This window comes from Eleutherodactylus coqui, chromosome 11 (genome assembly GCF_035609145.1).
Source record: "Eleutherodactylus coqui strain aEleCoq1 chromosome 11, aEleCoq1.hap1, whole genome shotgun sequence".
Classification (NCBI taxonomy): Eukaryota; Metazoa; Chordata; class Amphibia; order Anura; family Eleutherodactylidae; genus Eleutherodactylus; species Eleutherodactylus coqui.
In genome coordinates, this window is record NC_089847.1 from 127,307,177 (window position 1) to 127,430,983 (window position 123,807).

General features: G+C 44.1%; 3 protein-coding genes across 3 annotated transcripts; 1 reads left to right on the forward strand and 2 right to left on the reverse strand.

Moving 5' to 3' along the window:
* Positions 1-55,393: 55,393 nt before the first annotated feature.
* IFTAP (intraflagellar transport associated protein) lies at positions 55,394-99,123 on the reverse strand. The gene is made up of 7 exons (XM_066583483.1): positions 99,007-99,123; positions 90,736-90,891; positions 76,094-76,212; positions 72,869-72,934; positions 69,518-69,587; positions 60,118-60,230; positions 55,394-55,855 (listed from the first exon to the last, which is right to left on the reverse strand). The coding sequence occupies exons 2-7, from the start codon at positions 90,866-90,868 to the stop codon at positions 55,706-55,708; spliced, it is 651 nt and encodes a 216-aa protein (XP_066439580.1). The 5' UTR covers positions 90,869-90,891; positions 99,007-99,123; the 3' UTR covers positions 55,394-55,705.
* On the forward strand, positions 94,103-103,337 carry RAG2 (recombination activating 2). The gene is made up of 2 exons (XM_066583482.1): positions 94,103-94,150; positions 101,120-103,337. Exon 2 carries the CDS (start codon positions 101,125-101,127, stop codon positions 102,688-102,690), a length of 1,566 nt encoding a protein of 521 aa, XP_066439579.1. The 5' UTR covers positions 94,103-94,150; positions 101,120-101,124; the 3' UTR covers positions 102,691-103,337.
* A 13,154-nt stretch (positions 103,338-116,491) lies between these two features.
* On the reverse strand, positions 116,492-119,635 carry RAG1 (recombination activating 1). The gene has a single exon (XM_066582407.1). The coding sequence runs from the start codon at positions 119,633-119,635 to the stop codon at positions 116,492-116,494; it is 3,144 nt and encodes a 1,047-aa protein (XP_066438504.1).
* Positions 119,636-123,807: the final 4,172 nt, after the last annotated feature.

Genomic DNA, 123,807 nt, shown 5'->3' on the forward strand with positions numbered 1-123,807 from the left:
CACTGCGCCGCCCATGTTGGAGTTGGTATTCGACTATAGCTCTACGCTGTTCATAGAGCCTGGCCAACATGTGGAGCGTAGAGTTCCACCGTGTGGGCACGTCGCACAGCAGTCGGTGCACTGGCAGCTTAAAGTGATGTTGCAGGGTGCGCAGGGTGGCAGCGTCCGTGTGGGACTTGCGGAAATGTGCGCAGAGCCGGCGCGCCTTTACGAGCAGGTCTGACAAGCGTGGGTAGCTTTTCAGAAACCGCTGAACCACCAAATTAAAGACGTGGGCCAGGCATGGCACGTGCGTGAGGCTGCCGAGCTGCAGAGCCGCCACCAGGTTACGGCCGTTGTCACACACGACCATGCCCGGTTGGAGGCTCAGCGGCGCAAGCCAGCGGTCGGTCTGCTGTGTCAGACCCTGCAGCAGTTCGTGGGCCGTGTGCCTCTTATCGCCTAAGCTGAGTAGTTTCAGCACGGCCTGCTGACGCTTGCCCACCGCTGTGCTGCCACACCGCGCGACACCGACTGCTGGCGACATGCTGCTGCTAACACATCTTGATTGTGAGACAGAGGAGGAGGAGGAGGAGGAGGGTGCTTTAGTGGAGGAAGCATACACCTCCGCAGATACCACCACCGAGCTGGGGCCCGCAATTCTGGGGGTGGGTAGGACGTGAGCGGTCCCAGGCTCTGACTCTGTCCCAGCCTCCACTAAATTCACCCAATGTGCCGTCAGGGAGATGTAGTGGCCCTGCCCGCCTGTGCTTGTCCACGTGTCCGTAGTTAAGTGGACCGTGGCAGTAACCGCGTTGGTGAGGGCGCGCACAATGTTGCGGGAGACGTGGTCGTGCAGGGCTGGGACGGCACATCGGGAAAAGTAGTGGCGACTGGGAACTGAGTAGCGCGGGGCCGCCGCCTCCATGATACTTTTGAAGGACTCCGTTTCCACAACCCTATACGGCAGCATCTCAAGGCTGATGAATTTTGCGATGCGGACGGTTAACGTTTGAGCGTGCGGGTGCGTGGCGGCGTACTTGCGCTTGCGCTCGAACACTTGCGCAAGCGACGGCTGAACGGTGCGCTGAACTACACTGCTGGATGGGGCCGAGGACAGCGGAGATGAGGGTGTGGGTGCAGGCCATGAGGCGGTAGTGCCTGTGTCCTGAGAGGGGGGTTGCATCTCAGTGGCAGGTTGGGGCACAGGGGGAGAGGCAGGGGTGCAAACCGGAGGCGGTGAACGGCCTTTGTCCCACCTTGCGGGGTGCTTGGCCATCATATGTCTGCGCATGGTGGTGGTGGTGAGGCTGTTGGTGTTGGCTCCCCGGCTGAGCTTTGCGCGACAAAGGTTGCACACCACTGTTCGTCGGTCGTCAGGCGTCTCTGTGAAAAACTGCCAGACCTTAGAGCACCTCGGCCTCCGCAGGGTGGCATGGCGCGAGGGGGCGCTTTGGGAAACACTTGGTGGATTATTCGGTCTGGCCCTGCCTCTACCCCTGGCCACTGCACTGCCTCTTGCAACCTGCCCTGCTGATGCCCTTGACTCCCCCTCTGAAGACCTGTCCTCCTGAGTAAGCGTTGCACACCAGGTGGGGTCAGTCACCTCATCGTCCTGCTGCTCTTCCTCCGAATCCTCTGTGCGCTGCTCCCTGGGACTTACTGCCCTTACTACTACCTCACTGCAAGACAACTGTGTCTGATCGTCATCGTCCTCCTCACCCACAGAAAGTTGTTGAGACAGTTGGCGGAAGTCCCCAGCCTCTTCCCCCGGACCCCGGGAACTTTCGAATGGTTGGGCATCAGTGACGATAAACTCCTCTGGTGGGAGAGGAACCGCTGCTGCCCAATCTAAGCAGGGGCCCGAGAACAGTTCCTGGGAGTGTTCCCGCTCCTGAGCAGGTGTCATTGTAGTGGAGTGAGGAGGCTGGGAGGAAGGAGGAGCAGCAGACAGAGGATTCGGATTGGCAGCAGTGGACGGCGCAGAACTGCGGGTAGACGATAGGTTGCTCAAAGCACTTTCTGCCATCCAGGACAGGACCTGCTCACACTGCTCATTTTCTAATAACCGTCTCCCGCGTGGACCCATTAATTGGGCGATGAATGTGGGGACGCCAGAAACGTGCCTCTCTCCTAATCGCGCAGCAGACAGCTGCGACACACCTGGATCAGGAGCTTGGCCTGTGCCCACACCCTCACTTGGCCCTCCGCGTCCTCGGCCACGTCCACGTCCACGTCCTCTAGGCTTACCCCTACCCCTCAGCATGCTGTATTACCAGTGATTAGATTTCCCAGGCAGGAAATAAATTGGCGCAAGACTGCAGGCCAAATATAATTTTTGCCCTTTTTGGAAAACGAAAGGCCCCACTGCCTCTAGTGAATGAATTATCTAAGTTTAATAACTGTGCTGTGTCCCTGCTTATGTGTCACAGAACGTGAGGGTAGCAGAGTTATTATAACTCTTGGAGAGCAGGTATTTTTTTTCCCAATTAAGGAAAGCAAATGGCGAACCCAGCAGTAAAGCGTAGCTGGCTGCGTATGATTTAGCAATGTTTTTCACGCAGCTCACACGTGTCCACCGCCCGTAAGGACGGACAGAGGCTGGACAAATAGATTTGTTTTCAGTTTTTTCCCACCAACAGGCAGCACTGCGTATATTCAATGAACCTGAGAAGTTTAATAACTGTGCTGTGTCCCTGCTTATGTGTCACAGAACGTGAGGGTAGCAGAGTTATTATAACTCTTGGAGAGCAGGTATTTTTTTTCCCAATTAAGGAAAGCAAATGGCGAACCCAGCAGTAAAGCGTAGCTGGCTGCGTATGATTTAGCAATGTTTTTCACGCAGCTCACACGTGTCCACCGCCCGTAAGGACGGACAGAGGCTGGACAAATAGATTTCTTTTCAGTTTTTTCCCACCAACAGGCAGCACTGCGTATATTCTATGAATAATAACTGTGTTGTGGCCCTGCCTATACAATTCTTTCCCTGCAGTATCAATGGAGGGTGGAATGCTCTGCAGAGGCGATTTTGAGAAGCCCAAAAAAAATGCAGCACAGCCAACAGCAGCCTGGACAGTACTGCACACGGATAAATATGGCCCTAGAAAGGACCGTTGAGGTTCTTGAAGGCTACACTCACTCCTAACACTCTCCCTGCCTATGCAGCACTTCTGTCCCTAATGCCAGGTGCAACGGTCTGCAGAGGCGATTTTGAGAAAAAAAAAAATCCCACTGCTAACAGCAGCCAACACACAGCTATCAGTGGCCCTAATAAGGACCTTTGGGGGGTCTTGAAGCCTACACTAACTACCAATTCTTTCCCTACAGCAGCTCCGGTATAAACAGCACTGTCCCTCATCTAACTCACACCGCATCTGAGGCGAGCCGCGGGAGGGGCCGACTTTTATATTAGGCGAACACCTGATCTCGCCAGCCACTCACAGCAGGGGGGTGGTATAGGGCTTAAACGTTGCAGGGGGAAGTTGTAATGCCTTCCCTGTCTTTCAATTGGCCAGAAAAGCGCGCTAACGTCTCAGGGAAGGAAGTGAAAGTAACCAGAACACCGCATGGTGTTCGTTACGAATAACGAACATCCCGAACACCCTAATATTCGCACGAATATCAAGCTCGGACGAACGCGTTCGCTCATCTCTAATAGAGAACAAAAGGCAAAGTGAAAAACTGTAATCTGAGAAGGTGACACCTATAGTCACTGGAGGTAACTGCACTGTAATCGTGTAATCACTATTACTCTGTAGGGATGGTATCAGCCTACTATTTGGGGACTAGAATGATTTATATATCTACCAGAACAGAGATGCAGTATCTAAGCCCGCTATGTTGTAAACACGGTCTTACAGTTATGCTGTCCCTGGTATATATGTATGTATATATGTGTGTATATATAGGTAAAGTGGAGTGGAGGCAAAACATATCTCTTGAGACTTGTGCCCCTGATCTTTTGAGAATCCAGTACCATCTTTGGATGCTAGTGCTGCATTCATAGGCCACTAAAGAGACCCTGCGAGGCAGCAAAGATTTGTGAATGAGCCATGGTGGCAATGAAAATTTTCTTACGCAGGGGAACCCTGAGATTAACATTTGCACCAGGTCCAATGCATTTTTAGCTACACGCCTGGGCTGAACTGCAATACCAGGCACAACCACACCCATAACTATGGCGCTGTGCCTACAAATACAATGGAAGGAATTCAGTGCTTGTGAGTTTCAACATTTGGACCATCATCAACTGGTTTAAATCTTTTGTACACCTTCATACTCTTTCTTTAGTGAATGTGTTTTTGGAAATGAAGACTTTTTATAATTGGTTCTCATTAAAAATGTCTGCTCCGATTTCTATGCTTGCATTGTTTTCCAAGACACTGCAGACTGGAAGACTGAAATCTTAGTAAATTCTGTCCCCTAGCTTGTCCCCCTGCTGCATTCATTGCCTTTTCACTGAGCTATTACAGAAGATTGTTTAACAGTAAAGCAGAGAAAGCTACTATTACAGAGGGCTGTAATTCCTTCTGAGGGAAACAAAGCAGCAGCTACTGAGAGAAAGGATGAAATAGCTGTGTAGTTTTGAGTGGGCGTGGTTATGCTACACAGCCTCTGAAAGAGGAGAGAGGAGCTGAGCTTGTGCATGCTCATGAGTGGGACCAGCTGATCAGAGCAGGGAACACCCTAAGCCAGAAACTTGAATATAGGAGAGTCTGCAAACCACATATGAGGCTTTCAAAATGCATGAGAAGAAAAACTCAATGCAGAAAACAGATAAGTGCTTCAATTATTTTTTTCTGCAGGGACTTAGTAAGATATTTGTGTGTTGATTTTTCATGTACTAATATTTCCATAGCTCTTAAATATGTTTCTGAACAGCTCCAGTAAAAAGTAAGTTTTCGTACAGAGTTGAGTATTGTGGCTGTACAACAACTGCCCACTTCTGTTGATTAATGTCCTATATATATAATCTGGTGTGAAGCATGAATGTCTTACACCCTCCTCACTCCTCAGTCTCTGTTCACACCACAGCTGAGACTCGGGGGATGGCTTCTCACCCAACAGTTATGCTGTTACTTTGCATTTCATCTACTGACATTTTTCACTTACAGTTGCTGTTTCGTTTTCCAGGTGCCCCGGGCGAACATTTCCTGTCCCCGGTGAACTTTACGTGAGGGGCCCATTGCTTCTCTAGGAATATGCCAATGTAAGACCTTTCCTGAGAGGGCCGAGATCTTCCACCCTTTCCTACCCAAGTAATAAGCCGAGACAGCGCTCCGGCCAATGTCTCCCGGCTCGTAATGAAGTGACATTTCCATGTTCTGCACAATGACCACAATCACAGCACTGTAAATTGATTGCCATGGCCGTAAGAGGGGGGCCTAACCTTTAACTGCAGCCGAGTTCTGATTCTGATGTGAGGAAGCATCAGAGTCTTCCTTAGAAGATGCCCCCAGCTGACAGTATAAGATGCAGACCAAGCTGCTCTGCTCAGCCTTCATCAATGAGAAGCAGGTCAGATTTCCAGCCTTTGCTGTTGAATCTTTAAAACGGCGGCGTAGTATCTGGAAGAGCAGAAGGAAGATCATGTCAGTCTGGTTTCCAGCAACTTTTCCGAAGCTCCTTAGAAGACAATTCACAAGATAAGGAATAAATGTCTGATTGTTGGGAGTCGACTACCGGAATTCTAAGCAATCAATGTGTACACCCCCCCACCGCCAACCACACATTCCTCTTAATGCCCCATGTGAATAGAGCGGCAATGCGCCTGCATGACCACTACTGCATTCACTTCTATTGCACTGGCGAAGATGGATGCACTCGGCACTCTCCATCCATCCCATAGAAGTGAATGCATGATGGCCTCATATGCGCACTGCCGCTCCATTCACATGGGGGCACTCAAGGTCTGCAGATTTCAGTATCGCTGGGAGTCCCGGTGGTTGGACCCTCAACAATCCGACAAAATGGAACCACTGATTTCAATGGAGTTCGGTGGTTTCGTTTTCACCAGCATATTTGCACATTCCATTGACTTCAGTGGGCTATTTTGGTGCATAATACGGACCACAATAGGACATGCTGCATTTTTTCTCACGAGACCCAAAGTCGCGTGAAAAATACGCTCATCGGAAGACCGCAAAGTCAGTGGGGATTCAACCCTGCGTATTAAAAAATGCAAACATGCCAGTGGGAATGAGCCATTAAGCAACCCTCCAGTTTCAGGACAAACTTCTGTCCCAGGACCAGAAGATGGAAGGGAGGTATTACCTGCGCTTCTCCTCCGTCTCCACACTTTGCTGGTTCCTTTCCCATTTTCAGACAGCCAAGATCGCCACCATGTTTTCCTAACAAGACTGCGCTGCTCTGTGATTGGGCAGCACTGATAACCTGAGCAATGTTGGCCAATTATAGAGTATGTGAAGTGCATTGGTAGTCTAGAACTACCAATGCACTATGGGTTATTAGTTTAAAGATGGTGGCAACCATCTACACCAGCTGAAAATGGGACAAGAACCAGCGCAACAGATGGACAGAGAAGTGCAGGTAATACACCCCCCCCCCCCCCCCCCCCATGTGTCCAAACTCACAATTCATCATTCCTTAGCACAGATGGGCTATAACAACAGGTGAGCAGTTCCAGCGCCATTGTGATCCTATGGACATAAACCAGTTGTAACGGAAAGGGGTCAGAGGAGGATGTCAAGAATCGTTCTGATACACAGGTCCTGCACAGTGAAGAGCAGCCAAATACAACACTGGAGCTTTAACTAATGCATCCAAATGCATAACTCGCCACTCCTTGCCACGGATGGGCTATAACAGCAGACGACCAGCTCCAGCGCCATTGTGTCTAAGAGAAACAGAAAGATGAGATTCCACGGGTCAAAAACTGTATCACTGGTCAGATGGATCCAGATTTCTGTTTCTCCGTGCTGATGGGAGGTCAGAATTTGGCGCAAGCAGCATGAATCGCTGACCCCTTCCTGTCAGCTGGTCAGAACATGTCAGCACCTCCATCTAATCTGAAGCAACTACAAGAAGCTTCCTGTCCGCAGGGGCCGATATTCCTGTAGTGGAATCTACACCATGAGGAATTGCTGCGGTTCTGAAGGCCAAAAGAGTCCAACGCTACTAGATGGGGGTCTAATAAAGGGGCCGGTCAGTCTACTTAATTACATATAATTAATATAACCATTACAACAGGAGCTTTTCTCCGAGGGACACAGTGCCTTCTCCTCATGATGCCGTACAATATACTGCCCTCCATGCTACACAGACTTTTTTTGGTTCCTCCTATTCAGTCAAAGGAAAATCTGAAAAAATTGTACACATAATAACTTATTCCTGATTGCTATGTGATTTATACACAAGGGCATAGAAGCCAAAGAGCAGGTCTAGAGCAAGAGGGGCGCCCCTTACCTTTATGATGCCCAAGGTGAAGTGCGAAATGATGCCCAATTTTACAGGCAATGAAAGCACCAATACGCAATATACCCAACACATATTTGAATGATTGAGACTTGTCTGAAGTGACAGAGTAACAGAGCCCCCAGTAGTGGCCCCAATAGTAAGCATCCCCCTCAGAGGCCCCAACAGTAAAAGTGGCCCCTTTAGGGGCCCATAAAATAAGAGTCCTCTTTAATGGCCCCAGTTGTAATAGTGGCTCCATTAATTGCCTGGTAGTAATGGGGAACCCGTTAGTAGTCTCAGGAGTAATATTTACCCTCTCTTCCGTTAGGGTGCCCAGAAGTAATAGTGACCCCCATTAGTGGCTCCAGTAGTGATAGTACCCCGCCTATAATAAATGCACTCCATAGTGTCCCCTTTAGGGGCCCCAGAAGTAGTATTTACCCTAATAGTTGCTTCAGTAGTTACAAAGACCCCCATAGTGGCCCCAGTAGCAATAGAGACCCCAATAGTGGACTCAGTAGCAATATTGACCCCCGTAATGGCCCCAGTAGCAATAGAGACACCCATAGTGGCCTCAACAGCAATATTGACTCCTATAGTGGCCTCGGTAATATTAGTACCCTGTAGTGGACCATATGTGGGCAGGAGCCCAACACAAGTATTTGACTCGATCGGTCTGTAGGTCAGGTCCGGAGGCGGCTGCCGTGGCTGCACTCAGTCTGTGACCACCGGCCTTCCTGCATGCAGGAACGCAGACGCCGGAGGGAGACGTCAGGGGTCTCAGACTCACAACAGCAGCGGCGGCTGCCTTTCGACTAAAGCTACAGACCAAGTGAGTTAAATGCTTGTCCGGTGGATGCACGGCCGGCCCTCAGATGGCAATTATTAAAATACCTGGTAATAAATACTACCCTTAATTACTGGCTGCTTGCAACCAGCCGCAACTCCTCCCAGGTCTTACGGTGTGCCACCTGAGGCAGCAGGCTCAGGTTGCCTCATGGTAGGGTTGCCCATGTCCACACAGCATCTTCATTGCTGCCTTACTCCCTGATATCTATGTACACCACAGTCTATACTTGTTCGCTGCCGGCGGAGGTTCTCCCACGTATCCAGCAATCTCCCTCCCAGCACACCAGTCCCTTCCAGGTATTGACAGTCTATCCTGTAAATCGGATGGCGATATACACAACACGCATTTTTGCAGCCATCCCGTTTAGTGTTGCGTCTGCAGGATTCTACATAACGGTGGGAATCATCTATACTGCGGTTTTATTGTAGTAACTGTAATGAGAGGCATTTCCAGCTCCATCCATCACAATGCCGGGTACGCAGCAGCCCTCTATGGATCCCGGTCCCATCTGCTTCGAAAATTCTAAATATTAAATAATAACAGGCGGCTCTGCGATGGTAACATCAGGAGTCGGGGCGCCGGGTGTGATTTATAACCCGCAACAAAAAACAATTGCCCATATCTAGATTTTACTTGCCCGCTTATAATTGTTATAGATCTGCGCTGCACAGTTACGTCGGCGCCATAGGGAGATTTAGATTTTTCATGCTGCTTGTTTTGGAGGTAGCAGAGCACAGCGGGGCCGAGGTCAAAAGGATACGAGGATTTAAAGAGACATGTGTCATCAAAACGTAGCAGAGCGCAGACGCACAGCATCAGCAGCCGCCTGGTGAACTGAGGTCAAGACACAGCGAGCATCTGCAGAGCGAGGTTACACATGGCCAAACCGTGAACGTGATTCTACAAACAAAGTCAGCTGACAACACAAGATTACTGTGTAGAACAGAAAACATCCTCACTTGGGAGACAGTACTATAGTAGATATATTCTTGTACATAGGAGCAGTATTATAGTAGTTATATTCTTGTACGTAGGAGCAGTATTATAGTAGTTATATTCTTGTACATAGGAGCAGTATTATAGTAGTTATATTCTTGTACGTAGGAGCAGTATTATAGTAGTTATATTCTTGTACATAGGAGCAGTATTATAGTAGTTATATTCTTGTACATAGGGGGCAGTATTATAGTAGTTATATTCTTGTTCATAGGGGGCAGTATTATAGTAGTTATATTCTTGTACATAGGAGGCAGTATTATAGTAGTTATATTCTTGTACATAGGGGCAGTATTATAGTAGTTATATTCTTGTACATAGGGGGCAGTATTATAGTAGTTATATTCTTGTACATAGGGGGCAGTATTATAGTAGTTATATTCTTGTTCATAGGGGGCAGTATTATAGTAGTTATATTCTTGTACATAGGGGGCAGTATTATAGCAGTTATATTCTTGTACATATGTGGCAGTATTATAGTAGTTATATTCTTGTACATAGGGGGCAGTATTATAGTAGTTATATTCTTCTACATAGGGGGGAAGTATTATAGTAGTTATATTCTTGTACATAGGAGCAGTATTATAGTAGTTATATTCTTGTCCATAGGGGGCAGTATTATAGTAGTTATATTCTTGTACATAGGAGGCAGGATTATAGTAGTAATATTCTTATACATAGGGGGCAGTATTATAGTAGTTATATTCTTGTACATAGGGAGCAGTATTATAGTAGTTATATTCTTGTTCATAGGGGGCAGTATTATAGTAGTTATATTCTTGTTCATAGGGGGCAGTATTATAGCAGTTATATTCTTGTACATATGTGGCAGTATTATAGTAGTTATATTCTTGTTCATAGGGGGCAGTATTATAATAGTTATATTCTTGTACATAGGGGGCAGTATTATAGTAGTTATATTCTTGTACATAGGAGGCAGTATTATAGTAGTTATATTCTTGTACATAGGAGGCAGTATTATAGTAGTAATATTCTTATACATAGGGGGCAGTATTATAGTAGTTATATTCTTGTACATAGGGAGCAGTATTATAGTAGTTATATTCTTGTACATAGGAGGCAGTATTATAGTAGTTATATTCTTGTACATAGGAGGCAGTATTATAGTAGTTATATTCTTGTACATAGGAGGCAGTATTATTGTAGTTATATTCTTGTTCATAGGGGGCAGTATTATAGTAGTTATATTCTTGTACATAGGGGGCAGTATTATAGTAGTTATATTCTTGTACATAGCGGGCAGTATTATAGTAGTTATATTCTTGTACATAGGAGGCAGTATTATAGTAGTTATATTCTTGTACATAGGAGGCAGTATTATTGTAGTTATATTCTTGTACATAGGGGGCAGTATTATAGTAGTTATATTCTTGTACATAGGGGGCAGTATTATAGTAGTTATATTCTTGTACATACGGGGCAGTATTATAGTAGTTATATTCTTGTACATAGGAGGGCAGTATTATAGTAGTTATATTCTTGTACATAGGAGGGCAGTATTATAGTAGTTATCTTCTTGTACATAGGGGACAGTATTATAGTAGTTATATTCTTGTACATAGGAGGCAGTATTATAGTAGTTATATTCTTGTACATAGGAGGCAGAATTATAGTAGTTATATTCTTGTACATAGGGGGCAGCATTATAGTAGTTATATTCTTGTACATACGGGGCAGTATTATAGTAGTTATATTCTTGTACATAGGAGACAGTATTATAGTAGTTATATTCTTGTACATAGGGGACGGTATTATAGTAGTTATATTATTGTACATAGGGGGCAGTATTATAGTAGTTATATTCTTGTACATAGAGGGCAGTATTATAGTAGTTATATTCTTGTACATAGGGGGCAGTATTATAGTAGTTATATTCTTGTACATAGGGGGCAGTATTATAGTAGTTATATTCTTGTACATAGGAGGCATTATTATAGTAGTAATATTCTTATACATAGGGGGCAGTATTATAGTAGTTATATTCTTGTACATAGGAACAGTATTATAGTAGTTATATTCTTGTACATAGGGAGCAGTATTATAGTAGTTATATTCTTGTACATAGGAGGCAGTATTATAGTAGTTATATTCTTGTACATAGGAGGCAGTATTATAGTAGTTATATTCTTGTACAAAGGGGCAGTATTATAGTAGTTATATTCTTGTACATAGGGGGCAGTATTATAGTAGTTATATTCTTGTTCATAGGGGGCAGTATTATAATAGTTATATTCTTGTACATAGGGGGCAGTATTATAGTAGATATATTCTTGTACATAGGAGGCAGTATTATAGTAGTTATATTCTTGTACATAGGGGGCAGTATTATAGTAGTTATATTCTTGTACATAGGGGGCAGTATTATAGTAGTTATATTCTTGTACATACGGGGCAGTATTATAGTAGTTATATTCTTGTACATAGGGGGCAGTATTATAGTAGTTATATTCTTGTACATAGGGGGCAGTATTATAGTAGTTATATTCTTGTACATAGGAGGCATTATTATAGTAGTAATATTCTTCTACATTGGGGGCAGTATTATAGTAGTTATATTCTTGTACATAGGGAGCAGTATTATAGTAGTTATATTCTTGTACATAGGAGGCAGTATTATAGTAGTTATATTCTTGTACATAGGAGGCAGTATTATAGTAGTTATATTCTTGTACATAGGGGCAGTATTATAGTAGTTATAATCTTGTACATAGGGGGCAGTATTATAGTAGTTATATTCTTGTACATAGGAGGCAGTATTATAGTAGTTATATTCTTGTACATAGGGGACAGTATTATAGTAGTTATATTCTTGTACATAGGGGGGCAGTATTATAGTAGTTATATTCTTGTACATAGGAGCAGTATTATAGTAGTTATATTCTTGTATATAGAGGGCAGTATTATAGTAGTTATATTCTTGTACATAGGGGGCAGTATTATAGTAGTTATATTCTTGTACATAGGAGGCAGTATTATAGTAGTTATATTCTTGTACATAGGAGGCAGTATTTTAGTAGTAATATTCTTTTACATAGGGAGCAGTATTATAGTAGTTATATTCTTGTACATAGGGGGCAGTATTATAGTAGTTATATTCTTGTACATAGGAGGCAGTATTATAGTAGTTATATTCTTGTACATAGGAGGCAGTATTATTGTAGTTATATTCTTGTTCATTGGGGGCAGTATTATAGTAGTTATATTCTTGTACATAGGGGGCAGTATTATAGTAGTTATATTCTTGTACATACGGGGCAGTATTATAGTAGTTATATTCTTGTACATAGGAGGCAGTATTATAGTAGTTATATTCTTGTACATAGGGGGCAGTATTATAGTAGTTATATTCTTGTACATAGGGGGCAGCATTATAGTAGTTATATTCTTGTACATAGGGGGCAGTATTATAGTAGTTATATTCTTGTTCATAGGGGGCAGTATTATAGTAGTTATATTCTTGTACATAGGAGGCAGTATTATAGTAGTTATATTCTTGTACATAGGGGCAGTATTATAGTAGTTATATTCTTGTACATAGGGGGCAGTATTATAGTAGTTATATTCTTGTACATAGGGGGCAGTATTATAGTAGTTATATTCTTGTTCATAGGGGGCAGAATTATAGTAGTTATATTCTTGTACATAGGGGGCAGTATTATAGCAGTTATATTCTTGTACATATGTGGCAGTATTATAGTAGTTATATTCTTGTACATAGGGGGCAGTATTATAGTAGTTATATTCTTCTACATAGGGGGGAAGTATTATAGTAGTTATATTCTTGTCCATAGGGGGCAGTATTATAGTAGTTATATTCTTGTACATAGGAGGCAGACTTATAGTAGTAATATTCTTATACATAGGGGGCAGTATTATAGTAGTTATATTCTTGTACATAGGGAGCAGTATTATAGTAGTTATATTCTTGTTCATAGGGGGCAGTATTATAGTAGTTATATTCTTGTTCATAGGGGGCAGTATTATAGCAGTTATATTCTTGTACATATGTGGCAGTATTATAGTAGTTATATTCTTGTTCATAGGGGGCAGTATTATAATAGTTATATTCTTGTACATAGGGGGCAGTATTATAGTAGTTATATTCTTGTACATAGGAGGCAGTATTATAGTAGTTATATTCTTGTACATAGGAGGCAGTATTATAGTAGTAATATTCTTATACATAGGGGGCAGTATTATAGTAGTTATATTCTTGTACATAGGGAGCAGTATTATAGTAGTTATATTCTTGTACATAGGAGGCAGTATTATAGTAGTTATATTCTTGTACATAGGAGGCAGTATTATAGTAGTTATATTCTTGTACATAGGAGGCAGTATTATTGTAGTTATATTCTTGTTCATAGGGGGCAGTATTATAGTAGTTATATTCTTGTACATAGGGGGCAGTATTATAGTAGTTATATTCTTGTACATAGCGGGCAGTATTATAGTAGTTATATTCTTGTACATAGGAGGCAGTATTATAGTAGTTATATTCTTGTACATAGGAGGCAGTATTATTGTAGTTATATTCTTGTACATAGGGGGCAGTATTATAGTAGTTATATTCTTGTACATAGGGGGCAGTATTATAGTAGTTATATTCTTGTACATAGGGGGCAGTATTATAGTAGTTATATTCTTGTACATACGGGGCAGTATTATAGTAGTTATATTCTTGTACATAGGAGGGCAGTATTATAGTAGTTATATTCTTGTACATAGGAGGGCAGTATTATAGTAGTTATCTTCTTGTACATAGGGGACAGTATTATAGTAGTTATATTCTTGTACATAGGAGGCAGTATTATAGTAGTTATATTCTTGTACATAGGAGGCAGAATTATAGTAGTTATATTCTTGTACATAGGGGGCAGCATTATAGTAGTTATATTCTTGTACATACGGGGCAGTATTATAGTAGTTATATTCTTGTGCATAGGAGACAGTATTATAGTAGTTATATTCTTGTACATAGGGGACGGTATTATAGTAGTTATATTATTGTACATAGGGGGCAGTATTATAGTAGTTATATTCTTGTACATAGAGGGCAGTATTATAGTAGTTATATTCTTGTACATAGGGGGCAGTATTATAGTAGTTATATTCTTGTACATAGGGGGCAGTATTATAGTAGTTATATTCTTGTACATAGGAGGCATTATTATAGTAGTAATATTCTTATACATAGGGGGCAGTATTATAGTAGTTATATTCTTGTACATAGGAACAGTATTATAGTAGTTATATTCTTGTACATAGGGAGCAGTATTATAGTAGTTATATTCTTGTACATAGGAGGCAGTATTATAGTAGTTATATTCTTGTACATAGGAGGCAGTATTATAGTAGTTATATTCTTGTACAAAGGGGCAGTATTATAGTAGTTATATTCTTGTACATAGGGGGCAGTATTATAGTAGTTATACTTTTGTTCATAGGGGCAGTATTATAATAGTTATATTCTTGTACATAGGGGGCAGTATTATAGTAGATATATTCTTGTACATAGGAGGCAGTATTATAGTAGTTATATTCTTGTACATAGGGGGCAGTATTATAGTAGTTATATTCTTGTACATAGGGGGCAGTATTATAGTAGTTATATTCTTGTACATACGGGGCAGTATTATAGTAGTTATATTCTTGTACATAGGGGGCAGTATTATAGTAGTTATATTCTTGTACGTAGGGGGCAGTATTATAGTAGTTATATTCTTGTACATAGGAGGCATTATTATAGTAGTAATATTCTTCTACATTGGGGGCAGTATTATAGTAGTTATATTCTTGTACATAGGGAGCAGTATTATAGTAGTTATATTCTTGTACATAGGAGGCAGTATTATAGTAGTTATATTCTTGTACATAGGAGGCAGTATTATAGTAGTTATATTCTTGTACATAGGGGCAGTATTATAGTAGTTATATTCTTGTACATAGGGGGCAGTATTATAGTAGTTATATTCTTGTACATAGGAGGCAGTATTATAGTAGTTATATTCTTGTACATAGGGGACAGTATTATAGTATTTATATTCTTGTACATAGGGGGGCAGTATTATAGTAGTTATATTCTTGTACATAGGAGCAGTATTATAGTAGTTATATTCTTGTATATAGAGGGCAGTATTATAGTAGTTATATTCTTGTACATAGGGGGCAGTATTATAGTAGTTATATTCTTGTACATAGGAGGCAGTATTATAGTAGTTATATTCTTGTACATAGGAGGCAGTATTTTAGTAGTAATATTCTTTTACATAGGGAGCAGTATTATAGTAGTTATATTCTTGTACATAGGGGGCAGTATTATAGTAATTATATTCTTGTACATAGGAGGCAGTATTATAGTAGTTATATTCTTGTACATAGGAGGCAGTATTTTAGTAGTAATATTCTTTTACATAGGGAGCAGTATTATAGTAGTTATATTCTTGTACATAGGGGGCAGTATTATAGTAGTTATATTCTTGTACATAGGAGGCAGTATTATAGTAGTTATATTCTTGTACATAGGAGGCAGTATTATTGTAGTTATATTCTTGTTCATTGGGGGCAGTATTATAGTAGTTATATTCTTGTACATAGGGGGCAGTATTATAGTAGTTATATTCTTGTACATACGGGGCAGTATTATAGTAGTTATATTCTTGTACATAGGAGGCAGTATTATAGTAGTTATATTCTTGTACATAGGGGGCAGTATTATAGTAGTTATATTCTTGTACATAGGGGGCAGCATTATAGTAGTTATATTCTTGTACATAGGGGGCAGTATTATAGTAGTTATATTCTTGTTCATAGGGGGCAGTATTATAGTAGTTATATTCTTGTACATAGGAGGCAGTATTATAGTAGTTATATTCTTGTACATAGGGGCAGTATTATAGTAGTTATATTCTTGTACATAGGGGGCAGTATTATAGTAGTTATATTCTTGTACATAGGGGGCAGTATTATAGTAGTTATATTCTTGTTCATAGGGGGCAGAATTATAGTAGTTATATTCTTGTACATAGGGGGCAGTATTATAGCAGTTATATTCTTGTACATATGTGGCAGTATTATAGTAGTTATATTCTTGTACATAGGGGGCAGTATTATAGTAGTTATATTCTTCTACATAGGGGGGAAGTATTATAGTAGTTATATTCTTGTCCATAGGGGGCAGTATTATAGTAGTTATATTCTTGTACATAGGAGGCAGACTTATAGTAGTAATATTCTTATACATAGGGGGCAGTATTATAGTAGTTATATTCTTGTACATAGGGAGCAGTATTATAGTAGTTATATTCTTGTTCATAGGGGGCAGTATTATAGTAGTTATATTCTTGTTCATAGGGGGCAGTATTATAGCAGTTATATTCTTGTACATATGTGGCAGTATTATAGTAGTTATATTCTTGTTCATAGGGGGCAGTATTATAATAGTTATATTCTTGTACATAGGGGGCAGTATTATAGTAGTTATATTCTTGTACATAGGAGGCAGTATTATAGTAGTTATATTCTTGTACATAGGAGGCAGTATTATAGTAGTAATATTCTTATACATAGGGGGCAGTATTATAGTAGTTATATTCTTGTACATAGGGAGCAGTATTATAGTAGTTATATTCTTGTACATAGGAGGCAGTATTATAGTAGTTATATTCTTGTACATAGGAGGCAGTATTATAGTAGTTATATTCTTGTACATAGGAGGCAGTATTATTGTAGTTATATTCTTGTTCATAGGGGGCAGTATTATAGTAGTTATATTCTTGTACATAGGGGGCAGTATTATAGTAGTTATATTCTTGTACATAGCGGGCAGTATTATAGTAGTTATATTCTTGTACATAGGAGGCAGTATTATAGTAGTTATATTCTTGTACATAGGAGGCAGTATTATTGTAGTTATATTCTTGTACATAGGGGGCAGTATTATAGTAGTTATATTCTTGTACATAGGGGGCAGTATTATAGTAGTTATATTCTTGTACATAGGGGGCAGTATTATAGTAGTTATATTCTTGTACATACGGGGCAGTATTATAGTAGTTATATTCTTGTACATAGGAGGGCAGTATTATAGTAGTTATATTCTTGTACATAGGAGGGCAGTATTATAGTAGTTATCTTCTTGTACATAGGGGACAGTATTATAGTAGTTATATTCTTGTACATAGGAGGCAGTATTATAGTAGTTATATTCTTGTACATAGGAGGCAGAATTATAGTAGTTATATTCTTGTACATAGGGGGCAGCATTATAGTAGTTATATTCTTGTACATACGGGGCAGTATTATAGTAGTTATATTCTTGTGCATAGGAGACAGTATTATAGTAGTTATATTCTTGTACATAGGGGACGGTATTATAGTAGTTATATTATTGTACATAGGGGGCAGTATTATAGTAGTTATATTCTTGTACATAGAGGGCAGTATTATAGTAGTTATATTCTTGTACATAGGGGGCAGTATTATAGTAGTTATATTCTTGTACATAGGGGGCAGTATTATAGTAGTTATATTCTTGTACATAGGAGGCATTATTATAGTAGTAATATTCTTATACATAGGGGGCAGTATTATAGTAGTTATATTCTTGTACATAGGAACAGTATTATAGTAGTTATATTCTTGTACATAGGGAGCAGTATTATAGTAGTTATATTCTTGTACATAGGAGGCAGTATTATAGTAGTTATATTCTTGTACATAGGAGGCAGTATTATAGTAGTTATATTCTTGTACAAAGGGGCAGTATTATAGTAGTTATATTCTTGTACATAGGGGGCAGTATTATAGTAGTTATACTTTTGTTCATAGGGGCAGTATTATAATAGTTATATTCTTGTACATAGGGGGCAGTATTATAGTAGATATATTCTTGTACATAGGAGGCAGTATTATAGTAGTTATATTCTTGTACATAGGGGGCAGTATTATAGTAGTTATATTCTTGTACATAGGGGGCAGTATTATAGTAGTTATATTCTTGTACATACGGGGCAGTATTATAGTAGTTATATTCTTGTACATAGGGGGCAGTATTATAGTAGTTATATTCTTGTACGTAGGGGGCAGTATTATAGTAGTTATATTCTTGTACATAGGTGGCATTATTATAGTAGTAATATTCTTCTACATTGGGGGCAGTATTATAGTAGTTATATTCTTGTACATAGGGAGCAGTATTATAGTAGTTATATTCTTGTACATAGGAGGCAGTATTATAGTAGTTATATTCTTGTACATAGGAGGCAGTATTATAGTAGTTATATTCTTGTACATAGGGGCAGTATTATAGTAGTTATATTCTTGTACATAGGGGGCAGTATTATAGTAGTTATATTCTTGTACATAGGAGGCAGTATTATAGTAGTTATATTCTTGTACATAGGGGACAGTATTATAGTATTTATATTCTTGTACATAGGGGGGCAGTATTATAGTAGTTATATTCTTGTACATAGGAGCAGTATTATAGTAGTTATATTCTTGTATATAGAGGGCAGTATTATAGTAGTTATATTCTTGTACATAGGGGGCAGTATTATAGTAGTTATATTCTTGTACATAGGAGGCAGTATTATAGTAGTTATATTCTTGTACATAGGAGGCAGTATTTTAGTAGTAATATTCTTTTACATAGGGAGCAGTATTATAGTAGTTATATTCTTGTACATAGGGGGCAGTATTATAGTAATTATATTCTTGTACATAGGAGGCAGTATTATAGTAGTTATATTCTTGTACATAGGAGGCAGTATTATTGTAGTTATATTCTTGTTCATAGGGGGCAGTATTATAGTAGTTATATTCTTGTACATAGGGGGCAGTATTATAGTAGTTATATTCTTGTACATAGGAGGCAGTATTATAGTAGTTATATTCTTGTACATAGGAGGCAGTATTATTGTAGTTATATTCTTGTTCATAGGGGGCAGTATTATAGTAGTTATATTCTTGTACATAGGGGGCAGTATTATAGTAGTTATATTCTTGTACATACGGGGCAGTATTATAGTAGTTATATTCTTGTACATAGGAGACAGTATTATAGTAGTTATATTCTTGTACATAGGGGACGGCATTATAGTACTTATATTATTGTACATAGGGGGCAGTATTATAGTAGTTATATTCTTGTACATAAAGGGCAGTATTATAGTAGTTATATTCTTGTACATAGGGGGCAGTATTATAGTAGTTATATTCTTGTACATAGGAGGCATTATTATAGTAGTTATATTCTTGTACATAGAAGACAGTATTATAGTAGTTATATTATTGTACATAGGATCAGTATTATAGTAGTTATATTATTGTACACAGGGGGCAGTATTATAGTAGTTATATTCTTGTACGTAGGAGGCAGTATTATAGTAGTTATATTCTTGTACATAGAGGGCAGTATTATAGTAGTTATATTCTTGTACATAGGGGGCAGTATTATAGTAGTTATATTCTTGTACATAGGGGGCAGTATTATAGTAGTTATATTCTTGTACATAGGAGGCATTATTATAGTAGTAATATTCTTATACATAGGGGGCAGTATTATAGTAGTTATATTCTTGTACATAGGAACAGTATTATAGTAGTTATATTCTTGTACATAGGGAGCAGTATTATAGTAGTTATATTCTTGTACATAGAGGCAGTATTATAGTAGTTATATTCTTGTACATAGGAGGCAGTATTATAGTAGTTATATTCTTGTACATAGGGGCAGTATTATAGTAGTTATATTCTTGTACATAGGGGGCAGTATTATAGTAGTTATATTCTTGTTCATAGGGGGCAGTATTATAGTAGATATATTCTTGTACATAGGAGGCAGTATTATAGTAGTTATATTCTTGTACATAGGGGGCAGTATTATAGTAGTTATATTCTTGTACATAGGGCGCAGTATTATAGTAGTTATATTCTTGTACATACGGGGCAGTATTATAGTAGTTATATTCTTGTACATAGGGGGCAGTATTATAGTAGTTATATTCTTGTACATAGGGGGCAGTATTATAGTAGTTATATTCTTGTACATAGGAGGCATTATTATAGTAGTAATATTCTTCTACATTGGGGGCAGTATTATAGTAGTTATATTCTTGTACATAGGGAGCAGTATTATAGTAGTTATATTCTTGTACATAGGAGGCAGTATTATAGTAGTTATATTCTTGTACATAGGAGGCAGTATTATAGTAGTTATATTCTTGTACATAGGGGCAGTATTATAGTAGTTATATTCTTGTACATAGGGGGCAGTATTATAGTAGTTATATTCTTGTACATAGGGGGCAGTATTATAGTAGTTATATTCTTGTACATAGGAGGCATTATTATAGTAGTAATATTCTTATACATAGGGGGCAGTATTATAGTAGTTATATTCTTGTACATAGGAACAGTATTATAGTAGTTATATTCTTGTACATAGGGAGCAGTATTATAGTAGTTATATTCTTGTACATAGGAGGCAGTATTATAGTAGTTATATTCTTGTACATAGGAGGCAGTATTATAGTAGTTATATTCTTGTACATAGGGGCAGTATTATAGTAGTTATATTCTTGTACATAGGGGGCAGTATTATAGTAGTTATATTCTTGTTCATAGGGGGCAGTATTATAATAGTTATATTCTTGTACATAGGGGGCAGTATTATAGTAGATATATTCTTGTACATAGGAGGCACTATTATAGTAGTTATATTCTTGTACATAGGGGGCAGTATTATAGTAGTTATATTCTTGTACATAGGGGGCAGTATTATAGTAGTTATATTCTTGTACATACGGGGCAGAATTATAGTAGTTATATTCTTGTACATAGGGGGCAGTATTATAGTAGTTATATTCTTGTACATAGGGGGCAGTATTATAGTAGTTATATACTTGTACATAGGAGGCATTATTATAGTAGTAATATTCTTCTACATTGGGGGCAGTATTATAGTAGTTATATTCTTGTACATAGGGAGCAGTATTATAGTAGTTATATTCTTGTACATAGGAGGCAGTATTATAGTAGTTATATTCTTGTACATAGGAGGCAGTATTATAGTAGTTATATTCTTGTACATAGGGGCAGTATTATAGTAGTTATATTCTTGTACATAGGGGGCAGTATTATAGTAGTTATATTCTTGTACATAGGAGGCAGTATTATAGTAGTTATGTTCATGTACATAGGGGACAGTATTATAGTAGTTATATTCTTGTACATAGGGGGGCAGTATTATAGTAGTTATATTCTTGTACATAGGAGCAGTATTATAGTAGTTATATTCTTGTATATAGAGGGCAGTATTATAGTAGTTATATTCTTGTACATAGGGGGCAGTATTATAGTAGTTATATTCTTGTACATAGGAGGCAGTATTATAGTAGTTATATTCTTGTACATAGGAGGCAGTATTTTAGTAGTAATATTCTTTTACATAGGGAGCAGTATTATAGTAGTTATATTCTTGTACATAGGGGGCAGTATTATAGTAGTTATATTCTTGTACATAGGGGGCAGTATTATAGTAGTTATATTCTTGTACATAGGAGGCATTATTATAGTAGTAATATTCTTATACATAGGGGGCAGTATTATAGTAGTTATATTCTTGTACATAGGAACAGTATTATAGTAGTTATATTCTTGTACATAGGGAGCAGTATTATAGTAGTTATATTCTTGTACATAGGGGGCAGTATTATAGTAGTTATATTCTTGTACATAGGAGGCAGTATTATAGTAGTTATATTCTTGTACATAGGAGGCAGTATTATAGTAGTTATATTCTTGTACATAGGGGCAGTATTATAGTAGTTATATTCTTGTACATAGGGGGGAGTATTATAGTAGTTATATTCTTGTTCATAGGGGGCAGTATTATAATAGTTATATTCTTGTACATAGGGGGCAGTATTATAGTAGATATATTCTTGTACATAGGAGGCAGTATTATAGTAGTTATATTCTTGTACATAGGGGGCAGTATTATAGTAGTTATATTCTTGTACATAGGGGGCAGTATTATAGTAGTTATATTCCTGTACATACGGGGCAGTATTATAGTAGTTATATTCTTGTACATAGGGGGCAGTATTATAGTAGTTATATTCTTGTACATAGGGGGCAGTATTATAGTAGTTATATTCTTGTACATAGGAGGCATTATTATAGTAGTAATATTCTTCTACATTGGGGGCAGTATTATAGTAGTTATATTCTTGTACATAGGGAGCAGTATTATAGTAGTTATATTCTTGTACATAGGAGGCAGTATTATAGTAGTTATATTCTTGTACATAGGGAGCAGTATTATAGTAGTTATATTCTTGTACATAGGGGCAGTATTATAGTAGTTATATTCTTGTACATAGGGGGCAGTATTATAGTAGTTATATTCTTGTACATAGGAGGCAGTATTATAGTAGTTATATTCATGTACATAGGGGACAGTATTATAGTAGTTATATTCTTGTACATAGGGGGGCAGTATTATAGTAGTTATATTCTTGTACATAGGAGCAGTATTATAGTAGTTATATTCTTGTATATAGAGGGCAGTATTATAGTAGTTATATTCTTGTACATAGGGGGCAGTATTATAGTAGTTATATTCTTGTACATAGGAGGCAGTATTTTAGTAGTAATATTCTTTTACATAGGGAGCAGTATTATAGTAGTTATATTCTTGTACATAGGGGGCAGTATTATAGTAGTTATATTCTTGTACATAGGAGGCAGTATTATAGTAGTTATATTCTTGTACATAGGAGGCAGTATTATTGTAGTTATATTCTTGTTCATAGGGGGCAGTATTATAGTAGTTATATTCTTGTACATAGGGGGCAGTATTATAGTAGTTATATTCTTGTACATACGGGGCAGTATTATAGTAGTTATATTCTTGTACATAGGAGACAGTATTATAGTAGTTATATTCTTGTGCATAGGGGACGGCATTATAGTACTTATATTATTGTACATAGGGGGCAGTATTATAGTAGTTATATTCTTGTACATAGAGGGCAGTATTATAGTAGTTATATTCTTGTACATAGGGGGCAGTATTATAGTAGTTATATTCTTGTACATAGGAGGCATTATTATAGTAGTTATATTCTTGTACATAGAAGACAGTATTATAGTAGTTATATTCTTGTACATAGGATCAGTATTATAGTAGTTATATTATTGTACACAGGGGGCAGTATTATAGTAGTTATATTCTTGTACGTAGGAGGCAGTATTATAGTAGTTATATTCTTGTACATAAGGGGCAGTATTATAGTAGTTATATTCTTGTACATAGAGGGCAGTATTATAGTAGTTATATTCTTGTACATAGGGGGCAGTATTATAGTAGTTATATTCTTGTACATAGGGGGCAGTATTATAGTAGTTATATTCTTGTACATAGGAGGCATTATTATAGTAGTAATATTCTTATACATAGGGGGCAGTATTATAGTAGTTATATTCTTGTACATAGGAACAGTATTATAGTAGTTATATTCTTGTACATAGGGAGCAGTATTATAGTAGTTATATTCTTGTACATAGGAGGCAGTATTATAGTAGTTATATTCTTGTACATAGGAGGCAGTATTATAGTAGTTATATTCTTGTACATAGGGGCAGTATTATAGTAGTTATATTCTTGTACATAGGGGGCAGTATTATAGTAGTTATATTCTTGTTCATAGGGGGCAGTATTATAATAGTTATATTCTTGTACATAGGGGGCAGTATTATAGTAGATATATTCTTGTACATAGGAGGCAGTATTATAGTAGTTATATTCTTGTACATAGGGGGCAGTATTATAGTAGTTATATTCTTGTACATAGGGGGCAGTATTATAGTAGTTATATTCTTGTACATACGGGGCAGTATTATAGTAGTTATATTCTTGTACATAGGGGGCAGTATTATAGTAGTTATATTCTTGTACATAGGGGGCAGTATTATAGTAGTTATATTCTTGTACATAGGAGGCATTATTATAGTAGTAATATTCTTCTACATTGGGGGCAGTATTATAGTAGTTATATTCTTGTACATAGGGAGCAGTATTATAGTAGTTATATTCTTGTACATAGGAGGCAGTATTATAGTAGTTATATTCTTGTACATAGGAGGCAGTATTATAGTAGTTATATTCTTGTACATAGGGGCAGTATTATAGTAGTTATATTCTTGTACATAGGGGGCAGTATTATAGTAGTTATATTCTTGTACATAGGAGGCAGTATTATAGTAGTTATATTCTTGTATATAGGGGACAGTATTATAGTAGTTATATTCTTGTACATAGGGGGGCAGTATTATAGTAGTTATATTCTTGTACATAGGAGCAGTATTATAGTAGTTATATTCTTGTATATAGAGGGCAGTATTATAGTAGTTATATTCTTGTACATAGGGGGCAGTATTATAGTAGTTATATTCTTGTACATAGGAGGCAGTATTATAGTAGTTATATTCTTGTACATAGGAGGCAGTATTTTAGTAGTAATATTCTTTTACATAGGGAGCAGTATTATAGTAGTTATATTCTTGTACATAGGGGGCAGTATTATAGTAGTTATATTCTTGTACATAGGAGGCAGTATTATAGTAGTTATATTCTTGTACATAGGAGGCAGTATTATTGTAGTTATATTCTTGTTCATAGGGGGCAGTATTATAGTAGTTATATTCTTGTACATAGGGGGCAGTATTATAGTAGTTATATTCTTGTACATACGGGGCAGTATTATAGTAGTTATATTCTTGTACATAGGAGACAGTATTATAGTAGTTATATTCTTGTACATAGGGGACGGCATTATAGTACTTATATTATTGTACATAGGGGGCAGTATTATAGTAGTTATATTCTTGTACATAGAGGGCAGTATTATAGTAGTTATATTCTTGTACATAGGGGGCAGTATTATAGTAGTTATATTCTTGTACATAGGAGGTATTATTATAGTAGTTATATTCTTGTACATAGAAGACAGTATTATAGTAGTTATATTCTTGTACATAGGATCAGTATTATAGTAGTTATATTATTGTACACAGGGGGCAGTATTATAGTAGTTATATTCTTGTACGTAGGAGGCAGTATTATAGTAGTTATATTCTTGTACATAAGGGGCAGTATTATAGTAGTTATATTCTTGTACATAGGGGATGGTATTATAGTACGTATATTCTTGTACAAAGGGGACGGTATTATAGTAGTTATATTCTTGCACATGGGAACAGTATTATAGTAGCTATATTCTTGTATATAGGGGCAGTATTATAGTAGTTATATTCTTGTACATAGGGGTCAGTATTATAGTAGTTATATTCTTGTACATAGGGGGCAGTATTATAGTAGTTATATTCTTATATATAGAGGGCAGTATTATAGTAGTTATATTCTTGTACATAGGGGGCAGTATTATAGTAGTTATATTCTTGTACATAGGGGGCAGTATTATAGTAGTTATATTCTTGTACATAGGAGGGCAGTATTATAGTAGTTATATTCTTGTACATAGGAGGGCAGTATTATAGTAGTTATCTTCTTGTACATAGGGGACAGTATTATAGTAGTTATATTCTTGTACATAGGAGGCAGTATTATAGTAGTTATATTCTTGTACATAGGGGGCAGTATTATAGTAGTTATATTCTTGTACATAGGAGACAGTATTATAGTAGTTATATTCTTGTACATAGGGGGAAGTATTATAGTAGTTATATTCTTGTACATAGAGGGCAGTATTATAGTAGTTATATTCTTGTACATAGGGGGCAGTATTATAGTAGTTATATTCTTGTACATAGGGGGCAGTATTATAGTAGTTATATTCTTGTACATAGGAGACAGTATTATAGTAGTTATATTCTTGTACATAGGGGATGGTATTATAGTCGTTATATTCTTGTACATAGGGGGCAGTATTATAGTAGTTATATTCTTGTACATAGGAGACAGTATTATAGTAGTTATATTCTTGTACACAGGGGACGGTATTAGAGTACTTATATTATTGTACATAGGGGGCAGTATTATAGTAGTTATATTCTTGTACATAGAGGGCAGTATTATAGTAGTTATATTCTTGTACATAGGGGGCAGTATTATAGTAGTTATATTCTTGTACATAGGGGGCAGTATTATAGTAGTTATATTCTTGTACATAGGAGACAGTATTATAGTAGTTATATTCTTGTACATAGGGGATGGTATTATAGTACTTATATTATTGTACATAGGGGGCAGTATTATAGTAGTTATATTCTTGTACATAGGAGGCAGTATTATAGTAGTTATATTCTTGTACATAGGGGCAGTATTATAGTAGTTATATTCTTGTACATAGGGGGAAGTATTATAGTAGTTATATTCTTGTACATAGGGGGCAGTATTATAGTAGTTATATTCTTGTATAAAGAGGGCAGTATTATAGTAGTTATATTCTTGTACATAGGGGGCAGTATTATAGTAGTTATATTCTTGTACATAGGGGGCAGTATTATAGTAGTTATATTCTTGTATATAGGAGGCAGTATGATAGTAGTTATATTCTTGTACATAGGGGAGCAGTATTATAGTAGTTATATTCTTGTACATAGGGGACAGTATTATAGTAGGTATATTCTTGTACATAGGGGGCAGTATTATAGTAGTTATATACTTGTACATAGGGGGCAGTATTATAATAGTTATATTCTTGTACATAGGGGGCAGTATTATAGTAGTTATATTCTTGTACATAGGAGGGCAGTATTATAGTAGTTATATTGTTGTACATAGGAGGGCAGTATTATAGTAGTTATATTCTTGTACATAGAGGGCAGTATTATAGTAGGTATATTTTTGTACATAGGGGGGCAGTATTATAGTAGTTATTTTCTTGTACACGGGCAGTATTATAGTAGTTATATTCTTGTACATAGGGGACAGTATTATAGTAGTAATATTCTTGTACATAAGGGGAAGTATTATAGTAGTTATATTCTTGTACATAGGAGGGCAGTATTATAGTAGTTATATTCTTGTACATTGGGGACAGTATTATAGTAGTTATATTCTTGTACATAAGGGGAAGTATTATAGTCGTTATATTCTTGTACATAGGGGGCAGTATTATAGTAGTTATATTCTTGTACATAGGAGGGCAGTATTATAGTAGTTATATTCTTGTACATAGGGCAGTATTATAATAGTTATATTCTTGTACATAGGGGCAGTATTATAGTAGTTATATCCTTGTACATAGGGGGCAGTATTATAGTAGTTATATTCTTGTACATAGGGGCAGTATTATAGTAGTTATATCCTTGTACATAGGGGGCAGTATTATAGTAGTTATATTCTTGTACATAGGGGGCAGTATTATAGTAGATATATTCTTGTACATAGGAGGGCAGTATTATAGTAGTTATATTCTTGTACATAGGGCAGTACTATAGTAGTTATATTCTTGTACATAGGGGCAGTATTATAGTAGTTATATCCTTGTACATAGGGGGCAGTATTATAGTAGTTATATTCTTGTACATAGGGGGCAGTATTATAGTAGTTATATTCTTGTACATAGGGGGCAGTATTATAGTAGTTATATTCTTGTACATAGGAGACAGTATTATAGTAGTTATATTCTTGTACATAGGGGATGGTATTATAGTACTTATATTATTGTACATAGGGGGCAGTATTATAGTAGTTATATTCTTGTACATAGGAGGCAGTATTATAGTAGTTATATTCTTGTACATAAGGGGCAGTATTATAGTAGTTATATTCTTGTACATAGGGGATGGTATTATAGTACTTATATTCTTGTACATAGGGGACGGTATTATAGTAGTTATATTCTTGTACATAGGGGGCAGTATTATAGTAGTTATATTCTTGTACATAGGGGGCAGTATTATAGTAGTTATATTCTTGTACATATGGGGCAGTATTATAGTAGTTATATTCTTGTACATAGGAGACAGTATTATAGTAGTTATATTCTTGTACATAGGGGACGGCATTATAGTACTTATATTATTGTACATAGGGGGCAGTATTATAGTAGTTATATTCTTGTACATAGAGGGCAGTATTATAGTAGTTATATTCTTGTACATAGGGGGCAGTATTATAGTAGTTATATTCTTGTACATAGGAGGCATTATTATAGTAGTTATATTCTTGTACATAGAAGACAGTATTATAGTAGTTATATTCTTGTACATAGGATCAGTATTATAGTAGTTATATTATTGTACACAGGGGGCAGTATTATAGTAGTTATATTCTTGTACGTAGGAGGCAGTATTATAGTAGTTATATTCTTGTACATAAGGGGCAGTATTATAGTAGTTATATTCTTGTACATAGGGGATGGTATTATAGTACGTATATTCTTGTACATAGGGGACGGTATTATAGTAGTTATATTCTTGCACATGGGAACAGTATTATAGTAGCTATATTCTTGTATATAGGGGCAGTATTATAGTAGTTATATTCTTGTACATTGGAGCAGTATTATAGTAGTTATATTCTTGTACATAGGGGTCAGTATTATAGTAGTTATATTCTTGTACATAGGGGGCAGTATTATAGTAGTTATATTCTTATATATAGAGGGCAGTATTATAGTAGTTATATTCTTGTACATAGGGGGCAGTATTATAGTAGTTATATTCTTGTACATAGGGGGCAGTATTATAGTAGTTATATTCTTGTACATAGGAGGGCAGTATTATAGTAGTTATATTCTTGTACATAGGAGGGCAGTATTATAGTAGTTATCTTCTTGTACATAGGGGACAGTATTATAGTAGTTATATTCTTGTACATAGGAGGCAGTATTATAGTAGTTATATTCTTGTACATAGGGGGCAGTATTATAGTAGTTATATTCTTGTACATAGGAGACAGTATTATAGTAGTTATATTCTTGTACATAGGGGACGGTATTATAGTACTTATATTATTGTACATAGGGGGCAGTATTATAGTAGTTATATTCTTGTACATAGAGGGCAGTATTATAGTAGTTATATTCTTGTACATAGGGGGCAGTATTATAGTAGTTATATTCTTGTACATAGGGGGCAGTATTATAGTAGTTATATTCTTGTACATAGGAGACAGTATTATAGTAGTTATATTCTTGTACATAGGGGATGGTATTATAGTACTTATATTACTGTACATAGGGGGCAGTATTATAGTAGTTATATTCTTGTACATAGGAGGCAGTATTATAGTAGTTATATTCTTGTACATAGGGGCAGTATTATAGTAGTTATATTCTTGTACATAGGGGGCAGTATTATAGTAGTTATATTCTTGTACATAGGGGGCAGTATTATAGTAGTTATATTCTTGTATATAGAGGGCAGTATTATAGTAGTTATATTCTTGTACATAGGGGGCAGTATTATAGTAGTTATATTCTTGTACATAGGGGGCAGTATTATAGTAGTTATATTCTTGTATATAGGAGGCAGTATGATAGTAGTTATATTCTTGTACATAGGGGAGCAGTATTATAGTAGTTATATTCTTGTACATAGGGGACAGTATTATAGTAGGTATATTCTTGTACATAGGGGGCAGTATTATAGTAGTTATATACTTGTACATAGGGGGCAGTATTATAATAGTTATATTCTTGTACATAGGGGGCAGTATTATAGTAGTTATATTCTTGTACATAGGAGGGCAGTATTATAGTAGTTATATTGTTGTACATAGGAGGGCAGTATTATAGTAGTTATATTCTTGTACATAGAGGGCAGTATTATAGTAGGTATATTTTTGTACATAGGGGGGCAGTATTATAGTAGTTATTTTTTTGTACATAGGGGACAGTATTATAGTAGGTATATTTTAGTACATAGGGGGGCAGTATTATAGTAGTTATATTCTTGTACATAGAGGGCAGTATTATAGTAGGTATATTTTTGTACATAGGGGGGCAGTATTATAGTAGTTATTTTCTTGTATATAGGAGCAGTATTATAGTAGTTATATTCTTGTACATAGGGGACAGTATTATAGTAGTTATATTCTTGTACATAAGGGGAAGTATTATAGTAGTTATATTCTTGTACATAGGAGGGCAGTATTATAGTAGTTATATTCTTGTACATTGGGGACAGTATTATAGTAGTTATATTCTTGTACATAAGGGGAAGTATTATAGTCGTTATATTCTTGTACATAGGGGGCAGTATTATAGTAGTTATATTCTTGTACATAGGAGGGCAGTATTATAGTAGTTATATTCTTGTACATAGGGCAGTATTATAGTAGTTATATTCTTGTACATAGGGGCAGTATTATAGTCGTTATATTCTTGTACATAGGGGGCAGTATTATAGTAGTTATATTCTTGTACATAGGAGACAGTATTATAGTAGTTATATTCTTGTACATAGGGGACGGTATTATAGTACTTATATTATTGTACATAGGGGGCAGTATTATAGTAGTTATATTCTTGTACATAGAGGGCAGTATTATAGTAGTTATATTCTTGTACATAGGGGGCAGTATTATAGTAGTTATATTCTTGTACATAGGGGGCAGTATTATAGTAGTTATATTCTTGTACATAGGAGACAGTATTATAGTAGTTATATTCTTGTACATAGGGGATGGTATTATAGTACTTATATTATTGTACATAGGGGGCAGTATTATAGTAGTTATATTCTTGTACATAGGAGGCAGTATTATAGTAGTTATATTCTTGTACATAGGGGCAGTATTATAGTAGTTATATTCTTGTACATAGGGGGAAGTATTATAGTAGTTATATTCTTGTACATAGGGGGCAGTATTATAGTAGTTATATTCTTGTATATAGAGGGCAGTATTATAGTAGTTATATTCTTGTACATAGGGGGCAGTATTATAGTAGTTATATTCTTGTACATAGGGGGCAGTATTATAGTAGTTATATTCTTGTATATAGGAGGCAGTATGATAGTAGTTATATTCTTGTACATAGGGGAGCAGTATTATAGTAGTTATATTCTTGTACATAGGGGACAGTATTATAGTAGGTATATTCTTGTACATAGGGGGCAGTATTATAGTAGTTATATACTTGTACATAGGGGGCAGTATTATAATAGTTATATTCTTGTACATAGGGGGCAGTATTATAGTAGTTATATTCTTGTACATAGGAGGGCAGTATTATAGTAGTTATATGGTTGTACATAGGAGGGCAGTATTATAGTAGTTATATTCTTGTACATAGAGGGCAGTATTATAGTAGGTATATTTTTGTACATAGGGGGGCAGTATTATAGTAGTTATTTTCTTGTACACGGGCAGTATTATAGTAGTTATATTCTTGTACATAGGGGACAGTATTATAGTAGTTATATTCTTGTACATAAGGGGAAGTATTATAGTAGTTATATTCTTGTACATAGCTGGGCAGTATTATAGTAGTTATATTCTTGTACATTGGGGACAGTATTATAGTAGTTATATTCTTGTACATAAGGGGAAGTATTATAGTCGTTATATTCTTGTACATAGGGGGCAGTATTATAGTAGTTATATTCTTGTACATAGGGCAGTATTATAGTAGTTATATTCTTGTACATAGGGGCAGTATTATAGTAGTTATATCCTTGTACATAGGGGGCAGTATTATAGTAGTTATATTCTTCTACATAGGGGCAGTATTATAGTAGTTATATCCTTGTACATAGGGGGCAGTATTATAGTAGTTATATTCTTGTACATAGGGGGCAGTATTATAGTAGTTATATTCTTGTACATAGGGGGCAGTATTATAGTAGTTATATTCTTGTACATAGGGGGCAGTATTATAGTAGTTATATTCTTGTACATAGGAGACAGTATTATAGTAGTTATATTCTTGTACATAGGGGATGGTATTATAGTACTTATATTATTGTACATAGGGGGCAGTATTATAGTAGTTATATTCTTGTACATAGGAGGCAGTATTATAGTAGTTATATTCTTGTACATAAGGGGCAGTATTATAGTAGTTATATTCTTGTACATAGGGGATGGTATTATAGTACTTATATTCTTGTACATAGGGGACGGTATTATAGTAGTTATATTCTTGCACATGGGAACAGTATTATAGTAGTTATATTCTTGTATATAGGGGGCAGTATTATAGTAGTTATATTCTTGTACATTGGAGCAGTATTATAGTAGTTATATTCTTGTACATAGGGGACAGTATTATAGTAGTTATATTCTTTTACATAGGGGGCAGTATTATAGTAGTTATATTCTTGTATATAGAGGGCAGTATTATAGTAGTTATATTCTTGTTCATAGGGGGCAGTATTATAGTAGTTATATTCTTGTACATAGGGGGCAGTATTATAGTAGTTATATTCTTGTACATAGGGGGCAGTATTATAGTAGTTATATTCTTGTATATAGGAGCAGTATTATAGTAGTTATATTCTAGTACATAAAGGGCAGTATTATAGTAGTTATATCCTTGTACATAGGAGGCAGTATTATAGTAGTTATAGTCGCTGGATTCCTTTACTCGAGTATACGATTAATCAGGCCTAGTATTAAAACCCTATAATTTTGCTACACTCATTTCTGTTGACTTCCATATTAACCTTTTTACCAGAATAGTTTTTTCTGTCTCCAATTTGCACAGTGCCTCGATCCCGGAGATAATTCTATGGAGACGTGGGCTCTGATGAGCCTCAGATAAGCATTTTAGACTGTTCCTCATAATGTTGTGCCAGGTGTCTCATTACCCAGAATTGTTCCTAAATAAATCTCCACTCTAACGGTGTTACAATATCTATTTAATGCAGCCGACACGGAGAAGGTATATCGGTCTATAACCGCGCTCATTAATTCTATGGCTTTTCTATAGCATTTGGACAGGATTTCTGTGGGCTGAAAATATTATCCAAGAAGGAAGAGGAAAAATAATGTTTGTGATCAGATTCTGGGCAAAGATTTGCCATCCTGTCATTTAAGTGCATCAATATGTAATCGTGTTTAGCGCGATATTGCCATTTGACACATTCTAAATGGCAAAATGTCAGCCGCTTGCCAAAAAATGTATGTGCTTATTTTAGCAGAGAAAGCTAATGTTGCAATTTACATAATAGCTTCTGTTCCGGCTAAGTAAATATATAAAGCGATTCCAGGTACAGTATTCGCCATCCAAGGGATGAAGATTCTATACAGACTTGAGATGGGGCCAAGCGTTTTACATTGAACTTATTTTTAACTACTACAACCGTATTTTCCTTGACTGCTCAGCGATGTGGAATTTTACTCCATTTTTCAAGATGCCCAACAAAATGGCCGACAAGATGGCTGCTGGTCATGCTTCCATCCGAGATCTGAGACTTCACAGTTGTTCCAAGTTCAGTTGCCGTTTTGCTCTTTCGGGCTGCATCGTTAACATTAATGATGTCTAAGGCATGCCTGCAGTCCCAAGTAAAACGAGAAAAAACACACCCAACTAATGCACAAAGGGCAAGATGTGTTGGCGACGATTCACTTCTTAAAGGGGTTGTCCAGTAACAAATTAACTTTTTAAAGTTAGCACCAAATGGGTTAAACTTACCGGGGATCCAGCGCTGCAGCACCACAATTTTCCCGGTCTCTGTCGACAGCGGAAATCAGCTGTTCGTTGCCTGCCAATCGGAAGCCGCATTGTCCATATTTGCCAGTACTGGCATTATGGCGCCCGGGATATGAGCGCTGATGCCAAGAGAACAAATGTTGATACTGTGCCCTCTAATTGGCAGGCAGCGGTCACCTGACTTCCATTGTCAATAGAGACAAGAAGAATCGTGGGCTGCAGCGGGGGATCGCGGTGCTGAGGGGGGTAAGCAGGATTTATTTTGTTTTAACTAATTTGGCTTGAATTTTGAAAAGGTAATTGTAAATGGACAACCCCTTAAAGTCATGTGATATGCACCAGCCAATGGCAGCCCCTTCCAGGTCCCAGCTCGATTTCCTGCCCTCTACTCCACTGCAAATTTTGTTGATTTGTATCCAAATCCATGTTACATGGAGATTTTGGCACAGGTTTTGGTTCAAATTTTGATTCGGATTTGCACCAAAATTGACAGCAGAGTGGGAGCAGGGAGGAAAGCAGGAGGAGGGCTGCACTGCCAATGGCAGCCCTTCCCCAAGTCCCACCTCGATTCCCTGTTTCCTACTGATCGTGCATTCATATCCACTGCAATATCTGTGCGTTACATGCAGATTTTGGCGCAGACTTGGAAGATGCGGAATTTTACATGGATTCACACTAAACTCCAAAACAGAGTGTAGAGCAGGGACTTCAGCCGAGACTTGGGAGAGGGCTGCCACTGGCTACCCCTGACATTGCTGCATTTGTGACGACTACAAGTGCCATGTTTGTCACCAAAAAATACCACCCAATGTAAAAGGTGAAGTGTTCAGTGGCGTGGCAAGAGGCATGGCTTAATGCAACGTATAATTTTACCTCTGTTCCTGGCCCCACTGATAATAGTGTGCTCTCTCTCAGTGTTCTCAATAGTAATAGTGCTCCCATTAGTGGCCCCAAAAGTAAGTGTAATAGTCTGCTCTCCTCATCGCTGAATAACAGCCATGGCAGCAAGAAGCTTACTCACTGAAGTAGGTCTGGTCCGGCTGCCCTCACTGCTGTATGTAGAGACCCTGCTTCTTTCCTCAGTGTCTGTTTTCCGGTACATATAATATGCAGCGCAGATGCCGGAAGAGGAAGTAGGGTCTCTGTGTACTGCAGCCATGGCGACTGTACCGGACCTACTTCAGTGAGTAAGCTACTTGCTACTATGGTTGCTGCCTGGGCAGGGGTACTCACAGAAAGAAATTATTTTTAACCAACCATTAATATGGCTGGTAAAAAATGAATACCGGAACTTGGAACTTAATGACCGTTGAGACCAATGCATTACCCGGCAACCGTAGCAACAATTCCACCGCAGAATTTTGTGTGGACCCAAATAAGAACCAAACTCTGTGTTAAAATCTGATTGTAACCTATGGATCTTTATGCGCATTTCACCCCCCTCCCATTTGAAGTGGTGAAATCCGCACTGTGGAAAACCAAAAACTATTTTATTATATATAAAAGGCGAGGCGTATTGGCGATGACTCACATCTTATGTTCAAAGGGTGTAGTTTGCCACGGAATCCTTACCCATTGCGTATCAACCTTGCAGTAGTTTATGTGGAGTGGATTTTCTCTGTGCGCCTATTTGAAATTCGTATGCGGGGAAAAAAAAGGAATGACAGGCCACCGATCTTGATACTATTTCCGCCGGGGCATGCCTCTTCATATATTAGGCGCATGTACACCAGATCCAATGTTGCACACATCTCTAGTATGTTCCTGGCATAAATTATGCACAAATGTTTCAGTCTGGGGTAACCACACCCACTCTGACAAGCTATGCCTCCTTTTGGGTAAGCGGCAGAGTGGCGCACAAGTTTTCTGCAAGTAAGCAAAATTTAGCAATTGTTTTATGCCAAAAACTTGCATAAACACATTTGTGAACGTCCCCCAATTTACACAGCCCCAAAGTCAACCTGGTCTTGGCCACCTTCTCCAGCGCCCCCCCATGGTAGACAATGGCGCTTCCTCTATGATAATCTATGAATCTCCATCCATCACGTCTATACAAATGTAACATTTTGAAGATTTTTCCAATGCTCCTGTCGTTAAGTGGTTTCTAATAGGAAGAATGGCAGCGTTAGGAGAAATATCGCTATTTTTCACCACCGGTTCTTGGCCTTCATTTTCACTTAATATACGGCCAAGAGTAATTTGGTGACCTATAAAGAATTTGCTTCTGACGTTTTGATTTTATTAAATATACCCATTGAAATGATGGGAAGAATAAGACGCCGGCCTTTTGCAAATCAGTTCTTAAGCTTCGAAGATATGAGCAGCCTCGGCATTTATCATGATTAAAGTTTACAGCTGGACAGCAGAGACATATTTATGTACGAGCCGCCATTGAGGGTTCCCAGTAGTGGCGTTTGCAGTGTGAATTGTATTTATATGTGGCGCTACTAATCTGCGCTCCCAGCACCGTCCTTGTAAATCTCCTCCTGTCGAACAATCTAATTCACTGATTGCCACCCGTAAGTTGCTTCATAAAGCAGAAGGAGGACAGAGCCCACTCCGTTGGTTCTGTGGGCTCATTATGGGAAGGGGTGATGTAGCAGAGCGGAAACTGTCATTCAAGACTAAGAAAAAAATTCACATTTCCTTGGCGCTTTTCATCGTTGGACAAAGGCTTCCTTAAGTCATACCGATCAAGCCATACACAGTAGGTTATACGAGGGAGGACCGGGAAGTCCTTGGCTTTGTGACCTTCATTTGTTTTCACATCAGTGAAAGTTCAATCTTTGCAATACTTTGTGAGAAAATGTTGGCATGATCTTGTGTGCCATTCTTATGCAATGCAGGTTCGAAGACAACATGGCAGTTGTAGTATATTTTACTGCACAGGAGACGGAGCAGTGATGAAGTTCCTGGTCTTGAAAGGAATCTTGGCCAACGACATTCACGGTGACTTGGTGCAAATATCAGGTAACATGTGTCATTCATGCTCCACAGTGAAAAATAGAAGTGCCAAACTTAAAACTGGCCACTTCAACTCTGATGATGAAGACCATTCCAGGAGACCTGCCGTGGTGACCGTCCCAGAAACTATAGACACCATCCATTACATGATTCTGGAAGATCAGAGCATTTCTGCTAAGATGATAGTCTGAACATCTCCAGAGAAAAAGTTGGGTCCATAATTCATGATCATCTGGACATGAGGATGGTGATTGCCAAGTGGGTCCTGAAATGTTTGTCAGCAAATCCAAAGCGTGCTGCATGCTTTCTGATGACGATGGATGAGTCCAAAAAGCAATCAAAAGAATGGAGACACAGTGGTTTCCCCCAAAGAGGTTCAGAGTGCGGACGTCATCACCTAAGCTGATGGCACCTGTTTTCTTGGATAAAGATGGGATACTGCTGGTCGACTACCTTCCAAAGTGGTTTACTATCATGACTGCGTATTACACAACACTTAAGGATAAACTTTAGGAGGTATTGAAGTCAAAAAGGTATGTAAAGTTGACCCAAGGTGTCGTGATCTCGTACGGCTATACCTCATCCCACACAACGGCCATCATCCAGAACAAAGTGGCTGACCTAGGTACTGGATCGTCCTTCTTATTCACTTGATCTGGCACTCTTGGAATATCTTCTATTTTCTAATTTGAAGAAACACCACAAGGGAAGCAAATCTGCATCCATTTCTGGCCACGTCAACCAAAGGCCCTCTATCTGGATGGGTTAAAGAAGTTGCCACACCACAGTCAGACGTGCATTGATATCCAGGGGACTATGTAGAGAAACTGTGGAATTTCATTGTTCTATGTCAATGTTTGGTGGTCAAAGTCAAGAACTTATCAGCATCGCCTTCCATAATACATGCAGGAATACCTTCTATGGACTGAGGAAGCTATGTGTCCAACGGTGAAACGTGTTGCCTGTATCCTTTGTCTGCATCTTGTAAAATAAATAAGCAATACACTCACCTCTCCTGGTTCCCTAATTTGCGCCCATGGCATCTCCAAGTCCCGGTCCTGTACCCAACGTCCCAAGGCTACTATATAACACACATCATGAATAAATACATAGCTCCCTAGCATTCTGCTAGTCTCGGATGGGTCGGCAATATTATTGTCCACAGCACAGAGGTCAATAAGTTTGATGTGAGCTTTCAACGAAACAAACTTTTTGGTTCGCCCTTGGCGAGCCGCCTATCTTGCTATTTAAATATTTCAGATGCTATTTACCGCATATTTCCATGCACAATCTTTTACAATCAACTGAGCTCAAGCTTTTTTTTTCGGAAGCTCAGCCCCAGTCAGTTCCCGGTAATAAAAGAGCCATCAGTTTAGCAATTTCTGTTCTTTCCTTGCTTGCAAAATGCAAATTACTTACAATACAAAAAAAATGCGCTATTTTATCTTTTGTCAGCCCTGTCAACCTTGCTTTGAGAAAGTCATTTAGAAACAAAAAAAAATTATGTTGTCAACAAGCTGAACACTTCCCGAGAACAAGAGTCCAGAAAATGAGAAGATGGCTGTAAGTTCAATCCCGGAGCAACGAGCGGAGAAGAGCAGGAATAACAATGTGTAATATGACATTTCCATCAGCGGTAAGTGCAGCGCGTGGAAGGCGGTATACGGAAATAATCGTCCCATGATTCATAATTCATCAGTCAGGTCAAAGGAACATCTGAACATGGAGAGAGGATGGGGTCTTATCTGACCTCTTTGGTACCGGGCAGCTTTGATTGCTAGAACAAGCAAGTTTATGGAAGAAGGACAAGACGTTGTAGAGTGTTAAGAAATAGAAAGAGTTTGAAGTAAAGAACTGGGCAGAAGAGCCATGACGGGTGAACCTTGAGCAAGAAGTAGTATGCAAATATGCCGTATTCTATGGTTCCTACCGTTGGTCAACCAAGGATCACATTAGTGTTGTATGTGTAGTGACCTGGAGGGTCATACAGAGTAATCAATGGGGCTTACAAGTACTAAATACCTCAATAGTTAATGCTAATTAAAAATCTGCAAAATGTGAACTGTTTTGTTAACTCTTCAAGCGCTGAGTAAACTGTGTACCTTTGGTTTACCCCCAAGCTACATTAACTGGTCTCAATGATTTCTCCACTGCAAACACATGGCCACCTCCCCAAAGGTACTGGCGTCACCATCTGACATTACCTGAACTGTATAGGAGTATATTGCAATCCCCTTACTGCACAAGTAGCCATTTTATTTGGAGTAGCCACCACCGTGACAATGCTAAAGTTAGTACTTTCACTCAGGCTGGCTCTGCTTCTTCTGCTCGCTACATATGCTGAGGTGAAGGGTGCATTCACACAAACCAACAGTTGCCCGAGTAATCATGCAAAAGAGCAATTACTGGCAACTGTTGAACATGGGACCCATCAACAGGCAGCCGTTCATTAGGCAGGACTTAGATGCCAGGAGGAAAGGTTAGGGGACACAGTGACGTACATGATGGTGTGGGGTTACTGCCCAATCGGAGGTGCTCTCAGCTGACATTTATTTCCTACCGGATATTAATATGGCCGGTAAAATAATAGATAGCGGAACCAGCCTATGGACTTGATTACCAGCTTGGCTGGCAAGTTACCGGCCAGGTGCCAACCCTAGATATAGGGTGTATTTACACACACCTAAAAATCCATTTCCTAGGGGTCTCTAGCACCATTCATCTAGTCCTGGATAATTAGATGTCCACTGAGAGACCCAACGAATCATAAAGTGATGGAATATCTTAGCAAAAGGAATTCAATTTATAACTTAGGACCTTTCAACACTTAAGCTGCGATCACAAGGGGCGTGAATCTCACAGAATGACCGAAGCGGGAGCGCACGGAAATACTGCGACATTTCCACTGCAGAAATGCAGCTTCAAAACTCGCACTGTTCGCACGGGTTTTGAAGCGGCTTCGCCACCTGCATTCTGCTGCGGCCGTCTCTCCCCATAGAGAGGAGAGATGCCACCACGGAGATGGTGATAAAATTGACATGCCGCAGCTTTAAATTTTGCCGCATGTCAGTTTCATCGCGGTTTGGCCGCAATGGCTTCTCCGCCGCATGTGGACGATCTGGAGCAAGCGATCACCTCCGGATCCCGCAGCAAATACTTCCCATAGGACATGCTAAGCGAAATGCTTTTCCATGCCCACAAGCGGAGATCAACTGCAATTTTCCGCTCGTGGGGGAAAATCGCAGCATGTCCTGTTCTAGTGCAAACCTTGCACGGACGGCTTACATTGCAGTCAATGGGAACGGTCCGTCCCGCAGCGAGTCGTGGAGAATCCACGTAATCGCCAGTGCGACTCTGCAGAAGACTACAAGACAGGTACGCAGGGGTCAATGATGGAGCACGGGGTCTGATTTCGCTGCGAGATCTCGCATTCGGCCTTTATTCTGCAGGTCTTATTTAGGTAAAAAAGATCAGAAACAGGAAAAACATATTTTAAAGCCCCGTTCACAGGAGCATATGCGCATCTGCACACGACTTAAGGCAACTTTTTTGGGCACTGAACGAGGCTTTCTTTTTGCTGTACTTTTTGCATCTGCAAGGCATGTTCATTTGCGCGCAGCGTACAAAAAAAGCACCAATTAAAATGGCTAATTTGTCTAATTAGTTCCAGATCTTTTTCCAGTGGAACTACGCAGCATATCACGCATCTCCTTGCATATTGTGCACGTATTTGCGCACCCCAATAGACTTCTATGGGGACCTATGGTGGGCAAATGCGCAGAAAAATAGAGCATGCAGGGGGGGTTCTTTCTTGACCGAAATGTGCAGGAAAAATACACGCATGTCAAAGATCCCATGGAAATCAATGGATTCAATTCTCTGCTTTGTGCGTACGCAAATATGACCTTGTGAGTCTAACCTAAGGGATTCCAATATGTTCACACTGTGTCATGCATGAGTGACGGAGCATCCGACAACCTCACAAAATGTGTTGGTGGCACAGGATATCTAAAATTGTGTTCAGAAAGGTGTGCACTTTTTTTGGGGGGGGCGGTTTTTTTTAAGTTATTTTTTTCTCATATTCTTCAATTTTGTTTCTTTTTAGATGTAACTACTCCTTGTATTTATTTATTAGCAGCCTTCAGTCCTGCGGCCCTCATCAGAATCTGGTAGGTCCAAATGACAGAAAATGCTGGTTCCAGTGGTATCATATGGACCTGAACCAAGCAGGTCCCAATAATGTTATCTACAAGCTGGCAGCTACAGCCCGATATGGGCGCTCTATACAGCCGGATAGGAGGACCGTAAATATACAGAAGCGCTATACTGCTAGATGCCGTATATTTACAGTACATGTTCGGGAAGGAGGTGAAGTCGTGGTTATTGCGGTCTTCCAATGATAAGTTGATTACAGCTTGTTCCACTACTCGGACCCCCAGCAATCAGCTGTAATCTGTGGAGAAACTCTGCAACTCGTGTTCAATTCCCCTGCAGTGCCTCCACAGGAAGAATGAAGAATTGCACAATTCTTATTGAAATCAATGGTCTATGTGATGTAAGGCATGTCGGGTCCTCCAGGGCAAGAGACACTCTTTTTGTATGAAGTGCAATCAAGCCCTAATGTTTTTCGTAAAAAAAAACCTACTTACACCAGAAAGCTGATTGGATTATCACTTCTCAACATAATCTCCCCCTTGGCATACACATTTTTCACAAAGTCCATGATATTATTGTATGGCCGCTGTGAACGCTTCTTTAGGGGTCTGCTTTGGAATAATTGCTGATGCAAGAACGGTTGTGATAGCCGTTGCGATAATTGATGGAATGAAGGCACCATTCATGCCGTCATCACTTGTCAAGACCGCCTGACACTTGGCCATATCTACAACCTTGTGATTGTCCATCAACATTCGCAGCACCCAACTGGTGGAAACTTTCCACATTTTCAGATCTTCATGCAAGATGGTGCACAGATTCGATGGAAATGCCGACTTAGCAGGGGTCTCTTCCACAGTTACCTGGTGGTCCTCCAAATCACTTGCTCCTCTCAAGCAATCATGTTGTCCGAGCGGTTGGTGCGTACCCAAGACATTTGGCCTTTTTACAACTTTCGCACCCATGAATGCACATTTTTCACATCCACGGCCCTTCACCGCATGCCTCACCCAACTGACAGCGAATGTGGATGGGTGTCATTCCACGCTAGTGAATAAAGCAGATGATTACCCGCCGTTCTTGGAAGTATTGAAGACGCGGTCAACCGAGTTTGGTGCACTAGGGGCTTTGGTCCGTATTGAATCGAGGCACGCTATTTGCATACTGGGTGCACTACCTTCAAAGTAAGAATTCATGCAAATGCAAAAAGGCGTTTTGGGGGTAAAAGCATGTGTGCCCCGCTTACCACTATGGCGGCGGATTGAAATGGGGTTTTCAGAAGTCAGGTGGTTAACCATTTTATTGGCAATGGATTTTGGGTTATGTACAGGGACGTAACTATGGGGGTGCAGGGGTAGCAGTCACTACTGGCCCTTGGCACCTTAGGGGATCCATAGGCCCCTCTGTAACCTAAGAAGACACCAGTATTGTAAATGTAACATTGCAGGAAGGGGACCCTGTTTCAGATTTTGCATCAGGGCCCCCATTGGGGCTTCTAGTTACGACTCTGGTAATCCACCTCATTTTTTCCACTGTAAACCCACTTCTCTGCGGGCAAAATAGCAGTTTTTGTTTTGTGTAGGTGCCGGGAACATCACGCTAACACGAATCCACACGCCATTGTGTTCCCTCGCAGTGAGCAATATGAGATCGCCCACCGTAGTTATCTGCTTGTACAGAGAAATGCAGCACAAAAATCATTATCATCTTTCATGTATCCCTCCATCGGGGCCGCTGCTTGTAGTCCCGGGGGGGCTCCTGTAGACAGAACGTGTTGGGGGTTTTACAATGTAATAACAAGAACATCTATGATGTTAACTAATTAAAGTGCATCCCAGTCTGCCCGCACGCCAACAGCCAACGGATCTGTGCAGTGGTAAATGGCCTGACAATCAGATGGTATCATGCTGCTCCCCAGTGGTGGATTTTGGTATTACTCCCTTTTTAGAAAAAAACAAATGTACATTTGCACTCACGTGTGTATATTTTCAAATGTAAAACTAGTTTTTCCAGCATTGTTGTCCTACGTTTAAAAGAGGCGTCCCACAAACAATATTTAAAGAATAGGTGTTCCATTTCCAGGGGGTCCCAATGATCAACTAAATAGGGGAGCCAGCAGTGAGGAAGAGTTGCAAAGAATGAATGATGGAAATGCTGACAGCCATTGCATATAACTCTATGGGAGATGGTAGAGCATGTTCACTGCTGCTCCATATGACTCTGTGAGAGATAGAGAGATGGCAGAGCTCGCTCTAGAGAAGACATGGAAATAGAAAAGCATGCCCAAACTGCTATTAGCATGTAATCCCTTAATGTTATATGGAGCAGTAGTGAGCACACTCTGCCATCTCCTTATCTCCCATGGAGTTGTATGGGACAGTAGTGGGCATGCTCTATACCTACACCATACCATGGTGTGACAAGCTCTTTTGGTGCCCAAGCTAGAGCTTTTAGAGAGTGCGCTATTCCCTCAGTCTTTGCAATTCAACATAGGCCCAATTGCCAGGCAGGACCCAATGGAGAGTAAAGGACCAGGAAGGGCTGAAGTGAAGACTATATGCACCAGAGAGAGGCCCAGGGAGTGTGCAGGAGGCAAGGAAGGCTCCTTTCTACTAGGGTCTCTATGTTACCTCCAGTTGGGGAGAGACAGAGTGAATGTGGTTGCGATGAGTTTCGGATGGCTGCAACTACTCTTCTGCAGAAAGAGGCCACTTATATAAGGAGAAAGAGTCTCCCTTTCCCAAACCAGTGAATGACCAGATGAGCAGGACTCGGAGCGCCAGGAGAAGAGGCAGATTGGGTTAGTGCCAAAGGTCCTGAAGAGGAGTCAACGCTGTGGCCTATTTGTCAGCCTCTGGGAGTATAAAGCCGCAGAAATAGTGTTTGCCCATTGCTATTGTGAGCGGCTGCTGAAGACCCCAAGCAGAAACCACCTGAGGCCTTCAGAGGCCGGTGACCACCACCCCTCTATCAGGAAGGTTAATATCGGTTCTAGACACTTGGAGAGAGACTATATAGCAGAGTGAGACAGCTGTATATTGGAGCCATGCTCCAGCCTTATAACTAGAGGTGTGCTGCTGGGATCTGTAGTTCTAAGCTTCCTAGCAGCACAGCCCTCACAGGGTTAATTGATTGAGCTGGCTGGGTGTGGTACTTCCTACTAGCCAATCTCCTGGGCCTGTGCTCACATATAAACCCAGCTCCTGGTCAGTCTCTGTATGGTCCCTAGGGTGAGCAATCTTGAATCCTCGTCTGTGTAAGCTTGCTGTGTGACCTGCTATCTGTGTTTTGTTGCAGCTTGCTGTGTGATCTGTGCCTTGCGGTTCATGTCCCTTTGAACGTTAATTTTGTGTCAGTTTGGTCTGCTGAGTTTGTTTGCTATGTCTGCGCTAGGTTGGCACCTAGGGCCCTCTAGTAGATGTGTCTTGCTAGTGTAGTGACTGCAAGATAGGAGGAGCCTTGCCGGGGCTTGCAGCTTAAGTTCATTGGCCAATGTACGAACTAACACCTCGCATTTATATTCAGCTTATCATCTGTTACTAGTGGTTGCATTGTGGCTGCTGTATGCTGTGTATTCTGGCTCTGTGTCTCCTGTTGTTCAGTCCCTGTAATGTGGCATGTGAATGCATCCTGTTCTGGTGTGTGGCTCCTAGGATCAGTTAGGGCCCAGATCCGAAGACCGCTGAGCTGCCCTTATTGGGGCAATGTCCCCGCTCAGGTAGGGCCTTGCCATCCTCCTGTGTAGAACAGGGTCAGTTTGCCAGAGACCCGTGTGCGTACCCAGTCCTCTGTGGTCACGATCGTGAGGGCCCCGTGCCTAGTTTGCCCACACGATCGTAACAGGTGTCAGTGATAAGGACTGTGTGGCATAGCAATGACTGAGATTTTTTATATATGTTAGCCCACGTCATGGCTGGCCTTAGCTATATACGACTCGTATGGTCACACAAGGCGCCAGCTAGTAGGGAAAGCACCGGGCAGATTTAGGCTGGGGGCGATTGTCTCCCTTTAGGTATGCCTAGCCCGATGGTCTTTCTGAATAGAACTATATGAATCATCCTCCTCCTGGCTCTGTGTCCTCCCCTCCAATGTTCTGCGGCACTGCTGTTAACCCATGGGGCGCCTGCAATACAGTTGCTTACTTTTGCAACTGCATTTATATTATCAGCTTTGTTCTGATGCTATGTTTACATTATAAGTTTGGTTCTGGCACATTATTTATGCATAGAGCTGGTTTGGTGCTGTTTTTATGTCATGAGCTTGGTTCTGGGGCTGTATTTATGCTATGAGCTAGGTTTTGGTATTGTATGTAAGTTATGAGTTTGATTCTAGTACGGTGGTAATATACAGAGCTTGGTTCTGGGGCTGTATTTATGGTTAGTTCTGATGCTGTATATATGTTATGAGCTTGGTTTTGGTACCGTATTTGTTGTGTGCTTGATTCTGGTACAGTTTCTATGTACGGAGGTTGGGTTGTGGTGTATTTATGTACTGAGCTTGGTTCTGCTGCTGCATTTATTATGAGCTTGGTTCTAGTACAGTATTTACTGAGCTGTTCTAGTACTGTATTATGTTATGATCCTGGTTCTGGTACAGTATTTATTCAGTGAGCTGTTCTGGTGTGGGTATGCTGATAACTTCTTGCTTTCGGGACTCATTACTAATGGATACACTAGTGAGGAGAGGGATCCTAGTCAGGGTCCCAGGGTCAGTCCTATAGGGTAGTGCTAACTGTGTTAGATGGAAAACCCCCTAATTCATATACATCTGCCTTACATCTCATATTCAACATTACTCATACTGTTTACTCCAGTCCACATCTGCACAGTGGCACTTCACAGCTTGGCAAACGACCAAAAGAATCAGGTTGACCGACATTGGTAGATCTTCTCCTATTGGCTCTTCAGGATGTCTTCACAGGCTTCTGAGCTGAGGGACTGACACCTGTCACCATCACCTTGACACAGCAACCTGGCTGTCATGACCCACAATGACAGTGGGAAGGCTGTGGTGTGGTCTGTAAAGATCGTATCAGTATTACGCCCACCTGTGCCAACCGTCGGCACACCGCCACAAAGGCCTCTGTGGTGGGAATGCCCTTGGTTATCAGTAGATCTCATCTCTGTGGTTTGCGTCTGATCTCAGCCTAGTAACCTCCATGTTACCTCTGCTGGAGGTTCACACAACTAATGCGAGTTCTGAGAAATGCAAGAGAAGTAGATTATCACTTTAACATTTCCAAGTTCTATGATTTGTGAGGAATCAGGTATCTGCACATCTCCCACAAGGCTGAAAGGGCTGCTGAACTTCTTTTGGATTTTCCTTCTTTTTGGAGGTCTTTGCTAGTAACGGTTGTCTTTTCGGCTACACTCCGTTGTCTATAGTTGGGATCACACAACTCTATAGAGGTACCACATAGTGGCTGCTACTGTATGCGACTATAGCCTCCCAATGCACAACCATAAGTTACAGTAGAGGACCCCTCATCGGTGGAGTGATGGGCCCACTTTACTTGACAGTGGTGGAAGCTTTGCAGGATGACTACACGATCCTACCAAAAGTAATTGGACAACTGAACAAGAACCAAAAGGATTTTTTATCTCCATATGTTAATACTTAGTGGGGCTCCTTTGGCCCTAATGACATTGGATAGTCTCCATGGTATACTTTCTACTAATGTCTGATACACTTTAGCTGGCATTTCCTTGCATTCATCCTGCAAACATCTGGAGAGTTCTATCAAGCAAGATGGATGTTGTTCGTATTCCCTGGCCCGACGTTCCAGTTTGTCCCAAAGATGTCCAGTAGGTTCAGGTTGGGACTCTGTGCAGCCGGTCCAATTGTCAAACATCCATATACTCAAACAAATCTGATGGGTTGGTCTGTGATGAAGCGTTGTCTTGTTGGAAGTATGGCTGACCATTCCCAGAGTATTATCACATTATCAGCAGCACACTATTGTCTATAATGTCAGGGTCATCTCCGAGTTCAAGGTTCTTATCCCTACAACCACCGGACCGAGACCATGCCACGTAAAACATCCCCCGACCATAACGGACCCTTCTCCATATTTAACTGTTGGTGCAAACACACTCAGGCAAAAGGCGTTTCCCAGGCTCCTCCACACCCAACTGATGTGAAGATGGAGCAGTGTGATTTGTCACTCCATAGAATGTTCCTCCATTGCTCAACTGTCCAATGATGACGCTCCTTGCATTTTGGAAATGGGTTGATGCACCTTTGAGAGAACTCACCAGATGTTTACAGGATGAATGGAGGGAAACACCAGCTGAAGTGTATCAGATGTTAGTATGACACAGAGAATATCCAATGTTATTAGGGCCAAAGGAGCCCCACTCAGTATTAATATATGCAAATAAGTACTACTTTTGATTCTTGCTTAGGTGTTTAATGCCCCTTGACAGGGTAGTGTATGTATCAGTGATGTATCTTATCTGAAACTGAAAATGGATGAGCGGATCCTTTTCCTTGAAACTGCGGATGCAATGGTGATTCTTTCATTGAACCCAATATTGCTCAGTGGACTACCTTGTCTAGAGCGGACAGTGGAATAACAATGCAAAATCTGTAACAAGGCTGTATTTATAATACAGTGCTAGTGTCCTATTATGTGGCAGTTGGGTCTCCACCTGAACCACGTATCAAAGCAAGTTAAGCCCACCTCCCCTAGTTATGTTCCAACAGTGGAGCTGCAAGTGGATCATTGGAAACCTTCTCCTGAGAAGTGGGTGGGGGCATTGATTCCTCTTTGGTGGTGGATGATTACAGTAGAGTTGTGAACAATTCATGTAAAGATGACTATTCAGCAGTAATGTATCCTGTCTAAAGCTTAAAGTGACGTAGCAACCTGCACCAGAACCTGACATTGGGGTCTTGGACTCCATTGCTTGGAATTAACATTTCAGAGGTAGGCCCATTACCTGGACCTACCAGAAAGATGTCCAAGACTAGGTTTTGGTGAAGTGGGTGTCACTCTAATCCTCTTATACACGGACTGGCCCTTTATTAGAGTCCCCAACACTCTCACAACTGGAGCTTCCCTGTATGGAGATTAGCTCAAACCCAGGAGTGCAGATTAAAATCACGTGACAAGTTTTCTGTGGATCAGTTTCAGTGTGAATCCACATTAGATGGGAAAGTCAAGCGATCGGAGCAACTTCCAACAAGGCTGGGTCATCGGTGTTAGACTAGCCAGGCCGGAATGTCACTACCAACCGTGTGGGGTTGGCTCTTGTTATGGTGTGGAGAGTATACAGAGAATAGTACATTTTAGAAAAAAATCTGACAAAAAGGGTCGAAAGCCGTTCTGATGAACAGGAGCTGCACGGTCAAACTGGAGCTCATTACAACGCTGGGGCTCCAGCTAACGTGTCCGGATGCACAACTCACCGCTCCTTATCACAGATGGCTATAACGGCAGACGACCAGTTCCTGCGCCATTGTATCTAAGAGGAACAGAAAGACGAGACTCCAGCGGGCAAAAGAGCACAAAACTTGTATCACTGAGCAGCGGAAAAAAATCTGGTCAGATGGACCCAGATTTCTGTTGCCCCGTGCTGATGGGAGGTCAGAATTTGGTGCAAGCAGCATGAATCGCTGACCCCTTCCTGTCAGGCTGGTGGAGGTGGCATAATGGTATGGAGAGTGTTTTCTGCCTTGATGTCACCAAGCTCAATTACGCCCTCGAGGCAATGTTGTTGGAATATCTATAAATTGCCCTAATATGAAGGGTCTTGTTCCTGACTGTAGTCTACGACAGTCTCGTTTTCTTTCTTTGCAGTCAGGGTTAAACTTCTGGCCAGCAACTACAATGTAAGCAAGAAGTGATCGCATGGCGCCAGTGCAGTCCTGTCCTCGAGTGCTGTTTTAATTGAAGGCTAAAGTCAATACTCTTTCATGAACAAATTATTGATTCCAACTAGCAGTTGAATTAGTGATTTGATTTCTGTGGTAATTACTAGCGAGGGTGCAGAGAATTAAAACCGAAAGCTCTCAGACTGGAATAGCAGTGGGTTTAATCGAAGGAGGTCGGGGGAGTTTAGGAAATGTTATTTTGATAAGGGACCAAATATTTGTCCAGTTCTTGTGATTTCATTAGCACGAGAGTCGAGAAAATCAAACAGTGAAGGAGAGATAAATGGAAGTTACAGTGAGAATGGCGAACGACAAAGATCCTGGGGTTCTGTCCTCCAATCAAGGCCCAACTTTCCAGTCCTGGGGTCCTGTTCTCCAATCAAGGCCCAACTTTCCCGTCCCGGGGTCCTGTCCTCCGCTCATGGACCAACTTTCCCGTCCTACGGTCCTGTCCTCTGCTCCTGGACCAACTTTCCCGTCCTGGGGTCCTGTCCTACGCTCATGGACCAACTTTCCCGTCCTGGGGTCCTGTCCTACGCTCATGGACCAACTTTCCCGTCCTGGGGTCCTGTCCTCCGCTCATGGACCAACTTTCCCGTCCTGGGGTCCTGTCCTCCGCTCATGGACCAACTTTCCCGTCCTGGGGTCCTGTCCTCCGCTCATGGACCAACTTTCCCGTCCTGGGGTCCTGTCCTCTGATCATGATCCAACTTTCCAGTCCTGGGGGTCTGTCCTCTGATCATGGTCTAACCTTCCAGTCCTGGGGTCCTGTCCTCCAATCAAGGCCCAACTTTCCAGTCCTGAGGTCCTGTCCTCCGCTCACGGACCAACTTTCCCGTCCTGGGGGCCTGTCCTACGCTCATGGACCAACTTTCCCGTCCTGGGGGCCTGTCCTACGCTCATGGACCAACTTTCCCGTCCGGGGGTCCTGTCCACCACTCATGGTCTAACCTTCCAGTACTGGGGTCCTATCCTCCAATCAAGGCCCAACTTTCAAGTAATTTCCTAGCAGAAAACTGAATTTTAAGGGTAAGCAGAGATTCTAGATTACCTCACTCTATATAAATTTGTATATCTGATAAAGTCAAAGCCTGGGCACACCCCTTTGGTGAAACAATGAAAAACTTGATTTCCAATGTGTGAAAGGATTAAGAGGGAGTAAGGGAGGCTGCATTTCTTTGTGGAGAATTTACCGTGGCCATTTTGAACTCCGCCATATTGAATTCAGCTCAGGTTTTTCAAATGGAAAGCGGGTCATGTGATATATCAGTCTTGTCTAGAATTTACTTAAAAAAAACTCCCTGGATGTGTCAGTTTTGCCTTAACCTTCCTTCTTTAGGAGTTAAATAAGGGCAAAGTTTCACAAAGTGCCTTATATGATGCGATAAATGTGTCTACCTGTCGGCTGGATGCATATGGTAAAACATTTAATCCAGTTTTTGAGAACATATTGAAAAACTGCAGGTGATACAATACTGTAGGATTTGCAATTTCAGGTTAACCATATTATGTATTTTTTCCACAAACCACAAGGAACTGTAAATGGCCCCAGATATAAAAGTCCAAAGGTATTAAGTCTACCGACCTTGGCGGCCATTCTACCGAATCTCTATGTCCAATCTAATCTCCAAGGAATTGCACATCTAGCCATCTGCGTACAACTACATCAAAATGCAGAAAGTATTGTGGTAACCCAACTGTCCTCATTGATAACAGATGGGAATATGGTATACTGTAACACGTGGAGGTACTACTCACTGTTAAGTGATTCGTCAATGGATGTCAGACACAATTTACCAACTTTCCCCATGCTTACCCTTACAAGTAAAGATAGAAATACACTGAAAGTGTCAACTTTGCCCTGAGTAAATTCTAGCCAAGAATGTTATATCGCAACTCCCTTTCCATTCGAAAAACATGGGCTGAATAGAAAAATGATGGAGTTCAAAATGGCCGCCGAAAAAAGGTTTCTCCTCCAAAAAATGCAGCCTCCCTCCCAATTAATACTGTCACACATTGGTAGACAATTTTCTCATCATGACACCGGTTGAAGGGGTGTGTGCAGACTTTTGCCTGACTCTGCATAAAACCTACTTGTAAGAATTTAATGGAATTCTTCCGTTTTTACTCTTAGGGCTTGTGAAATTCCACATTGTTTTCCCTTCTCTTAATGATCAATGGTAGAAAACAGTAGAAGGTGTCAGCAGCATGAGAGAAGACTAATGATGTGAAGGCGCACGACCTGTAAGACACGGTCCAGAGATCAGGATCAGGTACCCTCAGAGTGAAGCGATTCTGTATTCCCCCATGCACCATGTCCGCTCACTATGGAGATACTTGTACACATACCTTTGTATATTCTGCCCTGATCAACTGGAATGTTAAAACCACCAGCCAAAACCCCTGTGGGACACGGATGCATGGACTCCACAAGACCTCTGAAGTAGTCCTGTCTAGAGATGAGCGAGCGTACTCGTTTAGGGCGATTTCGCAATCGAGCACCGCTTTTTTCGAATAACTGACTACTCGGGCGAAAAGATTTGGGGGGTGGCGTGGTGGAGCAGGGGTAGCAGTGGGGAACAGGGGGGAGCTCTCTCTCCCCCCCACTCCCCTCTGCAACCCCCCGCTCACTCCCGGCGCCCCCTGAATCTTTTTGCCCGAGTAGTCAGTTACTCGAAAAAAGTGGTGCTCGATTGCGAAATCGCCCTAAACGAGTACGCTCGCTCATCTCCAGTCCTGTCGTATCGGATACAAGGCATTAGCAACCAAAGGAGCTAAAATGCTTTTCTTCGTTCAATTCGCCTACCAAAAAATGCAATAACATGGATGACAAAAGCTGTATGTACCCCAAAATGGTGGCAGTAAAAACTACAGCTCGTCCCGCAAAAAGCAAGCCATCACAGAGCTCCGTCAATGCGAAAATAAAAAAAAAGGATGGGACTTTGAAACTCAGTGATGCAAAAACTATATATATTCGTCCAATAAAAGGGTTCTTAAAGGGGTTGTCCCGCGAAAGCAAGTGGGGGTATACACTTCTGTATGGCCATATTAATGCACTTTGTAATGTACATCGTGCATTAAATATGAGCCATACAGAAGTTATTCACTTACCTGTTCCGTTGCTAGCGTCCCCGTCTCCATGGTGCCGTCTAATTTCAGCGTCTAATCGCCCGATTAGACGTGCTTGTAGTCCGGTCTTCTCCCTTCTCTTGGGTCTCGGCACGAGTGGAGTTCTGGCTCCGCCCCCTTCTACGCGTCATCGCGTAGCTCCGCCCCGTCACGTGTGCCGATTCCAGCCAATCAGGAGGCTGGAATCGACAATGGAACGCACAGAGCCCACGGTGCACCATGGGAGAAGACCCGCGGTGCATCGTGGGTGAAGATCCCGGCGGCCATCTTATTAAGTAAGTAAGTAAGAAGAAGGAAGAAGTCGGCCATCTTACTAAGTAAGTAAGTAAGAAGAAGGAAGAAGTCGCCACAGCGCGGGGATTCGGGTAAGTACTATCCGTTTTGTTTTTTTTAACACATGCATTGGGTTTGTCTCGCGCCGAACGGGGGGCCTATTGAATAAAAAAAAAAAAACGTTTCGGCGCGGGACAACCCCTTTAATGTGCAAAAGTGGAAAAAGCCAAAAAACAAAAACAAAAAAAACCCAGCACAGTATATAATTTGTGTCGTAATCACTTCTATATATTATATAAATAAAACAATGGCTGAATTGATGGGTTTCTTCTTCCTGCCCTCCAAAAAAAAAGTTAATAAAAGTTTTACAATACATTACATGTACCCGAAAATGGTGCCAATAAAAAGGACATCCCGCCGCATAAAAAAACCAGCTGCCACGTGGAAAAATCTGGACGGAAGAATAAAGACGTTATGGCTTTCGAGAAGTGAAGACGAAAATCTGCCAAAAGACGGTCGTGCTGGTTGGTCCAAAATAGTTCATGGCGGCCACTAAGAGGTTCAAGTTATGGCAGATCGGTGTGTAAATACAAATATGCATAAAGGGCGAGCTGACGCATCGCACGGGTGGATACAAGGTCGTTTTGCTCGGAGCGCTGTCTGAATCTTCTGCGTTTTTTGTTGTAACGGTAGAAAATGTCTTAAAAAGATTCTTAAAGATAGCCGAGGTCCTTCACGCTAGGCAAAAAGATCTATACAGGTACGTTCACACCCACTGCATTGGGGGTCGTAGCTGGAAGTGTAATAGATGGCTTTGCTCCCACTGAAACCAATGGGGGCTATACCTTCTGCTGCACTTCCAGTTTCCACCTCAGTGTGGACAAAGCTTTCAACATCCAGTGTGCGGGGGCTGAAATCAGCTGATCAGTGGGGGTTCCAAGCAGCAGACCCCTTACTATCGTGACGATAGGTAATGGATACTGCCGGGAAGGGGGGTTAAGTGCCCAAAATACCCCATTAATACCAGTGTTTCATAACCTGGTCTTAAACTGAAGTCCATTAGATGAAAATGCACCAAACTAATTAAGAAACGCACATCTCTTAATAAATATAGCGCATTTTGGGCTATTTTTTTAAAGGGGTGATGTATTTTTTTACTCTCACTGGCTCCCGCAATCCAGTCCTGTCACCCAGGGAAGAAAATCTGATTCTTCTCAGATGTGCGTGCTCTTCTCTACAAGTCTAGAGGAATCTGAAAAGAGTCCAATTTTCGCCACCACTGATTCGCGGCAGTGGGAGACTATTAAAAAAAAAACCTCAATGGCTCCTTGTCACCTTCCCGAACATCACCAGAACTTAGTTTATGGCGCTGTGGGGATGTGACAGGAAATGAAACCACCTGCCACAAAAAGGTGTATACATATGCCACTTTTTGCACCATTTTCTGGCCTAAACCGTAATAATTTTGTGGGAGAATTGGAGGCCACCCCCCCTCAGATAAACCTCTTTTTAAGTAAGGAGTGAAAATCTGCAACGCCCTTCAACTAGTCCGGACACGAGTCTTGTCCAAATATGACACAGAAGCAGATATGTGGATAAAGCTTAATTAAAAGGGGTGGGGCTTAAGTTTGCTTGCTGCCAATCAAGGCTGTTTAAGCTCCACCTCTTTTTCATAAACCTAATGCTCTCATAATGTGATCTCAGCGAGGGAAGAAGGAGAGGGATGTAAAACAGAAGCCTCCAGGAAAATAGAGAATGTACCCCAAAAATAAGTCCTTTGCCTTCTTCTAGGTCACTAAGATTTGGCAACACCAGCTGACAACCAATGTGACTGCCATTACAGCTATTACAGGGAGCGTCACCCAGCTTTTCCAGGCTCCTGAACTGCAAATCTGCTTAGTTATGGAGCAATATATCACATGCTCTTGTCCCTGTGAAGGCATACCTACCAACGTTCCACCAACGTAACGAGGAATAATTATTACGGCATAGCGCGGCATCGCAATTTTTTTTTACATTAGGTCACACCCCATTAACAGTAAGTCATGCCCTTTGTGTCCCGTTCCAGTAATAGTGCCCCTTTAGTTACCTCATCATAGTAAAAGTGTCCATCAGTGACCCCCTCAAAGAAACAGTGCCCCTCACAGTAATAATGCCCCTCAGTGATCCCTTCACATTAACGATGTCCTTCTGTGACCCTCTCACAGTCATAGTGCCCCTTGGGGACCTCCTCACAGTCATGGTGCCCCTTGGGGACCTCCTCACAGTCATGGTGCCCCCTCACAGTCATGGTGCCCCCCTCACAGTCAAAGTGCCCCTTGGTGACCTCCTCACAGTCATGGTGCCCCTTGGTGACCTCCTCACAGTAATGGTGCCTCTTGAGGACCTCCTCACAGTCATAGTGCCCCTTGGGGACCTCCTCACAGTCATGGTGCCCCTTGGGGACCTCCTCACAGTAATGGTGCCCCTTGGGGACCTCCTCACAGTCATGGTGCCCCTTGGGGACCTCCTCACAGTCACGGTGCCCCACCTTACAGTCATAGTGGCCCCTGGTGACCTCCTCACAGTCATGATGCCCCTTGGTGACCCCCACAGTCATAGTGCCCCTTGGTGACGCTCTCAGTCATGGTGCCCCCCTTTTATGCAGTAAAATAAAACACAGCCTATCCAGTAACCTGCTTCACATTTAACGCCTGCAGCCAATCCCTGGACTTAGCATTTACATAGCTGAGGGCAGCGATTGGCGGCAATGATCACATTCTAGATGGCCATGACTGCGCTACCAAGAAATGAGTATAGAGCGGGGTGGACCAACGTGGCACGGGGAGCAAAAGATGTAAATATAGGTTGATTTTTCTGCCACTCCATTCCCTGTGGGACGGCCCCTAAAGTCTGTGACTTGCCCTGCCAAACGCAAGACTATTTGGACACATGGTGAAAGCAGTAATGGCGCCCATCTTGTTTGTCACCCAGCTTTCCCATGACTGTATTTCGCCTTTTTTCATCTACTTAGATAAGACCTGAGCGTTGCAGTATGCGCTGCCGTCTACAGCAGGAGATGGCGGTCCTGCTGGTTGCCCCTTAAAAAACACAGACGTAATGAAGACAAAACAATTCATTGAGTTAGACAACAAGTCAAAAGAAGCAGCGTGAGGCCGGCGCCAGCAGAGCGCTGTCTACACACCTGACAACCTGAATCAGCAGCGGCTGCTAAGCATCACCCAAGCCGAGCATACGCTAAGTACTAATTACATTATATGAACTCAATATGGTGTGCCTCTCACCATCAATCTGCCGCTCGCTAATTGCATTTGATCTCTTAGTATGTTCCTTTCAAAACACAGGCTGGAAACGCGTTTCTATCATCGGTAAACAAGACTTGGTGAAGAGCGGAGACATGAAGTTTCTTTTTTCAGGTCTTCCTTGCGATCTCTTTCACTTTCTGAAGTCCCCGCAGTCTCAGGAAGTTTATCTCCTTCTCGGAAAGTTTAGAGGTCAGCACCCCGCGGTCGTAGTCAAAACTCGGGTCCAGAGAAAAGGCTTGAATTGTATCGCTGAGATGCTGGGAGAGAGAAATGAGAGAAGAGATGGAAGTCAGGAATGGATTCCTGCAAATAGAAGTATACTTTGTAGCGAATTAATCCCAATTAGCGGGGAATTTAAGCCCCACCCCTAAAATGCTCTACATGGTTTCTTTTATATGAATTTGCATAAACCCCACCATTTTGAGGATAAGTCAGGGTTATGCTGCTTCCGCCCAGACTACTAAAACATATTCATAGATTAGGGACATGTCCAAAGTTTTGATCGGGGGATGTCTGCAGGGTCGCCCCTAGCATGAGGCAAGATGAGCCTACTGCCTCAGGTGGAGGACACGAGAAGTGAAGAGGACCTGACACTGTATGTACATGAGAGCGGAATCAAGGCCTGCAATGGAGACTTGTGTGCTGGACAGTGGAGACTGAAGGTCCTGTTATATGACAAGTGGGCGGCGCTCAGCAGTGGAAACTGAAGGTCCTGTTATATGACAAGTGGGCGGCGCTCAGCAGTGGAGACTGAAGGTCCTGTTATATGACAAGTGGGTGGCGCTCAGCAGTGGAGACTGAAGGTCCTGTTATATGACAAGTGGGCGGCGCTCAGCAGTGGAGACTGAAGGTCCTGTTATATGACAAGTGGGCGGCGCTCAGCAGTGGAGACTGAAGGTCCTGTTATATGACAAGTGGGCGGCGCTCAGCAGTGGAAACTGAAGGTCCTGTAATGACTGATTTTAGGGTGAGCCAGGGTGTGCCGCATGCAAATTATGGGTGATCATTCCAGTGGGCATGCCTGCCAGTCTGTGGTGGGCTGGCCGGACCATCTTGGGAGGCCTCAATGCCTTCCCAAACACCGCCCCACTCTGTGCACGTCATCACGCCGCGTCTACATCTCAGGCATGCACCATGTTCGGCACATGCACATTTCATCCGTCTCATGTCCTTGCCATGTGCCAATCATATTGCTTGCGGCACTTACGCAAGATATAGACTGAATTGGCGATGACATGCACAGAGTCGGGCGGTGTTTGGGAAGGTAGACAGGCATATCGTTTAAACCTTTGATTTTGCAGGTATGCTCGGCCCTGCATAGTTCACAAATGCAACAGCTCCGATAAGCCGCGCAGCTCATCGGGGCTGTTAACCCTTTAAATGCCGCTGTCAATTCTGACAGCGGCATTTAAATCTTCCGAACAATCACAGGGAGTCGGGGGCCTTGGAGTGGCTTAATAGGCTGCCTGTCAGATTGCAGCATGATGTAATGCTATGGAATTACATCTTACTGCAGAAGCGATCAAAGAATCGCATGTTGTGGTCCCCTCTGGGGACTAAAAAAAAGTGAAAAATAAGATAAATTAGGTTTTGCCGGCTTCATGTAAGAAAAGCGTCTTTGCCCCTATGAAAAAACTTCCTGACAAACCAGTGTTATCATAGGAATACTTGGTCTCCTATCAACCAATGGGTTCTCTTCTTTCCTTCTCCTACGTGAGCTGGATTCTGATTGGCTGTCATTGGAGCCAGTTTGCATTGTGCCTGAGACTTCTAAAACTCTTCCTGTTTCATAAATGCAATTCAGAAGGAAAAAATACATTTCTGCAAATCAAGTGACCTCGATGTGAAAATCGTCTGTTTACAAATGGCACATAAATCCATTTTGTATCATCGCTGGGATATTATTATGCAGACAGAAATGCAATAAATGCGCTCTCAAAATTTATGAAGCGCTCTGCTCCGCTTGTTGAGGCACTCCATCTAGTGCGCCCGGAGTAAGATTATGGCGTGCGCGATCCGCCAGTCATTAGGAGATCCCAGCTACTGTACATAACAAAGAGGAGTCAGATGAAGTTTACACCACAGGAGGAAAGTGCGCAGGTCTGCAGGGCGGGGAGCAGGCAGCGGGCAAGGAGGAGGGAGGGGAGGAAGGTCACAGAGGCAAGACACACGGGGCCGCAGGGTGGAAATAACCAGGGCAAAGCAAGCAAGCCAGGAGTGTGAGGGAAGGGGAGACAGCGAGCACATGAATAGACAGGACAGGAAAGACAAGAGGGTGAAGGGCATAATGACACAAGGGAGGCAAAACAGAGGGCATAAAGGGGTGCAGACCAGTGAAGAAAGCAGGACGAGACTGTCTAGAACATAGACAGTGGGGGGGGGGGGGGGGGGAACAGAGCCCAGAGGCCGGGGGGGGGGGGGGGGGGCAGAGCCCAGAGGGGGGAGGGGGAACAGAGCCCAGAGGCCGAGGGGGGGGGGGGGGAAACAGAGCCCAGAGGCCGGGGGGGGGGGGGAAACAGAGCCCAGAGGCCGGGGGGGGGGGGGGGGGGACACACAGAGCCCAGAGGCAGGGGAACAAAGCATAGAAGAATGGACAGGATGCGAAGAAGAGAGCGGAAAATGAATGGGACGGGATGGGGAATAGAGCATGAAGAATGGGATGGGATGCAAAGCAGAGAGAATATGGGATGGGGAGAAGAGCATAAAGGATGGGGAGTAGAATGAGGAGAATGGGATGGGATGGAAAATAAAGCATAAACGATGGAACGGAATGTGGAGTAGCGTGTGACAGATAATAGAGTGCAGATGATGGGATGGGATGGCGGGTAGAGTGTTCAGAATGGGATGGGATGAGAAGTAGAGCGTGAAGGATGGAATGGGGAGTAGGGTGCGACAGATGGGACAGGATGCGAAGCAGAGAGTGGAGGATGGTACGTAAAGCATGAACGATGGGACAGAATGGGGAGTAGAGTGCGAAGGGTGTAACCTAGAAAGCAGAGAATGGGCCGCAATAGCAAGTAGAGCGTGAAGGATGGGATGAGATGCAAAGCAGAGAGTAGAGGATGGAATGGGGAGCAGAGTGTGGAGAATGGGACGGGATGGAATGTAGAACATGAAGGATAGAATGGGAATTAGAGCGTGAAGGATGGGACGGGATGGGGAGCAGAGCGTGAAGGATGGGACAGGATGGGGAGTAGAGCGTGAAGGATGGGACGGGATGGGGAGCAGAGCGTGAAGGATGGGACGGGATGGGGAGCAGAGCGTGAAGGATGGGACGGGATGGGGAGCAGAGCGTGAAGGATGGGACGGGATGGGGAGCAGAGCGTGAAGGATGGGACGGGATGGGGAGCAGAGCGTGAAGGATGGGACGGGATGGGGAGCAGAGCGTGAAGGATGGGACGGGATGGGGAGCAGAGCGTGAAGGATGGGACGGGATGGGGAGCAGAGGGTGAAGGATGGGACGGGATGGGGAGCAGAGCGTGAAGGATGGGACGGGATAGGGAGCAGAGCGTGAAGGATGGGACAGGATGGGGAGCAGAGCGTGAAGGATGGGACGGGATGGGGAGCAGAGCGTGAAGGATGGAACAGGATGGGGAGTAGACAGTGAAGGATGGGACAGATGGGGAGTAGAATGCGAAGGATAACATGGGACAGGATGTGAAGCAGAAAGCGGAGGGTGTGAAGTGATAGGGAGAAAAGCGTGAAGGATGGGACGGGATGGGGAGTAGAGCATTAAGGATGGGATGGGATGGGGAGTAGAGCATGAAGGATGGGACGGGATGGGGAGTAGAGCATGAAGGATGGGACGGGATGGGGAGTAGAGCATGAAGGATGGGACGGGATGGGGAGTAGAGCATGAAGGATGGGACGGGATGGGGAGTAGAGCATGAAGGATGGGACGGGATGGAAAGAGCATGAAGGATGGGACGGGATAGAAAGAGCATGAAGGATGGGACGGGATGGAAAGAGCATGAAGGATGGGACGGGATGGAAAGAGCATGAAGGATGGGACGGGATGGAAAGAGCATGAAGGATGGGACAGGATGGGGAGTAGAGCATTAAGGATGGGATGGGATGAGGAGAAGAGCATGAAGGATGGGACGGCATGAGGAGTAGAGCATGAAGGATGGGACGGGGTGACGAGTAGAGCGTGAAGGATGGGACGGGATGAGGAGTAGAGCGTGAAGGATGGGACGGGATGAGGAGTAGAGCATGAAGGATGGGACGGGATGGGGAGTAGAGCATGAAGGATGGGAAGTAGAATGTGAAGGATAACATGGGACAGGATATGAAGCAGAGAGCAGAGGATGTGAAGTGATAGCTAGAAGAGCGTGAAGGATGGTATGGGATGCAAAACAGGAAGTGGAGGATGGGACGGGATGGGGAGCAGAGCATAAAGGACCTGATAATATCTAGAACATAGCAAGAAGCATACAAGATAGCCAGATGCAGAGTACATTAGATGTTAGGATCCATAACACTTTAGTATATACCCCAACAGTGTGATGAAGCACGGTACCTTCTCTGCTGTACTCTCCACCCCAGAAGAAGTGTGAATCTGTAAACATGTACTTCTTACAATGGGCTTATTACCACCAGCCAGTTCCAGGTCAGACTCTCCAGGGAACAACACTGCAAGGGGTAAGAGGAGAACAAGGTATAAATAAATAAATTCAGCACTATTTTGGAGGGCTGCTGTCAAGTAATTTTAATGGCATGTTCACATGGTGGCTATGCAAGAGCATCCGACAACCTCCTCCACTCTCCATGCAGTCACATAAGTCATGGAAAAAGTTGAACAAACTGCTTGCTCTTTCAATAGCGCTCATAGACTTCAATGAAGATGGTGCCCACGGCTTCTATTCACCCGATAGGTGAAGATTCCAGAAGACGAAATCCCCCTCTGAAGGGGCAAATTAACCAATAAGAATTTCACCTATATTGAACTATAGTAACAATAAAAGATAACGTGGAAGCAGTAAATGTCGAGCTGACAAGGAGAGCGACCAGCTCAAAAATAGTCAGCGACTATTTTTAAAGTTAAGTAACATAAACATGTTTGCAATTCTCCTCGGTCATGGCCACAAGAGCGGAGCAATCAGCCTGTGTTTACTGGGGTAGAGAACATCTCCGCTCTAAATTTAGCCCTGTGTGACAGTAAATGAAAGCGTCTAATCTGCAGGCTTCATTCTGCCGGGTAATGTTTAATCAAGCAGCTACTTCACAGGCGAAAAGTCTGACAGCTAAAATCAGGAGAACGACACCAAGTCACAGACTCAGCGGATAGTCCAAATGGATTTCACAGTAGACATTAGCCAAAAGTCAGTAGTTCCGGTCTACTTCGTTAGCCCAACCTCACAACATTACCCCCAGGAACCTATTGTTGTGTCCTCCTCTACCCCGCAGGAACTCAAGTTGCTCCTCCTCTATCTTGCAGGACCACAAGGTGGCATCTTCTCTACCTTGCTGCAGGGCCAAACGATACTCAGCCTCTACCCTGTTGCAGTAGAAAGGGAGAGGGGTGGTGAAAACCCAATGGCATCGGAGGCTTTGGTCACAGATGAATGTCTGGAGACCAAAGATGCCTTAGGAAGGGCTGTGAAGAGTGAATAAACTGTGGAGGTGCTGCCAGCCAGGAGAACCCACCAAGGTGGGCACGGCAGTGAAGAGCTATAGAAAGAAAAGACTGGTGGATAGGTGCAACTCTCCAGAAAAGATGGTGGGACGATAGGATGTATTATCCAACTTCTCTTTTATTGAGTATATGGAAAAACATATGCCGTTTTTTCTAATATACTTGATAAAAGAGAAGTTGGATAATTATCCAACTTCCTATACATTCTATTGTCCCACTATGTTTTCTAGAGAGTTACACCTATCCACCAGTCTTTTCTTTCCACCATGTTGCAGGACCTCAAGGTGGCTCCCTCTCTACCTACTGCAGACCCTCAAGGTGCTCAAACTCTACCTTGCAAGGTGCCAATTCAGTTTCCTGCAGGACCTCAATATGGCTTCTGCTGCTGCAGAACCTTGAGGTGCTCCAACTCTACCCTGTTGCAGGAACTTGAGATGATCCTCCACTACCCTGATGCAGAGCCTCAAGGTGCTCCTCCTCTACCCTGCTGCAAGACCTCAAGGAGCTCTACCTCTACCTAGTACCACCCCCAAGGTGCTCCCTCTCTATCCTGCAGGACCGCAAGGTGGCTCCTCTTCTACCTGCTGCAGGACCTAAAGGTGCTCCAACTCTACCTTGTTGCAGGACCTTGAGATAATCCTACATTACCCTGCTGCAGGAACTCAAGTTGCTCTGCCTCTACCCTGCAGGACCTTGAGCTGGCTCCTCCTCTACCCTGCAGGACCTTGAGCTGGTTCCTCCTCTACCCTGCAGGACCTTGAGCTGGCTCCTCCTCTACTCTGCAGGACCTTGAGCTGGCTCCTCCTCTACCCTGCAGGACTTAATTACAATAATGCTTTATTATCTATTAATAAAATGAGTCATGAAATATCAAATCAGTGGAGGTGCAATAGATATGACCCAATATGCAGACAGGTTGTAATGCTGTCCACTGGGGAAGAGCAGGAGGCACATGCATGGCATTCCACCTAACCCCATCCCCAAAATACATTAATTAGAATTTACTGTCTGAAGAGGTTTCTGATGGTGCATGTGAAGCCGATTCGCCACCAAAGAACGACACCCGTTCTTGGGAGTGTGTGCGTCCCAGCAGTCAGACCCAAACCAATTATTTTTTAATGTTCCATGCTATCCTTAAAAGAGCTTGTCTGCAGATACAGTAAATGAGCCCTAGTAGCAAATTGATGACCTTTGTCATGTGGCCCATTTGGGCTTATACTTTATTGGTCATTCCAGACCATTAATATAACAGCAGCATCCAGTCTGGACACATACTGGGTATTATGAGCATCATAGACATCCATTGACTACAAGGAGCGACTACATACTGTAAATAACCAATTAAAGAGGTTGTCAAGTGGCCTATCAGTAGGGGTCTGTCACCTGGGAAACTTGCCAATCAGCTATCCAATGAGGCCAGTGCACTGAGCTGATTTATGCCGGAAGCAGACAACTCCGTTCTTTGTACAGTGGCCAAGCTTGGTACTGCAGGCCAAGTCCCCATTCATTTCAATGGGAACTTAGTCTGCGATACAAAGTTGGAGGAACTATGCGTAGTAGTAATCATAGCCAGACATCTCTTTTAAAAGAATTTTACACCCTCAAATAAGGTAGAGGGATTTTCAATGGCATCAGTGATGACGGCAGGACAGGGAGCACAGGCATCGAAAATGGCACCCCCAAAGTAATCGCTGGATGGTCACATATTACACCGGAAAGGGTCGCTCCATATCTCTGGGTAGAAGAAATGTACAATATTGTGCCGACAACTCCTCTATGATGCCCATAGGCCCTGATAGCACAAGTAGACTGATAAACTTACTGTTCACTTCCAGTAAAATCATGGACTGTGTCAGGGCAGTAGAGGAAAGCTTAAAAAGGAGAGAACGTGCAGTAAATCAAATCCTTAGAGTCTTCCCGATGACCAAAGACTAAAACAGAGCAGCTTAGAAAGTATATATAAAAGCTATAAAACTAGTTAAATCACTGATTTTCAATGGCCTTCCCCAAGGATTCCACAGCTCCGGCTCCTTGGGGCTGTCACAGTACCTGCCAGGAGCTAACTAACAAGGGACAAGAGCCAGGTTACAGGCAGATTCGTGCCAATTAAACATTTTTGCAAATACCAAGTAAATTAATTGGTGTTCATTCATTATGCAATCCAATTACTCTGAACCAAATATCTGCAGATCCACATAGTACTCCCCCATCTCCCTCGGCTGCGAGCTCCTTCAGTCTTTGTGAATATTTGATCCTGGCACACACAGCGCTCGCTCCTCTATACTGACCTGAATATTTTTGGTTTTCCAATAGTCTCAGTACAGTTTTTTTTTGTTTTCTTCAGACGGCTGCGGAGGAGGAGACAGCAGAGGAGTTGGGGGGTCTACAAAAACCATTTCTACCCCATGTTGTTGGCTGTTGGCACTAGAGCGGCATAGGCCCATGATGATCCTAATTAAGCTGCTAATTACATTCTCGAAGGAGGTGATTAATGAGCAACAGGAGTGCTTTGCAGGCTGCCAATGGCGGCAATGAGACAGAGATAATTGAGTAAGTATTGACGTCTGATGCTAGACACAGTCTGCAAATTATTTTACAAGTTCCCCGGTTCAAAAGCCACTTTTAAGACAGAACGAATGTGGAACTTGGCTAAGTAACCTGTGGCTGTAGGCGATGTGTCTGTATGAACAGAAAGCTGGGAGTTCTCCTATGTGGTGCAGTGGAGTGGAGCTGTCCTGTGTAGTGTAGTATGTAGAGGAGCTCTCCTATGCGGTGTAGTATATAGGGGAGCTGTCGGCTCTCCTGGTGGTGTAGTATATAGAGGAGCTGTCGGCTCTTCTGTGTGGTGTGGTATATAGAGGAGCTGTCGGCTCTCCTGTGTGGTGTAGTATATAGAGGAGCTGTTGGCTCTCCTGTGTGGTGTAGTATATAGAGGAGCAGTCTGCTCTCCTGTGTGGTGTAGTATATAGAGGAGTTGTCAGCTCTCCTGTGTGGTGTAGTATATAGAGGAGCTGTCGGCTCTCCTGTGTGGTGTAGTATATAGAGGAGCAGTCTGCTCTCCTGTGTGGTGTAGTATATAGAGGAGCTGTCGGCTCTCCTGTGTGGTGTAGTATATAGAGGAGCTGTCGGCTCTCCTGTGTGGTGTAGTATATAGAGGAGCTGTCAGCTCCCCTGTGTGGTGTAGTATATAGAGGAGCTGTCGGCTCTCCTGTGTGGTGTAGTATATAGAGGAGCTGTCGGATCTCCTGTGTGGTGTAGTATATACAGGAGCTGTCGGCCCTCCTGTGTGGTGTAGTATATAGAGGAGCTGTCGGCTCTCCTGTGTGGTATGGTATATAGAGGAGCAGTCGGCTCTCCTGTGTGGTGTAGTATATAGAGGAGCGGTCTGCTCTCCTGTGTGGTGTAGTATATAGAGGAGCGGTCTGCTCTCCTGTATGGTGTAGTATATAGAGGAGCGGTCTGCTCTCCTGTGTGGTGTAGTATATAGAGGAGCTGTCGGCTCTCCTGTGTGGTGTAGTATATAGAGGAGCTGTCAGCTCCCCTGTGTGGTGTAGTATATAGAGGAGCTGTCGGCTCTCCTGTGTGGTGTAGTATATAGAGGAGCTGTCGGCTCTCCTGTGTGGTGTAGTATATACAGGAGCTGTCGGCCCTCCTGTGTGGTGTAGTATATAGAGGAGCTGTCGGCTCTCCTGTGTGGTATGGTATATAGAGGAGCAGTCGGCTCTCCTGTGTGGTGTAGTATATAGAGGAGCGGTCTGCTCTCCTGTGTGGTGTAGTATATAGAGGAGCGGTCTGCTCTCCTGTATGGTGTAGTATATAGAGGAGCTGTCGGCTCTCCTGTGAGGTGTAGTATATAGAGGAGCTGTCGGCTCTCCTGTGTGGTGTAGTATATAGAGGAGCTGTCGGCTCTCCTGTGTGGTGTAGTATGTAGAGGAGCTGTCGGCTCTCCTGTGTGGTGTAGTATATAGAGGAGCTGTCGGCTCTCCTGTGTGGTGTAGTATATAGAGGAGCTGTCGGCTCTCCTGTGTGCTGTAGTATATAGAGGAGCTGTCGGCTCTCCTGTGTGGTGTAGTATATAGAGGAGCTGTCGGCTCTCCTGTGTGCTGTAGTATATAGAGGAGCTGTCGGCTCTCCTGTGTGGTGTAGTATATACAGCAGCTGTCGGCTCTCCTGTGTGATGTAGTATATAGAGGAGCTGTGGGTTCTCCTGTGTGGTGTAGTATATAGAGCAGCTGTCAGCTCTCCTGTGTGGTGTAGTATATAGAGGAGCTGTCGGCTCTCCTGTGTGGTGTAGTATATAGAGGAGCGGTCTGCTCTCCTGTGTGGTGTAGTATATAGAGGAGCAGTCTGCTCTCCTGTGTGGTGTAGTATATAGAGAAGCTGTCGGCTCTCCTGTGTGGTGTAGTATATAGAGGAGCTGTTGGCTCTCCTGTGTGCTGTAGTATATAGAGGAGCTGTCGGCTCTCCTGTGTGGTGTAGTATATAGAGGAGCTGTCGGCTCTCCTGTGTGGTGTAGTATATAGAGGAGCTGTCGGCTCTTCTGTGTGGTGTAGTATATAGAGGAGCTGTCGGCTCTCCTGTGTGGTGTAGTATATAGAGGAGCTGTCGGCTCTCCTGTGTGCTGTAGTATATAGAGGAGCTGTTGGCTCTCCTGTGTGCTGTAGTATATAGAGGAGCTGTCGGCTCTCCTGTGTGGTGTAGTATATAGAGGAGCTGTTGGCTCTCCTGTGTGCTGTAGTATATAGAGGAGCTGTTGGCTCTCCTGTGTGGTGTAGTATATAGAGGAGCTGTCGGCTCTCCTGTGTGCTGTAGTATATAGAGGAGCTGTTGGCTCCCCTGTGTGGTGTAGTATATAGAGGAGCTGTCGGCTCTCCTGTGTGCTGTAGTATATAGAGGAGCTGTTGGCTCTCCTGTGTGCTGAAGTATATAGAGGAGCTGTCGGCTCTCCTGTGTGGTGTAGTATATAGAGGAGCTGTTGGCTCTCCTGTGTGCTGTAGTATATAGAGGAGCTGTTGGCTCTCCTGTGTGGTGTAGTATATAGAGGAGCTGTCGGCTCTCCTGTGTGGTGTAGTATATAGAGGAGCTGTCGGCTCCCCTGTGTGGTGTAGTATATAGAGGAGCTGTCGGCTCTCCTGTGTGCTGTAGTATATAGAGGAGCAGTCGGCTCTCCTGTGTGGTGTAGTATATAGAGGAGCTGTCGGCTCTCCTGTGTGCTGTAGTATATAGAGGAGCTGTTGGCTCTCCTGTGTGCTGTAGTATATAGAGGAGCTGTCGGCTCTCCCGTGGGGTGTGGTATATAGAGGAGCTGTCGGCTCTCCTGTGTGCTGTAGTATATAGAGGAGCTGTTGGCTCTCCTGTGTGCTGTAGTATATAGAGGAGCTGTCGGCTCCCCTGTGTGGTGTAGTATATAGAGGAGCTGTCGGCTCTTCTATGTGGTGTAGTATATAGAGGAGCTGTCGGCTCTCCTGTGTGCTGTAGTATATAGAGGAGCTGTTGGCTCTCCTGTGTGGTGTAGTATATAGAGGAGCTGTCGGCTCTCCTGCGTGGTGTAGTATATAGAGGAGCTGTCGGCTCTCCTATGCGGTGTAGTATATAGAGGAGCTGTCGGTTCCCCTGTGTGGTGTGGTATATAGAGGAGCTGTCGGCTCCCGTGTGGTGTAGTATATAGAGGAGCTGTCGGCTCCCCTGTGTGGTGTAGTATATAGAGGAGCTGTCGGCTCCCCTGTGTGGTATATAGAGGAGCTCCCCTGTGTGGTGTGGTATATAGAGGAGCTGTCGGCTCCCCTGTGTGGTGTGGTATATAGAGGAGCTGTCGGCTCCCCTGTGTGGTGTGGTATATAGAGGAGCTGTCGGCTGCCCTGTGTGGTGTAGTATATAGAGGTGCTGCCCTGTGTGGTGCAGTATATAGAGCAGCTGTAATGTACAGTGTAGTATATAGAGGAGCTGTCAGCTCTCCTGTGTGATGTAGCATATAGAGGAGCTCTCCTGTGTGGTGTAGTATATAGAGGAGCTTTCAGCTCTCCTGTGTGGTGTAGTATATAGAGGAGCTGTCGGCTCTGCTGTGTGGTGTAGTATATAGAGGAGCTGTCGGCTCCCGTGTGGTGTAGTATATAGAGGAGCTGTCGGCTCTCCTGTGTGGTGTAGTATATAGAGAAGCTGTCTGCTCTCCTGTGTGGTGTAGTATATAGAGGAGCTGTCGGCTCCCCTGTGTGGTGTAGTATATAGAGGAGCTGTTGGCTCTCCTGTGTGGTGTAGTATATAGAGGAGCTGTCGGCTCTCCTGTGTGGTGTAGTATATACAGGAGCTGTCGGCTCTCCTGTGTGGTGTAGTATATACAGGAACTGTTGGCTCTCCTGTGTGGTGTAGTATATAGAGGAGCTGTCGGCTCCCCTGTGTGGTGTAGTATATAGAGGAGCTGTCAGCTCTTCTGTGTGGTGTAGTATATAGAGGAGCTGTCGGCTCTTCTGTGTGGTGTAGTATATAGAGGAGCTGTCGGCTCTCCTGGTGGTGTAGTATATAGAGGAGCTGTCGGCTCTTCTGTGTGGTGTGGTATGTAGAGGAGCTGTCGGCTCTCCTGTGTGGTGTAGTATATAGAGGAGCTGTCGGCTCTCCTGTGTGGTGTAGTATATAGAGGAGCTGTCGGCTCTCCTGTGTGGTGTAGTATGTAGAGGAGCTGTCGGCTCTCCTGTGTGGTGTAGTATATAGAGGAGCTGTCGGCTCTCCTGTGTGGTGTAGTATATAGAGGAGCTGTCGGCTCTCCTGTGTGCTGTAGTATATAGAGGAGCTGTTGGCTCTCCTGTGTGGTGTAGTATATAGAGGAGCTGTCGGCTCTCCTGTGTGGTGTAGTATATAGAGGAGCTGTCGGCTCTCCTGTGTGGTGTAGTATATAGAGGAGCTGTAATGTGCGGTGTATAGAGGAGCTGTCGGCTCTCCTGTGTGGTGTAGTATATAGAGGAGCTGTTGGCTCTTCTGTGTGGTATGATATATACAGGAGCTGTTGGCTCTCCTGTGCGGTGTAGTATATAGAGGAGCTGTAATGTGCAGTGTAGTATATACAGCAGCTGTAATGTGTGCTGTAGTATATAGAGGAGCTGTCGGCTCTCCTCCTATTTTAATGACAGTGCTGGAGATTGCCAAGTGCTTGTACTCCGCTATTTCCAACGCTTTCATTGTAATGAATGGTGCGGTCGTGCACATAGACTTCCTGTAGTCCATTTAAGTGGGGACCTTTGGGCCATCCATTTTCTGGATTGGTGGGGGTCCTAGCAGTTGGGTTTCCATCGATCATAGGTATCCCCTTTTCTGTGAATAGGGAATAACGTCTTAACTTCGCACAACTTCTTTAAGGCCTCATGTCCACTTGCATGCACAGTTTCTCAGTGCAGAATCCCGATCCCGCAGCGGATTCCACCCGCCCCTGCACCCATGAGGCCAAAAATGACATTTAACTCACCTGTCCGGACACATTGGGGGTCTCTTCCGTCGTGGATAGATCCTTCATCTGTACGGTAAAAGCGCCTGGGACACCAGTGGCGTGCCACGTGCATGCACCGTACCTTTAATTATTTTTTTTTTAACTCCTGCTTTCCCGCAGATCCGCTGCACAGCTGTGTCATGGATCGGACAGCTTCCTTTGGCTTCAATGGAAGCAGTCCATGCGGGAAAACTGCAGAAAATGCAGCATGCTGGGGTGTTTTCCCGCATGTGCGATCCGCGGGGAAAAATGACATCCGCAAGTATTCAATTACCTGCAGGTGCCCAATGACTCCCTATGGGTGCGGGAGACCCGCGCAGATTTTTAAAATCCATTTTCCCGATGGACATGAGGCCTAAGGGGTTAAGCAACTGGTGATTTGTCTGCTGTCAATTATGACTTGGACATTCTAAATTTAAAGGAGGGTTCTATGATTCCAATAGCAAGTATGGGATTCTGTATTTCTCCTATGGAGGTCCAGAAGGAAATTCAATACGTGCTGCCAGGACCACCATAACGTAAAGATGATCGCTGGTGGTCCCAGCATTGAAATAGCTGAAGGGAGGCTTTAAAAAAAAAAAGAAAAAAAAAAAAGGGGGGGGGGGGGTTGTCCTAAACAGCTTACCCCTTTAAACAGCATGCACTTAGAATGAATTACCGGCCGTAATGGCAACAGTAATTCATACCTCGCGTCCGCTGTAAGAGGTTATACCAACAATCAACTAGTTTTTACATTAAACAGAAAAGGCTTCTGCCCGGTATTGACCACCTTATTTATAAGGACGGCAAGAGACAAGAATAAGAACGTACAAACGCTTGGACTCGTCTCGTCGTTGTCCGAGTCTGGATCGATATCTGAAGAATTGAAATAATTGTCCACCTGGGAAAAAGAGGAATAAAACGAGGTCACAACACAAAATATGTATTTATCTAGGTAAATAACTAGACAGCGATCAATTCTGTCTAAACCCACTACAAAAGCGCCTTGTAGAGCCGGGGTCACATGATAAAAGAGGCGCAAGTGTGGAAACAAAAAAAAAGGAACCTGCTTAAAGGGATTGGTCATCACGTTTTTACAATGCAGTCCCTAATAAACCTTTAACAGCGCTGCTAATGAGAAGTCCGTGGTTCTGTACTCCGCGCTCTGATACCGTTACAATCTGCTTTTGAAGTTTTCCCGCTCTACATTCTAATGAGCTGAAAAGAGTCCGAGTTTGCAGAAAAGAGTCCGATCTTCCCTCAGCGCCGGGCCGCCTTGTTCTTGATTGTCATGCATACTGATTCCTCTTCTTCGCTGTAACCCCGCACAGGCGCAGTAGCAAACCCTTCCTGCGCGCCTTAGCTCTACTTCATTAGCTGCAACTTCAGCGGCGTACTGCGCATGCGCCTTATGGATTGTTACTTTCACTGCGTCCGAGGTCAGATGACTCTGGGAGTAACGATCCTCAAGGCACATGCACAGTACATCGCTAAAGTTACAGCTAGTAAGGAGCTGAGGTGCGCATGCGGGGGGTTTGCTACGGCGCATGCGCAGGATTACAGTGAAGAAGAGAAATCAGTATGCATGTCAATAAAGGACAGGGGCGGCCCAGCGCGGCGCTGAGGGAAGATTTGACTCTCTCTCTTCCACTCATTTTAATACAAAAAGCAGATTGTAAAGTTACTGGGGCACAGATTGAAAAACCAAATAGTGATCAGGACATCTTATTAGCAGCGCTGTTAAAGGTTTATCGAGGACTGCATTGTAAAAACTTGATGACAGGTTCCCTTTAAAAGACCAGTCATACATCCAATGTAATGTGATATATCCATTGGATGGTTCCTCTCCACTTTCCTCGCCCTCCTCCTTGTGATTGACAAGCCACTCCCTATCAATGTATGAGGACACATCTGTCAATCGTAAACAGCAGGGTGGGATAAGGCGAAGAGGAACCACCCATGAGACACATTGTCCCAAGTCCGGCACAGTCTAGTTCACGGTGTCTGTGAACCATCTGCCCAGGTTAACGGGATTTTCTGGGACTTTCCTTACCAATCCTTGGAATAAGTCATCAATAGGTGAATTCAGTGGAAGCTATAAATGCCATTACCAACCCGAGCGGCCGCAATATGGATGTAGCTGTCAGCTGCCAGCTCTGTCCCCCTTGACGATGGCCTGATATGAGCTGAGCCGCGGAGCCCCACTGATCAACTACTGATGGCCTATCCTGAGAGTAGACCATCATTAGTAAAGTCTTGGAAAACGTCTTTAACCCCTTTAGTACCAGGAATTTTTCATTTTTTTATTAATTTTTCCATGGACATGGCCGTATGAGGGCTTGTTTTTTGTGGGTCAAATTGTATTTTTAACACCTTAACGCTGCAGGACGTACAGTTATGGAGGGAGGGAGATCACGGGACGATTTCGCTCCATACATCGCAGCTGCCGGCTGTTTCATACAGCCAACACTCGCCCGCAACAGGTCTGATAAGCCGTTAACATCAGAGCTGTTAACTCTTTAAATGTCCTGACTGATGTTCAGGGGTCCTGTATGGGGCCCCCGCAATGAGATCACGGGTTGCCATGCGGGTGTCATGATAGCCAGGGGCCTTCTGAAAGGACCCAGGGCAGTCATAGCTGAATGCCTATCAAGCAGTGCCTATGGGTGTGACCAAACCCAGGCAGCACTTAGCTATCATTCAATGAATGGCTGAGAGCTGTATCTAATTGGCTGAACGTTAATCAGATACAGCCCTTTCAGCAGGCGGGGATTTTAAATCCCCACCTGCTGAAACAGAGTCAGAGCAGTGCAGGGAGAAGACAGGCTGGACGCGCCTGAGCTCCGGCAGCTGAGGAGAGGCGAGTATAATTATTTTTTATTTTTAACACAATCTAGGGATAATTTTCAGGGAAGCGCTTATATTTAAAGCCATTCCCCAAAAATCCCTGCAGGGCTTGCAGGCAGCTCATTGGTTTCAATGAGACTGCAGAAGTGCCGATCCCATTGAAAGCAATGGGAGAACATCGTGATCCACTGTCACAGCTGTGGAGGGAATTCTTTACTCCCCGCGAAGAATATTTACACGCTGCCGAGAGGTGAGTGTGTGTATGTAATATATAATTTTTTTTTTTACCCAAACCACGGGCGATTTTCAGGGAAGGGCTTATATTTCAATCCCTTCCCTGAAAATCACTGCAGGAGTTGCCGACATCCTATTGCGTTCAATGGGGCCGCTGGCAGCAGCCGCGGCCCCCTTAAAGCAATGCTGCACGGACCTACATTCACGCGTGTTTGTACACGTACGTGGGTGCGCGGCTTTGTGTGTACCTATGTGTGACCGCCGCACTTTTGAATCCACCCTTATATTGTGTTTCAACATTGTTCTATTTTCAAGAAGTATATCAAATTTTTTCTTAAGCAAAAATTGGCTTCCATCTCCAAATTCTGAGATCCGTAACTTTATCTTTTTGTCAATCGGGCTGCACAAGGGCTCGTTTCTTGCAGGGTGAGCTGCAGTCTTTATTATCCCCATTTTGGGAGATGTGCCTCTTTGATCACTTCTTATTAAAATGTTTTGAGAGCAGGAATACCCCCAAAAGATAAAAGCAATTCTGGCATTCCATCTCCTCAGTTTCAGCCTTCACCGTGCAGGATAAATATTGTGCTATTTTAACCCTTTCCAATCCAGTCTGACGTGTAAAGACATTCTGATTGAAGGCTGTACAGCTCCGATGTTAGAGGACGTCCGACAGGGTATCCTTACTGTAGATTATTGGCCGTTCTGTTGTTGGGGGCCTCTCCAGCATGTCACATACCGCAGTACTGTCTCTAGCCAGCAGATGGCGTCATTGTATAATGGCAGAAAGAGAAAGCCGCCTAGGAAACCCTGAATCCAAAATTGGATTGCAAAGGGTTAATAGGTCAGACTTTTACACACGTGGCGATACCAAATACGTCTTTTTCTTAATGGGAAAAATTGGGGGGGGGGGGGGGGAGACCTTTTGAGAAAAAAAATAAAATATATATATATTCTCAAAAGGTCTCCCTCCAATTTTTCCCATTAAGAAAAAAACAAAAAGACGTATTTGGTATCGCCATGTGTGTAAAAGTCTGACCTATTAAAATATAAATATATGTAATAGGCCTTTCATAGCATTACTGCCGTTCGTGAAAAACTCACCTGTACCCTGCCAGGATAGGTAAGACTGTGACCGGTACCCACTGTAGTGCCTTCACAAATTGTCAACTGCAAAAAGACAAAAGGAGAGCTAATAAATACTAAAACTGTAAGGAGAACGCAGCCGCCGCTTGGTCTTTAGATATTCAAGAACTCCAAGTGCCAAGAATTTAGCCGTGGTTGTGGTCTACTGCACATCCTAGATTGCACTTAGATCCGTGTGGGCGGTGCTATTCTCCATTGGTCGCTTCTTCACTTGATGCTACCGATTTGTAGAAATTTATGCAGCCCCAAATCGCAGTTTGCATGAGTGCAGCAAGCACCCTGTAGATCTACAGTAATAGATCTTGTAGATTCTTGTTAATGGCTCACAGTTTAACTTTTTAACGGGTTTCCTGGTAGTTTAGTATAAATGGCCTATCCTTAGTCCATTATTATTTGATTGGAAGTGGGGGCCTCAATCCTGGGAGCCTCCCTGAACAGCACCATACCCCAGGGTTGTGGTCGCGCCTGGTACTGCAGCTCAGTTGCAGTGTTTGAGTATAGAATAAAAAGCCCCTTCCTTTTGCCGATGAGTGGGGTTTCCAGGAGTTGGACATTTATCAGTAAAACATGGATTGACTATTCTAGAATAAGCCAGCAATATAAAACATACAGAAAACAATATTGTGGGGAGGATCTAATACTGCATGATCTGCACCAACCTATGGTCCGGGTTGAAGTCAACCTGTCATCACCCTTCTAAACCATAACCAGCATGTTGTCAGTCCTAAACAAAGCGCTCACAACATTTAGCCATTATGTCCCATTAGCTCCACCCACCTTTTGAAATTAAATGTTTAAAAAAAAAACACTGCACCATAGGCCAATTAGAGCCCAACAATCCGGTGGGCACACCCAGACAGTACCAGCCATCTGAAGTATCTGTAACTCAGCCCTTCTCCCAATGAGCGGATGATGTCCCCTACATCATCCACAACCCGGTGAAGATGACAATGTCCCAGAAGTAGGCATCTACGGGCATGTGCCGATCCCATTCTGACTTCCAATACATCAGTATCTTCACTGGTCTGTGGATGACGTACGGGATGTTATCCACATCACAAAACATACTGCAGAGAAAAATAGACTTAAAGGGGTTGTCCGGCCATAAACATTAGGTCTCATTACTTCTGTTTGCCCAATACAATGCACTTTGTAATATACATTGTGCATTGTAAATTAGGCAAACAGAAGTTATTCACTTACCTTTAGGGTTGCCCCCCCCTGTGTTGCTCCTCGGTTGCCATGGTTCCTGGTTCCGACAAGTCTCTTGTCCTCTTCTTGTCGAGACGACCCGGGGACGCGCCTCTCCAGCACAGCTCTGTGCATGTGCAGAAGAACTTCAGCCTGGGAAGCTCAGCTCTGCAGGGGAGGCGTGGCTGCTGGCTCTTCAACTCCAAGGTAAGAATGAGAGGAGGGGCGGGCTCTCGTGGGGAGGGGGGGGGTCGCTGCAGTGATGTGTGTGTGTGTGTGTGCAATGTCAGGAGACCCGGCTGTCAGAAATCCCGGGGGGAGGGGGGAGGGGGGGGGTGCTGTTAGTGTACTTGTGTGTGGGCACTGTAAAGGGGGACTCTGTGGGGGAGGTCACAGGGGGGGCACTGTATAGGGACGCTGTGGATGGGGTGGCATGTGTAGGGGGGGTACTGCGGAGGGCACTGTGGGGGGGGGAATACTGGGGGGGGGGCACTGTTTAGGGGGGACTGTGGAGAATGCTGTGGTTGGGGGGAATGAGGGGGGCTACTTTGGAGGGCACTGGGGGTCATTGTGAGGGGGGGGGGTCGCTGTGGGAGGGGCACTATGGAGGCATGTGTGTGTGGGGAAATGTTTTGTTTCACTTTAGCAGGGTGGGGGGGGCAGTAGGTAGCCTTGCAGTGGGGGGCTGCAGGAGAGTTGTCTCTGGGCTCTCCCCAGCCCCTCTCCATTCACTATCTACACTGTGCTGCTATTTACACTCATACCAGGATTTCATCCTGACATGAGTGTATAACGCAGTCTCCCCTGGCCACACCCCCTCTGATTATAGTATGCAGCAGGGGGGCGGGGCCTGGGCGGGGAGAGACTGTAGAGCAGTTCAATAGAGGTGGGCGTGTTGTGGGCGGGGCTAGGACGTGAGCTGAGGGAAATCCTGCCTTTTCATGTCTCTTACTACCATCGGGAGCGCGCACACAGAGGAGGGAGAGCGCAGAGCATTGTGGAAAGGCAGCACAGAGGCGCCATCTTTGAAAGCTGCAGTGAAGATCAGATTCTAAGGTAATAAACTGACATTGCAGCTGATCTGCCGGCCGGTTTGAGCCCCTGTATGCTGTGTGTTACTATCCTTACTGAAAGGAAAGCAGCAGCATTATAAAAATTTTTACCCTGTGTGGCCGGACAACTCCTTTAAGTGCTGAGGATGCCGATCCAGAGAGGAAAGGGGACAAAACGTAAGAAGGTTTAAAGAACATCTGGGTTACAGAGGATTCAAGAGGTAAAGTGGGCACCACGATGAGTAAAGACCGATGCCGCCAATGTGCAGCAGGCTAATAGGCAAAAAGAGAAAAGCAATACAATATGGAAAATGTGCAAACACAACATATATATTTTATTGAAAACAATCCTCTGAAAGACGAGCATAAAAACACTAAAAACAAATGACATGTACGGCCCGAGGAACATGGAGCAAGTCCGCCTCCACAGCCAGTGACAATGTATCAAGTGAGGCCTCCATTCTTGGCTATGATTTGTTACATTGTCTCTGGCTGTAGCGCTGTACTCGCCCCGTACTGTGCGGCCGGTACATGGCATTTGTTTTTATGCTCATCTTTCAGTGTATATATATATTTTCTTTTTCATTTTGGGTGTGCGCTTTTTCCATATTGCGCTGATTTTCTCCTTTGTGTGATACATGGGTTACAGAGAAGAGTCCAGGAGGCTGGCAAGGTCCAGCCACGCCCACTGGACCGTTCGGAGCTTCTTAGCCAATGGAGTAGGATTTCTAAACCTTTTATTTCCAAGAGGCATGCGGAGCGAATGGATCGTAATAAATACATACACTAATTCCCTGACTAGTAAGATGTTGGCAATGGTGTATATGGGTGAAACCCGGTGAAAGATTCCCTTTAAGCAGTGCAAGTTTCAGAAACTGGCCCAAATGCTCATTGAAGCCGAGTCGTGAGACCTAAGGACAACAGAGGTGCGAGCTAGTACCTGCTCAGGCTCTTCTTGTTGGTTGGTGACATCTACCGCATCTTGTGTCTGTTGTGTGGTCTGGATCTTCTGCATTTGTGGGCCATCCAAAGTGACCGGCGAGTGCGGCTTATCTGTTCCTATTAAGTAAATATCGCGGTGAGCTGCGGGACTATACAAATATTCGTAATAAAGTATCTTCACGATTGGTGTTTAAAGGGGTATCCCGGGCACAGACTTATATTATAAGAGCTACTGTCCATCATAATAAGTCATACTGTAATCGGTTCCCTGTACCTGCTTGATACTTTCTTCATTTTCTATCTATGTCACGTGACCCTCCGACTTTAAATATCTCCACTTCCTCTAACACCTTGTCCGCATTTGCCATTTCCTCCTCTGTCCAACTTCCTGTGAGCAGTGCATGATGGGAGGACCGGGGTTGACGCACTATGCTGTATTGCTCATGTGCAGGTCAGAGTGCCGGATGGTCCTGTCTGTCGGCTTCAGCAGTCTTTCTCTGCACTCTCAGTGAGAGGGAGGTTGGTGCAGGTAAGTTGTAGGACCCGTGAGCTGTGGGCGGAGCTACAGTGCTGGCCAGTAAACAAGCGCTATGCATGCTGGGAGTCATAGGTAACAGTTTACTGGGATACATGTAAAACACAGCGGCAGATTAGCGGCTGCATGGGACGAAGAAGAGGGTCCAAAGCAGCAGAGAGAATGTGCAGGTTGCTGCTACTTAGCTGTACCTACTAGATTTTGCCCGGGAAACCCCTTTACTGTAGATAAATATAAAATTCTTCACAAGAAAACGATTTGCACCATTACATATTAAATAAACCACTGGAAAAACTAATACTGAAAGGGACTTGAGAGATATTGGTGGCCAGTAAATGTAACCTTACTGATCAGTGCCAGGCAGCTGCTGCCAAAGCAAATTAAAGAATGGGATCAAAACAAAAAAGTATCTGTTACATCCGAGCTGGATGCAAAAGACCTCGTCTGTATCAAACATAATTAGTTGTCCAAAGAGATAGACACAAGATATACTAAAACGGAGATCACAAAATATTTATAACAAAACCAACACGGGGGGGGGGGGGGGGGGGGGGGGGAGGAGGGGACAGAAAATCTGACTCTAACTTACTAATATGATGATAATCTATCTAAAAGCAAGGCACTCACCCTGATGAGGGCGACACTACATCAGTGAACCTGGAGCAACCCTGACTCTCCCTAGTAGCAAACAGGGATGAGGTTTTCTATAATAAATAACAATATATATGTTATAGATGTTAAACACGCAGTAAACCAGAAGAAAAAGTAATGCAAAAATAGCAATCAGTCAGTAGATAAAGGTTACAACACCCCAAACAGACTTATCTGACAGTGGAACAGGACAGGAGCCACCAACTAGACCAGAAACCCCTTCAGCATAACCAGTACCCTAAATGAGGAGGAGCCTGAATGTGTACAGACAAGCAGTGATTGGTCAGCAGGGAAACACGCCCCCCCCCCCCCCCCAGCCAACCAATCCATCCACACCAGTAGAGAAGTGCTCATGTCAGTCTCCAACGCCGGAATGAAACTGAGCATGTGCCACCATGTGGATCTCATGGGTCGGGGCTAAAGTCATGACATCACTCAAATCCTGATCCGAGACAGCTGGCGAGCCATGACAGCAGTGTCAGCAACTGTGTTCACTGAGATTTGAAGTCCGAAATCCCTTATAATGCTTTGCAGCCTTGACTACTATGCTAATCACAGTTTCTTGTCCTCAGCCATGTGTTTCTTGCAGTCTGTGATTGGTAAAGTTTTGAGAGGCCAGCCAAGCTGAAATACTCTCCGTTTTGTTTTTTTTACCCCAGCCTCACGAATTCAAAGACTTTAAGAATAGAGATGAGCGAGCGTACTCGGATAAGCACTACTCGCTCGAGTAATTGGCTTTATCCGAGTATCGCTGTGCTCGGGTCTAAAGATTCGGGTGCCGCTGCGGCTGACAGGTGTGTCGCAGCATCGAGCAGGGGAGAGCGGGCGGGAGAGAAGGAGAGAAAGATCTTACGTCCGTTCCTCCCCGCTCTCCCCTGCAGCTCCCCGCTCCGTGCCGGCACCCGAATCTTTAGACCCGAGCACAGCGATACTCGGATAAAGCCAATTACTCGAGCAAGTAGTGCTTATCCGAGTACGCTCGCTCATCTCTATTTAAGAACTTCTTGCGAGTTTAAGTCTTCTGTATTTCGCTTCACTTTATTTTATAACGGTTTGCTTGTTTTTTGTCAGTCTATTTTGCCTTTATCTCTTTATAAGCTCTGCATCTTTTTGTATTGAAGCTGACAACTTTAATAAGCTTAGTCCTTGTGGCTCTGAACCTATAGCCTTTGACAGAGTAATCCCTTTAACTGCTGGAGAGCAGTGCGTGTATACAGGTGTTGTGGCCTTACCAGAAGTGGTGGTGGTGAGCATTTGCCGGTGTAGGGTCTGTTGTGCTATGGTGTGATCCGTGCTCAATTCGAAACTTGAGTGGGAAATGAACGCGAGATTGAGTGCATGAAATAGATTAACCCCTTGCAGTCACACCCAAGTGTGTATTAATGATTTCACCTGCTGTGACCGATCATGGTGTTCTCTGGACTATTTGAACCCACAGTTTCATGTATTCCTGGTTATTCTGCTATACTTGTATTCTGTGGAGTTAGTCTTGGTTGTCCTGGATTATGCTTATACCCCAAGTCTTCTGACATCCTGTTGCTTGGACTATAACCTATCCCATGCAGATGTTTTTAGATTGGAACTCAGTTTTATTGTTTGTGTTGATACGTGTTTTTGCAATAAATCTTTCTAATATGAGGTAATCAACGAATATCTCCATCTACAGTCTTGACCCAGAGAAAAGCTAAATTCTTATGAGATAGACAGAAATCAATCAAACTTACTAAGTAGGGACATAGCAATCTTTGTCAAATGGTGCATTATGCAAAACTTATAGTGCGCCACAACGCACTACACTATTCTAGTTGCATGAGAAGGGCGTGCCGTATTAAAGGGGGGGTCCAGCCACTTAAAAAAAAAAATGTTAACACTGAGAATACTTTTGAAATGATAAAAAAAGCCGATAAAATCACCTTACCGATACCCTACTGCTCCCGTTCGCATATATTTGGTATTTCAGCCGCACTTCAGTAGCGGTGAGCGATTCCAGCGACCTGATTGGTTGTTGGGTACACACTCCCCTTTGGAGATGTGCACGAGTGCTACTTCACAAGACCAGCGGGGGGGGGGGTTAGGGTTTAGAGTTAGGTTTAGGGTTAGGGTTTAGGGTTGGGCTTAGTTGCCGACCCTCCTACGGCCCTGTTGCTGCTTATTTAACGGGCCGGCCACTCGTGCACATCTCCAAAGGGGGGGGGGGTGTACCCAACAACCAATCAAGTCGCTGGAATCGCTCACCGCTACTGAAGTGCGGCTGAAATACCAAATATGCCTCTGTTCCCATGCTTCTAGGTATCATGCAGGGCTCTGTATTTCCTGATCTCTGTCAATATGGACATGTGCCTGCTGCAACCAATCACTTCTTGTCTTGGCCCCTGTAGACATGGACACGTGACCACTGCAGCCAATTAACAGATGTAGCAGGTCAATGCTGTGGCCAACAATTGGCTGCAGGTGTCACGTGTCTGTGATGACAGGAACTAGGAAGTATAGAGCCCAATGGGCGATTCGGGAAGTATTGGAATGTGAGCAGTGGGGTAAACAAGTATTAATTACCTTTATTATTTTAAAGGCAGTTTCCGGTAGTAAATTGACGACCTATCCAAGATAAAGATTGCCACATCTATACATTACCACACCTGTGGAAAATATATCAATCGCCAATTAGGTTCTCCATTATTTCTATGAAGACTACAAATCATATCTTTCCTATACACAACATCCTGCCAACCAATCCGGTGTGCCCCCGATTCCCCCGAGAAATAAATATGTCACTTGCTGACTACCAGTGATTTCAAGTGGTGGCCGTATGAATGGAGACATATGTTTGCCTTCATGCTACATGTGCCGTGAAGCTCTTGATCAAACGTTCTCTAGAATTAAACACTGGGTGGCATGGCAAAAAAAAATAAAAAATCATCAAAAAAAAAAAGGGAAATCAATGTTTTATGCTCTAGTGAGATTCACATGTCCCTAACCCCAACTCCCCGCTGCTTGTTACCTTCTGCTAAGCCCCTCATGAAAGTTTCATCCTTGCTTAAGCACCTTCAGTCAAGACAAAGAGACATCTGTTCCGAGATGGCCCTTCACAGCCGGATATGTATCAGGTATGAAAATAATATTCCTCTGAAGATTGAAGGAAGAGGAAAAAAATCCTGCGGTCTTCAAATTTAGCTCTTCACATCAAACAATAAAGGGAATCTTTCATTCAAATGAGATGTATATGGTCTCCAGAAGAGAAGACAATTCCAGGCTTATTGCCTATATCCTCGAGCCACGAGCCAACATCAATTACTAATCACCGGCTGGATACGTAAAAGCTCGCTTCATGTTATATGACACTTTTATTTTGCTGGGTGCCCTCCTCACCTACCTTTCATGTGGAGCCTAATCTTGCTGCCAGTGCACAAAGGCGGATAGAATACCTTTTTGGTAATCTCTCTATGGGGCTTTACAGAAGGGGAAAGAATGAGGAACCCAAGAGAGAGGCTCCTTCTGAGCTCCTCCGTGAAACAAAAGATTTGTTAAGGATCTTACAATAAAAAGTTTGATTCAACGCTGAAAGGAAATCGTGTCCTTTATTTTTGTACAATATTTATATATTTCTTTTATGGTTTTTTTTACACAACATGGGGCCCTCGTAGAAAAAAAAAAATCTTCAGAAGCACAAAGTTAGAAGGAAAATTTCATTTGCTGTGCCTGCTGCGCATTAGACAGCAGAGTCTTTTTCGAGAGGCTTCTAAATGTGGAACGTGTTTGCCTGGGTGGCAGAATGGGGACTTTTTTCTTTTTTTTTTTTTTTTAACTCTCTCGTGGTTGACAAATTAGACAGAAAACTTTGTGATACGAAGCTTAGTGTCTGATGAAATAATTTTATGTTCGGCATAATAGGAAAAAAAAATAGGTTGTCTGTTTTCATGTGAAATCGGCTGAATTTTACGTAATTTTCAAAGTCAATGGAAGAAAATTGAAGGGTCAAAAAGGACATAATATGACCCTGAATGTTTGACTACCGAATCTGCTCAACCAGAGGGAGACCTCACTGGATTGGCTCCTAAGCCACCTCCAAGGACAGGGTTGTCTTCTACTAGATCTTTGGGAACCTGTTGTCTGAGGAACCCATTACTGAATCAGAGCCTGCGCCAACCAAAATATCTTTTGATACTCTGGTGGCCTTATTTGAGTCTTGAAAGACCTCAACCCAAGAAGAGTTTTTTTTTTTGGGGGGGGGGGGGGGGAGATACAACAGGTTCCCAAAGATCTAGCAAAAGATAACCCCATTTGGAGGTGACTTATGAGCCAATCCACTAAGTCTTCCACCACTAAAAATTATTCTGCATATAATATAATAGTTCCTTTTTTTAGTTTTATCTAATCTCAAAAGTCAAGAAAATATGACTAAAATGGTTAAAAAGGTCAGAATATGCAGAATAATTTTTGGGTGGTGGAAGACTTAGCGGATTGGCTCATAAGTTACCTCCAAATGGGGTTATCTTCTACTAGACCTTTGGGAACCTGTTGTATTGGGAACCCATAAATGTATCACAGTTAGAGATGAGCGAGTATACTCACTAAGGCACATTTCTCGAGTGAGTAGTGCCTTAGCCGAGTATCTCCCCGCTCATCTCTAAAGATCCGGGGGACGGCGCGGGTGACAAGTGAGTTGCGGCGGGGAGCGAGAGGGAGAGAGAGATCTCCCCTCCGTTCCTCCCCGCACAAAGCCAGCCCCCGAATCTTTAGAGACGAGCGGGGAGATACTCGTCTAAGGCACTACTCGCTCGAGTAATGTGCCTCGCTCATCTCTAATCACAGTCTGTGCCGAACAGAACATCTTCTACTACTGTGGTGGCACAGTCTGAATCTTGAAGGGCCTCAACCCCAAAGAAAGTTTCTGGGAAAAATAAAAAAGGTCCAGCGTTCATTTTTGAATTTTATGCAATCATAAAAACTGAAGAAAATAATAGTCGAAGGGTCAGAAATGTCAGGATACGACGCTGAATATTTTATATGCGTGGAAGAAGACATAGCTGGATTGGCTCCAAAGTCACCTCCAAATGGGGATGTCTTCTGCTTTCCTACTCCTATGAGGGGGTTTTAGCCCAAGGAGAGGCGTCTATAGAGCTAGGAACTCATCTATTAAGGGTCACCTGAATGTAGCAGATGGACCAACATATTTTCATCAAAATGTGCACTAAGGACTTCGCCATTTTATGCAGTTGTATGGACAATAGTTTTGCAGTTTTCTGCAGATAATGAAGGCATACGAGTACTGAAGCCCATGTTATAGTAATTGTGGCCTATGCGTTCCTTCACACTTATTTGTTGTTGCTTCTGCTGGGCCTTTGGGAAGCTGTTGTATCAGGAACCCATTATAGTGCCAGAGTCCAACCCTTGTTAGCTATATTTGCGAACCATGTCCAAATTTTGGAGAACAGAATTGCCAACATAGTCAGCGGGGTTTTCTGCCTAGCTTTTTTTCCCCCTTAAACATACACCCCAATTTCCATAAGCCTACCTCACTGCTGGTTCTTCTCTTCGGGGGTGTATAATTTGACTGCCAATGTGACCGCTAGCTCCTGGCCCAGTGACATCCCATATACAGGTTACATGGGCTACTCCTAGCCCTGTGTACTGAAAGTCACGGATGACATACAGCGGGGAAGATATTGCTGCAGTAATCATGTGTGTATACAAACATATCAAAGCTGAAGCCAATGTAAACAGGGATCAGCAGGGAGGAACGCATCTGGAATACTGGGTCCAGTTCTGGGCAACCCAATTTAAAAAAGAACGACAAGCTGGAGCAAGTTGAGAGAAGAGTTCCCAAGATGGTGAGCGGTCTGCAAATCATGTCCTATGAGGAACGGTTAAAGGATCTGGGAATGTTTAGCTTGTAGAAGAGAAGGCTGAGAGGAGACTTAATAGCTGCCTACAAATATCTGAAGGGCTGTCACAGTGCAGAGGGATCAGCCCTATTCTCATCTGCACAAGGAAAGACTAGAAGCAATGGGATGAAACTGAAAGGGAGGAGACACAGATTAGATATTAGACAGTGAGGGGAGCAATGAGTGGAACAGGTTGCCTCGGGAGGTGGGGAGTTCTCCTTCATTGGAAGTCTTCGAACAAAGACTGGACAAATATCTGTCTGGGATGATGTAGTGATCCTGCACTGAGCAGGGGGTCGGACCCGATGATCCTGGAGGCCCCTTCCAACTCTACCATTCTATGACTAAAGTGAATGGGATTAAAGCAAATCATGTAGAAGAAAGAAAAAAACAAACAACCGCTGCAGACTTTCTGTTGTAACTGTACTGGAACTCGAACCTGCAACATGTGAATGAGCCCTAAATAGCAGCACTAACATTTGGAGATGTACAGCTCTTTTGGACGACATAAAAGCAGCTTTATTGCTATAGCTGGCCAACCGGGTTAGGGCTACCTCTATGGTCTGATCATTGGAGAGTTCAGAAGGATCTGAAAACGGGTTGAAGAGTCTCTGTAAAGAGCTAGGATTCCAAATCTCATACCTTTTTGTGTATACAGCTTCTATGCAAAGCCTTATGTCTCTATGGTTACAGACTACAAACAATCTCTCTGTGTAGTCAGATCCTAAAGTTACGTACTACTACTTCACTTCCAAGTGGAGATGGGGCGGTAGATGAAAGACCAACATATTCCTGCAGATTTGTTTGTAACCATGCAAACATATAGGTCAGCATAGGAGCTGCATACACAAAGCGGTAGGATGCTTTTCATCCGGTCATTTCATATCTACTCGGAGACGTTCGTCACTTTAGGCCTTTCTTACAGACTTCCCTCTTTATTCTGCTTTTCACCCTGCAGGTGAATGTCTGTCTCATATGAACACTTTACTGATGACAGACGAAAGGGATTGTTCAACACCTCGATGAAAAAAAATAAGAGGCCCCGTATTAATGTATTGTTAATGAGCATATACTGCATTATTTATGGGACGTCAGCATGATATTATAATCCGATCGGACATCAAGTGTCCCAGGCGGCGCTGACACCATCTTCCATCACACAAGAAAGTCGACCTAAATGAAGCCAAAAATTACTTTTTTTCCAATGTTTTAGAAGATTAAATTACTGAGTATTTTGGATATATGAAACATTCAAGAAGCTTTTGTCCGCTGCGACAGATCTCTATTCTGGGCTACAAGTGGGATCCCAGACCTTTATGGCATACAGTATAAACGGGATAGTTGTGGGTCCCACAGTTTTGTGGCAACCACTGCCCCCCCGATTCAGCTCAATGCGGAGGTCGGAAGTATGAAAAAAGTTGAGTACGCTGTTTCCAAACTTCCACAGAAGTCAATGGGAGTTACAGAAACAATGTAGCACAGCAGGCAACGCTGTTACCGTAACTCAGGAGCTCAGAAGCAGCATAGCTCACACTATTTAAGTAACGCCCATTGACTTCTATGGAAACAATAGTAATTCTCGACCTCCGTATACAACTAAGCCAGGGGGCAGTTGGTGCCACACCAAGGTAGTTGTGGGTCTCGGAGGTGGACCCACCGATTAGAGTTTTGCGGCCTATCCTGTGGATACATTTACATTTTTATTGATTGTAACAAATATTATTTGCTATTTCTAGTGCTTTATTACAGCAAGTTAGATTGTGCAGCGGCTTTGGTCATAAGGCAGGTTGCGGGGGCACAGACCTGTGACGTTGCCAACTATTGGCAGTGAATACGGTGATATTTTGGCTTGCAAGCTGCCGCGATCCGAGGATCTCCAGAACTCTAAACTTGGATGTTGAAGTGATATACTGCCATCTTTTGGCCCGTGATGTGTGTCGCAGCCAAAGTTGAGGGGTGCAGCCTTAATCTAATACTTTTGTGGGGGTTGACCGTAACTGGACACAATTTAGTAATATAAGAGAATTTAAAAAACAGTTTGGCTACAAGATTTTAGGACGTTCCAAAAATAAATAAATCTCTTGCCAGTATTGTTTACGTTATGGGGGACGTGACAAAAGACAATACAGCCAATAGGATCCATCCGGGTCTGGAATAAGCCAGATCCAGAACTTCTGGATTATCTGAGGTTTGGTTCCTTGGATAGAGCCAAACAATGGAAAACGTTAAAGAGGTTGTACCCCAATAGACTATTCATAAGATAGGTGGGGTCGGCTGAGACCACAGCCCTGCAGGCTCACTGCACCCAACCACAGGGATGTCAGTGCATGGAATGGTGATCACACATGCGCAGTACTGGTCCATGCATTTCAATGGGGCGAACCAAATTAGCCAAAGTACAAGCGCTCGTCTATCTCCGGCAGTCCCACTGGAAATGAATGGAGGGACACGGCATATGTGTGACTGACCCTCCATTCAGTCTTCTCACTACGGAGGGGGGTGCATCGAGCCAGCAGTGAGGACAACGGGGAACAAAGGACCCCCATTCTTGGGTTCAGGGAAGGTGTCAGCAGTGAGACCACCACTGGTCAGACTTATCACCTACCCCATGGATAAATGTCCATTGTGATACAACCGCTTTAACGCTGGTGTGTACATATAAACACTCACACCATCTTTGAATAGGACATATATATATATATATATATATATATATATATATATATATATATACACACACACACACACATATATCTTATTTCCATCAAAAAACTACATAAATCTGTACTTTTCCTACATTCATTTGTATCCAGAAAAATGTTTTCATAGAAAAAAAAATCTAAAATAATGAAAAAGAATGATAATAAGACACTGGACTATTTCCATATCTCCTGATGAAGGTTTGCAGTAGTTCACGCTGGGAGCGTATCTTCAGCGCTCTCGTGTATTCGCACAATCCTGAAGATGTTTTGCGCTGTACTTGGGGGGGGATCGCAGGTTTTCCAGTTATTTTATGCCCGGTTAACAAAGCAATAACAACATGAAGCTAGAAGCAGCAGATGTTACCGAGCGGGCCGTAAACTAAAAACAGCCTCAAATATTCACGGGGGACTCGCAATGCTCAGACCGTAAAACCACGACTTCCCACCCACCAGCCTCGGCCGCCACATTTCAGGAATCAGACTTAGAAAACAATGGGCGATTCTGGCTCCGTGCCATCCTTGCCCTTTATATCGCATTAATCTGTGCAGACCCTAACCTACAAACGGGGAAAAACATCAATAACGTAAAAGAGACAAGTCAAAAATGCGAATTTCACTTGTAAGACAAGGACTTGTTGCTACAATTAGGTTTTATTTGGGGGGGGGGGGTTGCGCAATTCACGTCCGCTTAAAGGCACAGTAACTTTTCCAATAACTTCTGTTCATTTACTATCTTGTGTTAGTATCATCATCTCCGGAATATATTTCTGTTAGTCTCATCAGTTCTATTGCTCTACAAATTTAAATCATATTTAAAGTGGTTCCACTAGGGGTCTCCCTTCCAGCTTCTCTGCAATCCACTCTCAATTGGCAGCTGATCGGAGCCGTTGCTGCCGGCTGTCGGTGGTAAGAAACAGCCGACGCTCTCGATGTATGGAGGGAGATCACCGCGCGATCTCTCTTCATACATAGACTGCGGATACAGGCCGTCAAAAGGCATATCGGTGGTCGCTGAGGGGTTAAAAATGCTAAATTAGCCCTCTCATACCCTTTTTTCATAACCCAGCATTCCCACCTGGCCAAGTTAGAGATAGATTCTTAGGCTCGGAGGCACAAGATGACATCCAGGTTCACCAAATCCTAAAGGAAGCCTCAGTGCCAACCTGTTAAGGATCTGAGGGACAGATGCGGGCGAGGGGATCTCTCCTGGTTTGAGTACTACCAGCTCCGCTCCTTCCTCTCCACTCAGGGGGTTGGTGGCTCCTTCGGGAGCGTTAACTCTATTTGAAAAGTTGCTCTCCTTGCAATCTCTCCCGGCACATACAATATCCCAGATATATAGCCTGCTGACCGCAAATTCCTGTGATGCCGCCCCTGGTTCTAAGCTGGCGTGGGAGGCTGACTCGGGGGCTACGATATCCCCCAGCGATTGGCGGAAGGCATGCGTATTTACTCACAAGTTGTCTATTGCGTGCGCTGCTCAAGAAAAAAAGCTATAAAGCTCTGTCAAGGTGGTACAGGTGCCCAGTCTACTTGCACCACATATTTCCCTCGGCGTTGGATCGGTGTTGGCGCTGTGGGACTGAAAGAGGCACCATGATGCATGTGTGGTGGAGCTGTGATCGGGTAAAGCCCTTCTGGGACAAACTGTCCTTGATATACAACACGATGAGTCGGAAGACAATTCAAGATACCCCGCAGATAGCACTGCTCTCTATTCTACCAGGCTCGATTGGGTCACAGAAAAGGGGATAGCTTTGGTTATGTCTGGCTGCTGTGAGAGTGGCGATTCCATGGCATTGGCACAACTGTGCCGCATAGAGGAACTTTGTGCTGAACGCAATAGGACATCGGAAAAATGTATAACACTGTGACAGCTATGATGGAATCTATGTCCTCTACAAAGTTTGAGACACTTAGAAAGAGGGAGGCCTATGGTGACATTACGCCTAGATCTGAAACTTTTGGCAGACAAACTTTGGAGTGGTTCTAGCCAATTAGCTGATATGAAGGTGCAGGAGAGGAGAGATAAGAGCTGAAAACTAAAGCCTAGTTTAGACAGAACGATTCGCTCAAAATTCACTCAAAAGCTGTCTTTTGAGCGATAATCGTTGTGTGTAACTGCCCTGACATCGTTCAGTTTTCGTTCTCCCATCGTTCTCTTTCAGCGTGCTGACGATGAGCCTTATCAGGGATTCACAGTGGGATACAGCTGATACTATTGTTTCAGCTGTACCCTGCTCCCTGAACACACCCGGTGTATGAAGAACAGAGCGGTCCAGCTATGTTCTGCATACCCCCTTCGGAGCGCTCGGCTGCATACCAGCTGAGCACTCCGAGCAGAAGAACAGCTAGCTCCAGAAGACAAGCGGCCCCGCTTGTCTTCTGCATCCCCCGCTCAGAGTGCAAAGTGATCGCTCAATTTTTTTTTCTGTTTTCTGTACTACTTTTTCTGACGCGTCTTCTGACCGCAACTTTTTTATTTGTTCATCAATGTTCTTGGAGATGGGGTGACCAAAAAAAGGACAAGTCTGGCGTTGTGTCTTTTTAAAAATTTTTTAGTATGAAGTTCATTGTGTGGGATAAATATTGAATTAGTTTGATAGATCAGAGTATTAACAATGCTGCGATACCAAATATGTTTTTTTTTTTATTAGACATATGCCCGTGTGCAGACGGCCTAACAGTCAGATACTAACTCTGCATCGTGACAGTAATTACCTTGCAGAAACCTCTCGGAATCACAGCTGATGTCTTCTCCGATTGGAGTCGTTCACGTTGCCCTTCCTTATTTATCAGGGCACAGACCACTAAGAAGATTTCTTTCAACCAGGACTTGTCTGCCACTATCCACAATGTCCTACTCAGTGACCCCCATAGTACTAGTGCTCTATTTTGTGCCCTACAAAGTAATAGTGCCCAAAATACCCCCATAGTGCCCAAAAGAAATAATGCCTCTTTTATACCCTACAGTAATAGTACCCTCCTTTTTTTCACTTCGACATTCTAGTAGGCTCGCTCTCCGTGCCCCCACATCTTCATGGGCTCGCTCTCCATGCCCCCACATCTTCACGGGCTCGCATTCTGTGCCCCCACATCTTCACGGGCTCGCTCTCCGTGCCCCCACATCATCACGGGCTCGCTCTCCGTGCCCCCACATCATCACGGGCTCGCTCTCCGTGCCCCCACATCATCACGGGCTCGCTCTCCGTGCCCCCACATCATCACGGGCTCGCTCTCCGTGCCCCCACATCATCACGGGCTCGCTCTCCGTGCCCCCACGCCTTCACGGGCTCGCTCTCCGTGCCCCCACGCCTTCACAGGCTCGCTCTCTGTGCCCCCACGCCTTCACGGGCTCGCTCTCCATGCCCCCACGCCTTCACGGGCTCGCTCTCTGTGCCCCCACGCCTTCACGGGCTCGCTCTCCGTGCCCCCACGCCTTCACGGGCTCGCTCTCCGTGCCCCCACGCCTTCACGGGCTCGCACTCCGTGCCCCCACGCCTTCACGGGCTCGTACTCCGTGCCCCCACGCCTTCACGGGCTCGTACTCCGTGCCCCCACGCCTTCACGGGCTCGCACTCCGTGCCCCCACGCCTTCACGGGCTCGCACTCCGTGCCCCCACGCTTTCACGGGCTCGCACTCCGTGCCCCCACGGGCTCGCACTCCGTGCCCCCACGCCTTCACGGGCTCGCACTCCGTGTCCCCACGCCTTCACGGGCTCGCACTCCGTGTCCCCACGCCTTCACGGGCTCGCACTCCGTGTCCCCACGCCTTCACGGGCTCCCACTCCGTGCCCCCACGCCTTCACGGGCTCGCACTCCGTGTCCCCACGCCTTCACGGGCTCGCACTCCGTGTCCCCACGCCTTCACGGGCTCCCACTCCGTGCCCCCACGCCTTCACGGGCTCCCACTCCGTGCCCCCACGCCTTCACGGGCTCCCACTCCGTGCCCCCACGCCTTCACGGGCTCCCACTCCGTGCCCCCACGCCTTCACGGGCTCCCACTCCGTGCCCCCACGCCTTCACGGGCTCCCACTCCGTGCCCCCACGCCTTCACGGGCTCGCACTCCGTGCCCCCACGCCTTCACGGGCTCGCACTCCGTGCCCCCACGCCTTCACGGGCTCGCACTCCGTGCCCCCACGCCTTCACGGGCTCGCACTCCGTGCCCCCACGCCTTCACGGGCTCGCACTCCGTGCCCCCACGCCTTCACGGGCTCGCTCTCCGTGCCCCCACGCCTTCACGGGTTCGCTCTCCGTGCCCCCACGCCTTCACGGGCTCGCTCTCCGTGCCCCCACGCCTTCACGGGCTCGCTCTCCGTGCCCCCACGCCTTCACGGGCTCGCTCTCCGTGCCCCCACGCCTTCACGGGCTCGCTCTCCGTATGAACTTTGGAAAGGTTGGAGACAGGTGATGGAGTTGGGCCGTGCAATACTCGCTGGTTTCGGGGTTAAGATGCCCAGAAACATCAACTCTGGCTGTAATTCTGGTGAGGAGGCCTTAGGACCCCCCCCCTGGCATAGGGGCCCAGCCGTAACTGCAGCCATTGGATCCAGCAAAGAAAGACCCTCTTTGTTCTGCCAAATTGTTGAATGTCTTTACCCAGAATTCTCCTACAGGGTACTTTAAACTGGGTTTTGTAAAAAATACCTCCCTTAGGGCTTTTCCCTACTAGTGTTTTTTTTTTCGCTGCGTTTTTTTTTTTTTAATGGTCAATGGGACTTTCTAATGTTAAAAACCCAATGCAGAAAAAACACAAGTTGCCGGTTTTGCGTTTTTTGTGTGATGCGTTATTAATATGAGAAAGTCCCATTGACCATTGATTAAAAAAAAACAAAACGCAGTGAATTCTCAGTAATTGCATGATCGTACCTCGTGGAAGGCCGGTAAAACTGGATAGGAATTCTTCGTACGTCTGCTCTGGGATGCTGATGAACCGACTTATAACACTACTCGCCATTTCCTCCTCTGACATAGCTGGCGATGAACCATCGGAGCTAGGCATGATGGGAAATCAAACTGCAGACACTATAAGCAGAAAACAGAAGGAAAAGTAAATTAGCCGCCAACAGAAATTTGGTGATAAAAGTTGTATTTGAGTTCCTCGCAATAATTAAAGGGGTTTTCTGGGACTCGGATAGGTCATAAATTTATGATCGCTGGGGTCCGCCACCCAGGATCAAAGCAGATCAGCTGTTTGAAGGGGCCAGGGGTGTCACGTTTATTCATCACGTGGCCTTTCAGTGAATGTGACTGAGCTGCTATACCAGGTACAGCCACTATGAAATACATGGCACTGTGCCCGGTATGTAGTGCTACAGCCTCTTCAAACAGCTGATCATGGGGGTCCCAGATGGTGGACGACCACCGATTGGATATTGAAGACGTATTCTTAAGGATAGGTCATCAACACCCCAGTCCCAAAAATCCCTTTAAAGTGGTTTTCCTACTAATGACATTAATCTCCTATCCATAGGATAAGTGCTAAGGGTCTGACCACTGAGACCCCCAGTGATCCCAATATCTGCGCACCCCCAATCTCCATGTGAATGGAGTGGGGATAAATATGAGTGGGAAAAGTCACTTCACACAAGACTTGAAACTAGATTAACCCTCTACTACCCACAGATATCTATGGGCAGCATGAGACAACAGCAAACCCTGACCCCCACCCCCTCCCCTTTCTGTTACCCATCTTAGAGTCCATATTGCCATGCCTTTAACGATCACCATTGCTGCAGGTATTAAAGGGCTTTTCCGGAACTACTCTATTTATGACCTATCTTCAGAATAGGCCATCAATAACTGATCGATGGGAGTCCGCTGCTCCAAATCCCTGCCAATCAGCTTATTGAGATGACAGGTGGTGCTTGGGCGAGTACAGCTGTCACTTCAGTCCATAGCAGGCACAGCGCCGTACATTGTATAGTGGTTGCACCCGGTATTGCAGCTTGGTCCCATTCACCTTAATTTATGTGACCAATGGACATGACATCACAGGCTTGCGAAGAGGCCACAGCGCTCACCCGATAGAAGAGGCCAGGGCAATCAGCTGATCGTCGGGGAGACGGGAAACACCCTTTAAGTAGTTAACACTTAGGCCTCCTTCCCACGAACGGATTTCCGCCGCGTAATTCGCGGCGAAAATCCGCTGCGTTGTCCGCAGCTATTAGGTTCTATTGAACCTAATAGCACAATGCTCACGATGCGTAATTCCACCGCGGAATTACGCACCGCGATTTCTCCCGTCCTCACCCGCAGCATGCTCTATTTTCTGCGGGTGAGGACGGGCTGTACGCACTGACGGCTTCCATTGCAGTCAATGGAAGCCGTCCGTTCACGCTATCTCCCGCTGTAACCAGCGGGAGATAGCGTGAAAAAACGCTTTCCCGCCCACCGCCGCGCGTCATATGACGCCATATGACGCGGCCGGCCGCGTCACGTGACACGGCCGGCCACGTCACGTGACACGCTCGGTGACGCGACGGCGGTGGGCGGTGACGGGCGGTGACGCGGCGGCGGTGGGCGGGGAAGCGATTTCACGCTATCTCCCGCAGGTAAGTATAGGGGCTCTGGGGGGCGCCGTGACGGGCTTCACAGCGTAATATTACGCGGCGGGGCCCGTCACGCTCGTGGGAAGGAGGCCTTAAAGTGGAAACCCCGAAATAAATGCACGCTGCTCATTTGAGAACTGTCTAGATTAGGACAACTCTTTAAAGGGAACCTGTCACCATGTTTTGTGCCCACTTTGAGTCCAATGTGCCTGCCTGGGCCAAGTTGGGTCCACGTATTCAGGAGCTTTTCACATAGCCACTCATTATGTGCGGTCCCTGCTGCAAACAGCAGCACACAAAAAGTAGCACAACGTGACGATAGGCCGCCATAGATGATACGCTCTTTATCCGGTATTCCAAGTGTATAATAAAATAACGCCGCAGCTCCGTCAACAGCAGCGTCTGAGCCGTTGTCAGGCAGCCGCGTACGATGAACTGAAAAAGAAGGGAAAACCACAAAAAGGTAATAAAAACATTACAAATGTCCCCTATTTCCGTGTCTGCGAGCGCCGCTTCCTCCAGAATCCCAGCGCGTTACGCCATCCATCCTCGAGAACAACAGGAAACATTTGCTCCGTCACACGGGTGCAGGGCCCGCTGTCCCGGGGGGCCCAGGCGGCACTAACCGCATCAACTTGGTGGTTTATATGCAAATTGTGGTTTTTAAGAGAAGGAAATATTTTGTAGTGTTTTTCAGGCTCCAGAATATGGCGGTTTATGGTCCGGCGCGACAACGGCGCAGGAGCACGGGGACCGCGAGGACACAGGGAAGAGTAATAATCACTGAGCGTTCACTAGACCCCCAGATCCAACCCTCAGCCCCCCAACACCCAGCCAGATGGAGCTTTGTGACTAGCAAACGATCAAGATGAATAAAAACCCACGGGCATACTAGAGGAGACGGGCACGGTATAATGTCGCCATAGATCCCGTATCTGCACCCATTTACCATTCTACGGGTTAAGGAAATCACCGCGGCAGATCATTCGGCGCAAAACGTTTGATGAGAAGAGCTCGAAATCTGCGCTGGTTACACACTAAATCCTCGTCGGGCGCCGGCACGCAGATTTGTCCTGTTGACCGGAGCTAAAACTGCGAGCAGATCCGTGCTGAGATCTACAGCAGAACGCCGCAGCTCGGCCTCAGAGTCCTGAACATGAGCAATTACGTATTAACTGCGTTTTTCACCCCACATTCATATTAATAGGCAATTTAGTGCATGAAATACGCGCCAAAATGACAAAAACCGGACATGCACACACGCGCGAAATTTAAAAGCGTATTACGCGGTTAATGGAGTCAATGACCTACACTGATTGTCATTGATCCATTTACACGTGCGTATACACGCAAAGACAAGAATGCAGCGTGTTCCATTGTACCACGTATTACGCACGATAGAGCGTACGGGCGGCGTTTATACACAACGTCACTAAGCGACAGAGCGGGACATAATAAATAAATATATATATTAAAAACTAACTATTCAATTTTACTACTTTTTTTGGATTTCCTTTTTTTTACGTTTTTTCAGATTTTTCTGCTCTTGCTTCGTTTCCCCGTGACAGTGTCTGGGTGAGGAATGGGTTAAGAGAAGTTCAGAGCGTAAGCTTTGAGGAAAGCGGTCACAGACAGTTACCCACATCGCCCCGGGGCGAGGGGCACATCTGCCAGTGTGACTCTGCACAGTCAGTCCGTTGCCGGAGACCATAGAGAGGGGAGCCGATCATCAGGTGAGTCGCTGCGTTGTAGAGCGCAGACCACCCCCTGACATCGGGGGGTCCTACTAGGGGGTCATGTGTCACTCATGTGGGGGTGCAACTATGGCAGAGGCAACCTAGTCCCACCGCCACACTGCGGCAAACCCTCTGCTCTACTCACACACCTCCAACAGCTCGTAAGGAAGCGACGATTCCAGGAACGGAGGCAGATTAGGAAATCGCTAATATTGCAATTCCATAAGAGTTATAAGGAGGGGCTGCACGCGGGCGGGGGCACTTCTGGTGCGTGTAAAGTGCACTGTTTTCATTCCGTGTCGCCGCGTTTTGGGTGCGCCTGGGCTTTTATACATCCAGGGTTCATCCGTATACACTCGCGTGCAAAACAGAAAAATAACGCAACAATTAATGGCGCTTCTTTTTTACTTTTTCTTGGCAACGGCGTGAAAAAAAAACGCAGAGAAAACGCAGGGAACATCCGCTTTCACTGCATTTTTTTGTCTTTTTTTGTAAGCTCCCATAGAATTCCCCGGGTGGTTTTGGTAAACGCTGCGATATATAGGTATAATGCAAGATCTGTTTGTGTCGGATACAGATCCACAGCTCTGGTCTGATCGGAGTGCGGTTTTGCCTGAGCGTTCAGAACACTGGCTTAATTTAAAAGAAAAAAAAATTGAATTTTTGTTACCCATAGCAACCAATCGCAGCACAGCTTTCATTTCTTGTACAGCTGAGGTAAAATAAAACTGCGCTGTGATTGGTTGTTATATATTACAATGCTGAGGTAATATGAAAGCTGCGCTGTGATTGGCCGCTATTTCTTATACCGCTGAGGTATAATGAAAGCTGCGTTGTGATTGGTTGTTATATATTATATCACTGAGGTAACATGAAATCTGCGCTGTGATTGGCTGTTATATATTACAATGCTGAGGTAACATGAAAGCTGCGCTGTGATTGGTTGCTATTTCTTATACTGGGTCGTCAGTAGTTGATGGACGGGGGTCCGCTGCTCAGGATCCCCGTCCATCAGCTGATCATATGGCCGTCTGTCCGGTGCAGCCGGCTGGACGCTGTCATCAGCGGACGGACAGGAAGTGAGACAGCAGCTTCACCGCCATTGAAACCAATGTGAGCGTCGCGCTGCTCTTCCACTTCCTGTCCAGGATAGGATGTCCGTACCGGGAGCAGGAAGTGGAATGAAGCCCCAACTTCCTGTCCGTCCGCTGATGACAATGTCCGGCTCGCTGTACTGGACAGCAGGCCGGACAATCATCGTGAATGGCGGACACCCGTCCATCAGCTATTGATGAACCATTCAAAGAAAGGATCACGAGTTGAAAAAAAAAAAAAAAAGAGGAAGAAAATCCCTTTAAGAGTGCTGATCTGCAATACCGGACACAACCATAGACAGGAGTGGCGCTGTGTTTGGTACAAAGCAACCATTATTTTCTCCTCCTGGACAAACCCTTTAAACAGGCTGTCCGGGACTTTTACTGTTGATGACCAATCAGCTGATCGGCGGCCCACTGGGGGTACGGACAGCACTGAAAACAGGGGGCGCTGTCTGTATTATAGTAAACTGAATGGGAGCTGCGCCTGCAATACTAAGCCTGACCACTGCAACATGGACAGCGCTATCTGCTTCCTGTGCTGTCCGTACTGACAGCAGGCCTGGTGATCAGCTGACGTCCACCTGAGGATTGGTCATCAACAGTAAAAATCTGAGACGACCCCTTTAAGCTGCCTCCCTGTCAGCCCCATCAGCGCATCCGATTGGCTGAGGGAGTCAGATGCTACATAAGCAGACATGGCTTTCCTAGTAATGCTAGGTGATGGCAGCCATTTTGGTTTCCGCCCATCTTTCTGCGTGCCTTTCAGTGTGAACAGCGCCGAGCTTCAGTATGTCCCATTGATTGTTATGGGAATCCGCGCCAAAGTCTGGACGACACAGATCTTGATACAAAAACGCCTTGTATCCGCGGCAAAAATCACCATGTTGGCGTTCTCTAGCCTGATACAACTGTAGCAAACCTTCAGCTGTGAGAAGTATCAGGTCTGTGCAGGTTTTTCCCCCCGAAAGTCAATGAAAATGTTTCCATCTGCTGACAGTAAGCAGAGATCTTGACAACAGCCGGATTTGTCATCTCGCAAGCAGCGGTATTTTTGGACAGCGCAGCATAGTAAAGGAAGCGGCGTGCACGACTCCAGATGTGATCCGGACATAAATCCGTCCTCGCTGCGGCGCTTCCTCCATTATTTCAGGGGACTTCTCGCTCTCACGGTACATTGGGCGCGATGAATAATGTATCGGATAAGATGCCACATAAGGCACGGGCATCGGCTGTTCACCGGCGTCCGCGCCGCGCTCGGCTATTTAAAGCTACGGGAGCGGACGGAGCAAACAGGCAATTAGCAAGGAATATATTACATGAGGCGCTAGGAGGCGTCACGTGACGGCGCAGTAACGGACAATTAGGAATGATGGGAGGCGGCGACTGCAACGCTAATGTGGGAAGCGGGGAACCGCAGCACATCCCAACAGGACGTCCACGCGGGCCGGATATTCTGAGGATTTTCCACAGCAGAACTGCAGGCAGAACATCCGCAGCGTTTACCAAACCTCATCTACACCCTGCGGAAAGAATCCGCACCGAAACGGAGACTCTGGTTCTGCTACCGACTTCAATGAGCCGGGCAAAATCTGCAGCAAAAGCCGAATGGAACGCAGACAGATTTTTTCCCACTGAATTAACGTTCTGCATCAACGTACCGCAATACTTCTGTATTGCAGTGCATAATTGACAGGCATCCTACACAGTGGAGTCATGTTATTATGACCCCCTGATACTTGCAACGTCGGCAACGTGTAGCTCATGAAGAAGTGACGTGTGGTGGGCTGGGTGGGTACATAAGGTGGGCGATAGGCCGTCTGCTGACATATCACTGATTGTCAGGGGCAAAAAGGGCGATTTAGCAGAGTTACAAAAACAAATAATTATTGGTGTTCGGGCTGAAGGTGGCGCTATTTCTCAAACAGCGCAGTTTGGGATTTGTTCGCCTCCTGCTGTGCTGAAACTGTTCGCAAGTGGACAGATGGCGTCGTTGGGAATAACCGGCGTGGAAACTGCGGAGCCCCACGTGCCACTGATGTGAGAGGTGAATGTCGTCTATAAAGGCTGACCGATTCTCATGGTGAGCTGCAGCAATGTAGAGTATGATCGGGCGGGCTACCAGATGTGTGTCTATAACAGCAGTTCGGTGAGCCCTACGGTGCACAAGACTCCGAAGACGGCGGATGGTCACTGCACCGACGCTAACAAAGGTGCATCCGAAGAAAAGAATTGGACCACCGCTGATTGGCAAAGGGTGTCCTTCTCCGATAAGTCACACTTTCTGCTTCATCGTACGGATGGATGTTGGTGTGCCGGGTGAGAGACATCTGAGAACAAACACCCTGCGGCCATTGTTGGAAGAACACAGCGTTACGGTCGTGGCGTTCTCCGGGCCGCTCATCCATGTGGAAGGCTCTCTGAACCGATCTGGTTATGAATCCATCCTTGCAGATCCCGTCCACCCATACATGCTGATTGTCTCCCTAGGGTTGGTAAAATCTTCCAGCGAGACAATGTGACATGTCACAAGGCTAGAAATGTCCGACAGTGGTTGGAAGAGAACGACCGAGACTTCCAAATACTTACCCGCCCCATAATGCCCCAGAGTTGAACCCAATTGAACATTTGTGGGATCACCTCGATCGTTCGCTCTATGGATTCCCCCCATGCACCCTCCGACAACTGTGGGATGCAGTGTAGTATGTCTCCACCAGAAGTATGGATTGCCCGGGATGACCTACAGGTAACACCAAGGTGGAGACATACTACAGTATTGCTTTCTCGCTTACAGAGCAGGCAGCAGGGAGAAGGGGTGAGAACACACAGGGACCAGCGTCTGGCATCGTTTGCTGGGACATTCGGCCCTTTAGTGTAGTATGTCTCTTCTTGGGAGCTTTGGGCGTAACCTAGGTGTTACCTGTAGGTCAGCCTGGCCCACCCATACTTCCGGTGGAGACATACTACACTAAAACCCCTGAGACAACCTACCGGCACCTTACTGAGTCCCTGCCAGCCCGTCTACTGTCCGTGTGGCACACGGCGGCTACTCTGGATATTAGCTGGTGGTCGTAATAACGTGAGGCCGCTTTCACATCTCCATTGGAGCCTCCGCCGCAGATCCGACAAAAAATACCAGAAGAAAAAGTGCTGCATGCAGCGCCTTTTCTTCAGTCCATTAACCGGGCAGCTGAGCGTTAACCAAATAGACCCCGTTATAATCAATGGGGTCCATTCTGCACTGTTCGGTTTCATCGTAAGACGGACCCATTCGGCCACGGGGATTCCCCTTTCCCGCTTCCCGAACTGAACCTCCGCTGCTGCTGCAGATGTGAAACCACCCGGACTTGACTCTGACCAAGATGGCAGACCCCAACTGTAAAGAGAGCCCACCGGCAGGCACCTCGCAATCACAACAGAATGACAGAGGGATCCCCCTCCCTTCTTCTAACTACTTGGATGCTGCGGGCACCACTGCAGCATCTAAGGAGTTAAACAGCATCATCTCCGATCTCAACCGCTGCTGCAAAATGTGAGGTGTAACAATCCTAATCCAGGGTAGATTGCACCAACCACATACCTATAAGCACCCCAAAACCTGGATCCGGCTGACCTGGACTACAAGTCCCAGCATCACACCCCTGTATTTTCTCATTAAAGCCCTGCAGCTTCTCCCAGTACCACTGCCATATACTTTTCATATATGGACGTCCAATAATACAGCAATAAATACAATATTACATAGCATAAAATACTTACAGCAGACTGCCTCAAAGGAAGAAGGATATAATACTTCTAGTGGGCACTAAAGGGTCCAGCATGCCCAGTCACATGACTTTAGAAGCACAGGCACATAGCAAGCAGTGAGGAAGCAACATGGAGGAAACGTGCGGTAAGAGCTGATGGGAAATGTAGTTCATTTACATAAGGAACGCTTATAGACAACAGAGAAAGAAACTACATCTCCCAGAAAGCATTGCGCTGGGATCCGCTGGCCGCGAACGCTGTGCAAGCTCGTGAGGGTTGCTAGGTAACCGCTGGGTTAACCCGTTATGGTACAAATAGAAGGAAGAGACATGATGGAATGTTCTCTTCTGGGGGCTGCAGAGAACTGGTCCCATATCAATGATACATGTGTGTGCAGTCTCAGCTGTAGTACTACAAGTCTCAGCATGCAGCACCGCTGTTATCACAAACCGTTACCAATACGGTTTGGCGGTTAGTGCGGTTACGGCTACACGATGACTGGCCGTGCGAAGATTGCAGCCCTGCGACAACGCAAATCATGGAAGTCAATGCAGTCGCGTCTCACAAGTTGTAATCTTAACCTGTCGATCACGACTTTCTGGACTTCTTGCCATTGTGCGACTTACGGGCTGCAGCGCGACCGCAATGACCTCCATTACCTCGCGGTGTTACAGGGCTATACCGTTATCTTTATTCGTACGACCTGCGTCATAGCAAAGTCGCCATGTAGCCCTAATCACAGGCCTCCATCACACGAGTGTATGCGCAATTGTCTGTGACTCAGCGCCATGTATATGCGCTATCAACATGTCTTTTTTGCGCACCTATTTTATCGTATTTTTTGCGCTCGCAGGGCGGACTTTTCCAGATGTGTTCTTTTTAGGGTGGACATCCGCTGTGTATTCCGCATCCCGCTTGTGCGCCCCTCATAGACTTCTACGGGGACCCTGGAATGCGCACGAAAGTAGAGCATGCTGCATTCTTGTATGCAAGAGAGGCGGTACGCACGCTTCAGCGCAACATATTCGCGTTATGAACGAGGTTGGTTGACGTATCTTTCCAAGAGAAAAGGCAACCATGTGTACGAGCGCATAGAAAATCCCACGTGAGCTCCGCCCATATCGCAATCGGACGGAGCGCCCACAAGGGAATCACCCATGTAATATACACTGGAAGTATATGCGCACAATATGCAGAGAATAGAACCCATTGATGTTAATGGGCACAATCAGATTCAGCAGCTGCCGCCTCCGTATTCCACTCAGCCAGCTGCAGGCGGTCAGCGAGGAATGCCTATAGAGATGCTACCGGTCAGAGGCCAATGGGGGGGGTCGCTATTACTACTGAGACCAATATAGTATCTATGACTACTGAAGCCACTGTGGGAGGCACTATTATAAGGGACACTTACTACTGGGGCCACCAATATAAGGGACACTTACTACTGGGGCCACCAATATAGGGGACACTTACTACTGGGGCCACCAATATAAAGGACACTTACTACTGGGGCTAATATGGGGGTTACTATTACTACTGGGGCCACAAGGGGGAATGGGACTTGTTATTTTAATTGCGCCAACTTATTCCGCAGCACCTTCAGGTAATTTATTTATTTATTACCCCCCAGCAAGCTGGGTACTCATTTTAATGACCTCGGAAGGATGGAAGGCTGAGTCAACCTTGACCAAGCTACCTGAACCATGCGGTGATTGAACCCAGAACGTTCAGGTCATGAGCGAGAGCTTAGGACTGCGTTTCTGCTGCCTTAGCACTGCCCCACAAGGACCTGTTTTTTTGCCTGGGAAACGAACTGAGGTCAATTTCTTGGAAGGCAGCTATGCTCTATAACACCAAGCACATATATATTCTGCAACGCTGCACAGAGACGGTCATTGCCTACATTGGCCTCTGTCCAAATGGGGCCTACAATCTGTATCTACCTATTAGTATGTTGTTGGATTGTGGGAGGAAACCCATGTAAACATGGGGAGAACGTACGTCCATATGTTGATCCTGATGTTGTCATGATGGGCCATCTAAAGCAGAGACCCAGAGTTTAGTCAGTGATGTTATCAACAGTGATCTGTAAGTGTAATGAAAAACTTTATATTGTCTTCTGCAGGTGTAATGAACCTTCAGACGTTAGTCGCTGCCAATCATACATCTCTGATCCAGCCAGGATTTTCCTTGCTTCGGTTCGGAAGACGTGTTTTCTTCTTCGGCCAAAAGGGATGGCCAAAGCGTTCCTGCCCCACAGGCGTGTTCCTGGTGGATCTCAAAAACAATGAGCTGAAACTTCGTGCCACCACTTTCACAAACGATTCTTGCTACCTCCCACCATTGAGACATCCAGCCGTGACCAGTCTCTCTGATGGTGAAGATGGTGAAGAAATCCAATATCTGATCCATGGAGGGAAGACACCAAATAATGATATGTCTCAAAAACTCTACATCATCTCCATGGGCTCCTCAGTCAACAAAAAAATATCACTCAGCTGCTCAGAAAAGGATTTAGTAGGGGACGTTCCTGAAGCAAGGTATGGCCATTCCATCAATATGGTCCACAGCAGAGGCAAGAAGGCCGTAGTTATATTTGGTGGAAGGTCCTTTGTGCCCTTGAATCAAAGGACTACAGAAAAATGGAATAGTGTTGTTGACTGTCAGCCATTTATCTACCTCATCGACCTCAAGTTTGGTTGCTCGACCATGCACACAATCAAGGAAATCCAAGATGGCATATCCTTTCATGTCTCAATATCCCGCAATGACACAGTATACATAATTGGTGGTCACTCACTCGAAAACGATAGAAGATCCCCAAACGTCTACAAGATTAATGTGAATCTCCTTCTCGGAAGTCCAGCCATAACTTGTAATGTTCTCCAACGTCATCTGTGTTTTTCAAGTTCTATTGTAACCTGTACCTGTCCAGATGAGTTCTTCATTGTTGGCGGCTATGAGTCTGACAGCCAGAAGAAGATGACCTGCCATAAGGTTTTTGTAAGTAATGACAACATTGACTTTGAGGAGGTAGAGAGTCCTGATTGGACAGGGGAAATTAAGCACAGTAAAACATGGTTTGGGGCCGACATGGGTCATGGAGCTGTACTATTGGGTATCCCAGGAGACAATAAGAACCAAACTTCCGACAGTAGCTTCTTCTTCTACCTACTCAATCACAGAGAAGATGACAATCTGATGGCTCAATCGTGTAGTCAAGGATCTCTTGACGACCAAGAAGACTCCATGCCCCTTGAAGACTCAGAGGAGTTCATGTTCAGCAGAGACGGGACCATTTCTGAAGAAGATATGTATAACGAGGACGATGAAGAAGATGAGTCAGAAACTGGATACTGGATCACATGCTGCTCCGACTGTAATCTGGATATGAACACATGGGTCCCATATTATTCTACAGAGCTTAACAAACCAGCCATGATCTATTGCTCCGGCGAAGGCGGACACTGGATTCATGCCCAATGCATGGACCTCTCCGAAAACATGTTGGTCCATCTGTCTGCAAACAACATCAAGTATTTCTGCAATGAACATATTAAATTGGAAAGGGGTCTGCAAACACCAAAGAAGATGACCCCCGTCATGAAACCATTGGTGAAGCGAGTAGGTCGAAAACCATCTATCAGCAGAATGTCACCAGCAAAGAAGTCTTTCCTCAGACGCTTGTTCGAGTAAAAGTCACTGTTTGATGATGTAATACATAGAATGAAGATCTGAGGTGTAGATAAAGCAAAGTTTAACCCTTTCCAATCCACTGTCTGACGTCTGAAGAATTATGATTTAAGGCTGTACAGCTCTGATGTTGAAGGATGTCCGTCGGGGTTCTCTTACTGTATATTGCCAGCCTCTCTGCTGTCGGGACCTATCAAATGTGTCACCTCATGCAGTACTGGCTTTAGCCAGCAGATAGCGCCTTTGTATAACATCAGAAACAGAGTAACCCCCTAGGAAAACCAGGATACAAATTGGATTGGAAAGGGTTAACTTGTTTGATAACTTTCTTCACCCCTGTTTATTTGTCCTTTCAGTTGATTTTCAATAAGGGTGCATTCACGAGAGGGAGTTGCACCAGACATTCTTGGGTGTGACTCGCATTGCCCAGCACACAGACACTCTATCCATGTGATGTGCGGGAGACCAGACATCTGCATGTTCTATTCCCATGCGAGACTCGGATGAAAATAGGACATGCTGCAATATTTCCGTCTTAGAGCATGGCAGCAAGAGAAAAATTGCCCATGTAAATAACGGGTTGTATAATATTCTCACAATGCACAAAACGCGTGCGATTCTGTTGACCCTGTGAACGCGCCTGAGGAACTCTTGGCTAAAACTTTTTACAATCTTCTTTATTTTTTGCTTTTAATAAAAAAAAAAAATTGTAAAACCACTTGAACCAATTGTGAATGATTTGTAAATTAGTGACTCTAATCGGAAAACTTTATGGGGAATTTCATGAATCTGTTCGGCCGGACTCACACAAACGAGTCGGATTCCACATGGGGAAGACCTGCGTTACATTGCACAGCAAGTGGGTCAGAAACGCTATCTTTTCTCCTTATGGAGAGCAACTATAAACTAAGTGAGGAGACTCAAATGGCCATGCATGCTCCTCTGGGTAATATGCAAATAAGGGAGATGGAATTCCCGGTCATTGTAACAAGGCTTGTATAAAAAGTCTGACTTTGGCTTGAAGGAATGCTGCCTTTCAATAGGTGGCGCTGTGGAGGATTTATTCCATCTCCTTTAGTTGATGCGGCAGAAAGAGCTCTTGGTTCTCTCCAGCCGGCTTTTCTATCTATCTTCCTATGAAGTAGCGAGCATTTCTGCCGCTCATACACGATGTTAATTATGTACAGGCGACGGAACACTCACATCCATTGACTTCAATGAAGGCCGTCCGCGCTGAAATAGAGTATGCTGCGTTTTTTCTTCCGCCTGCAGAATCCGCAGTTCCTACCCGCGTGTCTGAGCGAAGCAGCGAAAGTTTTTGCCTTTCAATGCCCACATATTGTTCGCGCAGATGCCGATCACGGAATGGAATACGCAATTCAAATTCGCCAGCGTGAGCCTGGCCTTAGAGATTGGGCTCATGATGACGGTCGTGTTTTCATTGCGTATTGCGACTGCGATGCACAGGCTGCGGGACATGCAGTGAATGGAGTCGATGAAAGTAAATGGACAGCATTGATCCATTCGTATGTGCGTGTAGATACGTGCAAAAAAAAAATGAATGCATGCGAGTTGCGTCCAAGATTCTCGGGCAAAACTCGCATCAGACATCATGAGGTAACCCGTCCGATACCCGTGGGCAGTGGGCATTGCATGTCTGAGTCTGGTTGGGATATGGACTACAATACGACATGTTTGCATTTTTTCACATGGATCATCCATCCGTCCGTGAGAAAAACCACCTGTATGAATAGCCTGATAAGCTATAATAGATCTGGGTGCTGAAACACTTCACCCGCATTCGTACATTGTCTCCAGTGCTGGCGTTAGGTTAGATAGCACCTTGTCCAGAATCTTTTTTTGCTCCCCCAACCCCTTTTTTCCGACCTCCGTCATAAGAAAATTATATATAATGCACTGATAGGCAGCGTGACATTATTTTGCTTTTTGCAGAAAGCAGCAAATTAGGAGCATACCCACACCAGAGCAGCTCAGGGAATAAATACAGCCCCAGAACCAAGCACAGTCTATAAATACAGCACCAGAACCAAGCTCATAAATATAACCCCAGAAGAGAGGTAATACTATAACTACAGTCCCAGAACCAAGCACATAACATAAATATAGAAGCAAAACAGCTCAGTGAATAAATACAGCCCCAAACCAAGCTCATAACATAACTAAAGCCCCAGAACCAAGCACATAACAAATACAGCTCCGGAACCAAGTACATAACATAAATACAGCCCCGGAACCAAACATACAACATAAATACAACACGAAAACAGCTCAGTGAAAAAATACTGTACCAGAACCAAACTCAGCACATAAATGCAGCACCAGAACCAAGTTCATAACATAAATACAGCCCCAGAACCAAGGTCATAATGTAAATACAGCACCAAAACAGCTCACTGAATTGATACTGTACCAGAACCTAGCTCATATAAATACAGCCCCAGAATCAAGTTCATAATATAAATGCAGTCAAAGAACTAAGGCCATAATGTAAATACAGCAGCAAAACAGCTCAGTGAATTATTGCTGTACTAGAACCTAGCAATCTGCAGTAAGAATACCCTGCCGGACGTCTTCTGACATTGAAGTTGTACAGCCTTCAATCAGAATGTCTTTAGCCGTCAGACAGTGGATTGGAAAGGGTTAAATGAAAAACCTTGCATTGCACTCATGTGCGCTTCGCACGCCGTGCCATGCTTTGCAGGCCCATTGAAAACAATAGGCGATGCGATGCGTACTGAAGGAATGCGAAAAGACAGGACATGCTGCAACTTTTTTCTACACTGCGATGCGGGAAACCATAATCGCTCATGTGAATGACCCTATTTAAAAGAATGAGGTTCGTATTCATGCGAGATTTGTGCGCCCCGCCATGCACAAATCTTGCGCGATTTTCTCAGCCGTGTGAAAGCGGCCTAAGTGTACAAATAAGATTGTAAACAAGAGTGTTCTCATTCACCGACAGCAAGCAGAGAGCTTGAAAATTGTGACGAAACGAAACACAAAATATATCAGAAATTTGCCGAATTCTTCATTATACGGTGACCAAGCAGCCGCATACTGTGAGATCAGGAAACCCTTTAACCCTTTGTTATATATAGGATGACTTTCAATTTCCGAATTTTCCTCTTCCTTTTTTTCCCTCCCGCTAATCCTGACATTCACTCCGAGTGACAAGTATTATTGTGCATCACACACGGTATGGAAAATGTATCTCTGTCAAAGAGGCAACAAAGTAGCCAAGTAGACATGACTGCGGCTTCGTGCAGTCTCATAAGATACATCATTTCTTAATTCATCACACACATTATATACACGATCACACGTCACCAGACAGTATTACCGTGTTTACCCGAAAATAAGACAGTGTCTTATATTAATTTTTGTTCAAAAAGGTTTAACGTAGCTGCCAGGACACTATTTAAATTGACTTTTTTAATAAACTGTTAGCAGGGCTTAATTTTGGAGTAGGGCTTATATTTCAAGCATCCTCAAAAATCCTGATAAATCATTTTGCATCCTCAAAAATTCTGGAAAAATCATGCTGTGTCTTATTTTCAGGGTATGTCTTATTTTCAGGGAAACGGGGTATATAACCTCTACTGTAACAGCGCACATCCCGGGATGTCTCCTGAGAAGGACACCAAATTTCAAGACGTCACATTAATCTGCTCCGTCCCATGTTTGGACCTTTTTTCGCTCCTCCTGTCCCAGGCTGTCAGCTCCATTGATTTCTTTTGAAACTAAAGTATGAGGAGAAAGAACTTACTTCCTCCCTCGCTGATGTCAGCCACTACAATGTCTTTGTTTGTGACAACCTAACACATCCCTAAATGGACCAATAAACCTTTGGTCACCCACTCAGCAGTGGTGTACCTCCAGAGGTTCCAGGAGGTTCCCTAAGACAGGGGTGTCAAACTGATTTTGACCGAGGGCCACATCAGCATTATGGTTGCCTTCAAAGAACCAATTGCAATTCTAAGACTGTTTGAAAGGTTATATTAAAAGGGTGGGAAGAAAGAACAGACAGACCAGAGCAAGGTTCTAGTCCTGAAAAATTAGGGCACAAGTCCCTCAACGCAGACACCGACTCTAAACTGCCAGGTAGTCAGAGAGAAGAAAAAATGATGGAAGTCAGCAGAAGCTGGTCTAAGGTTCCTGAGGCCCTCCTTAGGGTAGAGCCCTTCCTCGGTATTAGCAGCGGTATAACATAACGTCCTCTGTGATGTGTGCAGCGGGCACACAGGATATGGCAGGCCGGAACAGACTGTCCTCTGCAGGATGGTAGCGAGGACCCTCCGGGATGTACAAGCCACCTCGCGGTCTAAGCACCGGCGAGTATCGCTGTACTGCAGGATAGGCTCAGCGGGAGAAGCAGACGGGGGAGCACACACCAAAGGCTCTGGGGGCTGCAGTAATAGTCACAGCGTTCAGTGTGCATTCACCCGACATCGCAGTGTAGAACCAAGATCCTGGTACCCAGGGCACCAGAGGGTCTTCCTGGCAAACTAAGGACCCTCCAATCTAGAAGAGGCTCCTCTGTGGCTTGATCTCATGGGTCACATAAAGTCTGGTTGGTGGGGACTCACTGCAGAGAGCCCCATCGATCCCAAGAACTGTGACCCCCTCTATCCATCACTGCAGGCTCGCTGCATTTCCCCGCAGTGACGTCATATTGAATGCAGTGGCAGTCACACATGCGCAGCACCGCGTCATTCATTTCCATGGGATTGTTCTCGGCTATCTCCAGCAGTCCTATTGAAAATGAATGATACGTGCGACTGCCACTCCATTGTATCTCCCCCTCCCACTAAGCATGCAGTGAGAACAGGGGGACATGGAACCCCCGTTCTTGTTATTGGGGGGGTTCTCTGTGGTGAGACCCCCACCATTCACGCTTTTATTACCTATTCTATCCTATAGACAGGTGATGAAAGTGTATTCTGGTACAATCCGTTTAATGACCTCTGAACACAGAGAGCTCAATCATACAGCTACAGATGTACAGTACTCTATATCCCCTCCCTACTGTCATCCCAACGATTAGTGCAGGGAGGACATAACTGTTAATCCGGGTATACAGGCAGGTAGGAACTATTAGGGGTTGATCCAGGGAACAGTCTGATTGCCATTAGGGAGTCGGGAAGGAATTTTTTTCCCAAAAGGGCTAATTGGCTTTGGCTCTTGGGGTTTTTTGCCTTCCTCTGGATCAACACAGGAGGATAGACAGGCTAGACTAGATGGACATTGTCTTCATTCGGCCTAACAAACTATGTTACTAAATAGGAAATTACAGCCAGGACAGCGATGGAGCCTGGAAAGATGGGCAACCACCGGACCCCTGGTATGAAACATTACTCCTTCCACTGACAGCCACTAGGGAAAATGAAATTAACTTCCTCACTACCATAGACCACCAGAGGTTCTGACACTAACCCCTTCACTGCTCTAAACCACCAGGTATACTGAGAGCAAATCCACAGGTGTAATCTGCCTATTTTGATGCGGAATTGAAAATGGCATAATTGTGCTAGCAGACCCACATCAAAATCTACATTGACACCTGTGGCTTTTGGTGCAGATTTCGACAGCAGAATACTCCACTGCATCCTGCAGAATAATCCGTCCTGTGTGAAGGCGCTGTTACAACGCAGAGTCCGGAGGCAGAACTGCAAGTGGTGAACTCATTAGGATAATTTTCATACTAGTCCCAATGAGAAATGTAGTCCTCCAAGCATCGATCTGAGATGAATAAATGCAGCAGGTCGTTAGGAGACTTTTTTTTGCAGTTTGATTTATAGTTGCCCTATAACCTGTTAAACCGTATAAACCCGCATCGGCATTATACTTATGTGCTGAATAATTGGAATATTGCGTAGACTTCCCATTTCCACTACTTTTTTTGCAATTAGCAGCCTCCATATGAACAATAAAGGGCATCTAGAAGACGTTCATCGTTCCCGCGGACGTGTCGATATTTGCTTCTATCTCAGCTTTATTACTATACCTGTGCATTGGCTGGCCATTAATAACAAGGCTATATAGCAATGAGGCCAGGAACACATCCTGTGGAGGCGGCTGCATCCGCAGACCCTGCTGACCTTCCCGGAAAAAACACATTTGAAATTAATTGGTGTTAAGAAAAGACATTATTAACAATAGAACCTTCCAAGCATGGTCATTGCTATGAGGAAACCACTGGAGTGTGAAAGGGGCGAGCATTACGTTCAGGGTGAAAGAACTGCATTGTGTATAAGAGCCAACCTTATTATGGTACACCTACTCCCATACAGGAAGCAAAGCATTATAGTCTACCACCTAATGAATAGGAACCTTTTACACACACGATGTCTGAATACTACTGAACATCTATGTTTAATCATACATTTTTTACATCATTCCCTATATGCGTAAAGCATGGTCAGACGAGCGTTGTGTTTACACATGAATAGCCGCACGAAAAAAAACTCACGCCCCGTGTTAAAAAATCGTGTGAACAGGTGCATTTGCACTCGCATGTCGTATGTTTTGCCGCTGCGATTTTTTCACGCTTGTAAAAATCGAACATGTGAACGCTTTCATTGGAAGGCATTGCTTCTATTTAAGCCGCTTTTTTCACGCACCTATTCATATGTGAAAAAAACAATCATCTGACCGCGGCCTAAAGATGAAAGATATTTTATATTCTTTTTATCCTGATCAAATGCTCATCTTGTGCGTATTCTTGCTAAGCAATGCAGCAAAAAGTAACTAATATAGCTATAATAATACGCCCCCTACGTACAAGAATATAACTGCTATAATACTGCCCCCTACGTACAAGAATATAACTGCTATAATACTGCCCTCTATGTAAAGAATATAACTACTATAATACTGCCCCTATGTACAAGAATATAACTACTGTAATACTGCCCCCTATGTACAAGAATATAACTACTATAATACTGCTCCTATGTACAAGAGTATAACTACTATAATATTGCTCCTATGTACAAGAATATAACTACTATAATACTGCCCCCTATGTACAAGAATATAACTACTATAATACTGCCCCCTATGTACAAGAATATAACTGCTATAATACTGCTCCCTATGTACAAGAATATAACTACTATAATACTGCCCCCCTATGTACAAGAATATAACTACTATAATACTGCCCCTATGTACAAGAATATAACTACTATAATACTGCCCCCTATGTACAAGAATATAACTACTATAATACTGCCCCCTATGTACCAGAATATAACTACTATAATACTGCCCCCTATGTACAAGAATATAACTACTATAATACTGCCCTCTATGTACAAGAATATAACTACTATAATACTGTCCCCTATGTACCAGAATATAACTACTATAATACTGCCCCCTATGTACAAGAATATAACTACTATAATACTGCCCCCTATGTACCAGAATATAACTACTATAATACTGCCCCCTATGTACAAGAATATAACTACTATAATACTGCCCCCTATGTACAAGAATATAACTACTATAATACTGCCCCCTATGTACAAGAATATAACTACTATAATACTGTCCCCTATGTACCAGAATATAACTACTATTATACTGCCCCCTATGTACAAGAATATAACTCCTCGATGTGGCTAGCACGTGAGCGGTCCCAGGCTCTGACTCGGTCCCAGCCTTAACCAGGTTAACCCTATGTGCCGTCATGGAGATGTACTGTTAAGTGCACCTTCCCAGTAACCACGTTGGTGAGGGCACGGTTTATATTCCGTGACACATGCTGGTGTAGGGCGGGGATGGCACAGCGGGAAAAATAGTGGCGACTGGGGGCTGAATAGTTAGAGACTGCGGCCGCCATGAGGTTGCGGAAAGCCTCATTTTCTACCAGCCTATATGGCAGCATCTCTAGGCTCAGCAATTTGGAGATATGCACATTTAGCGAGTGGGTGGCTGCATATTTCCACTTGCGCTCTAATGCTTTGGTTATGGACAGCTGAACGCTGCGCTAGGACACATTGGTGGAGGCAGTGGAGGACCATGGAGGTGAAGGGGTGGGTGCAGGCTTGGAGACGCTCGTGCCTGCGTCCTCGGGAGGGGGATCGCATCTCAGTGCCAGGATGTGACACAGGAGAGGAGGCAGTGGTGTGACCCGCAGGTGGTGAATGCCCTTCATTCCACTTCGTCGGGTGCTTAGCTATCATATGCCTGCGCATGCTGGTGGTGGTCAGGCTGGTAGTGGTGGCTCCCGTGCTGATCTTGGTGCGGCACAGCTTGCACACCACTGTTCATCGGTCGTCCGTGCTCTCATTGAAAAAACTCCAGACCTTCGAACACCTAGCCCTCTGCACGGAGGCTTGCCGCGAGGAGGTGCTGTGGGGAACAGTTGGGGGATTACTTGTTCTGGCCCTGCTTCTCCCCCTATGAAGTGCTGTCTTCAGTAGGCTTACCAACCCAGGTGGGGTCAGTCACCTCATCGTCCAGCAGATCTTCCTCTGAATCCTCTGTGCGCTCCTCCCTCCGACTTACTGCCCTTACTACTACCTCACCGACAGACAACTGTGTTTCATCATCATCATCATCATCCACAAATACCTCTTGAGACACTACTTGGAAGTCCCCAGCCTCATCACCGTGAGATTGTGAAAGGTCCAAATTTTGGGCATCAGTCATGACAAACTCCTCAGGTGGCTGATGAACCGTTTTTTCCGACGCAGGGAAGGGTCTCGAGAACAGTTCCTGGGGATCTGCCTGTTCTGAATCTCTCCTTTTCCTGGAGTGACCAGGCTGGGAGGAAAGAGGAGCAGACTGAGGATTCAGAGGCCCAGTGCCTTGGCTAGCATGAGTGGACTTCGTGGAAGACTGGGTGTTGGATAAAGTACTGGACGCGTTATCCGCTATCCACGTCATCACCTGATCGCACTGTTGTGCATTTAATTATGATCTACCCCACGGACCTGCAAAATGTGAGATGAAGCTAAGGAGCGTAGATACGCGGCGCTCTACTAATCCCTCAGCAGCAGGCACTGTTTCACCCCGCCCAGGACCTCGGCCTCTGCCCACACTCTCATTCGGACGCCCACGTCCTTGACCTCAACCCTTACCCCTAGTCTTCATCATGTTGGATAATGCACTTGGTCAAAAAGCTACGCAAACTGCGAGGTATTTTGCGCACGCTAATAGCCCAAAATAGACACTGTAAACTGCGTATACTGTTGTTAGATAGTGTGGATTGACAGGACACACAATGGGGTATATAGCGTACGCTTTGAGCCCCCCCCCAAAAAAAATTTAAACAGTGTATACTGTTGTTAGATAGCATGGATTGACAAGACCCACACAGGGGTATATAGCGTACGCTTTGACCCCCCCCCCAGCCAAAAAAAGAAAAATGATAGGGGTTTTGTTACTTCCTATCTAGTCTCTGTACACCACTAGCAGTATACTGCATAAAACCGTTTACAGTATGCAGTATACAGCCGGGATGCTTGAGAATACTTTGTGTGCACTACTGCTCTCAGCCAGCCAAACTGTTGATGCACACAATGAGAGGAGTTGTAGTCCTAGAAAGGACTGTTGGGTTCTTGGAACAAGGATCCCTGCCAAACCACAACCTGTACCCTACACTCTCACTTTCCCTATAGCAGCAGGTCTGTCCCTCCGCTATTCCAGCCTGCGTGTGAGGCGAGCCTCAGGTGACCAGAGTTTTTATACTCGTAGGTCACCTGATCAGGCCAGCCAGTCACTGCTATAGAGGTGCACAGGGTTGGCACGTGACAGCAGGAGGTGCCAAAGCCTTCCCTGCATGTTTATTGGCTAAAAAATGGCGCTAAACATGCGGGGAGGAGAGGATGACATTTTCTCGAGCGCCGCGTGGTGCTCAGCTCTAGTAACGAGTACCTTCGAGTATGCTACTGCTCGGACGAGCATGCTCGCTCATCTCTAGTCTTCACCTAATTTTTCTATATGAGGCAGATTGGCTCGGCATGTGAAAGGCTGTCTGTAAATGTTCAATCATTCTGCCTGCACAGATAATTCCCCTTGTATCCCTGCGTATTGTACTGAAAATAAACAAGGCTCTTTCCTCTTAGCAGAACAGTATGCCAGCACTTTTAGTGACCTGAAAACCTCATTCTTGTTCCCCTAATATTATGTGGTGTTTTGCATATACAGTACAAAAGGCAAAGCCCTTAATCACCAAATCTTTATTGAATATTACATTGTACATAGAATCATTCGCATTACCTTCTTCAGTTACAAATGAGCTTATTTACTTTTTGGTAGTAAATAGAGATGATCGAGCATTGCCCTTAGCGAGTACCTGCCCGCTCGGAAGAAAAGGTTCAGCTGCCGGCGGGGGGCAGGGAGCGGCGGAGGAGAGCGGGGAGGAAGATCTCTCTCCCGCTCCCCTCTGCTCACTGCTGCAACTCACCTGTCACCAGTGTCGGCAGCCGAGCCTTTTCTTCCGTAATTGTCCTTAGCGAGTATGCTCGCTCATCTCTAGTAGTAAAATTTTCATTTTACAAAACCCACAATTTTAAATTAAATGAAATAATTAGGTAGTTTACAATAAAAATATCATAATCTTACAAATAAAATAGACTGGATGACCTATTTTCTCCAAAATATTGCTTAAAATGTCTATAATAATCCCATGATGCATCACATCTTTCTAAAAACATCTACCTCAATTTCAAACAATTTTCAAAAAATGTTAATAAATCCATACCAAAAATTACGTGCAAAATATAATATGTGAACCTTTAAAGAACCAGCCCAAGATGAAACACTCTGTTTGGTCTAGTGCCAGGCCAGAGGAGGCGGAGCATGACAGGGATTCTCCATTTAGGTCTTGTAACGCTTGTCAAGCTCCACCCACTCCAGCCCTGCACTAACACAGTGTAGCAGTTTTGCATGAGTGTTCCTTTAAATGCATAAAAAGTAAATAGAGAAAAACAATTGCATCTCCTTAACAAAAAATACGAGGCAGAAATGTTGCTACAAAGTGACAGTTTAAAAAAAATATATAAAACGAACTAAAAACAATTAGACTTATCAAGAAATGTCGAGGAATTCGAGTATAATCCCAACTTCCTTCACTATTAACTGAAACAGGCAGCTGAGTCTTGTGTGGTAAAACAAATAAAAAGTTGTGTGCAAGAGTAAATGAGGTAGAAGAAAGAATGAAAACCATTGTTAATAGTGCAACCTCAGAAGCCTCAAACTATGTGCAGATCTCAATCATCATCAAAAATCCAAGGGAACACCATATGTTGGCAACATGGTCTCTCCAGTTTTTTAAAACTTTTTTAATCAGTAGGGGTGGAGCTAAGGTTTCCTTTAGACAGCCCAATCTAACAAACGCCAATCAGCACTCATTTCATTTTCATTTACACGGGCCAAGAATCGGCTTATGGGGACAAATGATCACTAATGGGATCATTTGTGCCCGTAGGCTGGCTGCATAGTCTCCTGTTCACATGAGGAGATGTACCACCAATGACTCGCTGAAACCGAACGATCAGCAGATCAGCAAGTGTTCGCTCAATCATCAGCTCATCATTGGTGCCTTTACATGGCCCTACTGATGGGTGAATGAGCATTCAGAGGAATGTTCCGGGCCTATAATTGGCTCATGTAAAAATACATAAACTGGAGCTCATGTCATCAGTAGAGGGTAGAGTGGAGGCCCTCATAAGATCATCAGTAGGGTAGTATTACAACTTCATGAGATGATAGAGCTCATATCATGAATAGGGTAGAATTAGACTCTCATGAGATTGTTTTGATATGAATCGGTAGGGTAGATGTAGCTCTTGATGAGATGGAGCTCATATCATCTGTAAAGTAGAATTAGACCCTCATGAGGCAGAGCTCATATCATCAGTAGGGTGAAACTAGACCCTCATGAAGTGGAGCTCCTAAATGCACAGGGATTAGATCCTACAAGATTCCAATGGCCAATTGCAGCAATGTTGTCAATGAAAAACGAAGTTGTTGTGGCACTTCATTGTTTACAATGTTAAACTGTTGTGTGGCCCTAGACTAAAATTCAAAGTGACAATGTACAAGCATGAGGTAAGCTGAGGCCTGTGAAATGTACACATGTGCAAAGGATATGTTATCTAGAAGAACATGGCATGGATTGTGTGCCAGTTTAGGGCCCATATGTGCCAATTTGGCACTGAACAGGCCGTTATATGGTGCCTAAAAGCAATAATTTTTGGCAGAGCCGTAACTTGAAGCTCCTGGGCCCCAATGCAAACCTGTAACAGGGCCCCCCACCAATAATGCCTTATTCATAGTACTGGGCTCCCTATATGGAGAAGAGAGAGCTTATGGACTCCCTAAGGCTCCTGGGCCCGGGTGCAACCGCATCCTCTGCATCCCCTATAGTTATGCCCTTGCTTCTAGGGAAGCATGCGTCCGTAAAATGTGTGTGCAGAAAGGAGATGTCCTGCACTGTAGAAAATATGCAAAGCACCCTTGAGGTATTACCACATTTTTCATGAATCATCAATTCGGTACTGTACTGTGCAAGCTTCCATTGTGCATTACAGATTATGTAGAAGGTTAGTGAGTTATTTACAGGTTACAAGATCAATAGATTTAATATAACGGGGCATGCAAATTAGCTCTTCCCCTTAAGGAAGATAACTACTTGATAGTGCCACCTATTGGGGGTAGCTGCCTTGTAAGTCAATGTCTGACCCATTAACACGTATCACTAGTCAACCCAAAGTATATCCAAGCCCCCTGTGGTCAGTAATAGACTTGAGAGCTGCCCCACAGCTTTTGCACCAGAAAGGAATAGTTGTCAACTTCGAATGACAAGCTGAAGCAAAGTTTTGCCCAGCAGGGTGGAGACGTAACTCCATACCCATACCAATGGCTAAAAAACTGCTTAGCTACAAATAGTCAATGACATGTTAATTAAAGGGAATCTGTCACCATCTCTCTGAGGGCAGTATAAGGTAGTGAGAGGCACACTGATTGCAGCAATATGTCAATCTTACGTTTTTGTGAAGTAGTTTATCAGAAACTTCCAACTTATCAGTAACAGCACATATACAGAGGACTACAGGAAGTAGTCCTCGATATTCATGAACTGCAGACTAGTGCAGCCCACCTCATCCTCCATCTACTGATTGATAGCTGTCTATTACTGTGCATAGAGAAGCAGTTGTCAATCAGTGGCTGGAAGGTGGAGTGGGCAGGGCTAGTCTTCAGCTCATGAATATTGAGGACTACTTTCTGTAGTCCTCTGTGTACACTGCTATTGATAAAATTTAAATTTTCTGATAATCTACTATATAACGCTGCAATCATGGTGCCTGTCACTACCTTATGCTACCCTCAGAGAGTTCAGCAAAAAGGTGGTGACAGGTTCCCTCTAACTTAAAATAAGCATTGATTATGTGATCCTTTCATAGATCATAAAGCAATGAAAAGCAAAAAACACAACTATTAACTCTTCAACACCTAACACTTCACAGTCTTTACTAGCCTAGTGGACATTAGGCCTATAGATCTAACCATTATTATTAAGACCATTTGTAAAAATAATATGTCACTATAATATCCTCATCATCGACTATCAAGATATTCATAACATGTCTCATAACATATAGAGCATTCTCCAGTCAACAGCTTTACGTAAAGGAACATTGGAGAAGAAGCTCATTACACCTTGGTCCTAGCAACTAGGAGCTTGGGTGTCTCCTTGACATTGCTTGTGGACAACAAGTTGGCCTACATTAAGACAAACCATAGTAGAACCTCATGAGATATGAACTCAGAATTCCATTAACTCTAAGGAATCTCCCAAGCAGTTTTTCCCTTCTTCTTGCTCTTGATACGGCTCTAGATCTATGGTAAAACCTTGGTTCTTCAGATTAGTATGAGCGTTCATAAATTTTTGAAGATATTTAGATGTGTAAAGCCAATGATGTTTCAAAACATCTTCCATTTCATAAATTTTGGACTGTCTAGCATTCATCTTTCGGAAACGTCTGAACAGTTTATTGCCAGATTCATTGCCTTCGCTGGCCCAAGCCCCAATAGAACCGTCACGTTCAATGATCTCTGGAACGTGAGCTAGGGTTTTGTGAAAGTAATTGGTGATCTTGCCCTCATATCTATACTTAAACTTGGTGGACAAGAGCTCTGCAAATCTCTGAGAGTGGTAACTGTACTGGCAGAGCAACTCTGGACACTCTTTGGCTGGGCATGAAGAACGCCACACTGGCTTCATTTTGAGATATAAATCCATAAGTTCTTTGAGGGCCACTTGCCTCTCCTCTGAATGTATTAGTTCACAAACAGCGTCAGCTGTTTCCTTGGACATGAGCTTTCGAGCAAAGTTTCCATTCATTCTCATGATAGGCTTTAAATTCATCTTCTTCCTAAGGTGTTTGTCAAGCATTGCTTGCCATTTTTTTCGCTCTTCGATTGTGGCTTTGGAGTTCTTGTAGACTTCTCCTATTTCTAGTTGGAATATTCGATAAAACTCTGCAGCGTTTCCAATGTCACAGTGCAAAGCATCAATGGAAGGGAGGGTTTCAATGAACGGCTTTGCAGATACTCCCTTAACTCTATCACGAAGCTCTTCGACAGATTCTTGGTACGGGTTAGATCTCCATGTTTCATAGCGTTGCAGGTTCTCACTGTGGCTTCTGGTAATGGAGTGGAACACCAAGTTCTGAGAAGCTTCCAGACGGGTGGCATCACAAAGAGTACAAATATAGACAGAACCCGAGGCTTCAAGTCCTTCTACATCACGCACCATCTTTTCATCATACCCTGTACCCCGGAAGATAAACTTGAAGCTTCTAAGTATTCCTCCAATTTCAAGCAAGAGCTCACTGGATTTCATGGCTTCTCTTTCAGCTATCAGAGGGCCCAGGATGGCAGTCAGAGTTTCGTGGTCTGATTCATCAGCAAGCATTAAACACACAGGTTTGCAGCAAAGTTCAGAATTGGGTTTGGTCTCTTCAAAAATTTTGACAGATGCATTATTACTGTTGGAAACACTTATGTTCATGATGGTGAATGAGAAGCGAACAGCCTTCTCTGGTACTGCAGGTCCACAGCCATGCTTCTCACTTACATCTCCCATTCCATCACATGATTCTTTAATCACCACAGTAAATGGACCAGACAGATATTCCTCTAGATCTTTGGATTTCAGGCCATCAAGAATATCTTCTTCCATATCTTTCAAAGTCGAAACCAGAGCAGCATCATATCTAAACCTTTTGGAGATAACATCAACAGGATATTCATCCACAGAGCGATTCAATCCTGATAGACCATCAATGATGCCAACATCTGTACTGGTGGAAACATTCTTTAATGGTGGTTTCCATTCAAAAGGATGATATCCTGGTAGCAGGGCTTTCTCTGCATTTCTCAAGGCGTGCAAAGGTTGGAAGATCTGGCGCCCAGTTGTGGCTTTGACCGTTCTGTACATTTTGTGGTACTGACTACAGCTCAGAAATGTGTTGACTCGTATTGCAAGACAGACGGCTGGGTGCAATGCTGCTCCTCTACCTTCCATGATGGCCTCTAACTCATCAGCCTGACGATGCTCATTCTTTGCTCTTAAGGCGAGAAGAAAGAGAGTCAAGCAAACCGATTTAACATCACCTTCTTCCTCTTTATCAGAAAAAGCCTTCACTTGCATCTTGAGCTCTCTTAGACGGTGTTTTTGGGCTCTTCTTGTCAACGATAGTAGATGCTGCCTGGGTCTTCCTCCTTTGTTGATATGGCCATAGGTCTCTTTACCTTTCATTTCTGTATGCTTGGAGATATGTTGAGAGTATTTTCCAAGCAGGATTTCCTCATCGCATCCAGTCACGGTGCACTTTAAGACCAAGGAGTTTAAAATGTTAAGAAAGGACTTCACAGGTGGTGTAAGATCCGTTGGAAAGCAAGTATGTCTGCAAGATGGGCAGTAGCAACCCATCATCTTGAAGTACTTGAGAATGCAAATCCTGCAGAACAAATGCTTGCATGTGGTTTGCACTGGATCAAACAATATGTGTTCACACACCTGGCATGTGACTGACTTGGTAAAATCGGAAGGGTAGTCAATAACCAGTAAATTGGAGTCAAGGTGGATTTGTTTGCACTTGTTCTTGATTTGATTTAGGGTCCTATTCTTCTTCCAGAGGGGTGAGATCTTTCCATTTTTGTTCTTCATTCCATGTTCCACACTGATTTTCCTCTTTTTGATTAGAAAGTTTTGGTACAACGTTCCCTTTCGCTTACCCCGATTTTTGGAGGAATTGCAAACGTCACATGTGGAGCAGTGAGGCTTCCACTCTACGGCATTGTTACGTGGGAAATAAACCTCACTGGGGGAATTGTTGAATTTTTGATGCATGATGCTCCAGCAGTTATGGCAAAAGTGAGTTGGATGAATAGAGTCTATATCACACCTCACATCTATCTTAAAGACCTTGGCGATAAGTTCGGGCCAAGAGGTGGCTTTCTTCTCTTTTCGTCTTAGAACATCTTGCGTCTCGTTGTCCACTGGTCCGTGGACAGGATAATTTCTGTTCTGTTGATCCATTTTAAAAGACACTCCACAAATACGGCATAGGTTTTGCAATATGGCTGTGTGGGCGTCTTCTTCTACTCTCTTCATTTCAGTCTCACTGTTGTCCGAGATGCTGGCCTTTGGATCTTTGCAATCTGTAGGTGATGTCACGGAAGACTCTTGGCTAAGGCCTTCTGAACACACATTGAAATATGGGGATTTTTCTTGACTGCTGGTACAAGACACCCCACTATCGTCATTCTTTTCTTGTGAGGATGTCCTCTCCAGAGACTTCACTCTGAACAGCTTGAACTTCCATTCTGAGAATTTGGTATATGGCGGCTGTATTTCATTTGTTATTGGGCTTCCAGGAGTGCTGACCAGTGGCAAGTCCATTTTCGTAAGTGCTGAAAGACATAAATAAAATACCTATTAAAACTTTTTTCTACAACTTATAAAAAATATATGTCCAATTTTTATACCAGCTTTGGTTGGACTCTGAGACCTTAAAGTCTATGTAAATCTTTACACCTCTGCTTATGCCACACAGCCTGTAAAAAAAAAAGGGGAGGGGTAGCTGAGCTTGTGAACGTCCATGAGAAAGATCAGCTGATCAGTGCTGAGGATATCCCCAGGCCAAAAACTTGAATGTAGGAGAGCCTGCAAACCAAGTAAAAGGGCTCAGTCACATAGGCGTTTGTACACGCGTCTGTCAGTTGCGTTTGCTGGCCGTATCTAAATAGAACCAATGATTTTCAATGGGAGCGGGCATATGTGCGAATTTTACATCCTCACAAACGCACGCGGCGAAAATTATATGACACCGGTTTGCAGAACACATGTAACTGCAGCAAACCGGTGTTCTATGTATGTGAAACCCCTGGATGCGCTTAATGGGGCCGGCGGCAGTAGCACCGACTCCATTGAGAACATGAAGTGAAGATCGTGATCCTCTGCCACAGCTGACACACCTGTGGCAGAGGAGAGCGATGTTCTCCCATTGAATTAATTGGAGCCAGTAATACAGCTGGCTCCATTAAAAGCAATGGGCTCCTGGCAAATATAAGTCCTTCCCTGAAAATCAATCTAAAAATGTGTAAAAAAAAAAAAAAAGAATACTCACCTCTCTGCAGCTGCCGGTTCTTCTCCTCCACTGCTCTGAGGATTTTTCAGCAGGCGGAGATTTAAAATTCCTGCCTGCTGAAAGGGCTGCCTCTGATTGGCTGAGTACTGTAACCAATCAGAGGCAGCTCTCAGCTACTGAATGACAGCTGAGAGCTGCCTGTGATTGGTCCCTGCGCTCAGTCAATCAGAGGCAGCACTCACCCATTCATGATGTTCTCTGTATGTTAATGGGACCGACGCAGCTGCCACTAGCCCCAGTGGCCACAGGTGAAACCACTGGATGTGACACCATCCAGGGGTTTCACATCCAAGGAATTCCCTGCTGCAGCTGTCACAGCCGCAGCAGGGAATAGCAGGCAGCGCTCTTTTTGAGCGGATAAACACTGCTAGCAGTGTTTTTTTCGCCATGACGCCCGCTTCAGTCATGCAAATTTTTGAACGCATAACTGATGCGTTCAAAAATTTGTGCGTCACAAAGCCCGTGTGACTGAGGCCTCAAACTTTCTAAATGCTTGAGAAGGAAAGCTCAATGCAAAAATACAGATAAGTGCATCATTTTTATCTGCAGGGACTTCCATAGCCTGTAATGTGAATGTCCACCATTGAATACCTTTGCTCTGATTAGTCTATTAACACATATCTATTAATCCTAGGTTGAAATCTGACCAAGGACAACTTTTGCATGAATGTTTGTAGAAATGAACACAAACATCAATGCTGCAAGGCAACAATGCTAACCACTGAGCCACATTTATGAGAAGGAGTAATTTAAGTGGCTTTAGCTAAGACAAGCCTCCTGAGGTTTGGGTTCGCACTAACTAAACTTTTAGCAAAATTCGACCCGAAACAGAGTTTAACCCTCTCCAATCTACTGTCTGACGTATAAAGACATTATGATTTAAGGCTGTACAGCTCCGATGTTGGAAGACGTCCGTCAGGGTTCTCTTACTGTATATTGCCAGCCTCTCTGCTGTCAGAGCCTATCCAACGTGTCACCTCATGCAGTACTGGCTTTAGCCAGCAGATAGCGCCATTGTATAACGGCAGAAAAAGAGTAAGCCCCCTAGGAAAGGCAGGATACAAATTGGATTGGAAAGGGTTAAATGTTTCCGTTCACTCAACACTATTGATAACGTGCTGCTTTAAGCTCAAACTGGAAGATGGGGATTGTGAATAGAACGGCACATCAGTGGAAGTCAGCTATTCAGCAAGCGGCTTTCAGAAGTGTAAGTACAGTACAATCTGTACTGTATGGGCAACCGGGGGCCAATGAAAATGTATAGCTTATAATTGGAAAAGTCTGTTAAATGATAAACATCTGGCTGCCTGTAGTCACTACCAGAGGAATCTTACCGCAGACAGCATTGGGAAGGGACTTGTTATTTGTTAAGGCACCAACTTATTCTGCAGTGTTTTCAAGTAATTTGTTTATTCCCCCCCCCCCCCCCCCCAACAAGCTGGGTGCTCATTTTACCAATAATTCCAATGTTGACCACAATACCCAATCATATTCTACCGTGTTTCCCCGAAAATAGGTCCTACCCCGATAGTAAAACCTAACGGGTTTTCGGGGGAGGCTTGAAATATAAGGCCTCCCCCAAAATAGGACCTATCTCGGGTGCCCCCCCCCCCCCCCCCCAAAAAAATAAATACTAACATGGTTCGCGGCAGCGGTAGTGTCGGCGGCGGCGGTGGTGTCGAACATCACTGAATGGCTGTGATTGGCTCATTGAGCGCCGGCTGTGACTGGCTGCCAGAGCTCGATCAGCCAATCACAGCGCTCGCTTTGTTGGGGCGAGGTATACAAAGCCCCGTCACCAGCAGAAGGCATCTGTGAGACGAGAAGGACGCCGCACCACCGCCTGACACCATTGGAAGGCATCCGGGCGCCGTGGACCAGGTAAGTAAAAGCCCCCCCCTTAAAATAAGACACTGTGCCTTTTTTTGAGGCAAAAAAATATATAAGACAGTGTCTTATTTTCGGGCAAACACGGTACTTGCTAAGGAACGTTAAAAATACTCTGTGAACACTTTTTTTTCACCCCTCTCTCAGGGCAGCACAAGGTAGTGTCAGTCACACTGATTACAGTGATATGTCTGCTGTGTGGATCTGTGCAGTAGTTTGGAAGAAACATTTATCAGTAACAGCGCATCCATAGAGGACTACAGGAAGTAGTCCTGGATCTTTATGAGCTGCAGGCTTGCTACACCCACCCCGCCCTCTAGTCACTGATTGACAGCAGTCTGCCTACTATTATGCATAAAGAAAGAGCTGCTATTGGCTGGAGGGCGAGGTGGGTGTGACTAGCTTGCAGCTCATGATGCAGCTGCTACTATCATAATAAAGTGGCAGTTCTCTCTCTCTGCACAGTAATAGGCAGACAGCAGTCAATCAATGGCTGGATAGCAGGGTGGGTGTAGCTAGCCTGCAGCTCATGAACATCCAGAACAACTTCAACTGGTCCTCTATGGATGTGCTGTTAGGGTGGACACCCACTGGCGTTTTTTCTCCACTACAATGCGAGACTAAAGTTAAAGTCTCGCATCGCAGTGCGAGAAAAAAGCCAGCATCATGCCGTTATATCGGCATGACGCCGGCATATCGCCAGTCTTTTCAATGGGGCCATGAATGAATAGCTAAGGGCAGTGTGTCATTGGCTGAGCGCTCAGCCAATAGCTAAGCAGTAGCTGCTATTGGCTGAGCCCTCAGCCAATCTGCACAGCCCTTTCAGAAGGCGGGGATTTTTAAATCCCCGACTGCTGAAAGAGCTTAATAGCAGTGACGGGGAGATACCAGGAGGCATATCGCTAGTGTTTCCAATGGGGCCAGCGGCAGCAGCGCTATCCCTATTGAAAACATAGGGAGAATGCCGCGGACTTCTGCCACAGCTGTTGGAGCTGTGACAGCTGTGGCAGAGGATTCCTTCATCCCCGTGGTCCTTGCAGGGATAAAGGAAACTCCTACCACAGCTGTCACAGCTGTGGCAGAAGTCCGCGGCATTCTCCCTATGATTTCAAAGGGGCTACCCCTGCTGCCGCTGGCCCCATTGAAAACACTAGCGATATGCCGGTCCTATACCGGCGTCTTTCTTGCGCTGCGAGGCGAGAGTTTTCTCGTGCTCTCCCAGCGCAAGAGAGAATATATCGCCAGTGGGTGTCCACCCTTACTGATAAAAGTTTCTCCCAAACAACTGCACAGATCCACACAGCAGACATATCACTGTACTCAGTATGACAGGCACTACCTTATGGTGCTCTCGGTGAGGGCTGCAGGACATAATTATGAACCTAAAATATAATTTTTATTAATTAAAATAAAGCATGTGACCACCAACAATGTATGTGACTTCATTTCTCCAGTATGATAGAGTATTCTGTATCCTATCTCATATCACATATTTAAGGCATTAGTGTCCAAGCAAGAAAAAGAACCAATCCAGATG

Excerpts from the sequence above, each read along its gene's own strand:
- IFTAP (XM_066583483.1), bottom strand. The coding sequence starts at position 90,868 with ATGCCTAGCTCCGATGGTTCATCGCCAGCTATGTCAGAGGAGGAAATG. Across the intron at positions 69,588-72,868 it reads CCTATCCTGGCAGGGTACAG|GTGGACAATTATTTCAATTC; the intron begins GTGAGTTTTTCA and ends TCTTTTTCCCAG. Across the intron at positions 60,231-69,517 it reads CGAGACGAGTCCAAGCGTTT|TGTTGTTCCCTGGAGAGTCT; the intron begins GTACGTTCTTAT and ends TACCCCTTGCAG.
- RAG2 (XM_066583482.1), top strand. The coding sequence starts at position 101,125 with ATGAACCTTCAGACGTTAGTCGCTGCCAATCATACATCTCTGATCCAG.
- RAG1 (XM_066582407.1), bottom strand. The coding sequence starts at position 119,635 with ATGGACTTGCCACTGGTCAGCACTCCTGGAAGCCCAATAACAAATGAA.